Below are 144,179 nucleotides of genomic sequence, written 5' to 3' on the forward strand. Positions count from 1 at the left end.
TTGGAACTAGATGATCCTTGTGGTCCCTTCCAACCCTGACTGATTCTATGATTCTATGATTTCCCTTCCCACCTCTTCTCAGCAAAGCAAAACCTCTGCTCTGCTGGGAGCTGGGCTCCTCCTTAGGAGAGAAATATCCATGGAGAGAAATGTCCTTTGCAGGACAAGGCAGTGCCAGAAATTTAAAAACTTGGGGAGAACACAGGTTTCAAGCTCTTCCCTCCAAGTGAACTGGCAGATTTAACACACTCTCTCAAAAATGGAACACTGCTGATTTGATTAGAAAGGTCATTTGCTGATTAGTGAACAAAAAGAAAGCATGTCAGGGGCACCAAACTTGAGGGGGAAAGACTTAATTTGGCGCTGTAAATATAAACAGCAGTTTGTGAGAGAGGAAGAGGGTGTTTCTACAGACTCAGCTGTGAACTGCAGCTAACAGCTTAAATCTGAGCCTTGACAGTGAATTCCCCCCCTCCTCCAATCCCCCTCCAAATTATCTTGGGTTTATAGATGCCAGTATTTGACTAATAACATAATATTTAAATACCACAGTAATCTTAGCATCATAATCCTGACACTCAGGTTATCTTAAATAAGGGTCAGTTGAAGAACACAACGTCGTCCAGCCCTGCTGGGCTGGCAGACATCCTCGGCCATAAGAAAATCATCTTTACTTTTGGCTTGAGCCTTTAATGGCTCTGAAAGCTGCTGCTTTTGTCTAAATACATACATTGTGCAGCAGTTTAGGAAATAGGTGAAAAGGCTTTAATGGAGAGATTAGTGCTAGGCATTGTGAAGCTGCAACTGGGTCGTAAGAGATTTCAGAGGTCATGAAATTTTGCAGAGCTTAAGTGTTTTGTAATGTAGTTTAGTTTGCCCCTGGACCAGGACATTATGGATGCTTCAAAACTTGATTTGCATTGATTAAAAATAACCAGGCTGCTACTCTGGGCTAGGAGTCACTTGACAAACTCCAGCATGTACCAGCCACTGCTCTGGGTTCTGCAATCATTTTAATGGGCTGGGCTGGGGTCAGGTGGGGCAGAAAAGGCACTGCTTGACAAATAAAGGCCACTGAAGTCAATGAATCAAAAAATCAGACAGTTCACAAAACCAGAAGCTTTCTGACTCTCTTGTGCAGTCACAATCTTCCTAGTCTTTGGTCAGATAGATTAGGGAACATCTCATTAAAAAATTATACACTAGCCATTTAAATAAGGTATTCACAGGGAAAGGAGGGGTTTAAGTGCAGAATGAGTCTTCCGTGTAAAATCAATGCTGTTAAACTCCATTACACCAGGTTTCCTCCATGACTAAGTAACCACCTTTTCAATAGCATCCAGAGCATAAACAGTGACCCCAGCTGGCACCAGCAACAGGCAGGGAGAGAGAGAAGTCCTATTTCCAATGAGTAACTCTGGACTAATATTATGAAATTAATACCTCAAAGACAAAGGGTCTCTGTTGTCTCCACTAGGAATTTCTCTTCATAGTATCACAGTATCACTAAGGTTGGAAGAGACCTCAAAGATCATCAAGTCCAACCTGTCACCACAGACCTCATGACTAAAGCATGGCACCAAGTGCCACGTCCAATCCCCTCTTGAACACCTCCAGGGATGGTGACTCCACCACCTCCCTGGGCAGCACATTCCAATGGTGAATGACTCACTCTGTGAAGAACTTTCTCCTCACTTCCAGCCTAAACTTCCTCTGGCACAGCTTGAGACTGTGTCCCCTTGTTCCGGTGCTGGTTGCTAGAGAGAAGAGACCAACCCCTTCCTGGCCACAACCACCCTTCAGGTAGTTGTAGAGAGCAATGAGGTCTCCCCTGAGCCTCCTCTTCTCCAGGCTAAACAACCCCAGCTCCCTCAGCCTCTCCTCACAGGGCTGTGCTCAAGGCCTCTCCCCAGCCTTGTTGCCCTTCCCTGGACACGTTCAAGTGTCTTGATGTCCTTCTTAAACTGAAGGGCCCAGACTCTTCATCCTCTTCTGCCCAGCTGCCCATTTTCTACTCTCCCACATTTGTGTAATTCAAGCAGAGACTTGAGGGAAGGGAACAAAAATGCTCCCATACAGGTGAACATAGAATCTATGAACCTTAGGTCTGTGAAAAGCCACTAAAGTCCACCACCACTTACTTACTTACTTACTACTTACACATTTGAAATGATAGAACAGACTAGACTAGACTAGACTAGACTAGAACAGAATAGAATAAACCAGGTTGGAAAAGACTGTTTAGATCATTGAGTCCAACCTATCACCCAATAACACCTAATCAACTAAACCATGGCACCAAGCACCCCATCCAGTCTCTTCCTAAACACCTCCAGTGATGATGATTCCACCACCTCCCTGGGCAGCACATTCCAATGGCCAACAGCTCTCTCTGTGAAGAACTTTCTCCTAACCTCCAGCCTAAACCTCCCCTGGCACAGCTTGAGGCTGTGTCCTCTTGTTCTGGTGCTGCTTGCCTGGGAGAAGAGACCAACCCCCACCTGGCTACAACATCCTTTCAGGTAGTTGTAGAGAGCAAGAAGGTCTTCCCTGAGCCTCTTCTCCAGGCTAAGCAGCCCAGCTCCCTCAGCCTCTCCTCACAGGGCTGTGCTCCAGATCTCTCCCCAGCTTTGTTGCCCTTCTCTGATGACTTGGTGCAAAGTTGTTTGGGTGCACAGAGCATGAGGATCATCCATAATCCATCCTCATTGCCTGAGAAAAATGTATTCTGAAATCTGGGGGAGAAACTTCAGCCATGCTCACAGACAATAGCTACAGCATCTCTTTAGGGCTTCATTCATGTCCAAAGTTGGATCTTACTTTGGAATCATAGAATCAATAAGGTTGGAAAAGCCCTCAGAGATCATCAAGTCCAACCTGTCACCCAACACCTCCTGACTACTAAACCGTGGCTTCAAGTGCCACATCCAATCCCTTTTTGAACAGCTCCAGGGATGGTGACTCCACCACCTCCCTGGGCAGTTTCTCAAAAATTTATGTATGAAAAACCATGGATCTGGTTAAAAAAAATAATAAGGTATATTTGAAAAGTCATGGTGGTCTGGCAAAGTTCCTGCTGAATGGAAAAGGGGAAACATAACCCCCATTTTTAAAAAGGGAAAGAAGGAAGACTCAGGAAACTACAGGTCAGTAAGTCTCACCTCAGTGTGTGGCAAGATAGTGGAGAAGATCTTCCTGAAGACTCTACCAGGGCACATGGAAAACAAGGAGGTGGTTGGTGGTAGCCAATATGGCTTCACCAAGGACAAATCCTGCCTGACAAATCTGGTGGCTTTTTATGATGCAGGTCACAGCAGCAGTGGATAAAGGAAGAGCAACTGATGCCATCTTCCTGGACTTATGCAAAGCATCTGGTAGTCCTCCATGACATCCTGGTCTCTAGACTGGAAAGACATGGTTTTGGTGGATGGACCACTAGCAGGATAAAGAACTGGCTAGTTGGCCACTCTCAAAGACTACAGGATCACAGGCTGACAGGATGTCAGGGGTTGGAAGGGACCCAAAGAGCTCATGAAGTCAAATCCCCCTGCCAGAGCAGGACCATACAATCTAGCTCAGGTCACAGAGGAACACATCCAAACCAGCCATGAAAGTCTCCAGAGAAGGAGACTCCACAACCTCTCTGGGCAGCCTGCTCCAGTGCTCTGTGATACTTACAGTAAAGAAGTTATCCTGTTGCAGGGAGCAAGTGAGCAGAGCCTGTCCCCTCCCTCCTGAGCCTCAGCCCTCAGATATTTATAAACATTTATTAAATCCCCTCTCAGTCTTCTCTTTTCCAGACTAGACAGCCCCAGGGCCCTCAGCCTCTCCTCACCAGGCAGTGCTCCAGGCCCCTCTACCATCCTCGCTGCCCTCCACTGGACCTCTCCAGCAGATCTCTGTCCCTCTTGAAATAAGGAGCCCAAAACTGAATGCAGTACTCAAGATGAGATCTCACCAGGGCAGAGTAGAGGGGAAGCAGAACCTCCCTTGATCTGCTGGACACACTCTTTTTAATACACCACAGGATCCCATTGGCCTTCTTGGTCCCCAGGGGCACATTGCTGTCCCATGGATAACTTGTGATCCACCAGGACTTCCAAGTCCCTCTCCACAGGGCTGATCTCCAGCAGATCACATCCCAGCCTGCACTGGTGCAGTTAATTATTCCTCCCCAGATGTAGGACTCTGCACTTGTCCTTGTTGAACCTCATTAGGTTCCTCTCTGCCCAGCTCTCAGTCTGTCCAAGTCTTGTTGGATGGCTGCACAGCCTTCAGCGAGACTTGAGAAGAGTTAAAATCAATGGCTCAATGTCCAAATGGAGACCTGTGATGAGAGGAGTCCCACAGGGATTGGTACTGGGACCCATGCTATTTATTATCTTTGTCAGTGATGTGGAGAGTGGGATTGAGTGCACCCTCAACAGGTTTGCAGATGACACCTAGCTATGCAGCCAGGCTGATAGAATAGAATAGAATAGAATAGAATAGAATAGAATAGAATAGAATAGAATAGAATAGAATAGAATAGAATAGAATAGAATAGAATAGAATAGAATAGAATAGGAGTTAACCAGGTTGGAAAAGACCTTTGAGATCATCAAGTCCAACCTATCATCCAACACCATCTAATCAACTAAACCATAGCACCAAGTGCCTCATCCAGGCTCTTCCTAAACACCTCCAGTGATGGTGACTCCACCTCCTCCCTGGGCAGCACATTCCAATGGCCAATCTCTCTTGCTGGGAAGAACTTCTTCCTAACATCCAGCCTAAACCTCCCCTGGCACAGCTTGACATTGTGTCCTCTTGTTCTGCTGCTGGTTGCCTGGGAGAAGAGACCAACCCCTACCTGGCTACAACCTCCCTTCAGGGAGCTGTAGAGAGCAAGAAGGTCTCCCCTGAGCCTCCTCTTCTCCAGGCTAAGCAACCCCAGCTCCCTCAGCCTCTCCTCACAGGGCTGTGCTCCAGACCCCTCCCCAGCTTTGTTGCCCTTCTCTGGACACCTTCCAGCAACTCAACATCTTTCCTAACGTGAGAGGCCCAGAACTGGACACAGGACTCAAGGTGTGGTGAAAGGAAAGTATGCAATCCAGAGGGACCTTGGCAGGCTTGAGAGGTGGGCTCATGCCAGCTTCATGAATTTCAAGAAGCAAAGTGCCAGTTCCTGCATGTGGGTTGGGGCAATCTCAAGCACAGCTATAGGCTGGGTGACAGGTGGTATGCCAAGAGAGAGTAGCTCTGCAGAAAAGGGCTTGGGGTGCTGGCTTATAAGGTGCTTGGTGAGGGCTTGCAGTGCTCTGTGAAAGCCCCAAAAGCCAACTGTCTCCTGGGTTGCATATAAAAATGCATGGCAGCAGGTCAAGAGATGTGATTCTGCCCTTCTACTTTGCTCTGGTGAGATCCCACCTGGAGTACTGTGTCCAGCTCTGGAATCTCCAAGTAGGATATGGATTTACAGAAGAAGATCCAGAGGTGATCAGACAGATGGAGAACCTCTCCTGCAAGGACAGGCTGAGGAAATTTGGTCTGTTCAGCCTGGAGAAAAAAGGGTTCTAGAGGAAACCTTATAGTGATCTTCCAGTATCAGAAGGGTCCTACAGAAAACCTGGAGAGGGGCTATATATAAAGGAATGGGGTGATAGGACAGGGGGCAATGGTTTTAGCCCAGAGCAGGGTGGATTTAGATTGGACATAAGGAAGTTCTTTGCTATGGGGGTGATGAGACACTGGAACAGGTTGCCCAAACAGGTTGTAAAGGCCTTATGCCTGGGAGTGTTTAAGACCAAGCTGGATGAGGGTTTGAGCAAGATGGTTTAGTGGGAGATGTCCTGCCCATGGTAGGTGGATTGGAAGTGGATGATCTTTAAGGTCCCTTCCAACTCTATTATGCATCCTTTGCAACCAAAACTTGTAATAATCCATGTTCTCTCTGGAGGAAGACTCAGTACTCAGAAAACAGCCTTGAGAGGAATGTATTTCATGCACCAAGGAGATCCTAGAGGGCTGAGCATGTCCCACACCTCTAAAACAGATGAGATGCAAAAATTGACTGAGATACAAAAAAAATGCTATGGACAGTTCGTAATGGGAGAAAAGTTCTGACACAGAGCAAGAGCTCCATGTAGTTAGCATATCAAAAGAAAGAGTTGAATTATTGCCCCTCATCATGAGATCAAGAACCTGCTCTTCCCAGAGAGAAAGGACAAGGTATGAGCAAGATCTGCAAAGCTACCAGCAAAGGTACAACAAAACTCCATGGCTGGAAGTGAAAGCCGGGAAACCATAGCACGGCATCAGCAATCACTGGTAAGTCTAAAAGTAATTAACCATGCATCAAGTAATAGCAGTGTACCAAGGGATATGGTGGATTCCACATTGATTGATGTCTTCCAGCCAAAAAGAGTGGTTGCTCCTCTGGAAGATATACTCCAGGCAGACACAAGTTCTTGGCTCAGTCGAGAGGGTCTCTGGACCTAGATACCGAGCAAGCCAAACTGGTTGATCCATTCTGGCCTCCATAAATCTCTGAAGTCCTTCCACAGGGACTTGTCCTGGGATGCAAAAGATACATAGACTAAGGTCAAAGTGTTGGGTTAGTCATGTGGAGGTTAGGAGGGAGTTTTACACAGAGAGAGTGATTGCCCATTGGAATGGGCTGCCCGGGGAGGTGGTGGAGTCACTATCACTGGAGGTGTTCAGGAGGAGGCTTGATGGGGTGCTTGGTGCCATGGTTTAGTTGATTAGGTGGTGTTGGATGATAGGTTGAACACGATGATCTTGAAGGTCTCTTCCAACCTGGTCTATTCTATTCTATTCTATTCTATTCTATTCTATTCTATTCTATTCTATTCTATTCTATTCTATCCTATCCTATCCTATCCTATCCTATCCTATCCTATTCTATTCTATTCTATTCTATTCTATTCTATTCTATTCTATTCTATTCTTTGCAACTTCCCTCTCTCGTTCCAGCTAAGAGGAAGCAATGGAAACTATAGACACCAAACTGAGCAGCAGCTTGGTTAAACACACTGATAATGCATTTCCAGTCCTTTCTTCAGGAGATCATGCGGTTTCTCACTGTGTGAGGCCAAAAAAAATGTGTGGCCCAGTGCACTCTTGACAAAAGCATAGATTCACTGAAGCTTACAATTAATATTTAATACCAACAAGTCTTCTCTAATGCTGTGCGGATGTAAATAAGTGGAGAGAACGTGATATTTACCCCACTATAAAACATTCATGAGAGCTAAGCTATTTACAAAAGCTAAATATGACACTGTATTTACTGTAGGTCACCTCCTAGGGTTAGAGATGAAAAGTTTTTGGTCTAATGGAAAGTAACATAATACACCATAATAACACAACCACTGTCTCGTCTGCAAAGAAATATCTCCTGGCTCCTTTCTATTGCAATTACAGGTAGGTAAAGCCACTACAGGGGGGAATAATCATCATCATCACAATCACCATCACCATCACCATCATCATCATCATCAATAATAATAATCCTTTAAAAAACCCAAACAACAAAAGGAGAGGGTGCACAGAGGAGACTTGATACCTTGGGCTTGTTTTACCAAGTGCTCTCTATGCTCATTGTCAAACACCACCATGTTCATGCAGGAGCTCAGGTAAGGAGACAGGTATGACTTCACTTTAATTGAAGTTACACTGTCCCAGGATTGCCAATTAAATATCAACGTGCTCTGAAGTGACCTGGGGCTTTCCTTCTACTCTGATGTAACTCAGGTTCTCCCTGGAAACGTTCCTCTGTATACACCCACACCAGCAATCAATACAGATGGTTAAATGGCACTGTCAACACTTTAAGTGTCAACAGGTTGGGAATGCACTCACTGATGCAAGTCTTATGGCATTAGGATTGGGATTTATAGACCGGAACAATTAGGAATTTATTTCCACAAACTAACACCCACAGCAGAACCCCCACCAGCCAGCTGCAATCATAGAATCATAGAACTGTTAGGGTTGGAAGGGACCTCAAGGATCATCTAGTTTCAACCCCCCTGACATGGGCAGGGACACCTCACAACACATCAGGTTGCTCACAGCCACATCCAGCCTGGCCTTCAAAACCTCCAGGGATGAGGCTGCCACCACCTCCCTGAGCAACCTGTGCCAGGCTCTCACCACCCTCATGGGGAACAACTTCTTCCTAACATCCAATCTGAATCTACTCATTTCTAGTTTTGCTCCATTCCCCCCAGTCCTATCACTCCCTAACACCCTAAAAAGTCCCTCCCCAGCTTTCTTGTAGCCCCCTTCAGATACTGGAAGGCCACATTTAGGTCTCCTCAGAGCCTTCTCTTCTCCAGACTGAACAGCCCCAACTCCCTCAGTCTGTCCTTGCAGGAGAGCAGCTCCAGCCCTCTGCTCATCCTCGTGGCCCTTCTCTGGACACCTTCAGATCCCTTTTGTAATAGGGGCTCCAGAACTGGACACAGTACTCCATGTGGGGTCTCACCAGAGCAGAGTAGAGGGGGAGAATCACATCCTTTGACCTGCTGGCCCTGCTTCTCTTGATGCAGCCCAGGATGGGATTGGCTTTCTGGGCTGCAAGTGCACACTGGTGGCTCCTGTTGAGCTTCTCATCCACCAGTACCCCCAGGTCATTTTCCTCAGGGCTGAAGTTTGTCCAGAGAAAGAAAAATTAGGATTATTGTTCTTAGGTTGTTTATTTACCATGAATTTATGTGAAAACATTAAACAGGGTCAAATTTTAAAATAATAGAATATTTAATATGGAAGAACCTACAATGATCATCCAGACAAGCTGCTTACCAAATTAAGTCAGAACTGCAATGACTGTCCTAACCATTAAAGATTTTGATAAAACATTCATTAAAAACAGAAGTAGGAACTAACATCTCCCCCCCTTCTCACCTGCAAGGAAATCTTAGAACAAAATGGGAGCCCAACACATACCCGCCAACCTTCTCTCCCTGTGAATACCTTCCCAAGAGATGCTTCAAGGCACATTGCTCTGATGCAGAGGCAGCATCCTGATGTTGCTCAGTATACCACCAAGAGACACTTGCTCTTACAGGTCCTCTGTGAGGCACTGCATCATTTGCACTTCGGCCACAGCAACCCCATGCAGAGCTACAGGCTGGGGTCAGAGTGGCTGGAGAGTGGCCAGGTAGAGAGGGACCTGGGGGTACTGGTCGATGGTAGGCTGAACATGAGCCTGTAGTGTGCCCAGGTAGCCAAGAGGGCCAATGGCATCCTGGCCTGCATCAGGAACAGTGTGGCCAGCAGGAGCAGGGAGGTCATTCTGCCCCTGTACACTGCACTGGTTAGGCCACACCTTGAGTCCTGTGTCCAGTTCTGGGCCCCTCAGTTTAGGAAGGAGGTTGACTTGCTGGAATGAGTCCAGAGAAGGGCAACAAGGGTGGGGAGGGGTTTGGAACACAGCCCTGTGAGGAGAGGCTGAGGGAGCTGGGGTTGCTTAGCCTGGAGAAGAGGAGGTTCAGGGCAGACCTTCTCGCTGTCTACAACTCCCTGCAGGGAGGTTGTAGACAGGCAGAGGTTGGTCTCTTCTCCCAGGCAGCCAGTACCAGAACAAGAGGACAAGCCTAGAGCTGTGCCAGGGGAGGTTTAGGTTGGATGTTAGGAAGAAGTTCTACACAGAGAGAGTGATTGCCCATTGGAATGTGCTGCGCAGGGAGGTGGTGGAGTCACCATCACTGGAGGTGTTCAGGAGGAGACTTGATGGGGTGCTTGGTGCCATGGGTTAGTTGTTTAGGTGGGTTGGATTGGTTGATGGGTTGGACACGATGATCTTGAAAGTCTCTTCCAACCTGGTCTATTCTATTCTATTCTATTCTATTCTATTCTATTCTATTCATATTTTTGGTGATCTAGGAGCAAGTAGCTTGCCCAAGGTGACTCCACCTTGTCAGTGACAGAACCCCAAAATGCTTTCCTTCTCCAATATTTAATTTCTGCTCCCTACACAATCATATATAGATCAAACCAATACTGGAATCAGTGACAAGATAATGAATCGAGACAGTGGGCTTTAACTAAAGCCTGAGAGCTGTCTCTGGGGACTGCTCTTGGGAGTAAATCTTACTACTGATATGCTCAGTGTGAATACTTCTAGCCTGATGATCTATCACTGTGCCATGCAAACCCTTTGTGATACCTCCTTACTGAATTCCTACAGAGACAGGTGAAGTTTCAGTGTGACTGGTGAAAGAGAAACAGTACAAACAGGGAGGTCTGTGGAGTCACACTATTTAAGAAAAGAAAGCTCACCCCATTCCCTCAAAGTTTTCAACACAAATAACCCTTCACATCTAGCATTCAGAGCTTCTCAAAGGATGGGCAGGAGGAGATGCAGTGCTGAGAAGCCAGCAGGAGGACTCCTGTTGACCTCCACTGCAAATGAAAGATGCTGTGACTTGGCTCTCCAAATTTGGTGACATTTCTGCCCATGAGCAATGCTGTGCAGAAGCTTTATGTAGCCTTGCTGCTTGAACATCTCACCAGCCCCACTGTGATGGAGTACTGCATCCAGCTCTGCAGCCCTCAGTACAGGAAGGACATGGATCTGATGGAGTGGGTCCTGAGGAGGGCCATAAAAATTATCAGAGAGCAGGCTGATAGCTGGGGTTGAGGAGGCTCCAGGGACACCTAATAGTGACCTTCCAGTACCTGAAGGGGGCCTACAAGAAGGCTACAGAGGGAATGTTTACAAAGATCTGTGGTGACAGGACAGGGGACAGTGGTTTGAAATTAGAAAATAGATTTAGACTGGATGTTAGGAACAGGTTCTTTAGCATGAGAGTGGTGGAACACTGGAACAGGATGCCCAGGGAGGGAGTTGAAGCCCCATTCAAGAAGATATTCAACGTGAGGCTTGACAAGGCTCTGATCAACCTGATCTAATAGAAGATGTCCCTGCTCACTGCTGCAGAGGTTGGACTGGATGACATTTGGAGGTCCCTTCCAACCCAAACTGTTCTATCTATTCATAGTATCATAGTATCACATTATCATAGTATCATAGTATCAGTCAGGGCAGGAAGGGACTACAAGCTAGCTCCAACCCCCTGCCATGGGCAGGGACACCCCACACTACATCAGGCTGGCCAGAGCCTCATCCAGCCTGGGCTTAAACACCTCCAGGGACAGGGCCCCAACCACCTCCCTGCACAACCCATTCCAGGGCTTCACCACTCTCATGGGGAAGAACTTCCTCCTCATGTCCAGCCTGAATCTCCCCACCTCCAGCTTCATTCCATTCCCCCTAGTCCTATCACTCCCTGAGATACTGAGAAGTCCCTCCCCGAGATCCTGAGAAGTCCCTCCCCAGCCTTCTTGTAGCCCCCTTCAGATACTGGAAAGCCACAATGAGGTCACCTGGGAGCCTTCTCTTCTCCAGACTGAACAGCCCCAACTCCTTCAGTCTGTCCTCATAGGAGAGGTGATCCAGCCCTCTGCTCCTCCTCCTGGCCCTTCTCTGGACACCTTCCAGCACCTCCAGATCCCTCTTGTAACAGGGGCTCCAGAACTGGAGGCAGTACTCAGGTGGGGTCTCAGCGGAGCTGAGCAGAGGGGGAGAATCACCTCCCTTGCCCTGCTGGCCACACTTCTCTTTTTTTTTCTCTTCTTATTGATCTTGAAGGTCTCTTCCAACCTGGTCTATTCTATTCTATTCTATTCTATTCTATTCTATTCTATTCTATTCTATTCTATTCTATTCTAATGATGGAGTTCAGATTGATGAAGACTTGAAGGGTCTCAAGACATCCTCCAAACCTTAGCAGATGAACAGCCTGTCCTGACCAGACTGTAAAGTGGATGGGGATGAGATCCCCAAACACAAGTATCCACTGCCAGATGCCATAAGAGAGTGCCACAAGATGCCATAAGGACAGCATCTACTGATGACATTTCCAAGTGGAAGGCAGAATGAAGGTAGGACCTCCAGGAGACAGATGTTCCATAGAAGATTGTGATCATGTTGGGTGCATTGACGCATCCCATATGTGAGTGAAATACCTGGGTTTTCAGCTGAATTCAACTCCAGGCCTTGCAGGCTGTGGTCCAGTCCTTGCCCACACAATTGTGGTGGCTGGGTCAAACTCGGGGAGCACAGGGGCCACAGAATCAGTGAGGTTTTCTTTTGAGGAGCACATGCAAGAGGAAATAACTCCACATTGAGATCCATCAAGTACAAAGGGAAAGAAATATTCCCATTGAAACTGTAATACCTGTTGCCTTGAGAGAATTACCTCCCAGACACACTGAGTGGATTTGCATAGATTTGTTCCAAGTGATTACAGGCAGAAAAAACCCAAACCAAACAAAAACCCCAACCCGACACAAACCAACAACCAAACCAACCAACCAACCGAAAAACAAGCCCCAAACCCAAACTCCAACAAGCAATGAAAATGAAATGCAGAGATTAAATGATGCAATGAAGGAACTTTCCTACTGGAGCAAAGTGACATTCATCCTGTTGGCAGCTTCCATCTTTGCTCTTTGAGCAGGTCTAAAAGGGAAGATCTGGATGCTAGAGTCACTTCACCATGGGCTTCATTTTTAGTGTATTCAGCCTTCCTTAAGTACAGTTACAAAAGTGAACTAAAGTAACATAAGGCTTTTGGAAACATAATGAATAAAGGTGGGGCATGAGAACTAGCATTATCTAGGGTGAAGCTGGAAAAAAACTGCAACATCTGAAAGTCAGTGGCCTTTTCCACTCACAAATAACTGCTTCTTCTGTCCCAGCACCAAGGCTTCAGGCTGACAGCTTCATCTCTTTTCTAAGCAAACAGTTCCTAAGATGAAGGTTTTTGTTTCCAGAAAGGAAAGTTTCCAAAAGTGAAAGTTTCCAGAAGTCAAACTTTGGCTGCCTGAATTAGAGGAAGGGAGCTCTATGGTGGCTACCTTAAAAAAAAAGGAGGAGAGTGATCTGTCAACTGAAGGCATTTCCAGGGAGTAATGCACCTCTCAAGTCTGTACTTACTGCAACAAGATTTTCTGTACAGAAATGGGGGGAGGGAGGAGAAATTTAGAATACTGAACTGTCTTATTTCAGTTATCATAGAATCATAGAATCAATAAGGTTGGAAATGACCTCCGAGATCATCAAGTCCAACCTATTACCCAACACCTCATGACTAACTAAACCATGGCTTCAAGTGCCACGTCCAATCCTTTCTTGAGCACCTCCAGAGATGGTGACTCCACCACCTCCTTGGGCAACACATTCCAATGGCAAATCTCTCTTGCTGGGAAGAATTTCTTCCTAACATCTATAGTTTAGGGGAGTTCAATTACAGATCAGTGCAGCTGCTGTCATGAATTGCACACTTTATTTGGAGAACTGTCTGAGTGTGAGTTACTGACAAGAAAGGAGCAAATGACCCCACAGGGAGTGGGGTCACATCAAGGATATGTTTGGCCAAAAGTGTTTTGAAAAGGTCCTTCCAATGTCAACCTAGGGAGCTTATCTAATCACAAATTCCTCTGTCAGCCATAGAAAAAACAATGCTTCTTTACAAAAGGTCAGTTAACAGGAGCCTGCTGAGGTTTTGCTCCAGTTGTGGATGACCTGTACCTGGGAGCAGGCCCTAAGATGGCATTTCTGCAAGCAACCCCCCATCAAGATGCTGAGACACTTGAGAAAGGTGGTGTGGCACCATATGTTTGCAGACAATTAATGAAGAGAGGATAAACACACAAAAATTGGTTGCAGGGTGAGAAGGTGGATGAAGTGCTCCACTGCTCAGAAGAGCAGCCCATGAGCTGGGGCTCTTCTGCCATGTGGAGCCTGCAGAGATGTTGTGCAGGACTTAGCATAGAGTAGAATAAACCAGGTTGGAAGAGACCTTCAAGATCATTGTGTCCAACCCATCATCCAACACCACCTAATCAACTAACCCATGGCACCAAACACCCTATCAAGTCTCCTCCTGAACTCCTCCAGTGATGGTGACTCCACCACCTCCTCAGGCAGCCCATTCCACTTTTTCCACTCCCACCACTTTTCTCTTCTGTCTTAATACTGCTCTACAACACACACTGATGCGCTGCTACATTCTGCATGAAGACCTCTCCATTTCCCTTGCCCATCATCACTGTCATGTTTATGTTTACCAGGTTTCTCACACAACAAAACATCATGAGGGGAAGCAGAAAGGAAAAGAAGATGCCCAAAATTCTAGTTCCACCTCCAAAATATGGAGAGATTTCATTTTATCTTCCTCTTCTCATCTTTCTTGATTCACTATGGCATCCAAAGATGAAAAGGAAAGCCACTACCTTTAAAAGGCTGACAACTAGAACTATGACATTATGAAACTGATAATGCAAAAAATGTTTAAATATCCTCCCTGCAGAGCTGTGTGGAGTAAGTCAGGTAATCACTAAGGGGTGCACAACCATTTTATGGGTCATCAAGTGATAAAGCTAATATGCTGCTTAAACTCCTCGGGAGAGAGGTCTCATTTAGTTGCATCAGGCCATTACACAAGGCTGTAAAAAAATGCAATTGTTTGATTTGCCTAAATACAGGTGAGATGTAATAAAAGCCTTTATTTGTCATCCCTTGCTGTGTTATGGCAGTCTCAAAACATGGACTGACCTTTTTATGTGTCTGTGGACCACTATTTGTACCTATAGAACCATAGAAATAAAACTTAAGTATGTGTATACATACACATAATCTATTGATGGTAATGGGGGGAGGGAGGGGATAAGGGGGGAGAAGGTAGGGGAGCCAGGGGGGGGAGTGGGGGGTGTGTGTGTGACAGAATATAAAGCAAGAAGCCTTTTCAAGAGGAGGCTGTGCAGATTGAGAAATACGATTTCCTTGAGTTCACACCAGTGTATTCAGGCTTTGGGGAAGGGAGGGAAGAGGACAGAGGAGGGCAGGGTGCTCTTGGTTAAAAGGGGAATGGATCTGAGCATCCCGAACACCCGAGCGAAAGGGTCAAAGAGTGAGAAATAAAAGTGTTCATCAGTGCGGTGGGGGAGAAAGAGAAAAAGAAAAGGACCCCAAGAGCATTACATCTTGATCAAGGAATGACTGATAATATTCCAGCACATCATCTTTCAGGCCCCTCGTTTGATGACAAAGCACGGCCAACATCCCACATCCATTATCCGCTTCCCTCCCCGAGGCGAGCGCATCAATAACGCTCCCTCTGCCTCTCGGTGCCGCGTCCCCCCGTCTGCGCTGCGGCCGCTGCCGAGGGCCGGTGGGGGCATTTCCATACAGCCCGCGCGCATCATTACAGCCCACCAATCTTTCACCGCTCGCAAGCGCAGCAGCCGATTCCGCTGCTGCACGGGGGCTGTGCTTTTAACCAGTTCCTCTCCTTCAGGGATGTTCTATCTGCCCCAAGAGGGCTGCAGAAGCGGCGCACGGGCTTCTCTTTCCTCGTGCAAAGTCTGCCTCTCCTCCCTTTACACTCAACTACAGTTGATGAAAAACCTTGCAGAATTATTTTGGCACGGCTACCTTTCCATTGTCCTTTCCTTTTCTTTCTTTTCTCTCTCTTTTTGTTTTGTTTTGTTTGTTTCATTTTGGTTGGGTTTGTCTGGACACCAGCAGGCAGTTTGCTCTTGCAGCCCAGAAAGCCAATCTCATCCAGGGCTGCATTAAAAGTAGTGTGGCCAGCAGATCCAGAGATGTGATTCTGCCACTTTACTCCACTCTGGTAAGATCTCACTTGGAGTACTGCATCCAAGTCTGGAGCCCTCAACACAGGAAGGACATGGATCTGATGGAGCAGGTCCAGAGGAGGGCCATGAAAATGGTTGGGGGATTGGAACACCTCTGCTATGAGGACAGGCTGAGGGAGCTGGGGGCGTTCAGCCTGGAGAAGAAAAGGCTCTGGGGTAGACCTAATAATGACCTTCCAGGACTTACAAGAGGGGTGGAGAAAGACTGTTTACAAAGGTCTGTAATGACACAACAAGGGGCAATGGTTTCAAACTGGAGAAGAGTAGATTTAGATTGGGTGTTCGGAACAAATCCTTTGCCATGAGGGTGGTGGAACATTGGAATAGATTGCCCAGGAAGGTCATTGAGGCCCCATCCTGGGAGGTATTCAAGGTGAGGCTTGAAAAGGCTCTGAGCAAGCTGATCTAGTGAAGGATGTCCTTGCTGACTGTAGAGGGGATTTGACTAGATGACTTTTGGAGGTCACTTCCAATCCAAACATTCTATGATTCTAAGATTCTGTTTTGCCTTCCCTCTACCTTTAAATTAGCAAATACCTTCATCTAACCTACTTCATCCAAAAGGGTGATCAGTTTGAATTTGAATATCTTCAAACACATTGCCATATTTGGTTGGATTATTGGTCTGGCTTGTCCAACCATCTGCTGCACTGCAAGAGCAGAGTTGGTTCCAGGCACACATGGGTGCAACAGCTCCACCAAGGTGGAGGTAGCCTTGTCCATGCTTCAGTTTCCTCAGAAGAACCAGCAACAGGCTCCACAGTCCTCAGAAGTCAGAGGTAAGTCTGAACTCCTCTACCTACCACCTCTGACTGGAAATGTAGTGGTTTGGCTTGGGAAGGAGATGAGTTAGACTCTAGGAGCCCGGTGTGGATATTCTTATAGTGTTTCAGAAGGGTGCTCAAGCCTGCAAGCACCAGCAGTGGGAATGATTTTAAATAATTGGCTTTAGACCTTCCCCAAAGCTGCAGATGGAAAGGACTGCAGCTGACATGTTGTCAGTGTGGTGGGGATGAGGAAGATATGCAGCAATGGGAGCAGGTTTGGAAGAAGTCTTGATCAAAGCTTTGACTAGCATGAGGTTAAGAAAAGTTGCTGAAGCAGACTCAGTTACTCACCTAGTTTGTCAGTAGCCTTAAGTGACTCCTGGCAGCTATTTCTACATCTGTATTTTGCATTTATTCAGGCCAAAAATTGCAGGTTCAGGTGTGGTGAATACCCACACGGCAGGAGCTGCAACAGCTCCTGGCTGCAGCTGCAACAGCGGCAGCTCTTCTACTACTGCCATTTCCAGCCCAATACTAGTTTGCCACTACAAAGTGGAGCCTGCACAAGTCCTTTCCTCCCTTTGCAGAAGTCAACCACCACCTGAGCACTTCGTTTGTTCATCACGGGTGACCCATCAAGACAGCTGGTGGTGGAAAGCAGAGCACACCTAAGAAAAGCAGCTGAGAGCTTTTCTTCAAATTACTGGTTCAAATCCCAGCAGGATCAGTGGTGGATTTGAAACTAGATCAGGTAAGTTCCAGAGAGTTTTGTGAAATGCAGGAAAAGATTGCTTAGTTCAAGCCCTTTAAAAATAAAAACACAGCAAATCACTAAAAATTCTGTCTCTTTTTGTGGCAGAGTCCCCAGTGTACTCCTGGGATAAATGGGAGCAGCTCCAGGCAAATCAGCTGTTAACATCTGTAATGAACCTTTGACAGTGCTAAGAAATAAAGAGATTTTTAGAGGTGAAGCATCCACTGTAATGAGAGAAAGAAAGAGGAAAGAAATCCTACAAACATCCCAGACCCACCAGGGACTTTTGCTTTTGAGGGAACAAAGGGGAGCTCAGCCCATTCCTCCTGCCTGTTATTAATTTCTTGCCTTATTCCCCCTTATTTGTAACACAGGTTTGCATGTCATAATTGGAGTCAGGACTCAGCCACCACACTATCAGCTGTACAGCTACCAAATCCTTCACCTCTGGCAGGAAAAGGTACTCTGTGTGGGACCAAAACCTGTGCTTAACGTGGAAGGGTGAGGACCAGGCAGACTCCAACCTGTCGCCTGCTCCAGGACACGCTGGGAAGGAAAGGTCAGCTCCATCAATGCAGCCAGCAAAGTAAGCCAGTTAATAGAAAACCAGTTTCTAATTGCTTGCTGTATTATAACTACACCTTCAACCACCTGAGACCACCAGGAACCCATTCAAAGCCTTGCCTCATAGCTTACACATAAGCCTTTCATGTTTTATTATAACCCTGCTGATTTTTGCTTTAATTTATGTGCAGGAGGAAATGGCTGCTTTCCTGGCCTCAACACACAAGCAGACTGTTTTAGCCTGATTTCCACATGCATTGCTTCCAGAAACCCCTAGCAGATCCCCTCCAGATTCCTGCAGTCTGATGCTCAGTGTACAAATGGCTGCATGTGACACACTTCAGTCTCTCTTGCTCTGCATTCAGCTGGGTGACGAAACTATGCCAGGGCTGTTCACATCTTGGCTGTGATGATGTTAAGTGTGGTCTATAATTCAAGTCCCCTACCTTCACCACTGCAGCAACTACCATGGCATGGAGGAGGTCCTCCAAGGAGCTCCATGAGAGCTCCCTGCACCAGCAGCTCTTACCACCACCTCATACGATACCATGTGTATGTTCCCTCCATCCCATCCCAGTTTCATGCAGTTTCCCTGTGATGTGACTCATGCAATGGGTTAGTAAAGGGTTGGGATGCAAAGCATGGGGAACAATTTGAGTGTCTCAAAGTTTCCCTCCTCCAGCTTAGCTCCACAATATTTCAAGTCTGGCCCATCAAAGTATAGATGTTTAAATCCTGAAGGAAGCCCTCTCCCTCTCCCTCTCCCTCTCCCTCTCCCTCTCCCTCTCCCTCTCCCTCTCCCTCTCCCTCTCCCTCTCCCTCTTCCTCTCCCTCTCCCTCTCCCTCTCCCTCTCCCTCTCCCTCCCCCTCCCCCTCCCCTCCCTCTCCTCCCTCTCCCTCTCCTCCCTCTACCTCTCCTCCTCCAGGATCCCAACACACTGTCCACACTAAAGCCTCATTTTTTTTTGGTGGGATGGCAGGTCCCAGCCAGGCATGGAAAGGAATTGCATCCTTCCTCCAGACCAGGCCCTGGTACTGATCACCTCTTCCCTGCTTGATTCACCTTTCCCTTGACAGCCTACACCTCTGACAGTTAATTCCTCATCATCAACTATTAATATTTCATAGCAGCAGTCAGCTCTGGGACACCACTGTGACGGCTGCTTCAGGAGCATGGGTGGACTGTCAAGATAACCTGATCACTAAACGGGTTAGGGCTGCTTCTGCATCACAGAGCATTTGTTCTTTATGTTTTGTTTTTTACTGTGTGTGTATCAAGGTTACAGCAAGTGGCACTCCCTGACAGCAGCATCTTGCCCTTAGTTTTCAGTCAGATGTGGTGGGAATACACCAAATTGCAGCCAAACCCAGCCATGCTCAGTGCTTAATCCTGGCTCAGCTGAGCCCCAGCCACCTTGCCTCTCTCTCCTTTTTTTTTTTTCTTTTCCCTGTTATTTAAATGATTTTGAGCAGGAAAGTAGGCCATGAAAAAGGGGGTAGCATTGTTTTAATAATTAGCAATTATGATGGCTGTAATATTAATTGCATATTTCCATAGCAAACACCCCCCTGGAGGGGAAAAGTGAGCGGTGGTTAGAGACCGCCGAAGCCTAAAACTGGAATTCCTGGGAACAGGGAGGGGGAAAAAAGGGAGCGAGAGAATGAACTTCTTACATTCAAGTAAATTACTACAGGGATTCCTTAGAAACCTTTAATTAGCCCTGCTCTGCTGTCGCATTGATTGGTCTGAAACTCATCAATTATTCAATGGTAGCAGCTCTTTCTCTCTCTCTCTTTTTTTTTCCTCCTTCTTTTCACCATTTAGGTGGAGAAAGCCTGTGCTTAACCTGATGGGGCGTTTCTGTTTCCATGCCATCAAGCCACAGGCCAGGAAAGTCAGCTCGATTTCCAACCTCCAGCCCAAACCCTATAGGAGATTCAAGGTCCCATGTCCTTGTCCTGCTGGGGTTGTCTCTCTCTGGTGGGACTAGTGCGGTTAAAATGTGACCCATGATGATTTGTAGGGATCCCTCACCAGCCCTAGATGCTTTCCAGCTTGGACAGTTGCACACAAGCCTCTGAAAGTGAGGTTTTCCAGGGGCACAAAGTGCTCCTCATGCCTGGAATCCCTGCATTGTGGCTGTCACCAGAGGGAATGAAGGTGCCATGGCTGTTCCTGGGCGAGGGGTGAATTTTCACATGGGAAAATGCATTTTGGGGAAAGCAAGAGAAGGACATCCAGCAGACAGCCCTCATCAGCTACAGGGTGAAGATATGGCTGACCTGGATGTGTAATTAATGCCTCACCAGCCACATTTGGTCCAGGAAGCTTTGAGTCCTGCATGCAAAGCACTGTTTGGAAGCCTTTACTTCCACAACAGGTTTGTGACTGGGAATCAGTGATACCCATCCTAAATTGGCTGCTTTCTCCAAAAAGCCACAGCTTCCACCTGTTTGTTTTCCAAACGAGGCACAGACATCATTAGCCATCCCCTCTCACACCAACACTGTCCTACCATTACCTTGCTGGCCTGATTTATCCCACCAACACAGTAGCAAACCCCTCCGCAGCACCTGTTGTTTAGCTATTAAAAGCACCCTGGCCCTGGCCCTTCCAAGCAGCACCAAGCCACACAATGCCAGAGCATCGCAGATGAAAACAAACTGCAACAGCCAAAACTCACCCCTGGCTGCCTCACACTGTTTAACCTGTTAGGAGAACAGTTTTGCTCATCATGTTTATACACACATTAGCCTGTGTATTTTTTGATCCCACTTATCCCCAGGAATTTACTCTAAAAGCTGGCTTTTGGAGACCCCTACATACGATGCAGCTCCACAGACAGCCTGGCCACGCTCTGCGACTCACTGATGCCGGCTGCTGCAGGATGCAGAGGAGCAGTGGCTCGGCAGCAAGGGCTGGATCACACCAGTGCTTGCAGAAGAGACGAATTAGCTGGGAATACAGGGTGCACATCTGGGTGGAATTACATTTTTCAGGCTTTGCTGTAAGCCAAAAGCCTTCCCTTGAATATGTAACTTAGAGAAATTGTGGTTACGTCTATGCAAAACTTGGTGGATTACAAATTGATTATTTTTCCCCCTTCAATAGATGATACTTAAATTTTACTAAGTTTAAACACCCCCATGCTTTTTAATGGATAAAAGGGAGCTGTATGGCTTTTTATTTCTAAGCTACATGTTGTTTTTCCATCCCTTCTTTTCCCCACACAATCATCTTCAGACTCACAGGAAGACAGGATAGAGATGAGATTAAGGACTTCAGGGGAATGACAGTCAACGGGGAAAACAAAAATTCCAAAGCCTTAACTCTGCAAGTGGCTCTGAAAGGTGCTGGGGGTTGGGGGGGTGGTGGTGAAGTGGGGTAGATAGCACTGTGGGCTGGCACACAGGCAGCTCTCTTGGACCAAGGAGAACCTAGTCCTCATACTTGCAACAGCAGTGGAAAAAAAATGTTCCCTTTTTCATGATGAAGTGCACAGAATTACTCTTTAAATCATTACTCACCTAATTGAAAGCAAACTACTATCACAAATGGCAATAACTAGCTTTTTTTGTGGTGAGGAACTTGCCCATGAATGGAGTTTGTGTTTTTCCCTACCTGAAACAAAACTCTGAAGAAGCAACAAATTGGCAGCCAGCTTTTCCAGATGCAATAGTTCAGTTTTCAGTGAAAACCTCTGTTTCAGGGAATCCCAGATGACTTCTGTGCCCTTTTGCAGTGCCATGGTTCCATTTTGTCTCACCTTTTTGAGGAGAACCTGTAAATGTTACACAAGTAGCCATGGAAAAAAGGTTTGTCCAGAAAAGACTTCTCATCTTTTAATTGAAACAGGCTTGGAAGGATGAAGATGACTTTAAGATAATTACAAAAAAACCAAAAAAGATAAAATTGGAGGCATGCAGTGTCAGAGAAAGATCACAGTATCACAGTATCACTAAGGTTGGAGGAGACCCCAAGGATCATTGAGTCCAACCTGTCTCCACAGACCTCATGACTAGACCATGGCACCAAGTGCCACGTCCAATCTCCTCTTGAACACCTCCAGGGACGGTGACTCCACCACCTCCCTGGGCAGCCCCACATGGTGGTCACACCCCAGCAAAAAGTCATATTTGAAACAAAAGGGAGGGAAAATTAGGGTAGCAAACCCCCTTTTCCATGGAGGCTGGTACAAAGCAGAGCCATTCCAGTGCCCATCCAACCCAGAGCACTCCATGTCCTCCCCACTGACCATCCACTGTCCCACAGACCAAGTTAAACATCTCTCCTTTATTTTATATCACCTCCAAAATTTTAGAGAAAACCAACTTGTTTAAACCATAAGCAAATTTTTCTGTGGTTTTTTTTTTCCCCTGATTCTTTTTCTCTCTCTTAAAGTTAAGAGCATTCATTTCAGACTGAAAGCATGTTTAATTTTACCCTGTTTTACTTAATTTTTTATTATTTTTAAGATGATAAGGAAGGTAAAGGCTTCAGATTTTCAAATCAATTTTTGATAGTTTCAAAATACCGTTTAGAAATTAACTCATTTAGACTACCCTATAATAATGCTTTACCTGTATATTTTGGGGGCTGTTTTCCCTAGATAAAAATATGTTTAATTTGATGTTGTTTAACAAATGGTATTTGATGCCTTTTAGTTCACCCTCAAGTCCAACTTCTGACATGAGAATTTTTTGTGTTCTTCCTTTTCTATCTTTCATTCACCTCTTCACAGAAGCACAGAATCAGCAAGGTTGGAAGAGGCCTCAAAGATCATCAAGTCCAACCTGTCACCACAGACCTCATGACTAAACCATGGCTTGTATGCTTCACAGCTTCTTTACAGATGAGCTTTGTAAGAAAAAATTCTATTTAAAACAAAGGGAGGAATGAGTGATTTGCATTGACTAAAACACAAGCAAGCAAACAAAAATAAACACCAACAACAACCAAACAAAAAAAACCCCAACCACAAGCCAAACCAACCCACTGACCAAAGAAACCCCAACCCAACCCAAGCCAAACAAACCAACAAAACCCTCTCCCAAAGCACAAAACCAAACAAACCAAAACAAACCTAAAAACAACAACATAAAAACCCCACCCAAACCAACAAGAATAACCCCTTTAAATTTATTACATTGCCCAGACCCACGACTTTGGGTACCTTAGAGCCCATCACCAAGCAGTGTTGGTGTGCCTGGAGACCCTGGGAAGGTCAGGATGATCCCACCACGTAGATGAAGGTCCCCCTGCTCCTGCACTCACGCTCAGGGACAGCTGCAGAGAAGTCATTGCTGCATATAGGCAAAAAGGATAAATAAATAAAAAAACTAAATGAAGGGAAAGAAGAAGAAAAAAAAAAACCACAACAATATCCAGACCAAACAAAACATGAACCCCTTGCCCCAAGAGGGGGATAAGAAATGATCTATTGACTATGAATTTAATTTATCTTACCACCTTCCTCGGTCTGAGCAGTTGCAACAGCATAGCTCGCGACGCGTGTACACATATTAGCCTGGGTATTTCCCATCCCTACTTATCCCCAGGAATTTATTCTAAAGCTTGCTTTTGGAAACCCATAAGTAGGGCATAATTCGGAGGATTTGATGTTCTGGTTAATGTTTTGTCAAGTAGCTGTTCTGCAAGCCCTGATGGCGCGGAGATAAATATCCTTTAAAACATATATATATATATTATATATATACATAACTTTACCGATATTATAGGCAGACATAAAGTCAGAACCATACAAAGCACAAACATCCAGAAGCACACAGGATATTTGGTTTGCCTTTTTGTGTATGCCAGGCAAGCACTTTGAGCCTAATTTACCCTAAAAAAAGAAAGACAAGAAGATGTTCGCTTGTTTTCGAGGCAGCTGTTTGAGCTCACGACAGGCAGCCAGGCATGACTGCACCACCCAGAACTGGCAGAAATGCTGCCAGTTAGAAACTTTTGTCATGGATAATCATTTCTATCCCTCTGTTGGAGAGCTGGAGGCCACATGCTCATCCCATCACCTGCTGCAGTTGATGGGACATGGGAATTCCTCTGTACCCTGTGTTAAAACCCAGTGTATCACTATTAAATGTTCTCAGGGCTGTTCTTACTACAAGGGTTTTGAAAGCAGCCAGAATACTTTCTCATCTTTTGAGTGCAGGAAATAAAATGTGACAGCTTTTCTCTGCCTTTCTGTGTCTCACCCCTCCCAATTACCCTCCAAAAGCAAAGGGAGGGGGAAAAAAAAAATTAAAATAACACTTTTTATGTCTGATTTTGATTTTTTTTTCCCCTTTCCTTATCCTTATTAATTCCAAATACAGGTGGGAAAGCATTGCTGCTTTCTGTTGATGATGAAGAGGAAGGTGCTCAGTTTCTCTCAAAGCCATGAGATCACTTGAGAAGTGACCAGAGCAAAAGGGGTCAAAAGTGTAATCAAAAGAATAATTAATCAAAAGAAAAACAAAAGTTAAAACAAACAACAAGGACAACAAAACACAACTTCCCTCCCCCCCTTCCCCCCCAAATAAAACCCCCAAACATTTAAACCTCTAAGGTGCCTTAAGGAAAAAACAAAGTTGTATTTTCAGGGAAGGGTTGGGGTTTTTTTAATGGGATTTTTATAGGATATGTTGAAAGGTTTGCTTCAAAGCACTTTTGCCCTTGTGTTTATACTTTAAGTTTCCCACCTTGCAAAACCTAAAATAGTCAGAATTTTGCATTTTTTTTCTCCCCTTGCCTTTTTGCTTTGCACTACACCATGTAATTTTTAGAAACTTCTGTTTGCTTCAGCACAATTATCTTTTTTTTTTTTTTTTTTTTTTTTTTTTTTTTTTTTTTTTTTTGGTGTTCCTCAATCAAATACATTTTGGGGGTCCTCAGGGTGAATCTAGGGGCGGGGGGGAAACAGGGTATCTCGAGCCTGTCTGGCAGCCATCCACCTCTGCCTGCGAGGGCAGCGGGGCATAACCCTTCGCTTTGCTGGATCTTGTTCTCAATACAAACCCCAGAGCTGTGCTCTTGCTGCAGGTCAGCTAACCCCAGGTAAAAAAAAGAGAAAGAAATAACCTTATAAACAGGGATGGCAGCAGGCGAGCTGCCCCTGCAGCCTGCAGGGTAGAAATCAACCACTGGTAAATTAAAATTTCACGCACTGGGGGAAGGTAAATGCAACCTCTTTAAATCCTTACCCACCCACCCACCCCCCCCCCCCCCTCGTCATAGACCAGGGTAAGGATTTAATTATGGTTAATTTTGTTGCTATTTTTTTTTTAATCTGTTGTTAATTTATTTATTTATGTAGTTAGTTGTTTTAATCCCCTGATCACAGCTACCCAAACACTTCCCTTCAACACCACCGAAAAGGTAACCCCTTCCCAGGGAGACAAGTTTACACCCCAGCTGCAAAGAGGAAGGGTTGCATGGGCTGCAGGCCCGTGAAGCCGGCTCAGAGGCACTGAGGAAGGTAGAAAAAGGGCTGAGAGTGTAAATCATCTTTTTGTGCCCCCAAGGAAACTCCTTTTTTCCCCCCAAGGTCAGCCTTGTTGAAGCCTTGTGCTTCAACACAAGAGGACAGAGACCAAAACTCCACCTGCCTGAATTTCCCCCACCTCCTTCACTAGTGGGTTTAAGGCTCTACAATACATGAGAAAAGGTGGGTTCAGTAATTTTTTCCTTTTTTTACCCCTTTTCCCCCATATTTTCCAGTTCCCTCCATAAGGCTAAAGCGAACGTGTGTGCACCCTTGCCTTTAAGAGAGTGCTGGTTACTTCACCCCTCTCCTCCCCCCACCCCAACCAAATTTCAAGGAGAACATACAGCTTATGAAAATTTAATGCCATATGTAACAAAGCAAAATGAATATTTAATTGGGGCTTTAATGTGAAACCAGATAACAAAACCAGTTACACACAGGGAAAAGAAAAAGACGAAAAAAAGAAAAGGGAAAAAAAATATTAAGCCACTCTCTAATGTTTGATAAAAACTGGTAGTGAAGCAGTTAAGCTATTGGCAACAAGCAGCTCCTAATAAACACTCAGCTAATTCTGTAGGAAAAGCACTAATTAGAAAAGCAATAATAATCGGTGTAATTGCTCTAAATTACCCTCCTCACAGAGAAGCCTGTTTGGATACTGAAACGCAGCTGCTCCTGCTCCATCCAGCCAAGGGTGCTCTGCTTTTCTCTGCTGCCCTCTCCAGGTGCAGGAAGGTGAAAAAGCTGTCACCCTTCATCCCAGGGAAAGACAGAGGGAAATCCCGGGCCCCGGGCACCCCTGGGTGCCCCAGCTTGCCTGGATTCCAAGTGGGGTCCCTGATAGCACCACTTAGATGTCATCAGCTTTGGAAAACACAGCACTGGACTCCAGATCTGGGATGAGGGTGGCTGAGGAGATGTGTGGAGTTTTGGTAGGTCCCTCTGGAACATCCAGCTGCTTATTTATCTGGTCAAACAGAAATAATAGAGCATAATATTGGGGCCATATTAGATAGGGTTCAATAGATGTCACCACAGTGTTATAGGGGTGTATGCTGAAACATAGCCAGGCCTTGGAACAAGAGCTGGAAGAGCTGCATCATTCCTTGGGGGCCACCCTCCCTCCACATCTTGACAAGATAGGGACCTGTGTGGGCACAGAGGGAATGAAACCCACATCTCTTAGATTCATAAACACAGTAGAGTGCCCAGACCTCAGCTCCTGATACAAAACCAGGAGCATTAAACCCTCTCCAAGGCATGGGTTGATTGGGCAGGGGTATATGAAGAGCTAATGTCCTTGTGGCGCACTCACCATGCAGATGAGGACCGAATCGATCCTTCCTCTGCGAGAGCTTCCAAGCATTGTCTTTTAAAGCTCATGGTTAGGAAGATGAAGACACTGAGGGCTGTGTTTCTCATGGTTCAGAGGAGTTAGATGCTGGATGTTTGGAGGCCCTAGCTGCTGCTCTGTACATGATCACTGAAATTATTAGTGCAATGATACCCTCTTGTGTGGTATTTTTTGTTATTGACAAATTCATTTATGCCAGCATAAGTAATAATTAACAGAATAACAAACTTTCATTGATTGAATGTCCACACCAGGCAGTGAGGGTGTATTAGGACTGGTGTTTTCACAGCAGTAAATTACAGCCTCATCCAGTAAGGAGAAGTTAAAACACAAGCTCAGAGTAACTTAAGATCACTGCCAAAGCAACAATTGAGCTTCCCTTTGGAGCTTGCATCTACGGATGGCAGACGCACAAGGATGACTCCAAAATGCTCTGCAAAACTGGCCCCAAATGGTGTGATATCTTAATTCACTTCACTCCTGTGGCTGTAAAAGAGATGTTTAGGTTTAGTTGTTTGTTTGTTTGTTTTAATTTATCTTATATATATTTGTTTAGTTTAACTGATCTTGACAGAATCCTTAGAGAAGGATTTATTCCAGGAACAAAGCAAGACAGTTAGAGTCTGTCCCCAACTTTTGCCTTTGAGCAGTAAGGAAATCCAGGAACCTAAAGCAGTGCCTTGGAGAGCCAACCCCTCTCCCGAGCTCAGCTTAATCCCTTTACTTTGTTGATGCTACTCATGCTGCACCAGAGCCTGAGAAAGCGGACAGTCACGCTCCAAGTTTCCCCGTGTAATTACATTTAAATGCTCGTTGCTTCCATGCATGCTTCAGTGTTATTTATATTGGTTTAACGATCCATTAAATAAATACTGTACTTTGGGAAGTGCTACTTTGCTTATGAACAATTACAGTTTCTCCACCATTTAGCAGCGCTAACCACAAAGAAGAGGACCAGGGCGCAAAGTGGGCTTGGAGTTGGGACTTGGGAGTTTTGGGGGGGGTGGTGAAGAACTTTAAGCAATGTTAAAGTAACCCTTTCTGGATTTATGTGGTTTTTAAAATAGATATTATTTTCAGTTTTTCTGAGGACATTAAGAAGGGGGTTTTGTTGTAGTAGCTTATTTCTGAAGACATTAAGAAGGGGGTTTTGTTGTAGTAGCTTATTTTTCTGTAGGAATCCAAATCAATGGGATTCGGGAGGGGGTTGGTCTCTTCTCCCAGGCAACCATAGAATCAGAGCATCAATAAGGTTGGAAAAGACCTCAAAGATCATCAAGTTCAACCTGTCACACCTCATGACTAACTAAACCATGGCTTCAAGTGCCACATCCAATCCCCTCTTGAACACTTCCAGTGATGGTGACTCCACCACCTCCCTGGGCAGCACATTCCAATGGACAATTATTCTTTCTGGCAAGAACTTTCTCCTCACCTTGAGCCTAAACTTCCCCTGGCACAGCTTGAGACTGTGTCCTCTTGTTCTGGTGCTACTTGCCTGGGAGAAGAGACCAACCCCCACCTGGCTACAACCTCCCTTCAGGGAGCTGTAGAGAGCAAGAAGGTCTCCCCTGAGCCTCCTCTTCTCGAGGCTAAGCAATCCCAGCTCTCTCAGCCTCTCCTCACAGGGCTGTGCTCCAGACCCCTCCCCAGCCTCGTTGCCCTTCTTTGGACATGTTCAAGAGTCTCAATGTCCTTCTTAAACTGAGGGGCCCAGAACTAGACACAGTACTCAAGGCGTGGCCCAACCAGTGCTGAGTACAGGGGCACAATGACTTTGCTGCAAACCAGCACCAGAACAAGAGGACACAGTCTCAAGCTGTGCCAGGGGAAGTTTAGGCTGGAGGTGAGGAGAAAGTTCTTCACAGAGGGAGTTGTTGGCCATTGGAATGTGCTGCCCAGGGAGGTGGTGGAGTCACTGACCCTGGAGGTGTTCAAGAGGGGATTGGATGTGGCACTTGGTGCCATGGTTTAGCTAGTCATGAGGTGTTGGGTGACAGGTCGGACTTGATGATCTTTGAGGTCTTTTCCAACCTTACTGATTCTGTGATTCTATGAACTGCAACCTGGCCACACTCAGAGGGATGAGTGGCAATGGCTTCAAACTAGAGAAGAGCAGATTTTGATTGGATGTTAGGAAGAGGTTCTTTACCTTGAGGGTAGTGGAACACTGGAACAGGTTGCACAGGGAAGTGGTTGGGGGCCCATCCCTGTAGGTATTCAAAGTGAGGCTCCACAGGGTTCTGGGCAACCTGATCTAGGTGAGGATGTCCCTGATGACTGCAGGAGGGGGTTACACTGGATGACCATCAGATGCCCCTTCCAGCCCAGACAATTCTGCAATTCTATGATTGATTGCAAATATTGCACATCCAAGCATGTCCTATGATGATTGTGTGCTTGGCAAAGACAGAAAGATATAGCGCTGGCCTCTGGGGTGAGTGTCCTAATCCTCAGATGTTCTCAGCCCTGGGATGGCCACAGGGTCAGCAGGTACTGAAAAATGCCCTCCTGGAAAATCAGAGCTGCCCTGGGAGCCTAGAAATGGGGAGCAATAGGGTCACTGAAAGAGTTCCTCCTTACAGGCAAGAGGCACAAGGAAAGAAATACCAAACCCAGGAAAGAGATGAGGTTTATCATAGTGCCTCATCCAGGCTCTTCCTAAACACCCCCAGAGACAGTGACTCCACCACTTCCCTGGGCAGCACATTCCAATGGCCAATCTCTCTTACTGGGAAGAATTTCTTCCTAACATCCAGCCTAAACCTCCCTTGGTGCAGCTTGAGACTGTGTCCTCTGGTTCTGGTGCTGGGTGCCTGGGAGAAGAGACCAACCCCCACCTGGCTACAACCTCCCTTCAGGGAGTTGTAGAGAGCAAGAAGGTCTCCCCTGAGCCTTCTCTTCTCCAGGCTAAGCAACCCCAACTCTCTCAGCCTCTCATAGGGCTGTGCTCCAAATCCCTTCCCAGCTTTGTTGCCCTTCTCTGGACAGGTTCCAGCAGAGACCATCCCATGGCAAAGTGGTGGACAGGGAGGATATGGAGACACCAGGGTCATAGCAAGATGGTGGACAGGGAGAATTCAGAGACATCAGGGGGACCTCAATTTGGGGACCTCAATTTAGGCACCTCCCCCAACTCTGGCAGCATCAAAGGATCTGAGAGCCCTCAAGCACTGGCAGCAGCTCAGGTCTGCAGGAGCTGGGGAACAGTTTTGTGTTCCAACTAATTAGGGTAGCCAGTTCCACCTGAAACGCGTGCTGGCTCTTCCCTGTGCCCATTCACCCTTTACTCCCTTCCAAAGTGGTCTCTTGTGTGTTAAGAGCTGCCTTATTGTGCTTGGTCTGGTAGAGTGGAAAATTTAATTTTGAACTAATTAGTTTCTAAGTTGCAGAATATCCTCAAATTACTGGGCATCACCTTTCCCAAAGAGGGAGAACAACATAGCTCACCTGTATTCAACATTTGACACTGCTGGAGTCAAGAGCACAGAAACAAAGGATCCCCAATTGCTTATTGTCTTGGCTCAAAGGTCAAGAGTCAATTATGACAAAGCTCTAATTAATATTTGATTACATGTAACTGACCATAGTCTCTTTTGTTAGCATTTAATATTATTAGCTAAAGGTTTGCTTTGAATGCTGAACGAGCTGATCTTTGAAATCAGCTTGTTCATCTCCCCTTGGTCTTCAAGCAAGGCTGCCCTGCAACCCATCATTGCCCTGTGAGTTGCCTCACCATAGGCCTATCAGTGTCAGCAGCTTCTCACCTGACACCAAATCATTGACATGCTGTTGCTCTGATTACTTGGTCACTGAAAGGTCACATGGATATAAACACTGTTGTCTAATTATTCTCATAAATGGGCCAGTGCCCATGCAAAGGGCAGACAGCTCTTTAAAGCTAAGAATAGCTGTAACTGCCTTCTAAACTTAGCAGAGTCTATTGCAAGAGTTCAAGGGGTGATGGTTTTAAACTAAAGGAGGAAAGTTTTAGACTAGATAGAAGGAAGAAACTGTTTACGTTGAGGGTGGTGAAACACTGCCACGGGTTGCCCAGAACGGTAGTAGGACAGAGCTCTGAGCAGCCTGATGTAGTTAAAGATGCCTCCAATTGCAGGGTGTTTGGACTAGGTAACCTCTAAAGGTCTCCTCCAACCATTCCACATATCTGTTCTAGGACTGAGATACAGTTTTTCAAGTTCATTCAATATCTGTGTTTCTCTGCAGGCATGCAGTAGTTTGAAAAAATATATCAGGTTTCTCTCTCTCTTTCTCCCTCTCCCTTTAGAATAGAATAGAATTAACCAGGTTGGAAAAGACCCTTGAGATCATCAAGTCCAACCTATCACCCAACAACATCTAATCAACTAAACTAACTAAACTCACTCACTCACTCACTCACTTTCTCTCCCTCCCTCTCCTTCTCTCCCTCCCTTCTTCCCTCTCTTCCTCTCTCTCCCTCCCTCCCTCTTTTCCTCTCTTTCTCTCCCTCCCTCCTTCCCTCTCTCTCCCTCCCTCTCTCTCTCCCTTTTTCTCTCGCCCTTTCTCTCTTTCTCTCTCTCTCACTTTCTCTCTCTCCCTTTCTCATTCTTTCTCTCTCCCTTTCTCCCTCTCTCTCTCTCTCTTTCTCTCCCTCCCTCCCTCCCTCCCTCCCTTTCTCTGTTGTTTTGCTTGCTTATTCTCCTCCCCTCACCCCGGCCCCCAGGTCCTCTAAAAGGTGCTAAAAATAGTTTTCAGGCACCACAGTGTGGATGCAGCACCTGCCTTTGGAATGACCACAAGGTTCCACCTCTCACTTGGTTCTGGAAACAGCCTTCATTAAAACCATCAAACAGTTTTCATGGCACTAGTCCACAGCATACTCTCTTGTGGTTAGTTGCCTGAGCTCACAGCAGTGGTGGTGACAACTTAAGGGGATGTTTGGGGAGTGGAGGGACAGGAAAGACTTCACACTGAGCAGTGTGGAACCCAATGGGTACTTTTTGACTTCCTTAAGTCTCTGCATAGTCACTTAAGAGTTTAAGGCACTTACAGATGAGTGCTCTGTGTAATAGGTTGGTGGAGATGCTGCCAGTTAGTAGGTGAGACCTTGTGCCATTATCACAGCACATGGTGAAAGAAGTTGAGCAGGAGAGGTCCAGGTAAAGAAAGATTGGAAGGCAGTTCCTGCCCCAGAAACCCTTCCTATGCTAAATAAACAAATAAGAATTGCTGACACCTCCGTTACTGTCTTAATGCCATTCCTGAATGTGAGATCTGCACAAGGGAAGGGAAAAATCATCCCAGCCAAACAAAAGAGAAACAAACACACTCCAAACAAATAACCAATCCTTCTGTGCTCCTCACTGCCCTCTTTTTTTTTCTTGTAACATCATACCCATGCTTGCCACAATATTTATCTGCCTGGTGTTGGATGTGCCACAAGGTCCCAGTGCCAACACTGACCACTGCAGATGTACAGCAGATCTTTCAGTTCACTGGTAATTAAAACAAAAAATGACATAACTGAAGGTGCAAAGCAAAAAGTACTAATAAGATTAAGAATTAAAGTGACAGTCAAACTTTTATTTTTAATTGGACTATTTAGAAGTATTTTATCCCCAACAGAGTTAAAACAAAACAAACCCCCAGCTCAAATAGAATAGAATGGAAAAGAAAAGAAAAGAAAAGAAAAGAAAAGAAAAGAAAAGAAAAGAGAAAAGAGAAGAAAAGAAAAGAAAAGAAAAGAGAAGAAAAGAAAAGAGAAGAAAAGAAAAGAGAAGAAAAGAAAAGAAAAGAAAAGAAAAGAAAAGAAAAGAAAAGAAAAGAAAAGAAAAGAAAAGAAAAGAAAAGAAAAGAAAAGAAAAGAAAAGAAAAGAAAAGAAAAGAAAAGAAAAGAAAAGAAAAGAAAAGAGAAAAGAAAAGAGAAGAAAAGAAAAGAAAAGAAAAGAAAAGAAAAGAAAAGAAAAGAAAAGAAAAGAAAAGAAAAGAAAAGAAAAGAAAAGAAAAGAAAAGAAAAGAAAAGAAAAGAAAAGAAAAGAAAAGAAAAGAAAAGAAAAAGAATTAACCAGGTTGGAAAAGACCTTTGAGATCATCAAGTCCAACCTATCACCCAACACCATCTAATCAACTAAACTATGGTACCAACTGCCATACCCAGTCTCCTCCTAAACATCTCCAGTGACGGTGACTCCAGCACCTCCCTGGGCAGCACATTCCAATGGCCAATCTCTCTTTCCGGGAAGAACTTCTTCCTAACATCCAGCCTAAACCTCCCCTGGCACAGCTTGAGACTGTGTCCTCTTGTTCTGCTGCTGGGTGCCTGGGAGAAGAGGCCAACCCCCACCTGGCTACAACCTCCCTTCAGGTAGTTGTAGACAGCACGCTCACTCCAAGCTCACTGGCTAGTATTGCTCATTTCATCATGGAATCCCCAAAAGCACTACCTGAACACTGAGGTGTTTAAGATGAGACTGGATGAGGCACTTGGTGCCATGATTTTGTTGATTAGATGGCGTTGGGTGATAGGTTGGACTCCATAATCTCAAAGGTCTCTTCCAATCTGGTTAATTCAAATCCATTCCATTCCATTCCATTCTATTTCTATTCTATTCTCACCAGCAGGTCACAGAGGTGCTATTGGAGAGCTCTTCCTGGGGACAGGGAACATCGGCTTTCACCTTGGGAAGGCAACATTACCAAACCACACTACACGTGTCACGGAAGTTCCTGGTGATCGACATCCAGGATGGCTACAGCTCACCCGGCCTGGGCTCTCCTCATTTCCCGTTCTCTGCTGCCATCAGGTGGATGTTTGATTTTGTTCAGAATAAAGCTGAAAAATCCCGGCGTGTTTTGCTTAGGTTTGGCTGTCAGCAGCAGATACCCCGGCCTTTGGTCATGCAGGCAAACCCATGGGAGCCTAAAGACATGGAAGGGTCCTGGTATTTTCTCTCTCTTCACAGAAACAAGCTGATTGTGAACACCACCGAGAGCTGGCAAGGCCAAAGAGCAGTCACTGCTGGATCTTGGTCTTATCTGTAAGCCAGTGGTTTGCATTCAAACCCACCTTGGAGATTGGCACTATTTATGACTCTCCTAGACAAAACAAGTGCTGGGTATCTTGATTCTCTTTCACCTCTGAATGTCCAACACCGATGCTCTATTCCTAGGCTTTATATTCCCAGACTTTCCATTCCATTTCAGAGCCTTCTGTTGCTGAGAGAGCCACCAGAGAGTTTAGCCACTGAAGGCACCTGCCCTTGCCAGGCTGTACTCATGCTCCCTGGATGACCAGTGGCAAACCGAACAGAAGAGAAATATTGAGTTAATTTCTCAGCAGGATATTTCTGTGCAGGTTACTTCTGGGTTGCCCTAGAAGATAGGATAGGATAGGATAGGATAGGATAGGATAGGATAGGATAGGATAGGATAGGATAGGATAGAATAGAATAGAATAGAATAGAATAGAATAGAATAGAATAGAATAGAATAGAATAGAATAGAATAGAATAGGACAGGACAGGACAGGACAGGACAGGATAGAATTAACCAGGTAGGAAGAGACCTTTGAGATCATCAAGTCCAACCTATTACCCAACACCATCTAATCATTAGACATGTATGTCTAATCAACTAAACCATGGCACCAAGTGCCTCATCCAGGCTCTTCTTGAACACCTCCAGGGATGGTGAATCCACCACCTCCCTGGGCAGCACATTCCAATGGGCAGTCTCTCTTTCTATAAAGAACTTCTTCCTAACTTCCAGCCTAAACCTCCCCTGGCACAGCTTGAGACTGTGTCCTCTTGTTCTGGTGCTGCTTGCCTGGGAGAAGAGAACAACCCCCACCTGGCTGCAACCTCCCTTCAGGGAGTTGTAGAGAGCAATGAGGTCTCCCCTGAGCCTCCTCTTCTCCAGGCTAAGCAACCCCAGCTCCCTCAGCCTTTCCTCACAGGGCTGTGCTCCAGACCCCTCCCCAGCTTTGTTGCCCTTCTCTGGACACCTTCCAGCAACTCAACATCTTTCCTAAACTGAGGGGCCCAGAACTGGACACAGGACTCAAGGCATGGCCTAAACAGTGCAGCATACAGGGGGAGGATCACCTCCCTGCCCCTGCTGGCAACACGAGAGAGAAAGACAGAAGCATCTGGATAAACTGGTTGCTACTTTTTAGGCACACAAAACGCTTGTGGCCTGGAAGTCCTCTGTCAGCTCCTGTTTTATCTCTGCGCCTAAAGCAAATAGGATGCTCATGCGTGGACAAAAGACTATCAGTAGAAAGCAAGGTTAAAAAAACAATAATTCAGCCAGTTAACTGCCATCATTGTTCCTTCCTATCTCTGCATTCTTGATAAACAAATTCATAACAAGATTTTACTGCTTTGTTCCCCGAAGCGGTCTATTAGTCTGTCGTTCAACACGCACTACCAGTTGAAGCCAAGCTCCCACAATACAATATCCCTAAAGATGATCTCCTTTGCATTCACTATGTTGTAATTATGCTAATTATCCAGCCAGCTTTAATATCCTCATATTTTCCAGGAGGTTTATGATCAAACCTGTTCCTTTAATTTACTTTCTCTGCCATTGGAGCAGGGGTGTTTTGATGCTCTCTGCTACATGTACGTCTCTCTGCAGGCTGTTAGAGCTCATGAAGGCCATGGGGAGCTTAGGCATAACTTTGTCCCAGCTGACAGGAGTTTTAAAGATTACTTCTCCTAACTAGCATTTATCCAATGTTTGATGGCTGCTCCTATCTGTAACATCATGCTGGCAATGCCCCTATATTTCAAGGCTTTTTTTTTTCCCCCTGTCTTTTTTTCCTTCTCTCCCTCTTCAGTGCAGTAAATTTCCCAGGAAACCTTCACATATTTACCCTTCCACTTGAAATAAAAGCCAAGCTTGTTAGTCTTAACATTTATCTGTGAAAATAAAAAACACTTAACAACAACCACAACCCCCTCCCAAAAACTCCCCCAATCAAAAACCCTCAAACAAAAAAAAAAACAAACATAAAACCCCAAAACAACCAAAAAACCAAACAACCCACCAAAAAAAAACCCAACCAAAACCCCACCACCAATAAACCCCCCGACCAATAAAACCCCCAATCAAAACCACCCCAACCAAAAAACACCCCAACCAATAAAACCCTCACCAAAAAAACACCCCCAACAAAAAACACCCCAAAAAACACCCCCCCCAAAAAACACCCCAACAAAAAACACCCCCACCAAAAAACCACCCCAACCCAAACCAGCCCCACCAACAAAACACCCCACCAAAAGAAACCCAACCAAATAACACAACCTCCCCTAAACCAACCAAACTCCCACACAAACAACAACAAAGAACCCCAAGCCAAACCAAAAACACCAAACACAACCAAAACCTCAAAGCAACAAAGATAAAGCCTAGCAATTTTGGAGGCCAGATTCATATAGCTAGTATAAAGTGGTGCAGCAACCAAGAAGCTGGGCACTGGATGTCTGGAATGTATTGCTTCAAGTAATACACATGAACATTATCATTTGACATTAAAAAATCTTGTTATCCTCCTGACTGCCCAAAATGCAGCATGGCTTGAACTATGAGAGAAACAGATCAGAGAGTGGATTGTGGAGTCTTTATCATTCAATGAGCATTAGCTTACTTAGGAATATTTTCCTCTATGTTTATGGACAGGACAGGACAGGACAGGACAGGACAGGACAGGACAGGACAAGACTAGACTAGACTAGACTAGACTAGACTAGAATAGAATAGAATGAAGCACTTACTGCCATGGTCTAGTTGATTGGATAGGGCCGGGTGATAGGTTGGACTGGATGATTTTGGAGGTCTCTTCCAGCCTGGCTGATTTTATGAGTCTATGAATAGAATAAACCAGGTTGGAAGAGAGTTTTGAGATCATCAAGTCCAACCTATCCCCCAACACCATCTAATCAACTAAACCATGGCACCAAGTGCTTCATCCAGGCTCTTCCTAAACACCTCCAGTGATGGTGACTCCACCACCTGCCTGGGAAGCACATTCCAATGGCCAATCACTTCTTCCTAACATCCAGCCTGAACCTCCCCTGGTGCAGCTTGAGACTGTGTCCTCTTGTTCTGTTGGTGATTGCCTGGAAGAAGAGACCAACCCCCACCTGGCTACAGTGCAAGTGCTCTGCAGGATATGAGTTTCATTACCTTTTTCATTTTGCTGTGTTCTTTCTTAAAAGTAGACTTAAAAATATTTTAAATCTGAGTTTTCATGGCTTGGGGCTACCACAGATTCCCCTTCCCCCTCCTCTCCCCCATTAAATGTGATTTAAATACAAAGAACAATTGGCTATAATCATAATAAAATAACCAAACATGACCTAGATCCTTTTTGTAGAGGTTTGTTTTGTGTATGTATGTCTGTGTGTGTGCATTGACAGGTTGGACTTCATGATCTTTGAGGCCTTATGGATTCTATGATTCTATGATCATTTCCACAAATTCTCAGTGTGTGTGGTGGCCTTTAGTGCTTTGAAATTACCAGTAAAGTATTTTCACAAAATATTTTCTGATCTTTTTTTGGTTCCCCTGACCCCCATTACTGTTTAGCATTGGAATGTGCTGCCCGGGGAGATGGTGGAGTCACCATCATTGGAGGTGTTCAGAAGGAGACTTGATAGGGTGCTGGGTGCCATGGTTTAGTTGATTAGGTGGTGTTGGTTGATAGGTTGAACATCATGATCTTGAAGGTCTCTTCCAACTTGGTCTATTCTATTCTATTCTATTCTATTCTATTCTATTCTATTCTATTCTATTCTATCCTATCCTATCCTATTCTATTCTATTCTATTCCTTTCTACCTGTTAAGTGACAAACTATACCCTTTGTAATATTTCATATACTTATTTGTGGGGTGTGCAGAGCACTCACCCAACAGTCTCAGTCTCAAGCTGTGCCAGGGGGAGGTTTAGGCTGGAAGTTAGGAAGAAGTTCTACACAGGAAGAGAGATTTGCCATTAAAATGTGCTGCCCAGGGAGGTGGTGGAGTCACCATCACTGGAGGTAACACAGTATCACAGTATAACTAAGGTTGGAAGAGACCCCAAGGATCATCGAGTCCAGCCTGTCTCCACAGACCTCATGACTAGACCATGGCACCAAGTGCCACGTCCAGTCTCCTCTTGAACACCTCCACGGGCAGTGACTCCACTACCTCCCTGGGCAGCACATTCCAATGGCAAATCTCTCTTTGTGAAGAACTTTCTCCTCACTTCGAGTCTAAACCTCCCCTGGTGCAGCTTGAGACTGTGTCCCCTCGTTCTGGTGCTGGTTGTCTGGGAGAAGAGACCAACCCCTTCCTGGCTACAACCACCTTTCAGGTAGTTGTAGAGAGCAAGAAGGTCTCCCCTGATCCTTCTCTTCTCCAGGCTAAACAATCCCAGCTCCCTCAGCCTCTCCTCATAGGGCCTGTGCTCCAAATCCCTCCCCAGCCTTGTTGCCCTTCTCTGGACACGTTCAAGTGTCTCGATGTCCTCCTTAAACTGAGGGGCCCAGAACTGGACACAGGATTCAAGGTGTGGCCTAACCAATGCAGAGTACAGGGGCACAATGACCTCCCTGCTCCTGCTGGCCACACTATTCCTAATGCAGGCCAGGATGCCATTGGCCCTCTTGGCCACCTGGGCACACTGCTGGCTCATGTTTAGGTGGCTGTCAATCAGTACCCCCAGGTCCCTCTCTGCCTGGCTGCTCTCCAGCCACTCTGACCCCAGCCTGTAGCTCTGCATGGGGTTGCTGTGGCCAAAGTGCAGCACCTGGCACTTGGACTTGTTAAATACCATGCAGTGTACACTGCCCATCTGTCCAGTCGGTCGAGGTCCCTCTGCAGAGCCTTTCTACCCTCTAACTGACCAACATCTGCTCCTAACTTGGTGTCATCTGCAAACTTGCTGATGACTGACTCAACCCCCTCATCCAGATCATCAATGAAGATGTTAAAGAGGATGGGGCCCAGCACTGATCCCTGGGGCACACCACTGGTGCTTGGCCGCCAGCTGGATGTGGCACCATTCACCACCACTCTCTGGGCTCAGCCTCCAGCCAGTTCCTAACCCAGCTCAGAGTGCTACTGTCCAAACCATGAGCTGACAGCTTAGCCAGCAGTTTACTGTGGGGGACGGTGTCAAAGGCCTTGCTGAAGTCCAGATAGACCACATCCACAGGCCTCCCCACGTCCACCAGGCGGGTCACCTGATCATAGAAGGAGATCAGGTTGGAGAGGCAGGACCTGCCCTTCCTAAATCCATGTTGGCTGGACCTGAGCCCTTGGTGTTCAAGAAGAGACTGGATGCCATTCCATTCCATTCCAATTTATTCTATTCTATTCTCACATGATCTGTGTCTCCCTGCAACAGCCCCGCTGCAGCACTTGAGGTGTGGAAATGGCACAGTGACTTCTGCAAGAGCATGGACCAGCACCAGAGTTTTCCACAACTCAGTGCATGGATGGATGAAAGTCTATCAAACCTTACTTTCCTCTCTGGTACATAAACACAGCTCCAGGGGGTCTCATGCAAACAGGTGGGAATCCACAAACCAGCATGTTCCCTTTGTGCAGTTGCTTTTCACCCATGCAGTACCTTATCTTCAAGTCAGAATTCCCATGTAATCCCAGCAATTTCCTCTACATTACTAATTTGAAGGATAAAAGGTCAATCCACGCTAAAATGCAACCACAAAGCTGATCAGCTCAACACTAAGCCCTGTGTCCAGTTCTGGGCCACTCACTTTAGGAAAGATTTTGAGTTGCTGGAAGGTGTCCAGAGAAGGGCAACAAAGTTGGGGAGGGATCTGGAGCACAGCCCTGTGAGGAGAGGCTGAGGGAGCTGGGGTTGCTTAGCCTGGAGAAGAGAAGGCTCAGGGGAGACCTTCTTGCTCTCTGCAACTCCCTGAAAGGAGGTTGTAGCCAGGTTGGGGTTGGTCTCTTCTCCCAGGCAATGACCAACAGAACAAGAAGACACAGTCTCAAGCTGTGCCAGGGGAGGTTGAGGCTGGAGGTGAGGAAGAAGCTCTTCATAGAAAGAGAGATTGGCCATCAGAATGTGCTGCCCAGGGAGGTGGTGGAGTCACTGTCCCTGGGGCTGTTCAAAAAGAGACTGGATGTGGCTCTTGGCACCATGGTTTAGTTGTCAGGAGGTATTAGGTTGGACTTGATGATCACTAAGGTCTTTTCCAACCTTTTTGATCCTATGATTTAAGATCTCTAGCTAAGGAGATCATGGATTGTCCCAGATGGATTTCAGGAACCTCAACAGTCTTCAACAGATTGTGATGCAAAGACTGCAATATAAAGACTGCTTCCAAACTGTTTCATTGACCAGAATCACTGAAGCATCATCCTGTCTAGTCCAAGCAGAGAAACTCAGATCTACTCCAGGACAGTTCAGCGATGCAGTCTGAAACCTCCCAGCAGGAGCAGGGAGGTCATTGTGCCCCTGTACTCTGCGTTGGTTAGGCCACACCTTGAGTCCTGTGTCCAGTTCTGGGCCCCTCAGTTTAAGAAGGACATCGAGACACTTGAACGTGTCCAGAGAAGGGCAACAAGGCTGGGGAGAGGCCTTGAGCACAGCCCTATGAGGAGAGGCTGAGGGAGCTGGGGTTGCTTAGCCTGGAGAAGAGGAGGCTCAGGGGTGACCTCATTGCCCTCTACAACTACCTGAAAGGTGGTTGTAGCCAGGAAGGTGTTGGTCTCTTCTCCCAGGCAACCAGCACCAGAACAGGGGAGGTTTAGAGAAAGTTCTTCACTGAGAGAGTCATTCGTCATTGGAATGTGCTGCCCAGGGAGGTGGTGGAGTCACCGTCCCTGGAGGTGTTCAAGAGGGGATTGGACGTGGCACTTGGTGCCATGGTCTAGTCGTGAGATCTATTGAGACATGTTGGATTTGATGATCCTTGGGGTCTCTTCCAACCTTAGTTATACTGTGATACCATGATCTCAGAAAGACCCTGGGCAGGAACCTAGAATAGAATAGAATTAACTAGATTGGAAAAGACCTTTGAGATCATCAAGTCCAACCTATCACCCACCACCATCTAATCAACTAAACCATGGCACCAAGTGCCTCATCCAGTCTCTTCCTAAACATCTCCAGTGATAGTGACTCCACCACCTCCCTGGGCAGCACATTCCAATGGCCAATCTCTCTTTCTGGGAAGAACTTCTTCCTAACATCCAGCCTAAAGGTACTGAAAAGCAGAAGCATAAACATTCCCTGGTCACATGGGAAATAAGCAGGCTGAGTTTATTTACATGGAGCTAACCCCACATCACATGCCTTTGAAAGAATTTCAACATAGATCTCCTACCTGGGGGGAAAAAAGCAGAACTCCACTCAATTCATCTCCTAGAGCATTCAAGGACAAACAGGAGGGGAGCTGCTGAGACAAGCAAATCCTGCTGTCTTTACACCAAACCCACAGGGAAATTGGGACTGCTTGACAGGGGAAAAGGTAATATTTGATACAGCAAACTGGGGTTGACAGACCAGAAAGCTTTGCATGACTGCGCTTTAAAGCAGCCCAGAGCTTCAGGGCATGAATATGAAATTTCTGTGTCTACCAAGACTATAACCATGGCCACTGAAGTTGCCTGTATGAGCTACTCCAACCAGAAAATACAGTGTTTGGTAACACTAACCTGAGGAGAGACAGGCTTTTGTTCCCAAGCACTGAATGAGTCTTGCCACAGCATGAACAGTGACCAGGTTGTTGTGGGAAAGTCTGGCAAGAGAGTAAAGAGGGTGCAGCTCCATCTGGGAACACCTGAAGCAAACCTAATATATGGAACCTCAAGTGAAGAACAAAGACCATGTGCCCAAGAGCAATAGACACCATCTGACCATAGTGGTTGTCTAGGATGTCAACTGCAGAATCAAGTTTAGCATAGTGAACACTTTGCCCATAGGAAGTCAAGGCTGCCTTGATGGGGAGTCACAAGATGCTCTAACAAGCTCCATTCTCACAGCAATGCAGGATTCCAAGCAAACTTAGCACCTGCATAAGACCACAAGGTTTTACCTGCAATCACTGTAGGATGTCTTCAGAACATGGTTTTGCAGCCTTTTCCCTCAGATTCTAGCTGTCCTGGGCTTTGTGAGACCTAGGGTTTTGCATCGACCATCATGAGACAGGAAAATAGCACAGGTCAAGAGATTGTTTCCCCCCAGCTGTAAGATGATGAGGCTGGAGAGCTAAATTTTAATAGCAGAGAACAGATAATTTTTGGAAGACAAAACAGTCCTCTTGTAAGAGGGCAGGAGGAGGAATGAAAACCATGAAGAGCTTTTTGAAGCAGCCTGAATTAATACAACAGCTTTAAGACAGAAGCACATCCCTACAGAATCTATTAGGTTGCTAAGGGAGCTGGGGTTGGTTAGCCTGCAGAAGAGGAGGCTCAGGGGAGACCTTCTTGCTCTCTACAACTACCTGAAAGGTGGTTGTAGCCAGGAAGGGGTTGGTCTCTTCTCCCAGACAACCAGCACCAGAACGAGGGGACACAGTCTCAAGCTGCAGCAGGGGAGGTTTAGGCTTGAGTTGAAGAGAAAGTTCTTCCCAGAAGAGTAACTGGCCGTTGGAAGGTGCTGCCCATGGAGGCGTTCACAAGGGGTTTGGACATGGCACTGGGTAGTAGTAGTAGTCATGAGGTGTTGGATGATAGGTTGGAGTTGATCTCTGAGGTCTTTTCCACCATTTGATCCTATGATTCTATCACGTAACTACAGTGTTACTACAGCAGCATCAAGGCCTCCTTTTACTCTCATTTGCCTTCAACTGAGGGACCAAGAAATAAAGTCCTGAGAGAGCACCTTATGCAATGCATGAGAAGTGGGACTACCAAGGGCACCCCTTGTGCCCTTGGGATGGTACTTTGGTGAGAACTTGTTTTGAGAGGGAATAAATTAGTGAGGTGGGAATCACAAAAACACAGTGATCTTTATTTTTCCCTGAAACCCCTGCCCCCAGATTAGGTATGAAGACTGATTAAATCAGTACCAGAACAAGAGAACACAGTCTCAGGCTGTGCCAGGGGAGGTTTAGGTTGGATGTTAGGAAGAAGTTCTACACAGAGAGAGTGGAATGGGCTGCCTGGGGAGGTGGTGGAGTCACCATCACTGAAGGTGTTCAGGAGAAGACTTGATGGGGTGCTTGGTGCCATGGGTTAGTTGTTTAGGTGGTGATGGATTGGTTGATGGGTTGGAGACAATGATCTTGAAGGTCTCTTCCAACCTGGTTTATTCTATGTATTCTATGTGTTCCATTGACAGGTTCTGTTTGGTTGTGAATTCTAGCGGGATGCTTCTGGGCAACTTCAGTACAACTTAGAGAATTCAGGAAATGGAAAAGGCTAAGCCACAAAATAGCTTCACCCCACTTGAAACATGGGAGGCAGACCAGGACCTTGGGAAAGCTGATGGGAACGCCAGGTTGAGCTCATGAGGATGGAGCAGGAATTCGGCATCAGTCCCTAGGTCTCTCATCGGTGACAGGCTCCAGAACTGCAGGTTTATAACCCCATTTGTGATTGATGCAGCATGATCCAATGGAAAAGGACCTGCCAGAATCCAAGTGTCTGCAGACACTGCTGCTACGAGGGGAAACTCGCGAGCAGCAGCACGGCCTGAACAGTGCTAGAAAGCCGCAGCTTCATGGCAGTTAGGATCACTCCAGCAGGCAGGAAGCAGGACCCCAAGACAGGCTGGTCCAGGGAGAAACCAGGTCTGAGTGGAGCAAGCAAGATGAAGGTGAGTGAGAGCAGAAGTGAGAGCCCAGACCACTCTATTTAAGGTGTTTCTAGACAATGTGTTCAAGGTCAATGTATAATGGGCACAAAGCACCCTGCTAATCATAGTTTGTGATGCAAAAATCTGCTTACTTTGGATTTAAGTGTTTGTTAGAAAAAAATCAGGTAGACAAAATAAGTCTTGCAGAGCCTCATGAAGTCAGAGTTTTTGCCCAGTCCGTAAAAAGTGAATCCCCCCCTCTAATAACTCAACAAAACACACCTTCACTTTGCAGGATGAGAGCTATAACTTGCTGAGGAACACCTAAACACTCCCAAGGGTTGTCCAAAGCAACCTCATTAGACTGTTACCTTCAGAATTAAAATCTGTGGAGATATTGCAGGAAACCTCTATCCCACAGGGGTTGTAGACTGTGTATTACTATTTGTAAGTCTGCTTCTTCTTGTGGTCAGGTAACAGTCTCCTCCTTTGACCCTGTACACTGCACTGGTTAGGCCACACCTTGAGTCCTGTGTCCAGTTCTGGCCCCCTCGCTTTAGGAAAGATGTTGAGCTGCTGGAAGGTGTCCAGAGGAGGGCAACAAAGCTGGGGAGGGGTCTGGAGCACAGCCCTGTGAGGAGAGGCTGAGGGAGCTGGGGTTGCTTAGCCTGGAGAACAGGAGGCTCAGGGGAGAGCTTATTGCTCTCTCCAGCTCCTGGCAGAAAGGTTGTAGCCAGGTGGGGGTTGTTCTCTTCTCCCAGGCAAGCAGCACCAGAACAAGAGGACACAGTCTCAAGCTGTGCCAGGGGAGGTTTAGGCACTTGCAGCTCAGAAAGCCAATCAGATCCTGGGCTGCAGCAAGAGAAGTGTGGCCAGCAGGGCAAGGGAGGTGATTCTCCCCCTCTACTCAGCTCTGCTGAGACCCCACCTGGAGTACTGTGTCCAGTTCTGGAGCCCCTACTACAAGAGGGATCTGGAGGTGCTGGAAGGTGTCCAGAGAAGGGCCATGAGGATGAGCAGAGGGCTGGAGCACCTCTCCTATGAGGACAGACTGAGGGAGTTGGGGCTGTTCAGTCTGGAGAAGAGAAAGCTCTGAGGTGACCTCATTGTGGCCTTCCAGTATCTGAAGGGGGCTACAAGAAGGCTGGGGAGGGACTTCTCAGGATCTCAGGGAGTGATAGGACTAGGGGGAATGGAATGAAGCTGGAGGTGAGGAGGAAGTTCTTCCCCATGAGAGTGGTGAAGCCCTGGAATGGGTTGTCCAGGGAGGTGGTTGAGGCCCCATCCCTGGCGGTGTTTAAGGCCAGGCTGGATGAGGGTCTGGCCAGCCTGATGTAGTGTGGGGTGTCCCTGCCCATGGCAGAGGGGTTGGAACTAAATGATGCTTGTGGTCCCTTCCAACCCTGACTGATACTATGATGTTAGGAAGAAATTCTTCATAGAGACAGTGATTGCCCATTGGACTGTGCTGCCAGGGAGGTGGTGGAGTCATCATCACTGGAGGTGTTTGAGACTGGATGAGGCACTTGGTGCCATGGTTCAGTTGATTAGATGGTGTTGGGTGATAGGTTGGACTCGATCTCAAAGGTCTTTTCCAACCTGGTTAATTCTATTCTATTCCCAACACTTACACCACCATAAACCCCTCCTTTTTTTTTTGCAGTTAAGAGTGCACAGGGTGCATTCACCCCAGTGCTGTATATGCACCTGTTAGGATCCTGTTAGGCATGTCCAGTTTGGAGTCTCTCCACACCACCCACAGTCCTTCCCAACCCATGGCCTGCCTGCTGCAGTGCTCAACAGTCCTCCCATACTTCTGCCTGCTTAGCTCCTCTGTTATGACATGACAGCTCCACATCCAAAAGAGCATTTCATGCGTTCCAATCTAGTCTTCTCCCAAATCCTCCTCTACTAAAGTCAATGCTCTTTGCCTCTCAGCAGACAACTCAGGAAAAAAAATACATTGCAACTAATTCTGAAGTCCTTTCTTCAGAAAGTGGTTTGGGTAGAGAACATTCATTCAACCCTCAAGTGGCTCCTGTTGAGCTTTCACCCACCTACAAGGGTAGCAGACAAGTGTGAGCTTCATTGGCCTGTGCCAGCTTTGGAAGCAAGCACACAAGGAACAGCACAGACATATAATCACAACTAACTCTGTTGACAGCTGGGCTCAGATCCACAGGAAATTTCACTAGGACTTGTACCTGAATTAACACCCCCTCTGATAGTGCAGAGTCCTTCCCCATGTGGTGCTGCTGAGATTTCCTTCAGCTCCCAAATCTCAGCAACCCCTAACACAGTTCTGTGGCAAGACAAACTTTGCTTTTCTCAGGGTTTTAGTAGGTTCAAATCTTGCTCCTCTCCTCCTCCTAAGGCTTCTTTTATAAACAGGAGATTCCATCAGTGATTTGACAGGAAAAGCGGGAAAAAAACCCCAAACAAACAACACCAACACCTAGCTGTGAAAGCCCAGGGGAGTCCCTGCTGAATAACCCCCACCCAAATATCAACAGCTTAACCAAATCTTTCTCTCAGCTTCACGCTGTGACTCCTAGAGATGAGCTCTGCAAGGACATACAATACAAAGAAAAGACTGCACTTCTTAAGGCTCTCTACACCAGTTTTGCACTGGTTTTATTCCAGTGTAATTCATGCATGTAGACAACTTAAGCTTACCTTATTTACACAATGGTAGGGGTTGGAAGGCACCTCTAGAGATTATCTAGTCCAAGCCCCTTGCTAAAGCAGGGTCACCTAGAGCAGGTTGGACAGGATCACATCCAGGCAGGTTTTGAATCCCTCTAAAGGAGACTACGTAACTTCTCTGGGCAGCCTTTCCCAGTGCTGTCACTCACACAGTAAATTAAGTTTTTCCTCATGTTCAGATGGAACTTCCTGTGCTTCGTTTGTGCCTAAGTGCCCCTTGTCTTGTTGCTGGGTATCACTGCAGAGTCTGGGCCCCATACCTTGGCCACATCTTTCCCTGTTCAATTGTTTCATATCTCAGAAGACTTCGGAGTGTGTGGCAGAAAACCCTGGGGAGTCTGCAATACCGAGGTATGGCTCTACAGCTTGACCTGCCTCTACTCTAGTTTCTTGGCAAGCTGCCTGCATGCTTGATGATCCAGCTTGCTTGTCTTGATCAAAGGTGACCAAGCATGTGCACAACTCCTCTCAGGCACCTACCCCCCTCACCCAAAGATAAAACCGCAGCTGCTGGCAACCAAAGTTGTGGCATCCAAGCTTGGTGCCACAACTGCTGTTTGTGGAATTTCACTTCAGAACAAAAGGCAAGTAAGGAAGACTTTAAAGCAAAGATAACTTTTAAAATCAAGCAGGATTTGCAGCCTCAGGTATATATCGCTCATAAGCTCAATCAGTGAGGCAAGCAAATTTTTATAATACCTCACTACAGCTTTAGATAAGAAAATATCGAGATGCTGTTAACATTAAAAGAAATAAATCAATCAGGAGTGACAGAATCTTTCTATCAACTTCCCTTGTTGCAAATTCAAAGGAAAAACAGTAGGGCTGGAGCATCTATGTCCTCTGCTGCTATGTAAGCTGTTCCAAAAGGAACCAGACAAGCAACTGGGCTTTACTGAATCCATCCTGACTAGACCTTCTCTACAGGGGAAAGGGATCAAGAGCATCGAGGTGTGATACCTTTACATACCCGTTTTTCTTCTGCCAACTAGCTAGATTTAATCCTGATTACAGTAATGAGACAGCAGCTAATGTAACATCAAAGACTGTTCTAAGCTTTGAAGCCTTGATACTAGTTTTTGTTGCTGCTACAATCTAGTACTAGAAACTTAACTCCACAAGAGACAACCAACATAACTGAAAGTTATTTTTAAATGGCCTCAGTTAACACGATTTATGGTGGCTGTTTACTAGTCAAGTTTAAGTAGTCTGGAAAAGACACATTTCATTAGTATTTCTTGGTAATAGGAAACACTTTCAGATCAGTTGCGATTTAATTACTTGAGAAGGTCCTCCTAGAAGCATTACCTAATGCATCTGGTGTGTTACTTGGTGTATGTGTAATTCTTCCAGCTAGACAGAACACTTCACTGGCTCTCCCGGGACGGTAGTGAAGCTTTAGTGTCCCCAAAGTTAGGTTATAGTCAAACTCGTTTTGGTAAAAGGAACAGTGTTTAATAGTCAAGTAAAACACTGTGTGGGTGGAGCATAATGAAATCCTGTATTTCACAATATTTTAACTCAAAACCCAGCTGCAGTAAAATTTCAGTTTGCAATGCTAAAAAAAGCTGCAACCACAACGAGGCATGACAAGTTTGAAGGTTAAAACAAAACACAGTTCACTGTGCCAACAATTTAGAGCTGCAGATGATTATCAACAGCACCCCCTCCCCCCCCCCCCAAAACTTCACACCCTCCTACTTTCCAACATGAAAAGTCAAGTTGGACATATGAAAATGAAAAGCTTAGTGAAGTATGGTAGCTGTGATTTCTAATTTTCACTATGTAAATCAGCTTAAAGCTATTATTACTAAACATCTGAAGCCGAGTACTTTGAGAGCACCCAAGAACCTTTTAATGTAGATATTCATACTTCATGCATTTTTATCAGGCATCTCAGCCAACAGTTCGGGCTCCCTACCAGAGAGCAATTCATAGTCCCAAATGGAGACTTTGCCTCTCCCTGCTGATTATATGGGGAGTTTGAAGTTAAAGTATTTACTTGCCTGCAACCAGCCTCAAGTAGGTTAAGTTCTGATTAAGCACAATGTTCTGGATAAGAACAAAAAAATACCCCAGTTCTCAAGACACTCTATGTTTGTAAACAGCACCTGGAAGCCAAGGACTGTGCAAGATTCTGAAGTAGGGAATTCCTGTTGCAAAGAGCTTACCATTACAGAGGAAACACGCACAAAAGGAAGGAGGAAAACACAGAATCACAGAACGTTATGGGTTGTAAGGGACCTTAAGAGATCATCTAGTCCAACCCTCCTGCCAAAGCAGCATCACCTATACCAGGTCACACAGGAATGCCTCCAGGCAGGCCTTGAATATCTCCAGAGAGAGACTCCACAATCCCCCTGGGCAGCCTGTGTCAGTGTTCTGTCACCCTCATGGGGAAATAATTCTTCCTTCTGTTTCCATGGAACTTCCTATGCCTCAAAAAACCAAACAAATAAAAACCAACCCAACATGGGCTGATGCTCTGTTATCAAAGTCTCACAGTTCCAATGTGCAGGAGTTGAGGAATTTGACACTGCTCTTGAAGCCCCAGCCCTGGAACGACTTCTAAATGAAACTAGGTTTTGGGTTTTTTTTCAGAGGTTCTGAACTGTCAGCTCAGTGTATCCATGATGCTAAAAGGCCATTAACAAAGACCCCAAAAATATTTTAGGCTGGGATGTTTACATCAACTCCCTGATTTTTGATTATTTGTCTTTATCAACACCATGAAAAAAAACCACAACAATCAAGCTCATATAGGGTCAGTGACAACAGAAAGATCAGAATCCAGGCACACAGAATCCCAGCCCAAACTTAAGGCAACAGTTACAGACAGAGTTTTTCCAGCTTCAGTATTCAGTGGGCTACCCATATTTCAAATATACCCAGTTGATTACTCCCTTCTTGGTAAGTATTTTATTTAACAGAACCACTTAATAAAAACAAAACCAACAACAACAAGAAAAATCCCACAAACAAAACCAAGAACAAACATCCCCTTCAAACAAAAAATCCCCACACTTCTCATTTGTACCCTGAAGATGTGTACTTCGACTGGCAGAGAGAAAAGGGATGAAGTCACATTCCTTATGTACAAGAGGCATTCTGCATTAATATGCTTGAGCAGGCACTGGTCAGATTTTCAGGAAGAGCAGAACAACAGTGGAATAACTCAGAAAGGCATTGGATTGAGAAATAAGAGCAGGTCAAAGTTACTCAAGAACTGCCAAAGCCACTTAAATGAAATACAGGCAAGCAAACATTTCAAATACAGTCAAGTTCCCTTGTTTTACTAAGCTGTGGCTGAAACAGCAATGTCAGGAGAGAATATTTTGTACAAGACAAAAAAAGTGACTTCACAGACCAGGCAGCACCAGGGGTCCATGGAACATCTTGCAGTGTCTTCGTACACAGCTTGGAGCCCAAAACTGGGTACAGTCAAGGCTATTACAATGTTCAAGGCAAAGTAAACACTGTTGTAACTGAAACAACACAGAAAAATTCACAGTAGAAGAGCATATAGAATTAGGTCACCCAACTGATTCAAGTTGCAACCTGCTCATAAATGTAATGGAGTGTTTCACCTGGACAAGATGCTCTTATCTAACCACTTTATAGGTGAAACAACTGCTTTAATACACTCCATCTGGAGTGGAAACCTGTATCATTAAATACACACAGATCCAAATCCCCCACAACAGCTGCATAAAAAGTGATTTTAAACATCTAAACTACACCTCTCCAGCCACAACATACAGGACACTTGCCTCATTTATTTGAAGGTTAGAAGCTATTCTAACCAACACAATGGAAAACAGGTACAGCAATTAATAAAACAATCCCAACCATCATGAGAATTAAAACTTTTATTAGTGTATTCACATATTAGGCAAATGCAACACGCATGAAGCTTATTTCTTAGGTTCACAAGTTCTACCAATACATTAGTCTACTGGTAAAACTAGTACAAACTGGTAACTGCTTTGCCAATTTTCTTAGAAGATGTCTGGCCCACTTCTTCAAGGCTTGATTTTTGGTATTGCTTCTATGCCCTAAGTCATTACGGCATAAAAATACCCCTCACTACCATCAATTCAATCAACTGATTAAAAGCTGTAACACTGGCCACATTTTTGTTCTCAAAGCTAAGTTATCACTAGCTGTACTTACAAAGCACAGTGCTAGTGTAATGGATGAAACAATGGGAAAAAAAAAACAGTCAAAGGCAATCCTGCTACTGCCACAACAACAGAAAGAATGACAGACAGCTAGATCACAAGATTGTTAGTAAGATGTATATTTTTTTCAAGTCAGAATAACCCTTCTATACAGTTTCCCAACCCTTCCCCAACCCAGACTTATCTGTAGAATATACTTCAGAATAATTTTAATATGGTGCAGCTGTAGTGTCCAAGGGTTCACAATAACATGCACTGTCATGAAGAACCTAGAAGTCCTCCTTCGCTGGTCATACCTCAGCAACCACTATCCTAGAGGTTTTGCAGAAGCAACTACTTTTAATAACAAGGCCCATTATGACATAATGAATGCATATGATCTGCTAAGTAAGTAAGTAAGCTATACAAAGCCACTCAGATCAGAAATTTACATTCTGTTACTGAAAAAAAAATGTTAAAGAAGCTGCAACTATTTTAAAACCTATACGAAAGAGTCTAGTTTACCCTGGGAAAGAAATTTTCAAGGTATTTGGCCCCGAAAAAACTAAACCCCCACCATTTTTATACCTGTTCAATGAAAAGGTACAGATGTAAGGGGTAAGCCAATAACCTTGTATACTTAGTCCAGTATCCAATATTACAGTAAATTCTCATTCCATGAGAAAAAAACAACCCCAACAAACCACTGATTTCAACAATTGGAGGTACAAAAAAAGTTTCAAATTAGATCAGTGCCAGCAATACCACTGGCAACAGAAGGATAAACTCAGGTGGGTAGGGAAAAGTAGACTCCTAGTGTGATGGATACTTGAAATTTGTAATATGAACTCATTTTAGGCCCCATTAAGCATATAAAGTGTCTTAAGATTTCACAGATAAATCTTTAGACATTTCTTTCCCTTGCAATGGAGGGATTTTCTTTTTCTTTAAGAAGGCAGCAAAAAGTTAAGCTTTTCTACAAGGAAAGTCTGCTTTTTATGTTTAGGACAACTTGGAAACCTGCTTAGATAAAAAAATAGAAAAGAACAAAGGAGTAGAGTCTTGGAATTTAACGAGAGGTTTGTCCAATCGTGAAAACAACTATTTATGGGAAATAAAATGTAGAACAGCACGCTACTGTGATATTTGAGATCATGATACATTACCTGTACATATATTTAGCTATTCATGTTATTGATAAACCATTAGGACACTCAATTATATACCCAATAAAAACACCATTAAGAGTCTTTAGAACTGTTCCTTCTTCCTTTTGAAGAAGGCATTGCTATACACTAAATTTTCATCTAGTATCAGAGTATTGGAAACAAAATCCACAAGGTGCTTTAACTGATGAGACCTCAAGTGCTGTTTTTCTTTGTTGGTTTTTTTTTTCCTTTTCTTTTTTTTTCTTTTTTTTTTTTTTACTTTTATTTTTTTTAAAAAACTTTTTTTGATAGTAAACAGTTCATGGAGACCACACACAAATACTACGACAGACGAGCTGTTACGTTAAGTCTGTTGACTGGACTTAGTATTTAGCCCACTGGTGATGGAGGAAGGAGTTTTAGGACATGCTGGAGCAGCGTACTGAAGGGGAGCCCATCTGAGTCAATACTTTGTCCAGCCACTGTAGAGGACCATTCAGGTGCAGCTCGATCCAGCAAGGAGTGCTAGTTACTGTTTGCCGCCTAGAAAAATAGAGAATGGGAAAGTCAGGAAGCAGCTCTGGCTGACATAAAGGTGTCCATCATATAACCACGAAGTATGTGCCCATCCACATCTACCCAGAAAGATAAAAATCTGCAGCCATTAGCTGCTGTAAAGCTTTTCTCAGACAGTCTTTCAGACACGCAACAGCAAAAAAAAACCCACCCCACCCCGCATCTCAGACACATCCAAGTGCCAGGTTCTGCACATTGGCCACAGCAACCCCATGCAGAGCTACAGGCTGGGGTCAGAGTGGCTGGAAAGCAGCCAGGTAGAGAGGCACCTGGGGGTACTGGTCAATGGTAGGCTGAACATGAGCCTGCAGTGTGCCCAGGCAGCCAAGAGGGCCAATGGCATCCTGGCCTGCATCAAGAACAGTGTGGCCAGCAGGAGCAGGGAGGTCATTGTGCCCCTGTACACTGCACTGGTTAGGCCGCACCTCGAGTACTGTGTCCAGTTCTGGGCCCCTCAGTGTAGGAAGGATGTTGACTTGCTGGAACGAGTCCAGAGAAGAGCAACGAAGTTGGAGAGGGGTTTGGAATACAAGCCCTATGAAGAGAGGCTGAGGGAGCTGGGGGTGCTTAGCCTGGAGAAGAGGAGACTCAGGGGGTGACCTTATTGCTCTCTACAACTACCTGAAGGGGGGTTGCAGCCAGGTGGGGGTTGGTCTCTTCTCCCAGGCAGCCAGTATCAGATCAAGAGGACACAGTCTCAGGCTGCGCCAGGGGAGATTTAGGTTGGATGTTAGGAAGAAGTTCTATACAGAGGGAGTGATTGCCCATGGGAATGGGCTGCCCAGGGAGGTGGTGGAATTGCCATCACTGAAGGTGTTCAGGAGGAGACTTGGTGGGGTGCTTGGTGCCATGGTTTAGTTGCTTAGGTGGGTTGGATGCGATGATCTTGAAGGTCTCTTCCAACCTGGTTTATTCTATGTAATTCTATAATTACATGCTTGTCCACAAGGCATCAAGAATATTCTGCTCTGGACAACGTGGCAAGAATGACAGCATTTGCTTCAGGTGTCACACCAAGAGCCTTACCTTCTAAAAAGAAATTAAAAACTGAAGACTGCCCAACCAGTGTGGTGTTCACATTACAGATAGCTGCGTGGAGCTGCATCTTAAGCTTCAAAGAACTTGCATGCATAACTGGATTTGAATTTTGTAGACAGCTACTGATAAACACAGCCTAGAAACAGTTGGCTCTGCAGTGCCAGTATGGCCAAACAGCGCAGGACTATGGTGATCGTAAGGCTTGGCTTTTAGGAGCAATTTGCAAGACAGATGTATAAGGAAACTGTGGGATGTTGTCAGAAACGCTACGTCAAAACAGTGTGTGGTTATAACTGTGCTAACTGATGCTATCTCAAAGGAACTTTATCTCTGATTTCCTGTAATCTTACACTTCCATATGTGTTTTGTACTGTAACATCTTCACACAAACAATTTAAGTGAAAATGGTCTTTTCCTTGTCTTTTATATAAACCTGCCTGCAATTTTCCACAATAGAAGCCCTTACTTAAATACTACCTGGAACACCTCAGTAAAGCTGAAGGGCTGTAAATCATAAAAATCTTCATTCACTCTTCCACACACCCTTGTTTCAGAGACCTGCTATTCAAAAACCTTCCTTCTCATCTCCAAAGTAATCAGTATTGGACACACTCTGCCTGAGAAATCTTGTTATGTCACTGCACCCACTCCAGGCATGGGAGTTTTCCCAAACTAGACTGGCAAGACTACTGTTGCTAAGCCAGTTTCTCCTAGTCATTCTGGCTATCCCAAAGTGAAAGCAAGGAGGCATTAAGATTCAAAGGCAGCAGATTACTCAGGAACAAGCCCAGCCCCTTCATTTTTACTGTTGGCATTGCAACACTTTGCTTTAAAGGAAATCTGTTTATGTAAACAGAGGAACTGAAAGGGCAGAAAGATTAAGCCAGTGAGAGGATGAATTTCAAAAGTTGTCTGTCGTTTCACACTTTCTGGAGGAAAGTGCCTGGGGTCTGTGCTCTGTCAGCACTCTAAAACACATTGTTATCTCAAACCTGAATGCCTAAGCCAAAACAACAAGCTCCAATAGAAGAACAATCTAAACTCCAGGAAATGGTTTCAAATCCCCTCCCAAAGAAGGGAGCTCATTATTCCACCGCTGTCATATCCCCTACAACGAGTTCCACAACACACTTCCTCAAAATTCCTGTTCTATCCAAGAACCCTGGCTTTGCACTACCCTGGCAAAAAAATGAGTCACTTAACAGTTGACTCAAAGCTAAAACTCATCCCCTGCTACCCATGGATTTCCAGTTCATATACCACTAAGTGTCTTTGCTGTAATTATCCCTACTTAACTTTCTTCAGAAGATGATTCTAGACCTGGAGAGTTCCTGTACAAACATGAATACTTGACTGCTGGTCTGAACTTCTACCATCATTCAGTTCAAGCCAACATGTATTGAGCAAAAAGCTGTAAGCTACTTTGTCTACCAAGCTTATAAAAATCTACCACCTTGCCATAGCTGAACGTTTATGCACATATGCCATGTGCCTAAATTGTAGTTAATCCTTTGGCTTTGTCAAAGAATATTCCATAATAATATTTTTGGCACTATGAGGCATGGAATTCTTACAGAGATTGGATTCCACAGTGCTTTCTGGTCTACTTTGACAATTCAGCCTACATTCATTTAAGTTCAAGGTTGTGTTTGCAGGAGCAACCTCTTCTTGCTGTAATCACAATTGCAGTGTAGCTTTGAAGTTTTGTGCATCAATAATTTATTAGTATCATCTTAAACAGAGATGCAAAGAAACTAGTTCAGCATTATGTCAGTAATCTGTTTCTGTGCTGTTCTGGCAGTATTTCCACAGCAGCCTTTTCAGCCCTGTGATCTGAGGAGTTTATAGCCTATTAACAACCAACATTCTCACTCCTCAGAAACAAAAAGCCTCCCCATTGATTTAACCCAGCACTTAACACTCTATTCACCTCAAGTTGTCTCCATAGAATCCAACTAAGTCTTTGTCCTGTTGTGATTTGAATGCTATATTTGATTATGCATAAGTGAATATATACCCCTTTTGAGCCATACTCAGCAGTTCTTTAAAGCTGAGCCTGGCTCTTCTGTCTCTCTTGGTAACAAAGGGGTACACATTTATTCCATTACTCAAAATTTCTCATTCCATCTAACAAGGCTTTTACAAAACTGGCTTTGTTTAGCCAAGAAGCCTTCCTGACATACTGATGCTGATATTTGCATGTATTTCAAAAGCAGATAAAGAATCAGAACTCCAGGACTGACAGTGGAACTTGTAACTTCAGAAATCACACACATTTTTAACAATCATGACATATTGCAACATGGATTGATATGGTGGATTTCATTCTTTCAGTGGACCATTTCTAGAGAGCTTTAAGGACTTTGTTTAAAAATCACACCTCCAGCTCTACAAAATGAAATCTTTTATGCTGCTAAGTTAGAAATCAATTCCCTTTCTTCCCAAATTCCCATATTACAATTAAAACCAGCTCTGTTCTCAAGTATAGCTCTTTATTTGTGTTAACAGAGAATACATCTGGAATCTACTCTAAAGCAGACAAGACTATTTTTTCCCACTCAAAATCCTCCTCTTAGCAGTTTTATTATGTAAACACAGTGGTACTACACTTCTAAGCTTTGTCCATTACATGTTCCAAAATATTTGCCATCCTTTAAATGTCTGTTCTCCACCTGTTTTATTCTGCAGAATGCACTCAAAGTGACTCCAATTTTTTCCACTAGGTACCACCAAATGCATCCCATGCCATGACCTAACAAACTCTTTCTACTCCATACAGAACAGACACCAAAATGACTGTACATCTAACAAACAGCAAACAATCTTACAGCACAACCTGTGAAACTTCTGGATGTGGTCAGTGATTTCACCACAGTAAGCAAGTGGGGCCAAGCAAGGAAACAGAACTTTGACGACATTCATTGCTCAACAGTTGACGTCAATGCATTACTAAAATCAGTTTACTGGTCTTCATGACTTGGGAGCTCAAAGGATGAGGGGGAGAAAAAGGAAAATACGGCTTCAGCTTGCAGTCAGTGTATCTAAAATCACAGTAAGAAGCCTGTACTCATGACTTTCAGGCCAGGCAAATGGAGTACTAGTGAAAGAAGAAAAGTTAAATTGAAAAGTAAAGGTGTTTGCATACCTGTATTCAGCTCCCCATCCTTTAACAAAACTCATTCTTATGGTACACATTCTAGTCAGCTGATAAACTGCTTCAAAACCCTGATTCACAGATTGAGCCAGAAGAGCAGCAAATTCTTGGTTATTGAAGATTTTTAGATTGCATCCTATAAAAGAAAAGAGTCAAAATCAATTAATACTTGTGTCCGCTACACAGAAGCCCAAAACAATGAGGAAACCACCAAAAGGAAAGCAAGTGTCATGAACTGCATTCACTGTGTATTTTTTCTCAAGACCTTTGTCAGACTACTCACCTGGTGGAATTTTGCACACAGTTGCAGGATGCCAGCCGTATCTTTGATTACAGTTGGGGCTCTGAACAAAAATCGCGCTATCACTTAGGCACTCAGCAAAAACTTCTCCACCAATGTAATAAAGACGCACACCTCTTCCTGCAGCAAAATTCAAAGGACATCTAGTTATGGTATGACCCACAGAGATTAACAAATAAGGGAGTATTTTGTTCCAGAGAAGGCCAAGGCTATTCTTCACTTGAGAAACTAGTTATCTACAGGAATATACTGCTGAGCCAACAGCATTAGCAGCAGAATAACAGAATTAACTTTAATTTTTCTCCCACAAACACAGCGTACCTGAAGAAAAAGCAGACTATTTTTTTGGTCCAGAAACAGAATTGTCTAGCTGTGTAGTATCTTGACACTAGACACAACTTAGAAAGCAGTGTTAGAACACAATAGAATTAACCAGGTTAGAAGAGACCTTTGAGATCGAGTCCAACCTATCACCCAACACCATCTAATCAACTAAACCATGGCACCAAGTGCCTCATTCAGGCTCTTCCTAGACACCTCCAGTGATGGTGACTCCACCACCTCCCTGGGCAGCACATTCCAATGGCTAATCACTCTTTCTACGAAAAACTTACTAAGTAACTCTTTCACTTAAACACAAAAACTGAAATAATATTAGATTGAACAGAATTAAAGCTTGTGCTAATATTGAAGTGCTGTATGTGAAGTGGCAGAGGCCACTATGGCAAGAGCAGGAAATATAAGTATGCCACTTCAGCAAACTTTGCTTACCTGCACCCACGCTATTTCACAACCCACACCATATCCCTTCTCTGCTCTACTGTGACAAAAAAAACCACAGCACTTCATTTAGCTCTATTACAAAAAATTTCCCTTAAGAAATCCTATCACTAACATTTAATTGCCATCTTGCTCTTTCTCAGTGGAAACAAGTATGTACGGTTACCTCTAGCAGACTACACAACTGATCTCCCAAATAAGAGATATTTATAATTAACAGGTACTTCAAAGCCCACAGTTTCTCTTCCTTTTCTTTAAAAATATTTTTTGAACACAAGGAAAGCTTCTGTATAAAAAAAAAAAAAGGGAAGGCTCCTCACATCTTTGCTTGCCCTCATCACAGACCATTTTGACCAGCCAGCACAAGCACAGCTTATGCATACCTAAAATTTTCTTAGACATTTGGATCTGGCATAGCAGGAGTTGGAACACTCCATTAAAGACACTGTAAGTAAAGAATAAAAATAAATAAGAAAAAATCCCGCTTGTGATTGTTGGTTTAGTTCTAAATAAAAGAATCCAGGGAAGAACACACCCTCCCCCAGAAAAAAAATAAATGTTTGTGGAAAACAATATTCTTTACTAAAGATGAAGAATATTTCAGTCATCTCAGAACAGCATGTTCCAAATGGTGACTTTTGGCATTGCAGAGAAGATGCCCATCCTACCTTTTATAAATCAGAATAAACTAAGCAACGTGGCAACATTTCGTAATTAAAGCTCACACTTCAATTATAAGTCACTCTGATTGTAAATGCTACCCTGGGCAAAGTGGTCCAACCCAGAGCCTGAAAGCCAAAAACCAGCCCCTCAGGATGCTTCTCTTTCCGGAAGGCAGGGAACAGCAAAGTGAGCAAGAGAAACCCCACACAGTTGAGTGGCTTCCTCCTGTGCTGCCCTCAGCTTCACAGCTGTGCGACTGCTGGTGCACTGACTGTGCTCATTGAGGAAAGGCAGCTTCTTTCAGCTCCAGCTATCACTGTAACTCTTCCCAACTGCAACTGGCTGTAGTAGAAGCTGCTGCATTTCTCCCCAGTTTCAGAAGTGGTGACCTCCTGTGTCTTTACAATGCTGCTCAGCGAAAGAGACTAAGCTCTCCCTAGCACACTTCAAGAGGGAGACATTAAATAGCTGTCTGCACAAGGGTAAAAAATTCCCAGCATAGAATACAGAATTAACCAGGTTGGAAAAGACCTTTGAGATCATCAAGTCCAACCAATCACCCAACACCATCTCATCAACTAAACCACAGCACCAAGTGCCTCATCCAGGCTCTTCTTAAACACCCCCAGTGATGGTGCCTCCACCACCTCCCTGGGTGGCACATCCCAATGGCCAATATCTCTCGCTGGGAAGAACTTCTTCCTAACACCCAGCCTAAACCTCCCCTGGCGCAGCCTGAGACTGTGTCCTCTTGCTCTGGTGCTGGTTGCCTGGGAGAAGAGACCAACCCCCACCTGGCTACAACCTCCATTCTGGTAGTTGTAGACAGCAATAAGGTTTCCTATGAGCCTCCTCTTCGCTAGCATGCGTATCTGCCCATCCTTCCTGGATCATTCCAGATAACTTAATGGCTGAAATGAAATTCAGTAGTTAAAAATAAAAATACAAACCCAAAAATCAGAGGTTTTTACCTATGTGTCGCCTTGTCATTTCCACTGTAGCATTTCTGTTTACATTGGAAAGCAGACCTAGACAAAACCGTTCTGAATTTGATGGATCTGTAAAGCCATCTACAGTCAGGGAAGGCTGTGATGCGTGGAAGGTTTCTCCCACTCTTTGATTCAATTCATAATATGCTATGGAACACCAAAATGCAGGCTCCGAGTAAGTGACTGGTTGCAAGTCTAAAAAAAAAAAAATTTAAAAAAAATAAGCTTAGCACAGAATTTGAGGCTGAAGTCTACCTGCCCTGCCACTCATCTCTTCCAGAAACAACAGCAGTAGTCTCCTCAAAATGTGTTATGCTTGCTGTAGTTTTTATCTATGCTGGTGAACAGGATGGAATTTTATATCCCACCCTAGGGAAGGAAGAGGGGAAGAAGAGCTGATCTAACCTCATCACAGCCCTTGTCACTCAGTACTTGCATTTTGCTCAGCAAAACTGACATGACTGTGAGTTCCAGACACTGAGGCATTAGCTTTGCCTTGCTGTAACTTGCAAACATTTTGGCAATGTTAAACAAAAGACTATCAAACAACTGATCCACACGAGGGAAAAAATATTAATCTGATGCTCCCTTGTATTACACTAGGTCTTTGTACTGTTCCTTTAGATAAAAGCAGCTCTATGCTCCTTTGACTCTCTCCTGCTGGAGCTCAGTATCTCCTCTGTGCATCTTCAGCTTTTCCTGTGGTACTTCCCCCTTTTACCTACCTAATTACTTACTCAGCGCTCTGAACAGCATTTTCCTGTCACATCCTGACACTGTTCCTTAAACAAACCCAAGGGAAGCTGATCTTCCTGAGGCATTTACATAGACACACAGCAGTGGCACCTGATCAAAGCAGGTGGACAGCTTATGTGGGAGCAACAATCAAGCTGCCGTCAGAGATGAAACAGTACATGAGAAAAGCACCACAACACACATGCAAGGGAGACAGCAAGTCTGGGCAGCTCTATGGATAGGCTGCTATCTTTTAGACTATTTTATAAATGCTGTTCCTGCCCACAACCACATAATTCTCTCTCTTTGCTAGAAGCTCAGCAGTTAAAGAAATAAGAGTAGTTATTAACAAGTTATTATCCCAGCCCTATTATGTTTATCCATCAGGAAGCCAACCGAATAGCCTCTTCCTAATACAACTCTTACTTTGTTAAAAAGCATTTTCATTTTTCATGTAATTATACATATAAAGAAGAGTCACCACACACAGAGAAACAATTAAAAGTATTTTCAGCTTACCCAAGCTATGATTAACTGGGGAGAGAGTACTAGGAGACAGCTCTGCTGGAGATCCTGTTGAAACAATACAGGTTGTTTCAGAGCAAATGATTCTTATTTCAGATGTGGAGGTAGGATCACTATCTAGATACAGTTTTACATTATAATTCTGTGGAACAAGAAACCTCAGATATACTGCAACCAGTTTTCTAGTATATCAAATGTTTATTATGAATTAAGATTACACTTAATTTTCTGGACACCTTGGGAAACTAACTATTCTCCCAAAGACTCAATTAACATCTTAGTATTGCATTTGGCAGAGTTCTCACTTCATGCACACTCTGAAAGTATCTTCACCAGTGGTAAGGTAGTGACTTCTTCCCAAATTCAGTGAAAAAAAGAAGCAGCTAAGAAAAAGTGGGTGAGATGATCAAGACATTACCTCTCTATTCTGAAAGGAGAGGGTTTATCTCTAGAAAAGAACAAGCTGGATTTAAATGTTGGTGTTTGTTTTGTGTTTTTTTCTTGGAAGAAGGGAGCAATAATCAGAAAATAATCAGAAGAACATGAACTTTCTAGCAAAGTTTGTGCACTGGCAGGCAAAACACAGCAGAGCTTTGCACAGAATTATTCCTACAAGGATCACTGATGTCACACCTTTTACGTTAAGGTAACTTTTGCCACATAGTGTGAAAAAGTTGCAGCTTTTACAGAAACTAGTGCAGTTGACTCTGATTAAGTGAAAAAGGTTGCTAATATTAGCAAAGCAAGCACACAGCCCAGTCTGCCAGCACACAGCAGGAGGTTCTAATCCAGCACATTTAACTGTGCTTTATCCAAATATAAGGACAACCAGATTATCCAAAACCTTTTCACACTTGATGTTTCTGCTACCATTGCAGCAGAGCATTCTGTACAACAATTTATTTTAAACATGACAGAAGTAGTAAGGTCAGTGCTGTCAGAGATGTTTTCAAACTCCAGCATTTCTGTAACTTCTTCAGGCCAACAGAGATTCTGCTTCAACGAATATGTTTCTATCAAGACAGTTAGTGGTAGGCTGAAACTAGTCACCTATTAAAATCCATTTTAAGCCTTCTACTGAAGGCTTAGGTCTGTATGCTTTTCTTACAAAACAAATGGCATGTACTTAGTATGACACGGAATGTTTTAAAAAGCATCCTCCTAGCAAATAATTTTGTTCAAAAAAGATTCAAATGATACTTTAAGCAGAAAGAACCTGGTTGTAGAGAGTGCTACAGCCATCAACATTTGGCCTGAATTAATGCCACTGCTCAAGAGGGATCACAACTAGTAATCCCAAGTCCTCAAAACACTGAAAACCAAATTCTTACCTGTATCCATGCTTTGGTTCAACTGTTGGTCACTTGTTTCTCCATCTTCACTGATATACCCTGGAGGTGGTGTTTCTGTAAAAAAAAAAAAAAAAAAAAAACCACAAACAACACCAAAACAAAACCAGGAAACAACAAAACACCAACCAACAAACAAAAGCCCCCAACCCCAAAGCCAAAGCCAATCCCATCTACTATTTCAATAGTTAGTGTAATTTGTAAGATTTAGCATTGGGGGGGTCTTGTCCTCAAACTTTCATGAGCTTGATTCAATACCAGAATATTAAATTAAAATTTCATTTTGCTGCCCCCATTTCCTACCAGTAGGACTTCAAACCCATTACCTGCCTTATTGTTTATGTAAAACATAATCTCCTGTATGCCAGGTAATTGCTCAAAGATGTTAGATGATTAACCGATAATCCTTGTTTGTTCCATTTAAGACAAGATGCTTTCACTATGAGTAACAATTCTGCAATTATGATCAACAGCTTTCACATTTTAGTAGAATTATAAATGAAAAAACCATCTGGTGACTCCTTAAAAAAAAAAAAAGAGGCTGTCTTTATGTAGTATAAACCATCAGATCAGATACCTTCCCACGCCTTGTAAAAGTTGCTAAAATTAAAAGTTGTTTTCCTGTTCAGTCTGCAAATTCATCCAACCAACAGTTGATTTCACTCCATGATAACTGAATTATCTAACTAATTGCACTGCACAAGCTCTACTTTCATTATTACTTATTAGTTCTATTAAAATGATCATTTATTCTTTTAACTAGCTTTAAGGATGGAGTTTCACAGACTAAAGTAAACTCAATAACAAGTCTGATGCATTCTGAGACCAGAAACTGTCTAATTCCACAGATATATCTTCAAAACGCAGAAGAGTACAGTTGTTCCTTTTCTCCATTCAAAGTGGGCTTTGTAATCCAGATAATGAGTTAACCAACTGTGTTTCAGGAAATAATTTTCCATCAACTAGGCAAATGTCTTTTCCTATTCATTAAAGGCAAAACCTAGATTTTTTTTTTTTAGTGAAAGTGTTTGAAGCTATCTCTACAATTACCTTAGAGCTGTCTCTGAGACATCTGAGGGATTAAGTATGTTTAATTATATTATTACCAAACAGAAGAAATTTGAAGATAAAGCCTTTTGCTGAAGAATGAAAATCAAATCATAGCAAGTATTACGTCTGAGATTTTCAGCAATATAGTGAGAACAGAAGGAAGTCCATGAGAGGAAACTAGATTAAGTGATTAAATAGCAACCTGGTGAAATAAAAAAGAATCAAGAAAGAATTGTATCTTTGGTGCACTCTGTAAAACTAGTGTGCTAAATAAAGATGTGACAAAATTTGAATGAGAACAGAAAAGGAAGGGAAATATTTAACAGCACTTTATAGAATCCATTGTGATAAAGTGGACTCCACCCATCTCAAATCATTCATTATAGTTAAACCCACAGCCATGGTAAAAGGTTAATGACCATTCCCAATCCAACTCACATCTCCTGTTTCCAGTTGCTAAACTAGGCTCTTTGGCACAGATTATTTTCCATATCTAGTCTCTGTCTGAACAGAGACAACTTCCTCCACCTAGTACTATTAATACTGGTTTAGGGTCAGAGGTTGAGCACCACCTTCTCTGGAAATAAATACCCAAAAGCAGCACTAAACAAATCCTAGGAGACCCTGAATGCTGCCAGAAGTTTGGGGAATGCATCTCAGCACATCCATAACCTGAAAGGGAACATATAGCACCCCAAAGGCCATCTAGTACCTTCACAATTGTCATATTCCCAGCTGCAGGGGAACTCAACCTCTCTATGGACTCAGCACTAAGACAGTATTGCTGTACAACCACAGGTGGTAGTCTGGCCTACTGCTAAAGAAAATGGTTGTCTGTAGCAGGCAGTCAAGACACACAAGATTTATCAGAACCTATCCAAGTATTCAAGATTAAGTTGGCACAGTCAAATAAAGATGCTAAAATATAAATGTAACACAAAGGTGTGAGTGACAAAGGGAAGGAGTCAAGGTGTGGTTAGCTGCATAAACATTTGAAGATCACGTGAACACCCACAAATAACCTTGAACAGACTTCCTGCAAATAACTACCTAGCTGCTTTAGCTCATTTCCATAGCACTGGATTTTCAAATGGTGTCTTTCCAGTAAGTTGCTTGCAAGTGTGATCAAATCCTTCAGACTGAGTCAAAAAGCATGTACAAATTAAGGAAACAACTCCAACTTTTAGCACCTGAAGTTGCTCTCTAACAATCTGCTGTCCCTTGGCAGCAACAATGTGACAAATTAAACACGAGATCAACTTGATCTGATTTTTGGTGTGCCATTTCAGTTCTTGTATGCATTTAAAGCAAACACAAGGGACATCCATTTTAAAGACATGCAGATACAATTTGTACATTGCATATATCTGAGTTTCAAGACATCCATCTTATTCCTCGAGAGTCCAGATCTGAACTTCCACCCTGTCTGTAATATAGCTGCATTAAACACTTAAGAGAAAACATCAGCTTTACTTGGTTCTACATCCTAGGCAACTCCCTGAAGAGACAGGAAGTTGAGGCAGGAAACAAAGGTCACTAATTTTGTTTCAATAAAGGGTACAGTCTTTTGGCTGTACTGTAGCAAATTAAGCTTGGTATTTGTTTTGGGGCGAGGAAGAAACCAGTGAAAGGGAGGAAGAATTCTCCAAGAGTTCAATATTGTTAGGTTGTCCTTTCATACACAAAAAGCAAAACTGTATGCACACAATAGTTAACAAATACACAAAGCAGACCTTGAACAATCATGAACTACAGATTAAAACACTTAAAATCACTGCTTTCCAACTTGGAAGTTTTCTCCACCTATTACATGTGGCAAGAACGGGCAGCAGGTTACTAAATCTCCAACACACAGCATTTTGGAGACCCTATGTGTTTGTAAAACAGACTTAAAGCACAGGATGAAGGTCTACTTTAGACTCAACATGTTGAATTTTTAAAAAAAACAACCCTATTGAAATCAGGAAGGCTGTCATGAAACTACAGCAATGTGGTTTTCCAAATTATTAAGTTCTGCAAACAACAGGTATTTCCACTGGAATGAAAACATGAAATCAAATGGATTTAGTTTATTGGGTGCATCTTCCAATTAAGTTGATCACTAAGGAGGATGAAATTACCATCTTTGTTCCAGTGGCACAAAGTTAGGTGTACTGTTTGCAATGGGAGTTAAGAAAATACCTGGTATGTAATTGCTCTGTGGTTCAATTCCAGCTGGGAAGTTAGTGTTTTCAGGAATGGAATGGGTATAGTCATCAAGAGGAGGAAGCTCTGTTAGAATCTCAGTGTGCCGTGGCACTAGTACAGGAGGCAGGACTGGGAAAGCAAAATTCAAAGCATTAGTAAGACCCTCAAAATACAAACTTCTGTGAGCTGAAAATAAGAATTAAAAAAAAAAATAAAAATCAAGAAATCAAAACCATCTCACAATGAATATATTTTGAAATTTTCTGATTCTCAGTATTGCCAATACTGCAGTTGGACTGCTACTTACTAGGAGAATTGCATTGTTGAAGTGCTGACTACTCCACATTAGCAAAGATAAGTCATCTTTATTCTCCTGGTCAGTCTGGACCAGACTTAGCTGGAAACTGCTAGCAGTAATGAAATGTATAAGCAGGCAAATTCAACACATCTGTAAAGATTTCTCAGTATCTTTACTGTTAAAAACTTGCAGGGGATGGTATCTTAGAAAACTGTCTAAGAATCCTGTACTTTTGGCACAGAAAAGCATCACCTTTCTCTCTTTTCCATTTAAAATATTATGCTAAGAGCAAGTACATACAGATGCTGCTACAGAAAGGCAGAAGCAGGTATTCCTACCTGGTGTCTCCACTCTCTGGTAGTGGTAAGGGTTTACACACACCTCATCCTTTTTAAGATTAAAAGCATATTCACAGTTTTCAATTGCTTTAAGCTCATGGTGACTGTGGAGATCTGGCCAGCGCCACAAACGGCAGTAAATAACGTGTGGTAATCCTTTACGATGAGATACCTGCAGACGGCCATCGAGTGATCTACAGGGGAAAGATGTTGACAAATATTTACAGACTGCATGCTGTCTCAATAGCTCAAACAACAGCGTACACACATTGGATGAGTAGTTTAGTTCTCAGAATTCAGTGGTCTGACACTGTTAGTGACATTTATACTCTTGTTAAAAGGCTTCAAATGCGATAAAAATGACGGTATCAAGCAGTGTCTTAACTTCCTTTTGAGCTGCTCAAATTATTGCCAGTGAATTTAGAGTTCATTAAAAGCCACTTTACCTCCAACCAAGTATTTAGGATGCTTGCTTCATATACATTTTTTTAAATGCAGATGACAGTGGTTAAAAAACCCAAACAAGTAAATCACACAGTTGGTCCCACTGCTAAACCTCAAGACTTTGCTGTGGCATGGATGCCTTATGGCTTTAAGAATTCCCACAAGACTGCAAATAAGCCTATAAGCAGTCAGCTGCCCAAGTGATCCACATGGCAGTATAACTGATTAAAAAAAACAACATGAATACACATCTTGTGAGGGCTGTACAGTTTATCTTATGGACTTCATCTGCCTTGCTACCAGCTGAAAATGTTTTGCTAGTTTTAAGACAGACTGCATATGCCTACACAAATGCAGATGTTTATGACTGTCATGGGATGGGAGACAAACCTCAGTACACAAATCAAGTAATGTGACATGAAAAAATAAATACCCTGTTTAAATTGCCCACCATTAACTACCAGAGAATTTACAAAACAATTCTTTAGTAGCTCGTATCTAAACCAATTAGCAAGGTTTAGCTGAAAGCTTGTGGCGTACAAAGCAGTTTTCACACTTTGTAAGATTAGGTCTGAAGTATTAAGTTTCTCAACACTGTTGATATAAATACCAGATCACATCAGAGATTGCATTTAACAGCTCTTCGCATTCTTTCAATAGCACTGGCGTGAAAAAGGAGTATTCCAGAATTAGAGTTTCATTGGTCAAAACGTCAGCTGAGAACACTTGGGTTTCTACACTGGCAAGCAAATATTTTAAAGTGCTGTACCATGAGAGGCCTAGGAAGCATTTTAGTCTATTTTACAGCTAAAGCATCCCCTTACAGACCCTCCAAAGCCAATCCCTCCCACAGGACTTCTATGATGCGAGAGAGGGCAGAATATTCACCTGGTTTGTTCAGAGAAGCTGTAAAGGCCTGTTGTATCCCACTGATCTATCGTGTTTGGTGTACTCAGTCCCCAAATTTCAGAGCAAGTGCTGTGCATAAATTGAAAACAAAAACAAAAAATTGATATGAATATGGAACATGGTTATTCAAAACACCATGATGTCAAACATGGAGAAATGTACAGAATACTTCCTTTCACATAGAAGATAGAGCATTGTTAGGCTTGCATTTAAACTGACATCTCATGCTATATTTTCTATATGAAGGAGGCTATCAAAATGGAACATGTGATTAAAGGTAAATGATAATGTTTCTAAAACATGAACAAGTTCTCTGGTTTTAAGTATTCAATACAGTTGTAATGTTCCTTAAAACAGGCAAAACTTCCTCAGGCTAGCTCTTGAAACTCAACTTTAAAGGCTAGTTTCTGGGTTGGGTTTTTTTGTTTTTGTTTGTTTTTACACATAAGCTTCCATGAAACTTCAAACAAAGGCCATGTGTGTCTGAAACTCAACATCACAACCTACATTTCAGGTACCACCACTTAAGCATTCATCTCATTCTCCATGTACATTTGCTGCTTTTCCCAAAACAGCAAAATGCAGACTCTGGAGAAAAGCACACTGCAGCTGATACTACTGTTTTCTGTATTCTGATTAAAGAACTAAATATTCCTTCACTTGCATATACAACACAATATTTAACACAGTTTTACAGTATGGTATTTTAAGACTTAGCTATAGAATAACACCACCTTAATTGCTAAACTCAGTGGGAGGAAAGGAGAGGTAACTAATTCTTTACCAAACTGATTCAATGACAGGATCACAACAGTAAACAGAAGGAGCCTTCAGCCATAGGCACAAAATAAAGTCAGCGGCAGATTTAAGCAAAGCAAGAAAACAGCATGGGCTTGTAAACTGGCAGCAGAGTTTCAGAAGCATAAATCAAGCTCAGCTCTGTCATGGACTCACTCTGTGACCACTGAAAACAAAATTTATTTTATGAAAGTAACACACAACTAAGCTTCACACCTCATAAAAGATGTTTGGCTCACAAGCAACTTACATCTCCATGTCTTAATTACAAAGCCGGAAGTTTGGCTGGCTGCTACATTACCTTGAAAATTAAAAACCTCTGCAAAGTTGCAACAGAAAAAGAATCCAAGTTCTCCAAACGTCTCGTTTGAAATATAGGTTTTGCAATTTAAACTACTAAACTTAGCTGATATACTCAAAAGTTCAGACTGAGTGCTTAAGGCAAGAGAAATGAGGTAGGTATTTTTATTTCTCCTCCCTACCTAGGGAAAATCCATCAGTGTTATGAAACAAAAGCACAGTACAACACTGTACTTAAAGCCAATCCTAGGGCTGAAAATCATCTCAATTCCATGGGGACTTCAAAAAAACCGTAACTGTGTGGTACAGAAAGAATGAATGGATCATTCCCTTCTTGCATGTCCCACAGGCCTCATTTCTAATGGCATCTCAGAGGGGCTGAAACATCCATGTAATCGTGCAAGAATCTACAACGATAAATTGGCTGACCAGAGAACATAGGTGGCTGAAAATTTGTTTTTTTCAGGGTCACTTTTCAGAGAGATCAGTCCTATTCACTGTGGAACTACAGAAGCCCAGAGTGAGAGTGTGATTTTGGGCAGCAGCATGCATTTACTAATAAAAAAAAATTAAATAAAATAAGGTCTTTGACATTTTACTGATTATGGATGCAAGTAAAGTCTTGCACTAGATGACTTTTTGCCTAATAGAGAGCAGCAGAGGCACATGCAAAGGCAGGTCCCTTCTGTGACATACACTCAGCTCTTGAAAAGAGTCAATTGTCATTAACAAGCTACATCCATCTCAGACAGGGGTGGTTCTCTACAAAGAGTGAGCTAAAGAGGGACACTGCATCAGTAAAGCCTACAGCTTCTCTTTTCTATACTCCTAAAGACACCTTCAGGGTGGGGAGCTACTGGAAGCTGTATAAGGATTGAAAGAGTTACCCTGAAGGTAGCCTGTGACACCAGGGAGCATCCCTGCACTGCACTGTGTCCTTAAATATGCACTACTGCTGGTAAGACAGCTCATCACACACATTAAATCAGAAGAACGATCAGAAGACACAAAGCCTGCTACATATTAATTGACATAATCAGCTCTGACAGCTTACTACCTTTGAGCAATAGATCCTTTCTACTAAGCAGTTCTCCAAAGCTGATGCTGTCACACAGATTACATGTTTCCAAAATTGTGGGGTACATCACTGATAGAAACATGACATGCCACATGTTTGTTTCACAAGACTTCCAAGACAGCACATGCAAAAGTGAAATTTCACAACCTCTGAACAAAGCAGAGTGAATAGGAACAGTATTTTTATTGCTAACCTCTTCCCTCTATAAACATTGAAACGACCATAAAGCTGACAGCATATTCCACAACCTACAGAAAGACAAACTATATCTTGAAGTGAATGTGATGGAGACAGATTGCAACCAAACTCAGGACACCATGGAGGGAGATCAGGCCATGAGGTACCAAAAAAGTTATGAGAATGCAGCTGCCCCAATATTCAGGAGCTTACATGATATGCTGTCTACAGAATGAATAGAATAAATAGCACAGAACAGAATAAACCAGGTTGGAAGAGACCTTCAAGATCATTATGTCCAACCTGTACACATGCTTACAGAGCTGGGATAAGTATCCATGTTTTACTGGCTTATCTACACTAGCTGTATATACTCCAACTACTCAAATAATCCAACAATCAAAAGCTGAAGAGCCTCCAGGAATTCACCCTTGATGACTGATAAATTCCACTCTATATAACTTTTACTGTTCAGTGGTCTCCCTACACTTCTGCTCACAAAACAAAATAAACCCCACATTGCCTAGGAAAAAAATGGAAGATCAGCTCCCCACCACTTCACTCACAGAGTCTAAGGGCTTTCTTAATGTTCACAGGCATGGACACCAAACCAGAATGAAATGCCAGAAAACCACAAAAGACATAGCTGATACACAGCACTTCCATGAAAGGCCATGGTATGTTCTTTCATATGCAATAGCCTCATGGAGGGTAGAGTTGCCCACTCACCACAAAAAATGGTGACCTGAAAGGTAAAGGTAGCTGCATCCTGAGTGGTCTTTAAACAGCCACTAAAACTATCACAAAAAAATAAAGGGGGTGGTGGGGGTGATGTAGATGGGAACTACAGGTTTGGTTGGTTGGTATATTTTTTTGTATTTTTTTTTTCCCCCCAGAAGTACAGAATTACTGACCCAAAATAAATAGGAGGCATTCTCTCCTAAACCCACCTTTCTGAAGCATTCTAAACCCCGTATGATCTGAAGGGTCCTTCTATGCTTTAGTGCATAAAGAATTCAGAAAAATCATGGACTAATATCTATACTCTTATGTCTTTTCTGGAAATGTTGCCAGGTTCTGGAACTTAATCATGAAAGCCAGAAAGCAACTAGGATGCATCCCAGCAGTGGGTCACACCAGTTACTGTTCTCCCACACAATTCCCAGATGTCTCAGAGTGCTTATACTGGCCAGCTCCGATGCAGTCATCCTGCCCTGGAAGCTATGAACTTAAAAGTACAGATGAAGTAGTCCTGAACCAGCTGACCATAGTTGCCTGGGGTCATTCTCAGGCGTGTTCAATTTATTAGGAGACAGACAGCCAAGAAGTATCACCATTTCATCTTCAGTACATAGACTGCCTGCAACTGAAGTCTAGTAGTGCACTTCAGGCTTTCTCTTTTACCAAACAAGTATGTTTTTGTTTTGAACTCACTGTTTACTCCAGCACTGTTAAGCTATCATTTCCGAAACAATCTAGTTCCTGCACCCAAGCCGTACTTAAATCTTTCCTGTGTACGCATCACTTAAATACACTCCAAAAGATAAGCTTAAAGCTAACAAGCTTCTTCCCACTACAGCAGGCACTTTTATTCCAAGGATCATTTTCACTGCTGTTCTCAGAACAATTTCTCTGTTGATAGAAATGAAGTCAAGTATACAAAAGCTAGCATTTTTATCTTTTCAACACTACTTTAGATCAGCAAATCACCATGTTCTGTGGCCTCAAGCACTCCCAAAGCAAGCTTACTTGAATACTGGATAGCTACATTTGCAGACCTCACAAAACAAGGGAATTTATTATAAGGGACTTTGGGGATATAAAGCATCAAATTGGCTCATATGCCCAGTGTTTTGAAGTCCTAGTAAAAGAAAACTATTTGCTGAAGAAAAGAGAAATGCACAAGATGCTTGCAGGGAGTAACAACTACTTTTTGAGACCCTGAGATTCTTAAGTGAAAGCCAAATCTATCAGGTTACCAGCCAACACCAGAACAAGAGGAGCAGTCTCAAGCTGTGCCAGGGGAAGGTGAGGAGAAAGTTCTTCACAGAGATAGTTGTTAGCCATTGGAATGTGCTGCCCAGGGAGGTGGTGGAGTCAGCATCCCTGGAGGTGTTCAAGAGGGGATTGGATGTGGCATTTGGTGCCATGGTTAAGTAGTCATGAGGTGACAGGTTGGACTTGATGATCTTTGAGGTCTTTTCCAACCTTACTGACTCTATGATTCTAAGTTTCTATACACTAGAAGTGGGACAACTCAGTGCCCCAGTTCCTATCTTAGGAATGACCAGAGGACTGATATGGTGAAGAAAACGTCAAACAAGTTATTACTAGGTGGAATTTAAGCTGTTTTGGTTGGACCCTTTCCCTAAGTTGAAGAGTTGTGAAAGTTGATGTTTCAAGTTGACTTTACATCTGCTTATAAGAAAGGGCATGTCAGATGATACTGTACAATTCTGGCAAGAAAAATCTCTCATGTGGCTATCAGCATGCAACAGCATACAGTACGCCTTCACTTCTCCCATTTCATCATTTCCTTCAACAGGAAAATCTGAGTTCCAAAAAACCCCACTCTCAGCAAGAGCCTACCTAAACAGCAAAATGCTGCAGCAATGCTTCAGTTTTGAGATGAAATGCCAAAACTGCCTTTCTTTAGTAAGACAGAAAACACTGACACACAGAGGGAAAAGTGGATACAGGACTAAATATCAAAAGACAACCAAAAAGTATTTGTACTGACTGATCTATATACCACAGGTGGTAGTTCACAATCAGCATCAACAGCGCAACCCACCTTAGCAGAAAAATAGTATCTGTAAGCCTGCTACAGAACTGGATTATCAACTCCCTGTTCAAATACAGAAGAATTATAGATCTGTCCACTAAGAATGAGCATGGACAAATGCAGTTTTTGCCACACTCTTAATATAAGCACTTGCTTTAATGTATTACATCCCTATCAGAGGGATCAATGTCCATATCACATTCTGTAATAATCAGATATAAATTACATGGAATGAAACAGTCTAAACTCAAAAATGCAAATATACAGATGGACATCATCTCAGCCAGACCACACTGCCCAGACTTACACCTTTGCAATATGATTAGGTGTTAAAGGATGCTGACCCATCTAGGTGAACAGGGTAAGATGACCACTGCCAACCAGTCTACTAATGTTGGCCTTCTGACAGCATGACCTTGTCTTAGTGAATATAAAAAGGCAATTGCATCCTGCCTTACAGTGACAGTAACCCTGAATTAGAAACTTCAGCAGCTGAAGATGCAGATACACAATCCCCTCAAAGCTGTCTAGATGTCAATAGAGACACCTCAGGTTGATACTCAACCTAGGATGCCTAACCAGAATCTTAAAATCACTAGGGTTGGAAGGGACCTTCAAAGGCCATCTAGTCCAACATGCCTGCAATGATAGGAACACCTTCAACTATGTTATAGATGACTCCAGGTAAAAGTTTTTGGTAACAGTTTTATTGGCACTGAAAGGTAATAAAAGGCAATAAAAGTAATAAAAGCAAGCAAAGCAGCACGCTGGGCCTGAGAGGGGACAAAACTCCACCTCCACAGGACAACCTTACAATAGCTTTTTCATCTTATATAGTTACATCATCTACATAAGCAGACTTATGCTAAATAGAAGGCAGGCATATGATACTGAGTCTTAGAATAGGTGGTCAAATCCCTTCTGCCTACTTTTGGTGTGGTAAGGGTCAAAGTATCCGCTTTCACGCATGCTCAATTATCCAGGCTTCTTATCTGAAGAAAACAAATTCCTAGTTCTGAATGTTTATCTTTAAGACAGCTCCTGCTCAGCCCTGCTGTCTCCAATTAAGCCAGACAGTATCCTTGCAAGTCTGCAAGATATGTTTCTTTCCCTTTACCCCCAAAACAGGCCTCACAAGAGCCTGACCCTTAATCTCAGTACACTCTAAGTCTTATAATTTTAACATAAATCACCAGTATATTCATCACAACTCTATCAAGTTGCTTGTCCATCCAACTTCACCTGGAACATTTCCAGAGATGGGGCTTCTGCCGCTCTGGGCAACCTGTGCCAGTGTTTTACCACCCTCAACAAAAAAATTTCTCTCTAGTCAGTATCTCCCCTTATTTAGTTTAAAATCATCACCCTGTGTCCTGTTCCAATAAATCCCGCTAAAATATCCCAATCTTTCCTGTAGGCCTGCTTTAACTAGTGAAAAGCCAGTGTGAGGTCACCCACAAGCCTTGTCTTCTCCAGGCTGAACAACCTCAACTCTCTCAGTCTGTCCTCACAGCACACGTGCTCCAGCCACAAATCATTTTTGTGGCCTCCTCTAGACCTGCTCCAACAGTCCATGTCTTTCTTGTGCTGAGGAATCCAGAGATGGACAAAGAGCTGCAGGTGGGGTCTGACCAGAGAAGCAGGGCAGAATCATCTCCCTTGACTGCTTTTAGAATAGAATTAACCAGGTTGGAAAAGACCTTCAAGCTCATCGAGTCAACCTATCACCCAACACCAGCTAATCAGCTAAACCATGGCACCAAGTGCCTTATCCAGCCTCTTCTTAAAACACCTCCAGTGATGGTGACTCCACCACCTCCCTGGGCAGCACATTCCAATGGCCAATCTTGCTTTCTGGGAAGAATTTCTTCCTAACATCCAGCCTAACCCTCCCCTGGCACAGCTTGAGACTGTGTCCTCTTGTTCAGATGCTGGTTACCTGGGAGAAGAGACCAACCCCCACCTGTCTACAACCTCAAGATGGCCAACAGCATCCTATGAGGATCAATGGCATCCTGGCCTGCATCAGGAACAGTGTGGCCAGCAGGAAGAGGGGGGTCATTCTTCTCCTGTACACAGTACTGGTTAGGCCACATCTTGAGTCCTGTGTCCAGTTTTGGGCCCCTCACTTTAGGAAGGATGTTGATTTGCTGGAACGTGTCCAGAGAAGGGCAACAAAGCTGGGGAGGGGTTTGGAGCACAGCCCTGTGAGGAGAGGCAGAGAGAGCTGGTGTTGCTTAGCCTGCAGAAGAGGAGGCTCAGAGGAGACCTCATTGCTCTCTACAACTACCTGAAGGGAAGTTGTAGCCAGGCAGGGGTTGGTCTCTTCTCCCAGGCAGCCAGTACCAGAACAAGAGGACACAGTCTCAAGCTGCACCAGGGGAGGTTTAAGCTGGATGTTAGGAAGAAATTCTACAGAGAGAGAGTGATTGCCCATTGGAATGGGCTGCCCGGGAAGGTGGTGGAGTCACCATCATTGGAGATGTTCAGGAGGAGACTTGATAGGGTGCTTGGTACCATGTTTTAGTTGATTAGATGGTGTTGGATGATAGGTTGGATGCGATGATCTTGAAGGTCTCTTCCAACCTGGTTTATTCTATTCTATTCTCCCTTCAGGTAGTTGTAGACAGCAAGAAGGTCTCCCCTGAGCCTCCTCTTCTTTTGATGCAGCCCAGGATGTGATTGGCCTTCTGGGTTGTGAATACATGTTGTCAGCTCATGTCCAGCTTTTCATCCACCAATGAGGTTCAGTTTCTCAGCACAACCAAAAGCCACATGTACCAATTTGCAGATTCAAAGAAATATGTGCAAGTACTGTCCAAATAGTCATGCCCACAGCATCAACCAAGCTGGTGCCTACACGTGGCACTACACTGCACACTTTCACCAAGTGCACTTGTAAAACAGAAGGTACAAACATGGGTAAAAGGTTGCAAGTCTTATCAACACTCAGTTTCAGAGAGATAGTGTTTTATCTGAGGCTATTGCTTAAAGAACATGAAGCCAGCAGAGTTTTAAACAGGACCCTGTACACAGCAATAATGTCACAGGCATGCTTAGATTGGTACCTCTGTTACAGGTTGTTGCTACTACCAATTTATTATCAGTTTTCCACCAGAGACAGAACAAACAAAGTAACTATCATACCACTATTTACAGTGTCAGCAATGCTCAGGTGTTTGTACTAAGTGAAATGCCTGCACTGAGTACATCACATCAAAGTAGGCCCAACCACTTCAAAGATACTTACATGTGAAGTGCCACAAACCAGTGCAGTTTACCTCACAAATAATACCAACAGTAGGATCAAGAGCATCCTCAGCAAGTGTGCAGACGACACCAAGCTGAGTGGTGCACGTGGTATGCCAGAGGGATAGGATGCCATCCAGAGTAACTTGGACAAGCTGGAGAAGTGAGCCCAGAGGAACCTCATGAGGTTCAACAAGGGCAAGTGCAAGGTCCCACAACTGGGCTGGAACACTCCTCATTACGAACAGAATAGAATAGACCAGACCAGGTTGGAAGAGACCTTCAAGATCATCAAGTCCAACCCATCAACCAATCCAACCCATCCAAACAACTAATCCATGGCACCAAGCACCCCATCAAGTCTCCTCCTGAACACCTCCAGGGATGGTGACTCCACCACCTCCCCAGGCAGCCCATTCCAATGGGCAATCACTCTCTCTGTATAGAACTTCTTCCTGACATCCAGCCTAAACCTCCCCTGGCGCAGCCTGAGACTGTGTCCTCTTGTTCTGGTGCTGGCTGCCTGGGAGAAGAGACCAACATCCACCTGTCTACAACCTCCCTTCAGGGAGTTGTAGACAGCAATAAGGTCACCCCCTGAGTCTCCTCCTCTCCAGGCTAAGCAACCCCAGCTCCCTCAGCCTCTCCTCATAGGGCTTGTGTTCCAAACCCCTCACCAACTATGTTGCCCTTCTCTGGACTCATTCCAGCAAGTCAACCTCCTTCCTAAACTGAGGGGCCCAGAAATGGACACAGTACACAATACAGGCTGAAGGATGATGAGATAGAGAGAAGTCCTGCAGAATAGGCCTGGGGGGTACTGGTGGGCAGAAAAAGCTGGACTGTAAGATGGACAATGCACACCTGCAGCCCAGAACACCACCCAAGAGATTGAGAGATGCAATTCTACCCCTCTATTCTGCTCCACTGAGACCTCACCTGGAGTACAGTGTCCAGCTCTGGGGTCCTCAATACAAAAGGACACAGACCTCATGGAGAGGGTTGAGAGGTCACACAAAAGTTATTAGTGCATTAAAGCACCTCTTCCACAAAGACAAGATGAGAGAGTTGGGGGTTCTTCTGTCTGGAGAAGAGAAAGCTCTGGAGAGACGTTACATTAGCTCAAAGGGTCCTATAAGAAACCTGGGGATGGACTGTTAAAAAGGGTATGTAGCACAAGGACAAGGGACAGTGGTTTTAAACTAGAGAAGGGTAAATTTAGATTGGATGTCAGGAAGTTCTTCACTGTGAGGATGGTAAAGCAATGAAATAAGTTGTCCAGGGGGGTGGTGGAGGCCTCATCCCTAACTGGACCCTAAGCAACCTGATCCAGATGGGGACGTCCCTGCTTACTGCTTGTAGGTTGGAGTAGATGACCTCTAGGGATTCCTTCCAACTCAGTGCATGATGATTCTAAACTCTACACAGACATTTTAAAAATATTGTCACAATTCATAAGTAACTGCAATTCCCCTTTCTTCTTCAAAGTCCTGCAAAGAGAAACAGGTCTGGAGTTGCAAAAGGGCACAGGTTTCAGATGACAACTTCCTCTAACTGCTTGTAGTAGAAGGATGGAAAACCTGAAATGCAAGTATTGTCATGCTAGCCAAAGCCCATATACAGGAATCATTACAGAATGATACTGGACATTTGACATGCTTATGTCTTACACTGAACCCCTAACACTTTTTCCTCAGAATTTTCGTACTCTACAGCTACTAGCAAGTTTGCAAGTCCATGTTCACGGCAAGTTGACTCCATTTGTCTTTCTTCTGCATCTTACAATCATGAGCCTTACTTCCACAGAATCTAATTTGTTTGCCCCTATGTTATCTGAAGCATGCTGTCTGGGAGCTGTGACAGCAATGAAAAATGTTTCAGTAAACTGTGGTAGTACCCCTTTTGTCTGTTCTGTATAAAGTAGGAGGTGAGAACAGTGGGCAGTTTTCATGTTCTAGAATTCTCATGCAGTCTTCCCAGCAGATGTGAGCCTGGCATTTGCCTTCACTCAGGTTTCACTGGAAGATTAAACAAGAGAAATGCAACAAAACCAGGAAAGATGGCCAGGTTTCCACTTGGACAAGGAAGTTACTTAGCACAGGCACATAAACACCGTCATACCAGCCTAAAAATCTACAGTACTTACTACCTTGGCTGATGTTTTGTCAAGGGGACAGACAAGTGGTACAGAATTTGCTTCAAGAACTACACCAAGCTATCCAAAATAGAGTTGAGAGCAGTAAGAAATGGCCACAAGCTTTAGGAAATCTCATTTTCTCATAAGAAATGGGCAAATGTAATTGCTTTAACATTGCTCATGGCTGCTTCTGTAAAAAATTGTCTGAGAAGACAGGTCAAACTTCTCATATTGAATTATGTGTACCTTGCAAACTGACAGGTGTTTAAAAAAAACAACCATCTATGTAAGATCTTAAATCTAAGACTTCACACAGCAAGGTACTGAGCAGGAAATCAGGGCAGGAACACCACTACGTTGACTTGGGTTTTGGGTACTCACTGGCACAGATAGACTGAAGTTGCACTCCTCTGAAGGCACTGTACACCACACTCCAGTAATACTAACATTTAGAAAAAGATCAAAGGACCATAGAATCACAGAATGTTAGGGGTTGGAAGAGACCTCCAAAGTCCAGCCCCCTTGCCAGAGAGCAGGATCACCTAGAGCAAGTCACACAGGAACACATCCAGGTGGGTTCTGAACATCTCTAGAGAAGGAGCCTCCACAACCTCTCTGGGCAGCCTTTTCCAGTGCTCTGTCACCCCCACAGTGAAAAAGTTTTTTCTTATGTCAATGTGGAACCTCTTATGCTTCAGTGTGCACCCATCGCCCTTTGTCCTATCATTGGGTATCACTGAGAGGAGCCTGGGTCCATCCTCCTGACATGTGCCCTTTATGTACGTATAAACATTAATGAGGTCAATTAATTGATGGATGAAAGAACAAAATCCTTCCTCTTGTATCAGTTTTCTTCTAATGCAGCTGGCACTCAGGAACAGCTAGGAAGGCGATACAGCAAACCTAGCTTAGAGAGGGTGTTGTGAAGACAACAGTAACAGGAAAGATTTGGCTGCAATATTGATCAAACAAAGTCAGCAATAAAAAAAGTTCATTGGCTTACATAGTGTTGTACTCAGCACAGACAACAGCTCCTACCAAATCTGCCTGATCATGGTTTCCTTAATTCCCAGTTTCAAATGAAAACGTGTGGCTGCTTTTATATTCCAGTCTGGCTTTCCTTTCTGTGTACTGCCAATTAGCATTTGTCCCTATTACAGTCCAATATGTTTGTGTACCAGCCAGTAGCTATGCCAATTATATTACCTGTCTTTGCAAACAGCACCTCAGCTAGTTGTATAGCCAGCTGTCTCAACAACAGCATGCTGTAAAATGTAGTTTGGCTGGCCTAAGTGTTTCCTCTACTGAAATTTGTTGATGATAGTTTCTTTTCCTCATGTTGTGCTCACACTGAAAATGTTAAAGAGATATGTAATAACACAAATGTCAAGTCACTTTCATGAGATATCTACTATATACCTCTTTGAATCTTCTTGGGCATCCCTGCAGTACTGACCAATCTTTTCACTTGCCTCTCCATCATCCCTTATTAGTCACAAAATGTCATCTCTACTCAGTTAAATGTACCTAACTAGGCATACACATTCATCAAAAGGCATGACTCAAAGCTACAGCAGTTCATTCCTGCTTGTGAATGACACGAACTCAGAGGTCCCGATCTCATTTTCCTGCAGCAGAAAATTTAAAGCTTCAGTAATTCAGTAGGAAATAATGTTTTTTCTCCCAAGCACCTCCCAGAGGTGTAATATCTTAACCTACATCAAATAAAAAGCACAAGTGTGGACTTTTCTTAAACATGATTTGCACATATCTGCAGTGAGTCATTCTTAAGAGAAGCTGGACAAGATTCTTCTACAGAGGACATGCTGTGATACACACTGTGGTAGAAAAGCAGATGCCTAGGAAGGGTTGTTACAAGTACTACCCTGTTAAAGGATAGTATTAGCAACTGGAGCAAACATGTCACAAGTACAAGCAGGCAGTGAGTTTGCTGACAGATTCTCTCATACTTCAAATGAGAAACAGGGCTTAGTTAAGTCTAGGGAAAAGATGCTAAGCATGTCTAACAGAGCCCTGGATTTCACAAAAGCATTCTTTACAAATCTGAAAACAGACTTCTTTCTCAGCAAAACAAACACACACACCCCAAAATAACAGCAAAGCTGGCACCTGGGGCACTCAGCTTCCAAAATTATGAGTGAACCTTCTAATGTCTCTAGTCCCTTAGATTTAATTTCAGCAACTGGTCTTACATACCTGAAGACAGCCTGACTTTCCCTTTCCCTGAGTCCAAAACCAGACCTCCTCTTTGCAATATTGCATATGCAATAATAAAAGATCTTTTGCTCATAACAGTAACTCTGCCTTCCCTCTCTGCCTCCATCCTCCCCACACACACATTCAGGACACACTCAATCCAAGAAAGAAATCTTTGTCTATATGTATGTTTTAGTGGAATATCAACCAGCAACATTACACAACTTCTCATAATCAGAATCCTTTCAGGAATAAAGTTTACATAGAATCTTATACAGTACATTCAAAATCACTACATCAAACACAAAATGCAGCATACAAACGGAGGAAAATTACTTAAGTAACCTTCCATATAAGGGGATGTATGCTAAAAAAAATTAACACATCAAAAGAGCCAGAAAAGCAGGAGACACAGGATACAATTAACCTGTCTAACACTGTGGGAAAAGAATAAACTCATTGAACAACTTCCATTTACTTCAGATTAAACTTTAAGGATATCCACAGGGGACACAGAAATGAAAGGTGAGGTACAAAAGATACTCTGTTATAGCCTAACATCTGAGCCACCCATTGCTCATTTCAGGGCCACGAGCTAGTTTATTCCAGTTTTGCAGACTGTCAGGCAAACAAGTCATGTTGATGAACAGTATACTTCTGTTGCCTTTTCTAAAGCACACTTCTTCCTTGTCACATGTGCAACAAACTGCCTACAACGGCAAAAATACTGATACAAGAAGACCTCTTCAAAGCACTTTATTTTCCTCTCTTCTCCCAACCCCTGACATGCTAGCCCAATGCTGTCAGACAAAATAAAGCAGCCAACAACAATCAGCATTACCTTCATTTTTCTCTCAATTCTAGGAGATTCTGGAAGGATAGCACCTCAAAGTTTAAGAGCAATTTTTCCAGGATGCCATGGAAACCAAGCAGAAGTAAAATATTTCTTTTCTTGTTGTCCATATGGTCTCTTCAGATGCAGATTCTATCAAGGAGTTTTCACTCTGTTCAGAGTCAGGTGAAGAGCAGTCTGCAAACATGTAAGCTTCTAAATGGCAAGGTCAAACAGCACAGAGATGGTGCTCAGGACTGAGAAATAAAAGGCATGCAATACAGCTCAGTCTCAGCAGGGATCTGGCCACAAGTCTTATGCTCATAGACTGAAGACAGACAGCATGCAAGAGCAGCCTATGGAAATCATGAGCTGACTGCTTCACTGGGAAACTTGCCCTACAGCTCCCTACAATCAACATAACACCACAGCTTTCAGCAGCTGAAGTTTGTATCTCAAACTCTGAAGCAGTCTTACTGGGGTGACGATTAACCACAACACAGATCTACTCCCCCAGTCACATGTTGAAAAAAAGCCATCCAGACCAGAGACTTCTAAATGCCCTGCATCTATCATGACAAGCATATTACAGCATTCACAATGGCAGTGCCCTGGAGATTAAGTAGGCAAGGGAACCAAAAACCAGAACAAAAACAATAGAAGAAAAAAAGATGATCATGTGGGCCCACAAGCTCCAAGGATATGGATGTTTGTACCATATGACAGCATTCCTGAGATGACAACTTTGCATTCCTACACTGCTTTCATTTGTTAAATTGTTACAATTATTAAGTTTTCCAAGTGCTGTATTTTGCAGCTTCTCACAGTACCCTTAGATATATACACAGTGCTTCAACTGGGAAAGAACTTTGCAAGTTTGAAACTCCCACAGCCTAAAGTAGTACTGTCTTTGTTGCATGTCTGAGTGACCTTATGGTGAAGGTAGCTGTATTTCATCTGAGAACATCACATCTGATAATGTCTTAGGATTGTCTCACAAAAGCTCTACAAAAAAATACAAGACCATGACCTCTTGAAAGGAACAGAGGATCAAAATTCTATTACCTGAGTAAAGAAAACATACGCAGGAACACACACTCCAAACACTTTAATTTAGGAAAAGAATCAGGGCGTCTATGTAGCTAGTGACATACTGCACATCAGGGAGCAGGCAGCTATGAGGCAAGGATTTTCAGCCACTTGGTCTAGCTGAAAACCACCACCTGTCCTTCACTCATTACACTATGCTTAAGAAAACAGCTGATATTACTTACTGATGTTTAAAGTACTACTGAAATTCTCCAACTAAAAAGGCAGATAACTAGCACTGTCTTCCAAAACAGAAGCAATGCCAATTAAAGACCTTTCTTTTACTTGCAGTTACTTGAGGAATGAGGAAACTAACAGCCAGCTCAATTTCATTCCACACAATCTGTGGTTACTTTTTCTTCTTTGTTTCAGTAAACAATATCCTGCAGTGGGTTGAGATGATATTCCCTGCAGTTTCACAGTGCCATCCTCAACAGACCTGAACAGAACTCAGAAGCATCATGGGACAAAATATCTTTATAGGAAGCCACATGCATCACAATATAAAATAAAGGACTCCATGATTCTATGTTAACAGTGGCTGATCTATTCACAACAAATTGGCTTGTTAATCACAGATTTGTGATCTCTCAGAAGTCCATAGTTTCAAAAGACATAAAAAGAGCTTGGCATATAGATTTCAGAACAAGGAACAGACAAGACATTAAAAAAGACCTTTGTTTCAAGTCCTCTAACCACTGTTAGTCATAATAGGTATGGTGAAATCTTTTCCTACCAGCTAACATGTGTAGCTACTACAGGGTTAAGTCAATTAATTTTTCTCAGGTGGTTCATGACCCTACAAGTGGGCAAGTAGCTGATGCTACTGCAGGAGTGGGCTGTTTTGCAGCTGATGTGCAGCTGAAAAAAACAGGTGGCATTTTGCTTAACCTTCTCAGAGTAGTGGGGTATTTGGGCTAGTGAGGGGGAGGGATTAGCTCTGAAAGACATTAATCTTGACCATGCTTCTTGAAAAATATGGTAGCTTTGCAAAAAGATGACTCTTAGAATGACAGTTACAGGATCTTTTAATACCTCATTTCAAAATGAAGCTGCCTCTGGACAACTTCCCCTACAAATTACACACTCATCTCAAGAAATCCAGCAAGACAAAGGTGTACAGGATATAAAACATGAAGTGCCCAATGCAGGGAGGTCACTATGCCCAGAATGACCCCTTGCTGCAACTTAAGCCACATATACCTAGCAGAAAATTGTCAAAACAGAAAATATGTTGAGCTTGATCCACATCCCTGAAGATGAGGGATATGAAAATTCAAAGAAGCATCAAGTATTGCGTAGCTAAGGCATGCAGCATTTCCTGTAAGATATTTCAAATGAAGGTTTGAGCCACAGAGGAAGCAAAGCAGTCAAGAAAAGCCTTTAAGAATTTTATTGTTCTGATGCAAGAAAAAGTTGTGGGGTTTTTGTTTTTGTTTGTTTTTTAATGAACTTACATGATTAGCAAAGGTTTTAAAAAACCACCAAAATATGACAGCAACAATAGTTAAGGTGCCTAACTATAGGCCTCTGCTCTCCTAATGCCCAGAACAGCATATGGGACCACAGATTAGGTACTATTGACAGAAAATCTGAGCATGCAGGGGAGGCACTTAGAACAAGATTCAGAATCTGTTTCCTGAGGTGTGCTGCCTAGAGCTAGACAGAAAGAACATGTTAATATCACAGACAAGTCCTGAAGTCTTTGTCATCTTGCCCATGGTCCCCACCCAGAACATGCATCTGAAGGCTATGCCCACAAGCACTCTTAGCTCACATGTAATTAACTGGTTAACTGTTAAAGCACTTTCCCAGGATATCCCACAGTTCCTTCTGCTCACGTCCCCTAGCAGGAGTCAGCTCTGGACTGAAAGAGCAGACAGAGAGAAATTGCCCTCCTCTATCCTATTGCTGACAAAATAAAGATCAGAGTTTCAAAGGTGTGAGAAACATGACCATTCAAGTAAACACTTTTATGTGGCTCTTTGCTGCAAGAAGAGCTGTTTCTGGGACTGTCTGTGGTTAGTGGACAAAACTCTGAACAGTTCTCACACAAGCAAACAACCTGATGCCGGGCTCCAGTAAAAATGTCTTCCTATCACTGAAAAAAAAACTTAGTGTTGTTAAAAAGTCTGCCATTAAGGCAGCTTGAAACAGGCACAATCACTTTAGTCGGCCTTTATTCTACTGAGACATACAGGGGATAGACAGCAAACCACTGATTTTTGATAACTAACTGTGCTTAGACAACACATTAGATCTACAAAAAAGGAACACAGGATATATGCAGAACATTAGACACTTAAAATTCAGATACAAACATAACAAAGATATTTTCATCCTAACTTTGTAGCACTCATCAGAATGGACACACTTAAATTCTTTTCCTGAACTGTTATGTCCAAGTTCCCCTCAATATAACAGAAAGAGAGATTTATTACAGAAATACTGTAAAGGCCTATCAATAAACTGTGGTGATTGGAGGGTGTGTAGCCTGTGAACACCAAGGTTCAGAAAGCTTGTAGTTGGACATCATGAAATTAACATTTGAGTTATCTACTCAAGAGAAAATACTTTCCAAACCAACACTTTACAATCAAGCATTGTTTCAAACACTATTTTCCATGTCACAAAGCTGAAAGATTCCACATTAGCTGCTATCAGCCTTTCTTTATGATCAATTTCAGAACTACACTATGGCTGCTAATGTCAAGTATCAACAGGGAAGCTTGACCTGAAGAGTCCCACAAAACAAAGAGAAGGTGCTAAGACCAATTCTGGGATGCAGCTCAACAGTAACTCTGACATTCTTCATTTAAGCAATACTGTTTGCTTCTCCTCCACCAGGCTTCTATCCAGTATCTAAGAAAAGATAACCCAAGCATCTGGAACAGTGGTTGGATGACCTACAATTACAGGAAAAGGCTTCAAATGAAAGCCTCCAATTCTTGGCCTATAGAGAGCAGCCTGTACATTTTGGAATTTAAAAAAAAAAAAGGTGCCACAAATTGGGGGATCTTTTCTGAACAAATGCTGAAGTCAGATTACTCTGCAGCACTTGTCCAAGGGGATTTCCCCAATCTCATTGTTCTTCTGCCAGTTTTCAAGCATATGCAGCGAGATGTGAACTTACTCCAGCTCCCGATTGTTCTCTTGTATCCTGCCGGTCTGCTTTAAACAATGGAGCATGACAGAAGCCAATGAAAGCTGCTCATGATGAGGCTACAGCATTGCATACAGTAAAGTTTAGAAGCTTTCCACCAAATTGTCAATACTGACAATAAAGCACAACCAACATTGTTCTTGAGTGAACCACATGCCTTGTTAATTGCAGTATGAAGTCTCAGATACAGATGTTATTCTTCCTAGTGTGACCTTTGCACTAGGATCCATCAAGTAGGTAAATTGATGAAGTAATCACAAGTAGCAGTTTTCAATTTCCTTAAAATTCAGAAGCCCCAGCAGCAGTTGTTACTCTGACAAACAATTAATACCACATAAAAGTCACAGAATCACCAAAGTTGGAAGAGACCTCAAAGATCATCAAGTCCAACCTGTCACCACAGACCTGATGACTACTAGACCATGGCACCAAGCGCCACATCCAATCACCTCTTGAACACCTCCAGGGATGGTGACTCCACCACCTCCCTGGGCAGCACATTCCAATGGCTAACAACTCTCTCTGTGAAGAACTTCCTCCTCACCTTGAGCCTAAACTTCCCCTGGTGCAGCTTGATACTGTGTCCTCTTGTTCTGGTGCTGGTTGCCTGGGAGAAGAGACCAACCCCCACCTGGCTACAACCCCCCTTCAGTCAGGCAAGTTTTTGTACTTATTTTTGTTTCTGACTCTTCCTGATTCTTAGCATTAAGGTAATCCTAACGAGGAGCAACAGCAACTTGAAAATTGAGAAGTTACACAAATTCCAACAACTCACCTAGAAATTCGCTTTCCACATCACTGATACTCCACTGGGCACAATGCCCAAAAAACATATGCCCTAACCAAATGATACAGGCTATACCAGTGAGATGAAGAAGTGGCATTATGACACTTCACAAAAATCTATCCCCATTTGTAGACTGAAAAGCAACAGTAAATTAAAAACTTGTAAGGTTACCTGTGAAAAAGCAGCAGAGACAAGACTAGGATCCACACCCCCTGAGCCTTTATCCAATGCTCAAGTTAGTATATAAGATAGTCCTCAAAATGCAAGTTTTTCCTCCTGACTGGAGAGGCAAACCCCTGTGAACTCTGTACCATTTTGCTACCGGCTAATTATCCTGCACATTTATATTTTCACGTGTTGGCCTACCTCAAATGACTTGCCAACGCTTTCTACTTGGCATACCGACTCCACAACAAATTATGTGGGTAAATCACATGGCTTCCTGAACTGCACAAGCTTAAAACTGGCAGCCCCAAGTATCTTTGTTCAATATTCTAAGACTTCCTTTTTCAGGATGACATCAACATTATAAGATGGTGTAACATGAACTATGTCTACACTGAAGCTTAGCCTTAGTTACAGCAATTGTCCCCAATAGCAGCCACAGCTGTGTGACAAGACAACAGTTAGGTTTTAGTACTTTTATTAAAACCTCACTTCAATGGAATAGGCATTATCCTTAATTTTAACCAACACTGTGGTAGAAGGTTAGAAGTCTTAAGCCTTCAAATTCATCTTCTAAAGAATGGCTCACACTAGAGCAAGGTCTGAGTTGTAATACAGTGTCTGGGCAATGCATATTCAGATACTAGAAATAAGGGCTTGCTAAGTGGCTGTTTAAGTAGGAAGTGTTGGTAAAGGGAGAATATGCTATAAGATAAAAACAAGCATTATCTTGTGTTTGTATTAATCCTCCATCCTGCATTTTATATCATATACACTGATGCTATGAATCAAATAGGAGAAAGAAATAAAATTAACTTTAGGCTATAATATGAAGTGACATAGGAAGGGGTAAGGAAAGAGGGAACGACAGTATTTATTGGCTTACTCTGCTTTGACCATTCACTGCTCTGTCACAGCCCCATCCACAATGGCTCCTCTCAAGAAACAAGACCTCAAGTCAGCATTGACCAGCTCACCAAACATTTTTAACAGAACATGCTCCAAGATGGCTTTTCAGAGCCAACCTTCAAAAAGGCATTTATTGAAGTCAGTTTCTGAAGACAAGCACAACAGAAGATGTACAGTTATCCACCTCCTTGCATGTGGAAGCATTTTGAAATATACATGTATACTTCGGGAATCTTAATGCCAGACAAGCTCATTCTGCAATCTTGAGCCTGAACATGCTGCTTTAAACATTTAGTTAGGGCCAGCACACTTTTGTCTATCACCACCCCATCTTCAGCATTAAAATAAGAAGAACTGGACCCTCTTATCTTTGGGCAGGAATAAGTTTTTGAAACCTAGGTGCCACCTTCTGCCACTGAGAAAGGCTCCACAGAAATTAGTGCTAAGAGAACGCTTGTTGTCTCTCTACACAGCTGCACAATATCAGTCAGTTGAAAGCTGTTATTGTAAAAAATTAAAGAAACTCTCAAGATATTAAAAGACACTGCAAAACATCAAAAAAAAATGCCCTGAAGTCAACTGCTTTGCACTAGCCTCTTTCAACAGCAGACTGTTTCTCTTGCCAGACACCACCTTTTCACGTATGTTCAGGCAGTGCAGGTGGACACTATACCTGGCAAGCAGATGCATGGCTGTTTTCCAGACTTGAAATTCAGGCATACAACATCATTTCCTAAGAGGAAGTGAGACAGCTACATCACAGGCTGCTGGAGAAGCACACATGAATGGAGCAAGATGAAAAGATGTGAGAGACACTGCAAAACATCACCAAAAAAAGCGCTGAAGTCAACTGCTTTGTACTCAACTTTCAGCAACAACAGAGAGTTTCTCTTGCTGGACACCACCTTTTCACATTTTATGTCCAGGAAGTGCAGGGCACTCTAAACACAGGAAGCCACTTGCAAAGCACACCATCATGTTGTCCTTACTGCCCTGAAAAGGCCAGAGCGTGGTGCAACAATACTTAGAAAGTATCAAGAACTTTTTATTCTTTTACAAATAATGTAGAGACAACATTCAAGTCCTACCATAATTACAGGGCTGAGAAGAGTAAGGACAATTTGGTCCTCCTGCTACACCTTTCCAGTAAATACATCCAAAGTCTTCACAGCACAAGCTATAATAAGGAGGATCAAAGAATTCTGAAGCTAATCTTGGCCTATAATCCCCATGATCTCAGCCATTTCTTGACATACTTCTAGGAAAGACCTCCTTGGCTTTGTTCTCAAGCATTATTTTTATTGAAAGTCCAACAAGACAAAAGCAGAGGAGGCTCTGCTTCATCCTCAATCCTGTCATGAGAAAAAGGAGTCATTTTACCAGCAAATAATTTACAAGCATGCTCTTCCTGTAATCTCAGCAATAAAAGCTGTGCTTTAGTGTATTCTGATGTATTGTCTTAACCGTCTATGCTTACTTTAGAAAGCTTAAGGTGTTCAGCTATAGTCTTCAAACATTTATAGAACAAAGTGAATGAATCCAGACTGAAATATGGTATGTGGTTTGAGGATGTTCTGTACACAATAGCAGACCTCATGACTTGTGAGCCATAATTAAGAGTCAGTGTTCATTCACCTGAGCAGTGAATTATTCCCACTCTGCTACAAACCAACTGCCCATGTCATGCTCTGTTTCCCAGAAAACAGACTTCACCTCTGTTTGAACAGCAATGTTAGTTTAGGATCTACTGTGTCTGTGTAACTGCCTCCTGGTGTCCTCTTAACTAACTTGCTCATATCTTAGAAGCAGATGCTGGGCACTTTAACAGTTTTCAGAGGATTTTCCTCCCCTCAATACAATTGTTGAAATCTCCTATCTCTTACAGCTTTAACTCAAGTAAGAACAAAGAAATCTCTGTACTGCTGTACTCTGAAGCAACCTATTTCAGCAAAAGTTCTTAAAGCTTGAAAACAACCCACTCTAGCTTGAAAAGTCTGCTCTACCAGTGATCAAAAGCATCCTTAAAGCTAAGCTACTGCATGCAGCTATGTGGCAATTTTCTTGACAAGTATTACCGAGGAATTAAAAGCTAAACAAAAACATGGCAACTGGTAGCACAGGTTATATTCAAGTAAACATCTGCCCTTTACATCTAAATCAGAAATCACACTCCATTATATGAGGAAAAAAGCTATCAAAATGCCCTAGTTTTATAAGATTTATGTTCTGAAACAGCCATACCAAGCCAGTTGACCCATCTTTAAAAAGGGTTTTTCTTGACACCATTTACTTCCACTGTTAACTCTTTTGTAGACATTTTAATCAGCACCAGTAAGTTCCATGTATGGAAGACTGCATTGCCTAATAAAGAGAGCTCAGGAAATAATTTTAACATGTGCTGTAAGCTATGTCTAGGCTGCTTATCTTATCCACAGTGCTAACTCATTGGAGGGAATGAAGTGCTGCATGACAAGCAAGAAAAGGGAAAACACTAGCTTCGTGAAATTGTTTCTTTAGAGAATAATGACTATGACAAATGGTCTTGCCTTCACATGTTTGATCAGCTTTCACCAGATTCTGAAGTTTTAACTATGTGAATCCTTGTAAAATTCATTGGAAATACAAAAAAGGGCAAGATTTCATTGGACATAGCAAGCAAGTATGAGAAAAGCTGTCACATGTCCACAGTATTACTCACTAACATCAAGAGCAGCCTTTTAGGCTTGTAAGTCACATGAAGAAGAAACTCCTGGATGTGTAGATTTTTTTAGTTCACAAAACACCAAGACAAAACATTACAGCCTCCAGAAGCAGTCCATGTATGCTAATAGATCTTTATTTTAAAGAAAATTAGTATTAAGGAGGCATTCTGAACAAATGCTTAAATACCATCACCACACCATTTCCACAAGAAGAATCTGGTATTGATTCCATGATAGCAGTTTTAAAAGCTACCTTCACAACTGGTTGAAGTGAAAGATATGCAAAAGACACAGCTTTCAGATACTTGCATTTCATTCTGACAAGGTCAAAGAAGCAGTAGTATCAGTGAAGCTGGTCAATAAGTAGCTCTGAATGTCAGTGCTAACTATCTGATTGACTTGTAGCTGCCTGCTTCTCTACTCTCAACTCTCTATTCAATCTTCTGTATTCACAAAACCGTGGCATCCATTGTAGGGTTTTTCCTTTACCTCTGGATGTCTAACTGCTGACTGTAAATTCCACAAATCATTCTCCAAAATAATGTCTGAAAGAAAAAGAAGGTGCACCTATAAGCTGAGATAGCTCATATGCCTTAGATCAGTATTGCATCATGCAGACGATGTCAGCAGCTGTGCAGTGAAGCTGCCAGCAAGGTGAGATACAGCAGCGCTCTGTGGGCTCAATGAGTAAGTAAAAGCAAAGCACAAGATGGAGTCTTCTGAGGAAGAGTGAATGGCTTGTACCTGGGTAGCACTCTATATACATAGGTCATCTCCATTACTGCTCATCCTTCATATAAGATAAAGCCCTAATACAGTTGTCATGTCACCCAAATGCTGGCACAGAAGCTGAATTCAACCTGTGATACAGATGTACCCAGTTACAGCTCAGGAAGGACACAGTCAGCTCTGCATTAGGTTTTAGACTGCAGACATTTTTAGATTTTAAAAATACAGGGGCTACAACAGTCCAGTTCAACACTATGCCAAACATGACCCAACTAAATTCTGTTATCTGTACATCTCCAGACATTTTACAAAAGCAACTGCATCTTGCTGTTTTCCTTAACAAAATGGAAGAAGCAAGCATGAAGCGTATCTGTAAGACAGAAAAGCCCCACACAATCACATCAGAATACTGGAACACTGAAACCAGTGATTTGTTTCCCTGCTTTGTATTCCAATACTCTGTACTGCCAATCCTGAAAAGACTTTTTAAATAGTCAAGACATGGATGTGTCAGTTGACTGTTCAACCCATGGCACGTTTTGGTTTGTTAAAAGCTTGTACTTCACACACCACCAGTTATGAAGTGTTTATTTCAACATATAATAAGGAAGAATCTGTTCCATTAGAAGACTCATAAAATGATGGCCATGCTGTGTTAGTTCACTGACTGCTTCCTGTGCCCCATATGTCAAAACTGCAATAAAGAGCATAAAAACAGCACCTTAAATTCTTCCAAATTCATTGTGCATGTTAGAAAAGTGAACTCACATGCTAACATTTAGTTTTAGGATACACAGGGATTATATGATTAGAATCCCACTGGCTTGCTGGGAGGATTCAGCAAGGTAACTACAAATTACTTAGAAGGCTAGTGTCAAAAGGACCCCTGTACTGATTTAGCCTCTGCTCTAGATTACTGACCCACTTATGAAGAGCTAAGCACCCCTGCTGTGCAATGCCAACACCCACTCCATCTGTTTGCTTCTGCTTTCTCAGAACGTCTATTAGTCTGCATAAGAAGTTGTGTTAATTACCACATGAGCAGCTTTCATGTTGTACACACAGTATCAAGCTCACTTAGTATTTAGTTACCTTGATGAACAGTGCAGAAACAGAACAATCCTAATCTCTGAGGGAATACCAATGACAAAACTTCACACAGATTTCTGAATTTAATTGAGAATCTGACCATGCTAGAATTAAATACTGTATCAAACTCTGCAAATTTCCACAGGAAACAAACTTGTGAAACCAGAACTGAAACTTCTGTTAAGGGAATAATACAACAATCATGGGAAATAGAAGCATCCCACAACATTTGTCCATATCTACAGTGAGCTAGAACATTAGTAAGTAAATCTAAAGCTAGTTAAAATCCAACCCCCACAGAAACCCAAACATAAACCCACCTTCCCAGGCAGAGTTACATTTAGAAACTTAGCCCAGCTGTCACATCAGAACTGCATCTCAGCAGTTTACCATCTCAAAACTTCCTGCTGACTAGGGAGAAAAAAAAAAAAGTTTCAAATTCTTAGCTTTATTACTTATCCCTGCAGATCTTTAAAGGCATTCATTAAAGTGGGACTCAAGCAGCAGTTTCATTAACTTAGTAAGAACAAGAACCACCAGAAGTCATTACAGTCCTGAGTTGACATTTGTTTTTCTGCTGTCCAAGTGAAAAGTATGAACAGTCCAAAAGCCAACTGGCTGCACTGCTGGCAACCCTGGTGTCTTCTTACCCATTAATGTCAAGAAATATATATCCCTACAGGTTTCAGTCTTACTCTCCTGATACACACTATGCCAAGAAAGCTCTATTATATTTTTTTTTAAAATGATCATTAAGCTTGCAAAAGGAAGAAAGCAGAAGGACTGCTCTGGGGAAGAAAATACAAGCAGAGGGCAACATTAGAAACAAAGGGTGAACAGAAAAGAGGGGGAACAGAATTAAAGTGGTCATTCATTCAGAGCACACATGATTTTCCCAGAAAGCTGTGTCAAATATAAAAGAGAATGCTAAAACCATTATCAGATAACAGCTGTAACACATTTGGTACATGGAAATCATTACTGACACCGTCAAATCTAGTTTGCACTATGATTAATACAAAGTTTAAAAGCAGCTGGGATGAATGTGCTAATACAGAAATTAATGTCAAGCTAGACGCAGTTTCTCTCCTCTAGAAATTTTTCTGAGTTGAGGGGCTAAGCACCCAGAACACTCCTGTGCCGTAGTTTGATACTTTGAGCACACAGTGAGCTTGCACAGGCAGCTTTGTGGGATTTCTGTACCACATGAGCTGAAAGCAGACTGCATTATACTTACAGCCCTTGCCTCTCACACTGCAGTTGCTATGAATTAATTTGAGAAAGTCAAAGGGGTAGAATGCAAGTCATTCACCTAAACATATATACATATCAGGAGCAGAACAACAGTTCCAGAAATACTCCACTTTATTTTTGAAAAGGAACTTTCATTAAGCAGTAGCAAGTAATAATTTCAGTAAGTAAACTGATTTTTCAGACAGCCTGTCTGCAAATCCAAAATTTCACTTCGAATGGGAGAATGTATGCAGCTTGGACAATTTAAATGAAGCTACCAGATAAAAGTGAAAATTAGATGACTGAAGTGTTGACCAAGGAAAAACTAGGTTGTGGTTCTTTTTTGGTTGGTTGTTTTCTCTCTAAGTGGAAGTTTAGGTTCAAGTATGCCCCTCTGATTACAGTTATTAAATAAAAGCATACAGCAGTGCTACAAACTACAAGCTGTGCTAGGCACCACCAGAACACATACAAATTGGAGTTTTATGTGGTAATGTAAAGACATTATTAGAAACTGTGACTTCACAAAGCATGTGATTCAGCTGTAAGACAGCACTATATAAAAATCAAAATATGTTTTAAGGAAGTTTTGAAGAATCAAAGGCATGCAACTGAATTTTTAGTAATTTATTCACAGGATAGCCTAAACATCCATTTAGTCATTGTGTAAGTGGTTGTGAATTTCAAACACAATGGCACTTACCTTGGTATAGTCACACATTTAGTATTGCAGTTTTGAGTGGTAATTGCCTTCTCAAGCTCATCCAGCTGTCCCGTTTTCTTTAGCTTCTTGACCAAGCTTTTCACTGCTTTTTCACACCACTTTTCCTCCTGACCATTCTGCTCACCACCACCAGCTCCTCCAGAGCCACCAGCAGACTTTTTCCACCCCAGAAGTCTCTTCACAACTGGTGGAGTGAACGGCAATATGGATGACATGACTTTCACCAGACAGAACGCTCAGCAAACAATCAATAAGCAAGTCCTGTCTGATCCCTAAAAACACAAACCAAAACAGATATTTTAGCAATGAGGTTTCACATGAAACAAATATCTTGCTTAGGACTTTTCATTATGAAATGCTACAGGATGTTGCATCCTAAACCAAGCAAGACAGTAGTCGGAATCACAAGTAGGCACTTCATCATTAACATTAAAATGCAACTTTGCTACAGACTAGTTAGTGAAGAGACTACTCTTGAATTAGGCAATTTTTTCTCCCAGGTGTTATTTGGCTAAAGCCAGCCCCAGGAAACACAGACATTAATTTGACTCTAACCTTGCACCTAGGCTGGCTGGCTTCAGTCATTCATTAAAATATTCCACAGAGTAATTGATGAATTGCATACACACATATATGCATGCTCTGCCCATCTCCAAATTAATTTAACAAGCAAAATTGTGCTTTGAATATCACTTAGTTGTTATAGCTTGACAGAAGTCTTCCAACAACCAGACACTTCACAAGTTTTTTTCTCATTGTATGTCGTGTTTTAAATTACTGTGTCCAGTTCTGGGCCCCTCAGTTTATAAAGGACATCACAACACTTGAACATGTCCAGAAAAGGGCAACAAGGCTGGGGAGAGGCCTTGAGCACAGCCCTGTGAGGAGAGGCTGAGGGAGCTGGGGTTGCTTAGCCTGGAGAAGAGGAGGCTCAGGGGAGACCTTCTTGCTCTCTACAACTACCTGAAGGGAGGTTGTAGCCAGGTGGGGGTTGGTCTCTTCTCCCAGGCACCCAGCACCAGAACAAGAGGACACAGTCTCAAGCTGTGCCAGGGGAAGTTTAGGCTGGAGGTGAGGAGAAAGTTCTTCACTGAGAGAGTCGTTTGCCACTGGAATGTGCTGCCCAGGGAGGTGGTGGAGTCACCATCCCTGGAGGTGTTCAAGAGGGGATTGGATGTGGCACTTGGTGCCATGGTCTAGTCATGAGGTCTGTGGTGACAGGTTGCACTTGATGATCTCTGAGGTCTCTTCCAACCTTGGGGACTGTGACACTGTAACTACCTATTTTTGTTCCACTGGGGACGCTGATTTGAAATTCACTCATACATTTGCTAATCAGTTTTTTTCCCCCATCTTTCAGTCTAGAGTTCAACAGCCTACAGATACTGAATTTTCTCAACTGGCACTACTTATATTGTGAAACACTTGATGGTTTTCATTAAAAGATATTTAAAATCTTGGTTTGCAGGCAGCTGAGTATTAGAGCTGTCTGTTTCCAATTTTGATAGCCTTTCTTTATGTAACAACTACCTGATCAGGATGTTTGTATTAAGTGAAAGAATAGGAGGGACGCTGAAATGTGGACTATATTTAGCATTCACTGCAATTAGCACTTCCAATAGTTTAAAAGAGACCTGTTAGCCACTTAGAGAAAACATCTTGCATCTGCACCTTTTGTTAGGCTACTTTCAGGTATTAAAACCTAAGTCCCAAATAACCATATTACTCCAGATTGTCAGAAATTGAGGACATAATGGTCTTATGGATAGAGGTATACCAATAAAGGATGGAATCACAGAATCAACAAGGTTGGAAAAGACCTCAGAGATTATCAAGTCCAACCTGTCATCACAGACCTCATGATTAGACCATGGCACCAAGTGCCACATCCAATCCCCTCTTTAACACCTCCAGGGATGGTGACTCCACCACCTCCCTGGGCAGCACATTCCAATGGCTAACAACTCTCTCAGTGAACAACTTTCTCCTCACCTCCAGCCTAAACCTCCCCTGGTGCAGCTTGAGACTGTGTCCTCTTGTTCTGGTGCTGGTTGCCTGGGAGAAGAGACCAACCTCCACCTGGCTACAACCTCCCTTCAGGTAGTTGTAGAGAGCAGTAACATCTCCCCGGAGCCTCCTTTTCTCCAGGCTAAACAATCACAGTTCCTTCAGCCTCTCCTCATAGGGCTTGTGCTTGAGGCCTCCCCCCAGTCTCGTTGCCCTTCTCTGGACACATTCAAGAGTCTCAATGTCCTTTTCCAGGCACCAAATGGGTATTTGAATTTCAGAAAGTTACCAAATTTCCAAGCTATGCAAGTAAGCCAAATCAGCTGAAAATGCCTTGTTTTAGCTAAGAGCCAACACTACCATCAGGCTACTTGATTTGAGCTTTTGAGGCAGCCTACATGCCCCTCCATCCTCTACAGGCACTCCTCACTACTATTCTAAATATTCCAAGCTCACCTTAATAAAACTTTCCATCTGCAAAATAACATGGTTGACTTGGGACACTCAGAATAGAATAAACCAGGTTGTTGTTCTGGTGCTGGCTGCCTGGGAGAAGAGACCAACCCCCACCTGGCTACAACTTCCCTTCAGGTAGTTGTAGAGAGCAAGAAGGTCTCCCCTGAGCCTCCTCTTCTCCAGGCTAAGCAACCTCAGCTCCCTCAGCCTCTCCTCATAAGGCTGTGTTCCAAACCCCTCACCAACTTTGTTGCTCTTCTCTGGACACCTTCCAGCAAGTCAATATCCTTCCCAAACTGAGGGGCCCAGAACTGGACACAGGACTCAAGGTGTGGCCTAACCAGTGCAGTGTACAGGGGCAGAATGACCTCCCTGCTCCTGCTGGCCACACTGCTCCTGATGCAGGCCAGGATGCCACTGGCCCTCTTGGCTGCCTGGGCACTCTGCCTACCATCAACCAGTACCCCCAGGTCCCTCTCAGCCTGGCTGCTCTCCAGCCACTCTGACCCCAGCCAGTAGCACTGCATGGGGTTGTTGTGGCCAATGTGCAGAACCCGGCACTTGGATGTGTTCAATCTCCTGCCCATCTGTCCAGCCTGTTGAGGTCCCTCTGCAAAGCCTCTCTACCCTCCAGCAGATCAACTCCTGCCCCCAGCTTGGTGTCGTCTGCAAATTTACTGATGATGGACTCAATGCCCTCATCCAGATCATCAATAAAGATGTTAAAGAGCACTTCAGGCTAGAGTACTCATGGCTAATTTATGCCTTGCCATATCTTTGCGGTTTCAGTGAGGATCAACAAGTCAAACACTAAATTATGTTCTACAGGTAACTTTGAAGCAAAACTTTTCAACTTTCAAAACCCAGAGCGTTCAGTAGAAATGCTATTTCACTTTCAACTAAATTATACCTTCACAAACCAGATTCTGAGAACACCAAAAAGACTAAAGAGGGATTTGTGGTCTTCTGGGATCAAGAACAATGTGGTTGCAGTTGACAAGAACTCAAGTATAATGCTGGTAGCTTTACGCAAGCAATGCAAAATAATCTTAAATCACAGCACAGTTTGGGCCATAAGAGACCTTTAAAAATCATTTCATGCAAATGCTTCCACCATAGGCAGGGACACCTTCCACTACATCAGGTTGCTCAATGCCCCTTCCAACATAACTTTCAATGCTTCCAGCAATGGGAGCATCCACAACTTCTCTGGGCAATCTGTTCCTGTGTCTCATTGCACCCACCACAAAAAAACATAAAAGTTTTAACTCATATCTAATCTACTCTCTTCCACTTCAGAATTGCTGCTCCTTGTACTCCTTGTCGTGTCAGTAGAAGCCTTGATTAAAAAAAACCCCAACACACAGAAAAAACGCTCAATCATTTTCACACAAGAGTCTAACATTAAAAGAACTCACATTCTTTCAATATCAATGTTAAATTACTACAGAATTGTCCCAAATATTTCAGACTGTAGGCTTTACAGATTGCAAAGCATTGTGCTGGAGCCATGGCTGCACCAAACAAGAAAAAGAAACTAAATACCCAACATTTTCAAATTAAACACTGACTGTGACACTCAGAATACAGTTTCACAGAGAACCAAGTCAATCCAACAGCTTCCTCCCAGAGGAAGCCCAGGTCTCCTTCCTTTCTTTCCTGTGGCACCACCACACCTCACCACCAGTGCCAGTATCTTTCCACAGACTCAGAGGGTAATCAAACAACAACTGATCAATGAGGGGTTTTGCTGATCAAGGGGCTTTTTAGAAGTTCTTTCAGGTTAATGAGCTTCCCCAGCTCTCTCACAGGACTGTAAGAACTCGAGCTGATGTCAGGTGAAGTGTGGATGGAGGACTCCAGCCTCAGTCTTACAACAGCAGTGCTAGCATTGACTGCAATGCTGGATATGCAACCTGGGCATGTCATTTAACTTAAAATTCATGTTGGTGTCAAAGCCAAGTTAAGAAGCCATACTCCTTTTTCACATTTGGAAGGGTTTGCAGGCCTGCAAGTGAAATACATTATATCCCTAATCCAGCTCCAGAGATGGAACAGGAGGTTTGCATGGCCTCTGCTGTTATAAAAGCAAACTCACATGAGGCTTCTGAAAGACAAAACAGGAGTCACTGAGCTTGATAAAAAGACTTCAACATCTGAGCAATGCCAAGAAGATGCTTATGAGGCATATGCAAGAACTTGAAAAAGACCAAATCAGAGAGGATAGCCTCTTCTGCTTCAAAGATCATGTTTTAAATGCTAGGATTCATGATAGAATAGAATAGGTTGGAAAAGACCTTCGAGATCATCAGGTCCAAGCTGAACATTCCATTCAATGTTGAACAACACAGGCAACCAAATTCCACTATCATTGCTTATTTACACACCAATTTTTCTCCACTTATGGAGCTCACTAAAATACATGTATTTGCTGCTCTTTAGCTTCAATTTTGGCATCTTTCAACACCCCAGAATAGTCCTTTGACTGTCAGCCTTATAAAATACACTCCAGTATAGCATCATTTGCCACCAGGGTAAACTGTCTATTCTTCCAAGACCTCTAAAGATTCTCAGTACTTTCATCCAATTTTTCAGCTTTACAACACTCCTTGTGATGGTCTCCAGTTTTGCAGTATTCTCTCCCCTAAGATGTAACACTGATCTATAAATCATTTTCTGTATTCCCTGGTGCTCTTTCTTTGCATTTATGCTTCAACTGCACATTGAATGATGCAAGTCTTGCAGCACAAACTTAGAAACCCCAAACATTTTTTTTTTCCTTTATATTTCAACTGTCACACTATTTTTACATACTCAGATAAAAAAAAAAACACACACCCACAAACACCAAACACCACAAACTCACTCCATTTTTTTTTCCCCCATTCCCAAAAGACCTCTAAGGTCAGACCTAACTAATCAGAAATTTCCAGGTTTTCCCTTACATATGTGTGCTCATTCAGCTTCAGCAGAAGAACAGAATAAACCAGGTTGGAAGAGACCTTCAAGATCATCATGCCCAACCTATCATCCAACACCACCTAATCAACTAAACCATGCAACCAAGCACCCTGTCAAGTCTCCTTCTAAACACCTCCAATGATGGTGACTCCACCACCTCCCTGGGCAGCACATTCCAATGACCAATCTCTCTTTCTGGAAAGAATTCCTTCCTAACATCCAGCCTAAACTTCCCCTGGCACAGCTTGAGGCTGTGTCCTCTGGTTCTGGTGCTGGGTGCCTGGCAGAAGAGACCGACCTCTGCCTGTCAACAACCTCACTTCAGGGAGTTGTAGAGAGCAAGAAGGTCTCCCCTGAGCCTCCTCTTCTCCAGGCTAAACAACCCCAGCTCCCTCAGTCTCTCCTCACAGGGCTGTGCTCCAGACCCCTCACCAACCTTGTTGCCCTTCTCTGGACACCTTCCAGCAAGTCAACCTCCTTCCTAAACTGAGGGGCCCAGAACTGGATACAGGACTCAGGGTGTGGCCTAACCAGCGCAGTGTACAGATCATACAGGTTGATCTGCTAACGTGTGTGTGGTGGGTTTCAACCCACCACACTGTGAAACTTATCCTTTTTTAAAACAAAACCCAAACTAACTACAAAGGGACATACTCTAATAGCCCTTCATTACAATTAGTAGGTATTTAAAGGAACCCACATGACATGCAGCTGTATGAATTTCTTCCTTCGAGCTGTTGTTTTGCCAGGTCAGGGATTTGCCGGGAGTACCAATAAGAGTTTCACTGAATTATTCCAGTAGTGGCCCCATATCTTTCAAAGGCTGAGCACAAAGAATGTGACACAAGTAGGACAGGACTTCACTCAGCTTAATAATTCAGCCAAATGTGATGAGAACTCACCGAAGAATATTTCAGCCAGCTTTATTTATGCAAAAGTGGGACTCTGCTTTACGTTTAGAGGAGGCACTGCAAGGTGCAAGGCGTGGTTAGGTTGAATTAGGGGCAACTTGGATACAGGCAAATTATTTGAGGAGAATGCAGCAATAATTAGTAAGAAATATTCTACCAGGTCAGAGAAGAGATGCATATAGCCTGGTGCTCCATCTACAAAGGTGGCAAAAGGACATGCCATGCAAGGAAGGTGCACCAACCTGGCTGTTTTAGTTCTTTTCATAAACCTTTAGCATCTGAAACTGTTACCATAGGAAATTAAAGGCTACATTCCTACTTATTCAGCAACCACTTCACCAAGTTCTTTTCTGAATCCACTTCCATAACATATTACAATGGACAGCCCCAGAATTTAATTACCCACTGTTTAAAAGAAGCACTCTTTTAATGCATTGTTTTCCTAGTTCCAAAAGTGCCTCCCGTTCTACTACTACTAGCTTTGCTGAGGAATTGTTTGTATTCATCTCGTCAGCAAGCTTCTCAGTTCTGTACATTTGAATCACATCACTTCCTCTGGTAGAGGGCTATCAGCCCCCTGTCACAAAGGAAGTATCTGGACATCATAGCTCATACAGTTCAGGAATCTCCCCTTGACAGATACCCAGCCGTAGTGGTTTGCTACCTCAATTACATCACAAGTACTTGAAGAAATTGCATAACGACTGATCTAAAGACCACAGGAAAAATTCTACAGACTATGGTTACCTTTTCATTTACCTTTCTGGTCATATTATCCTAAAGCTCTCAACATTTCAACTAGAAGTACAAAGCTGGAAACCTGCACTTTGAGGAATTTGGAGATAGGAGTACAGCATGTCTGTGCATGAATATCTGGCATGGGCTCAAATGAAAAATGAGAAGTCCTACATATCCATTGGGTTCCAACTACCTACCTAGTCAGTTTGACCCCATGTTTATAATAACAGGCTTGGAAACCACTGTTACATATTATTTTTGACCAAAAAAATCCCATTTCAATTAACCAGATGCAAATTTGAGTTCAGTTTGATACAGTAATATAAGGAATTTTGATCTTTGCTCCTAACGAATCCCCCTCTCATATGCTGTTGCTGGTGACACTAGCCTCTTGCTAAAAAACACTTCTCCAAGCTTTTTCTTTGTACACTTCTTTTAACCACAAGAATTTCTTTTTCTTCCAAACACACATGGAAAACAACCTTTGCCAACACTCCAAGAAAGATGTCCACACTGCTAAAATAGCCACAGATTACGTAGATGCTAAAGTAATACCCCTTCTTCCTTGCTTGTGACTTCCTTATGGTCTACAGCCAACCATCTTCAAAAACCGTGTGCTCTCATGCAGTCTTTGTACTTTGCCATCACTTACTCTTTGCACTGTCCCTTCCTTTGCTCACTCTGCTCTACAGAGGCTCAAGACCACAGCCCAAATCCAATCTTTTACCTTCCTGTATACTATTTCCAACTTCCACTGCAACACACTGGGACTCTTGAGTAATTACAGGGAGATTTTCAAGACTCTTTTCTGAGTTCAACTATAGTTGAGCTATCAATATCAAAGCAGCAGTGCAGTGCATAGCAGAAAACTTCCACTACTTTATCCCTTTCCACATTCTCTGGATTGTGCCCTAAAACTGCAGCTTTGACTATTCAGTGAGAACTCACTCTGCTATCCAAAGGTGCAAGTGTTTCTTCAGATTGCTGGAACATAGGAAGCATGTGCTGGTATTCCCAAAAGAGTAAAACTGGAAAACATACAAACTGCCTAATCTAGGTGGTATTTGTTTCATCTCTGCCCCCGAGTCTATCTTTGTTTCCTGATGCACACATGTTTCTATAGTTGGTCAAACAGTGTCATAGTTGGCAACTTTTAAAGTCACAGTTTGAGTCATGTCTGCTATTACTCCATTCTACTATGAATCTCTGAAACAAGTATTAAAATACTAAGCCCATGACCCAGCAATAGCTAAGTATAAATTTATAAAGTAAATTTTAAGGACAGCATGCTAGCAGACTAAAAACCTTCAAAGGAGTATTTCCCTTCCTGAGTGTCTGGAACATACTACAAACACACTGGTGCTACCAAAAATATTGATTGATTTCTGGCTAATTTATTCTAAAGCCTTGTGCAACATATTTCATATCAGTCTGCTTATTCATCTTAAACTTGAAATAAAGAAACTTGATGTTTCCTGGGTTTACTAGAAGTATTCTGGCTTAGAGGAATTTGATTTGCAAGAGGTCTTCTGGAACAAAAAGGACAGAAGCTAAGCTGCTGGGGTAAGAAGATAGAGGAAAACAATCTGCAGTATTTGAAAGAGCCTACAACCTTGTTTCTTGCCAGTTTCAGTCCCATTTCTGTGATTTATTTTTTTTTCTAAGACTTTTTTTTTTCATTAATCCTGAAATTCAGAGAAGATATTTTATCATTTCACCAAGTATGCAATGTCTCAGACCTTTTAGACAATGAGACTTTTCCATTCACATGCATCTCCATGATATTAGTGGCTTCACAGTAAGGTAACATTAACTGAAGCACACTCTTTCAGGCATCATCAAGATCTTGAATTAGGCTGAACAGTACCAAGAGCTGAAGTTTCAAAGGGCACAGCTTATGCAGCACTGCATATGTCTCCTATATTAAGCCAAAGCCATTAAGACTTAGAGAAATTACAAAACAAGCATTTCATCTTGCATTGAACACAAGCAAAGCAAAACCCATTTATGATCTGCTTCTCGATCTTTTAGGCTGTGATATTCCAAACAACAATCAGACAGCTTATTCTCAGTGGAATCTCAGAAATCTCTCCCCAGTGTTAATGATCTCAGCTCACAAGAAACCTGAATTCTGTATGAAGTTCAAACTAAAAATCAAGAGTCAGTCGTTTCCTTTTCAGACAGAATACACTCTAGTTGAATCACTCAGTAAAACGGAAAAGACATTTCACTTCTATTGCACTCACAACCAATCCCCCCCAAATAAACTTGCCTTTGGAGACTCCAGATGTGATAATTCTTTCTTGTTCCCCTGAAAATTTGTAATAATGACACCTGGTTTTGTCAAAATGGAGAAGCTCAAACCTGCTGCCATGTAAATACAGGAAGAATGCAAGAAATTAAGTCGGTGTCCATCTTTCTCTCCTCTTACGGAGACCAGGATAGGATGGCTTCAAGTATTCCCTTAGTGGGCTTTGGGTGTTTGAAGCTTTTTATCTTCGAGGAAGGTGGAAGCAATGCGATCGGGGCCACTTCCCAGTTCATCTTTTCAGCCAATCAGGCCAGCAGAGGGGAGTGGCTCTAACAAGCTCCCTCTCAAGGGGCTCTGTCTGGCCAGCAGCCCCATCTGGCCAGCTCACAAGATATAAAGCCAAGGTCGTGGTTCAGCCTTGACAGAAGCTGACAAAGTCTTAGGCAGGACGTTTGTGATCTGGGGAGACAGCTGTGAAGAATACTCCTCCTCCAGATCAGCTTCAGAATAGAGGATTTTGTAACATGTCTCCTATAGAGAATCATTCAACACAATTTTTAGGGTTATCTTGCTCTAATATTGCAATGCACCTTGAAACTCTGCACAATTCAATTATCTTTACACAACTCATTGAAAGCAGGATTAGCCACCCAGTTAGAAAATAGGCTTTTCCCCCTCTAATTTCATGAAACTTAATAACGAATCAAATGACAAAACTACAATTTCTCAAACACAGAATTAAAATAAGCATGATCATGATGCTATGGAACCCTTAAAACCTGGATTTTTCTCTCACTATTAAGGACAACTTCAAATTGCTGACAAATATAGTAATGAAAAGCTGTGCTGCTACTAGAAAATTAGCACACTGTAACATAGGCATTTGTGGTATACTAAAATTGCAGGCAAGCAGAGACACAAAGAAGAGATGTTGAGTTTACTGACCTTTGATTAAACTGCTAACAGGAATGATGTAGTTTAGCAACTCTCCTAAAATCGCAAAAGAGGAAAATTACCACAACTGCAGTCATACAACCCACCTGTTTCTGCACAGCATCAAACTTCTTCCACTCTGCATTATGAAAAACCTCACAGTATCATTCTTTACAGCTCAAAGACCTTAACAACTCCACGAAAGCACCGAGTAAGAACTCCAAACCACAGCAGTTTAAAGCTATTCTCAGCTTATTTGTTTTAACTAAACTTTTCCATTGGTGTCAGTTTCATTACTTTACTCCTGAGCTATATTTGACAAGCATATTGACAGAGTTGCTATCCACTACCTGTTTCAGGTTTTATCCGTAAAGCTTAGGAGTTTCTCCACTTTGTTAAAACACTAATAACTGCATTTAACAATTCGTTAAGGCAAGTTAGCTTTAGAAACAGGCCTAAATGTTTGTCAAACAAGCGAGCACTGCCCGCCCTCCCTCCCTCCACCTCCCCCATGATAAGCAGAGTTAACTGCACCAAACAGCGTCTTATGTTAAACTTGTATGCTCCAGGGTAATTATATCAAGCTTGAGCCACAGACTAAACTGATTTAAGATCCAGGGACTGCTCTATTGCTGTGTCTTCCTCTTCCTGGTCTTACTTCACACGCTGTATGGCTGTCAAACACATGCAACCGCAATAAAACGCCATCTACAACAAAGTCTTACTGTTTGTAACACTGTTTCTCTACTGGAAGGAAAGAGCAGCGTTTAGGGAGGTTTTCCGCAGCAGCCAATTTCTTCTAGCCCAGAGAGTATTGAGCACAGGACTGCCTGTACTCTCCATTCTATTACAAAAAACTAATCCCATCGCATGACCTGCAGCAATTCAGTTTAACAAATCAACAATTACAAATATTTTGGCAAAGTAAGCTTAGGTATTGTTTGCCTCCAGGCACAGTTCACAACCAGTTTGTGGCTTTATGATAAAAGTCATTAAATCCAATCTGAAAAGCAGAATTTACAGCTCACTTAGCAAGTCATGCCCATAAATGGATGCTTTCAATTACAGGGCATTTACATGCACAATCATTAAGGCAGCATCGAATACATTTGAAAACTCCAGAATACCTTTTACAACAATTAAAACTTTTATACTGCTCTCTATATAAACAAAACTTAGGAATTCTCTTCAGTCCCAAGCAGAGCTCAGTCATTGTTACCCAAAACCTATTACAAAGCCTGTTCTCCCAGTACTTTTGTGGGCAAGAGATTAGAGAACAAGTTTTGATTTTTTAAAGTTGCTCACAGGAGCACGGATTTCTTTCTTTCTTTTTTTTTTTTTCTCTCAGCTCCAATAAACTCAATTATATCAACTGGTGCTCAACACTTCTGAAAGACCTACTGGTACAGGAAAGAGGAGTATGACCCAAGAGTGCCTTTCCTTTGGAGAGTCACTATGTAATTTATGCTTATTTGATTTTGTTCATGAATCTAGCTTCTGGGTGGAGGAAAAGATCAGTTAAGAGACTAATTTTTTTAAGCTACAAATAGACGCTCAGGGAAGGTTACTGCACACACCCAGCTTCTTCCATAAAGAAAACTGGATCTTCAAACACTTTCATTTAGTTGACTGTCTGTGAAGCCAGATTTCAGTCCACACAACTGCAGAAAAATGAACAACTACTGAGCATCCCAATATATTGTTACATACGTGCTTAAATTCATCTGTGACTTAACTTTAAATCACCTTAAACAACATCATCTTCTGCCTCTTTTTAAAGACATTTGTAACTAACACTATCTTTCATCACAACAGTGCTAAACAAATTGGGGGAAGGGACTTCAAAACCTCCCCTTTATATTGCCATTACACTCTAACAGATTGTAAATGCTGAAGTTTTAAAGCTACACCTCAGAACAAACACAACACATCAAAAAAAAAAAAAAAAAAGATCTATTCATGCAACATGCAAGCTCCAACGCTGTTATAAAGCACAAGAAAGTTTAAATAGCAATCTCTTTCTGCTAAGAGAAGACTTTCACCTTAACAACAAGCAAAATGTTTTTTGTCAGACTGGAGAACAGAGTAAAGACTATTCAATCCCTCACTATGGAGTCCAGCCCCCACAGAAATAGTGCCATGAATCAGTCTGAAAGTACAGCTCTCCAGGCTAAGAGGCACACTGAAGAACAGACAAACCTGCTGTTATGTGTGGTCTCCTAATAAGCTGTCATTACAAACTTCTTGCAACAGATGGAATCTGACTTGTTTATAACCGTGAATTGTGATAACATGAGCTCTCCGGGCAATTAACAGCTCTTTCAGAAATACTTGTTTGGTAAACCCAGTAAGCAAAACTTTTCCTTAACGCTATCCACTTGTTTCTAAGGTACATGAAGTGAGTACAACACACACGGGTTGTTTTTTCCAATCAGAAACTGTGATGGACCAGAAGACATGAGACTAGGCTGCAGCCTGAATTCCAGCTGTTCAGCTCAAAAGTCCTTCACTCACCCACTTTTTCCCTCCCTTCTTTCATTTCCTCTGAGCAAAGACTAAAGCACCACACCGTGTCACACTTTTTCTCTTCCCCTCCAATCCCACCCCCCTCCCCCAAAATAATACAAATAGAACTCCACAACTCTACAGCAACACTGACTTCTCCCACATATCACAACATCATTTCTCCATGCGTTATCTAGGTAGATGAAACACTCAGCAGATTATGTTTGTTTACATCCTCCAATGCATAGATAGCTACAGCATTAAAACTCGTGCCATGTAGAAAACCACTAATCCAAATTTGCCAGCACATGTCTCATGTAAGCAGCGTGTATTTCACATCCATGGCTCTGGACTAGGAGAAGAACAAATAAAAGGACCCTGCCTGAAGCAAACCTTTATAATCTTTAGATACTTCCTTGCAACTTAGTGCTAACTTTCTCCACCACCCCAGGAAGAAGTTTTCCACACCTGACCTCTGCATGAACAGAATACCAGGCAGAGAGGGAGGGAGAGGAAGAAGCAGAACTTGAGTGTTTTAGAGATTATTTTTCTCTCCCCTCACTCCCCATACACAGACAGGCATACACCGGCCCTTCCCACCCTTCATCGCCCTGCGGATGGGGGTATTTCAGCCTGTGGGTGGCGAGGGGGTGACAGCAACCTCCCTTCCTCCCCACTTCCCCTCACACAGACCCAGAAGCAGTCTCTGGTCACCTTACAAGGAGAGACACCCCCCAAGACGCAGGCCGCCGCCGGGGCCCACCGCCCTCAGCCCTGCCCGCGTCCCACCGTAACAAAGAGGGAGGAGGGCGCAGGGAGGCGTCCCCCGACCGGGACCAGGCCCGGCCTGTCCCACCCCAGCCCGTTCGCCGCAGCAGTGGACCCCTTCCCAAGGAGAGGCCACCCGGTGTCCACCCCCATCTTCTGCGCGGCCGAACCGTCCGCCGAAACGGCCCCAGGACCAACCTCTTCCTTGGCGAGCGGCGCGGCCGCCCTGCTCCCTCAGCGCTGCCTTCTTCTGCGTGCCCGCCCTCCCCGACACCATTGGCTCCCACCGCGCCCCGCCCCCTGCCGTAGGCGGTGAGGCTTTGCATTGGCTCAGCCGCCCATCGCTTGATTGAGACTTGGTGAGGATTGGATGACAGGAGCAGAGGCCCGGCCCACAGCACCGATTGGCGGATTGGGCCGCCAATCGAGTGCCCGCGGATGGGAAAAAAAAGAAGAAGTAAAAATAAATAAATAAATTCATTAAAAAAAGCAAGGCGAAGGGAGACAGTGCCGGGTGGGCGTGGCTGCGTGCCCGGCGCGGCGGGGGCGGGCCCGCGGGGTTCGTTGGCTACTCTGGCTGTCACTCCTTCTTCTAAGCGCCCGCCAAGGGTGGTTGATCGAGAAATTGGAGGCGGAGTGGAGGTTTGAGTGACCCGCACACACACGCAGCCTCACTGGCGGCTACCGTAGCCGTCCGCGGCGGGCGCGGGAAGGAGCTGAGAGAAAGTAGTGCGTGCGTTCGCGCCCGAGATTACGTCGGGCGATCCTCGCTCGGGAGCCTCTTCCTTCCTACAATGGCCAATAAACCAAAATCTAGGTTTAAATGCTCTTTGGATAAGGGGGAGTTAAACCTTTTACCTCAGCGGGCCCGTGCGGGGTGGGATGCACGGCGGGATGCGGAGGGGATGCAGGGTGGGATGCACGGCGGAATACATGGTGGGGCACGGTGGGATGCAGGGCGGGATGCAGGGTGGTGCACGGTAGGATGCACGGTGGGATGCACGGTGGCCCTTCAGAGGCACATCCACTCTTTCCCACAGCCATACAGAGGACAGCACGGTCCTGCTCCCCTGCTGTTCACCAGGACTCATTTCCCCCATGGCCTTATTCACAGTATCACAGTATAACCAAGGTTGGAAGAGACCCCAAGGATCATCAAGTCCAACCTGTCCCAACAGACCTCACAACTAGACCATGGCACCAAGTGCCACGTCCAATCTCCCCCTGAACACCTCCAGGGACGGCGACTCCACCACCTCCCTGGGCAGCACATTCCAGTGATGAATGACTCGCTCAGTGAAGAACTTTTTCCTCACCTTGAGTCTAAGCCTCCCCTGGCACAGCTTGAGACTGTGTCCCCTTGTTCTGGTGCTGGTTGCCTGGGAGAAGAGACCAACCCCCTCCTGTCTACAACCACCTTTCAGGTAGTTGTAGAGGGCAATGAGGTCACCCCTGATCCTTCTCTTCTCCAGGCTAACAGAAACAGATTTAAACTGCCCAAGGTTTCATGGGGTACAATCATGCAATAGGAGAATCATAGAATGGTTTGGGTTAGAAAGGAGCTCTAAAGGTCGTGTAGTCCAAAAGCCTCCTTCCACTCACCCCTGTTTCCACAGTCCTTGCAGTGAGTCAGGACATCTTGAACTAGATAAGGCTGCTCAGAGTCTTGGACATCCTGCCCTTGAATTTTGCCACTGTGCCACTGCTATTGTTGTAAAAATAAAATAAAATCAAAATAAATCTGTCTAGTCTGAATCTCCCTCTTTTAGTTTAAAAGCCTTAGAATGGAATGGAATAGAATAGAATAGAATGGCATAGAATGGAATAGAATAGAATGGAATGGAATGGAATGGAATAGAATAGAGTAGAATAGAATAGAACAGAATAGAATAGCATTGAATTGAGTCGACCAGGTTGGAAGAGAACTTTGAGATCATCAAGTCCAACCTATCACCCAGCAGCATCCGATCAGCTAAACCGTGGCACCAAGTGTCTCCTCCAATCCCTTCTTAAACACCTCCTTTCGTCCTGTCAGGCCTTGATAAGAACTCTGTTCCCATCTAGCTTATGGACTGCTTTTAAGTATTGAAAGGCCACAATAAGGTCTCCTTGGAGCCTTCTCCAGGCTGAACAACTCCACCTCTCTCAGCCTGTTCTCATAGCAGAGGGGGTCCAGACCCCTGATCATTTTTGTGGCCTGCTCCTGACATGCTCCAACATGTCCCTTTCTTCCATGTGCTGAGAACTCCAGAGCTAGGTAACAGCAGTACAGGTGGGGGTTTCCCTGAACTGGAGTAGAGGGGCAGAATCACCTCTCCAGCAGGCTGGCCATATCTCCTGTGATAGAATAGAATAGAATAGAATAGAATAGAATAGAATAGAATAGAATAGAATAGAATAGAATAGAATAGAATAGAATAGAATAGAATAGAATAGAATAGAATAGAATAGAATAGAAATTAATCAGGTTGGAAAAGACCTTTGAGATCATCGAGTCCAGCCCATCACCCAACACCATCTCATCAAATAAACCATGGCACCAAGTGCCTCATCCAGGCTCTTCTTAAACACCTCCAGAAATGGTGACTCCACCACCTCCCTGGGCAGCACATTCTAATGGCCAATCTCTCTTTCTGGGAAGAACTTCTTCCTAACATCCAGTCTATACCTCCCCTGGTGAGCTTGAGACTGTGTCCTCTTGTTCTGGTGCTGGTTGCCTGGGAGAAGAGACCAATCCCCTCCTGACTACAACCACGCTTCAGGTAGTTGTAGGCAGCAAGAAGGTCTCCCCTGAGCCTCCTCTTCTCTAGACTAAGCAACCCCAGCTCATATATAGTACACTAAGTATGTGAAAAGAGCCAAGTACTCAGATTTTAAGAAACATTGTGACTTAAGGCTGGGAGCAACAGCAAAATACATAACAAAGTCATTTCATATTTCTGCTATTCATCTTTCCAGTTATTTCTCTGGAATGATGAAACTCAAATCTTTTCACTACCTCTTTTTAAATGCATAAGTGTGTATCCAATATTACATAAATCACTGTCATTTCAGACTGGGTTGTTAGGACATTTTAAAGGAAATAAGAAGAAAAAAAAAACAACAAATAAAAAACCCCCAACATTAAAAATTGTCAGTTCTTGATGTCAGCCTGCTCTGTGTGTCTTATACCCTTATCAAAGTGGGCTTAAGAAATAACTAGTGTTAAAACTAATGCACAAAAATATCCTTTTCTGGCCCATCACAGGGGAAACTTGTTGATGTGTGTGTTATAAAGCACATTCAGTTTATCAGGTGGGATGGAGTTAGACAATAATCCTTAGAAGTGGGAAGTGTTGTAAGAAATTCATAGCACTATGAGAAGATCTGTATATCTGCTCACATTCCTCATTTACACTGCATAATTCTGGTGAGTAAATGATTTGACTATCTTATCTTAATTCTTACTGCCTATTTGCACACAAACCCAGTTGCCCTGAGTCACCAAAAGGCAGAGTGATTTCAGAGAGACAACTTCAGCATAGTCACTTGAATTTGGAATTCTCTTGCTGTGTTAACTTGCTGTACTTTGCACTAAAATGAGTCTTGAGCTTTCATACAGCTGGGCAGGAAGATCTTGCTGCAGGAAGATTCCCAAGATCCAGATCCCTGTAAGGAACCTGGAAGTTCAGATGCAGTCATAGATGTTACATGTATGTTTGGTGAAGTCCATTTCATGCTAGTCTCCTGGCATAGAACAGAACAGAACAGAACAGAATAGAATAGAATAGAATAGAATAGAATAGAATAGAATAGAATAGAATAGAATAGAATAGACCAGGTTGGAAGAGACCTTCGAGATCATCGTGTCCAACCTATCATCCAACACTATCTAATCAACTAAACCATGGCACCAAGTACTCCATCAAGTCTCTTACTAAACACCTCCAGTGATGGTGACTCCACCACCTCCCTGGGCAGCACATTCCAATGGCCAATCTCTCTTGCTGGGAACATCCAGCCTAAATCTCCCCTGGTGCAGCTTGAGACTGTGTCCTCTTGTTCTGGTGCTGGTTGCCTGGGAGAAGAGACCAACCCCCACCTGGCTACAGCCTCCCTTCAGGGAGTTGTAGAGAGTAAGAAAGTCTCCCCTGAGCTTTCTCTTCTCCAGGCTAAGCTTCAAAGCCTTGGATTTTATGTCTGAGTACAGGGGTAGTCAGCTGCCACCAAAGACCTGTAGTGTCTTAGGATTGTAGAATTGTTTAGGTTGGCTAAGGCCCTTAAGACCATCTTGTCCAGCTGTTGATGCTATCAAGTGCACCACTAAACTGTGTCCCATAGCACCACATCTACAGGTCTTTTTAATGCCCCCAGTGATGGTGACTCCACCACTTCCTTGGGCAGCCTGTTCCAGGGTTTGGCAACTCTTTTGGATAAGAAATCTTTCTTAATATCCAACCTAAACCTCTCCTGGCATGTTTCCTCTTGTCCTACTGCTTGTTACTTGGGACAAGAGACCAAGTCCCACCTCATTACAACTTCCTTTCAGGAAGATCTTCCCCCAGCCTCCTCTTCTCCCTGTGGTGTCCCCCAGGGATCAGTGCTGGGCCCCATCCTGTTCAACAACTTTATTGACGATATGGGTGAGGGGATTGAGTCCATCATCAGTAAGTTTGCAGATGACACCATGCTGGGAGAAGGAGTTGATCTGTAGCTCTCCAGAGGGACCTTGACCAGCTGGACAGATGAGCAGAGTCCACTATGATGGCATTCAATAAGTCCAAGTGCCAGATGCTGCACATTGGCCACAGCAACCCCATGCAGTGCTACAGGCTGGGGTCAGTGTGGCTGGAGAGCAGACAGGCAGAAAGGGAGCTGGGGGTACTGGTTGAGAGTAGGCGGAACGTGAGCCAGCAGTGTGCCCAGGCAGCCAAGAGGGCCAATGGCATCCAGGCCTGCATCAGGAATAGTGTGGCCAGCAGGAGCAGGGAGGTCATTCTGTCCCTGTACACTGCACTGGTTAGGCCACACTTTGAGTCCTGTGTCCAGTTCTGGGCCCCTCAATTTAACAAGGACATTGAGATACTTGAACATGTCAAGAGAAGGGCAACAAAGCTGGGGAGGGGTCTGGAGCACAGCCCTGTGAGGAGAGGCTGAGGGAGCTGGGGTTGCTTAGCCTGGAGAAGAGGAGGCTCAGGGGAGACCTTACTGCTCTCTACAACTCCCTGAAGAGAGGTTGTAGCCAGGTGGGGGTTGGTCTCTTCTGCCAGGCATCCAGCACCAGAGAAAGAGGACACAGTCTCAAGCTGCAGCAGGGGAAGTTTAGGCTTGAGGTGAGAAGAAACTTCTTCACAGAAAGAGTTGTTGGCTGTTGGAATGTGCTGCCCAGGGAGGTTGTGGAGTCACCATCCCTGGAAGTGTTCAAGAGGGGACTGGACGTGGCATTTGGTGCCATGGTTTAGTTAGTCGTGAGGTGTTGGGTGTCAGGTTGGACTTGATCTCTGAGGTCTTTCCGAACCTTGTTGATTCTATGATTCTAAACAACCCTATTTGCAAGTTCTCTCAACCACTCTTCATAAGACTTGTGCTCTAGACTCCTCATCGGTGTTGTAGCCCTTCCTTGGACAGACTCCACCCTTACACTGCTTAAACCCAAAACACTTTGATTCTCTTGGCTGTCGGTGAAGGTCACAGTTAAGCAGAGCCTCTCAGATGGCTTTAAAGGACCTCTCTCAGGTCCAGCAGTAGTTCACTGCTCCCTCCCGAGATAAAGAGCAGGGGATCCTTCTGTGAGCTTCCTGAGGGTCCGTTTGGACATACCTCCTCTACTCACTGCTAGCTAGCCAACCTGCACTCTCAGTTGTCAACAGGCAATGCAACTGCATTTTCTTTCCTGTTTTCCTAATATTTATAGATTAGAAACATTTTGTGTGGTTAGCATTTCTGTTTTTTTTTCTTGAGTTATACCTCTGTCATTTCATATTACTCCAAATACTGCACTATTCATCTGCTACATACTTTATTTTGGATTAGAATAGAATAGAATAGAATAGAATAGAATAGAATAGAATAGAATAGACCAGGTTGGAAGAGACCTTCAAGATCATTGTGTCCAACCCATCATCCAACTCCATCTAACCAACTAAACCATGGCAGCAAGTGCCTCATCCAGTCTCTTTTTAAACACCACCAGGGATGGTGACTCCACCACCTCCCTGGGCAGCACATTCCAATGGCCAATCTCTTTTCCTGACATCCAGCCTAAACCTCCCCTGGCACAGCTTGAGACTGTGTCCTCTTGTTCTGGTGCTGCTTGCCTGGGAGAAGAGACCAACCCCCACCTGGCTACAACCTCCCTTCAGGGAGTTGTAGACAGCAAGAAGGTCTCCCCTGAGCCTCCTCTTCTCCAGGCTAAGCAACCCCAGCTCCCTCAGCCTCTCCTCACAGGGCTGTGCTCTAGACCCCTCCCCAGCTTTGTTGCCCTTCTCTGGACACCTTCCAGCAACTCAACATCTTTCCTAAACTGAAGAGCCCAAAACTGGACACATATTAGTTGAAGTCAAAGTTGAAGGTGTTTGGAAGCACATTTATTCTAACTCCCAAGTAAAGCATCACTAAAGGGAAATAGCCTTGTTTGCAAAGATATTTACACAGGTTTGTCTTTACTAACTTAAGCAAACAAGTGTAATTTGTGAGTAGGCCTACAGAACAACAGCTTTATTTCTGCATTAATGGTAGGCCCAGGTCCAGCAAGGATTTGTCAAAATGTTTAATTCTATGCAGTTGAATAAACCAGCTGAAGGCAGTGGGATCAGTCATAGGAACAAAATACAGCATAAATGCAAACCTTAGTGTGATTAATTTTGCTATCAACCTTATTTCCTTTTTCTGTTGGCTTTTTTTTGTTTTTTTCCAGCAAGCTGAAATTAATTCATTGCAAAGGAAATCTTCAAAATTAAAAAGAAAAAAAAAAAAGTTTGTGCCTCCTTAGGAAGGATCAAAATAAACCAATTTATGCTGTGATCAGTTATTAATACAGTCTGTTTCTGTTTTATATACTGTGTAAGATGCACTATGCTAATTAAGCATATGTTTGTATAGATTAGTCTCAATGAGATTTACCCCGGTTTTCTACACCATCTGTGCAAGACTGGTAGCTGAGTTGGAAGTGATCTCTGTATACATTGTCTGTGTTAGCTGAAGAGTTGTTTAGAATCCTTTGAGGTAAAAAGTTGTTCTTCGCGTTATTATTGGTCCTGCAAAGCCTTAGGGGTAGATTTTGACCATTCCCTTTCTGCTTTCAAGGACCTAGGAATTTGTGACCATATAATTTTGAAAGTTATTGTTATTCTGATGGGTGGAACAGGTCAACCAAGAACTCAAAGAGCCTGGATCATCCTTTCTTGCTTAGTTTTATTTACAGATATAAAACATATAATACTGTTGTGCGAGTGAAGCTATCACCAAATAAAAATGTTTCTGTAATAACAACAACAACAAAAAGGCCTTAAAAATATGTCAAGACTTTATCATTACAAAACTGTCATATTGTTTACTTCAGTTCTTGGCATTTATCATGATGAATAACTGATGCAAAAAGATCTCAATCCTTCTGACAGCACTTGAAGCCAAATGTGTAATCCACAGGGAAGTCTGTGTTAGAGCCCCCCACCCCTGGCACTCTGCACTGCTTGGTAGGCAGGCTGAGTTCTGTAGCTAGGGCGATAGAAGAAAGAGCTCTTTACTCTGGACAGCCCTGGTGTGACTCAGTGATGGGCATCATATTTACAGAGGATGTTGGAAAGAATCATAGAATCAATAAGGTTGGAAAAGACCTCAGAGATCATCAAGTCCAACCTGTCACCCAACACCTCATGACTAAACCATGGCACCAAGTGCCATGTCCAATCCCTTTTTGAACACCTCCAGGGATGGTGACTCCACCACCTTCCTGGGCAGCACATTCCAATGGCCAATCTCTCTTGCTGGGAAGAACTTTCTCCTCACCTCCAGCCTAAACCTCCCCTGGCTCAGCTTGAGACTGTGTCCTCTTGTCCTGGTGCTGCTTGCCTGGGAGAAGAGACCAACCCCCACCTGGCTACAACCTCCCTTCAGGTAGTTGTACAGAGCAATAAGGTCTCATCTGAGCCTTCTCTTCTCCAGGCTATGCTACCCCAGCTCCCTCAGCCTCTTCTCATAGGGCTGTGTTTGAGGCCTCTCCCCAGCCTCGTTGCCCTTCTCTGGATACGTTCAAGTGTCTCAATGTCCTTCTTGAATTGAGAGGCCCAGAACTGGAGTTCAAGTCTCCCCTTTCCTCTGCTGCCTGGTGTAAGAGTCAGCTTGTTTTGTGGATTTTTCCTCTTCATATTTAGGATCAAACTGGTACAAGAAGCTGGTGCTGGACACATGCCCCCTCTTTGCAAAAAGTTTGCCCTGCTGTACTTAGGAAGTACCTTTCTGACAATGCAGACCCACTTCTCACCAATACGTGGGAGGATATTGTCCTGATGACATGTTGTGGCTGCAGGATTTAAGATACTGAGCCGTTAGAAATTAACATTTTACCAGTGTCTTCGAATTTGTAAGACCATCTACTCTACAACCATCTACTCCATGTTATTTCAAAAGCCAAAATTTTCCTCTCAGAATCCTTTTTCAAGCCCACAAACTTCGCAGGCTCTGAGCTATTTTGTACCAGCCATGGAAAATGTGTTACAAATCTGTGGTGGGAAGGACCCACCAACTGGCTGTTAAAGTTGGTGTGATGAAAACCAGAGCCTTTCTCTTTTATTTGCAAGGAATCTGTTTAGCTTGGACTTCATGCCATTAGATCTCATTATACCTTGTTGTTGGTTTTGTTTTGCTAGACTGATGTCTGCACATAGACATCTTCATTAGATACAAGTATTTGGTGACTGGGAGTGAGTTACACCTCAGTGTTTTTCTTAAATACACAAATTTGACTGAGTTTCTTCATTCTTTCACCAGAAGAAAGGTTTTCAGACTTCATCTCAAATCCTCTTTACCTCTTAAAGTATGGAAAATGAACTCATGGATAGTACTTTAATACATTTACAGTGTAACAATGCTTTATTTGGTTGTTTTCTGTTTATCACTTCAGAGGCCCTATTTCCTCTACAATGTGAAACTGGGAATATACACTTGCAGTGCTTTCTACAGTGACCTGTAAACCCTTTTAAAAGGGTTTTATTTCCCTTTATTTCCTTTATTACCTTCATTTCCCCCCCCCCACCCCCCCCAAATGCAGTCCCCACTCTTAAAGTTGAGATGAGCAGCCTTGATTCCTTGAGACAGCTGTCTTAAACCCACCAATCTAAATTACTACATTTACTGCACTGTGCTTATCATTCTACAAAGTAATTTGTCAATATTTATGAAACATGGCAGTAGGGAAAGACTCCCACCTTACAGCAACAGGCAAGGACAGCTTCTGATTTTTTCAGTCCTTAGCATTTACAGGTGAGGAAAGGTCAGACAATAATGAGATCTTAAATGCTTTGGACTAGTATTGCTAGTGAAAAATGAAAATAGAAAAGTATGTCTTATGAAAGATGCAAACAACCCACACCTAAAACTGCAGCCTAGCAAATTTGGCACAGCTGCAGACCAACACACTGCAGATCATATAGTTTTAAATGCATAAGGAAAGCAGAGCACCTGGGCTGCAAAAGTCAGATTCAGTGCTTAATAAGCCTGTCAATGCATGTCACAGCATAGAACAGGACAAGAAAGAGCTGCAAAGATGAAAGCCTTAGAAAATGGGGAAGACACACAGCATGTACAAATGAAAAGAAGCAGCAACTGAAACAGAAGCAGTAGTTTGCAAAGAGAAAGAAACAAAGAGGCCAATGTCCAGTAACAGTGTAGTATGTGTTCATTCCAAGATAAGTTGTTTTCCAAGTCTACACAAACAGTACTCTGAAGCAATTTGTAATCTACAGTAATTGCAGACAAAGAGCAACATCCTTCAGTAGCAGTGGCTTGTTCCCCATCCAGGCAATGTCATCCATTGTCTTGAAGATTAAAGAAGAATAAAACCTCCCAAACCAATCAAAACAAAACAAACAATAACAAACAATTAGCTGGCACCTCAAGTACTGACAAGGCATGACATTAGAGATGTGCCAAGGATGTTGTGTCTCCCTTTGCATGATGAAAATGCAAGTGCCTTGCACAAATGTAAAAGTTAAATCTGATGGTAAGGATTCAAGGTGAGTTTTGGTAGTCATTTTTCAGTCAGAGGACCAGCTGTCCTGTGTGTAGCATTGATGTTAACTATAATAATGAGTTACTGATTATAACAGTAAGTATCTCTGTAGCTAATATACATGATAATGTTTTTGCAGGACAGACAATTTCAGTCCTGCAGTCCTGAGTAGTGACTTTATCATAATACAGATCCTTGAATTTGGTAACAGTAACGTATTGCTTTTATATTTTGTGCATGCAGGTCAGCTTGTCTTGGGCCCACTGGTAAGAAAAAAATTTGCTGACATTAAAGGAAACAGAAAAGTCAGTTGGAAAGCCCTTTCCAGGATGTGTCTATATTTTAATCAGAGTTGAAAACCTCTTGGCTGAATTCAGCAGCTCAGGGTTTGTGAGTACTGTAACCAGAGCAAGATGGAATTCTGGGTGGCTGCTTACCTACATCCTGGGTGGATTTTACCATGCATCAGACTTGGCGCTAGAGGTGGCTGCACTGTCTGGGAAGGAAGAGAGTCAGGGAATGTCAGTCTGAACTCTGTTCACTCTTAAGAAACACAGTAGAGGCATGCCTTGAGCAACCTTTGAGTTCAGGGGTTTGCTCTGGAAAAGTGTCCAGCACAGACTCTAATGATTCCACTGATGGGCACTGGCAGCTATGGTGCTCCATGTATGCATTGCCCTGCCTTGGTAATGCTCAGAGAAATGACAGCCAGTGTGCTTGGGCTTCTTTCTGATTATCTGTTGCTGGCTTCTGTCTTCTCACCCTTCAGCTGATACTCTTGTTATTTCTCCTCTAGTTGATCCAGAGGAAAAGTCTATGTATCGTCTCACCTACCACGTGTCAGTGCCAGACAGCTGATTGTCAGCCTACTCATGAAGCTGTCTAGACACCATGATGTGCTGTCAAATGCTCAAAGTTAACAAAATGATAGGGGAGAATATTTTCCCTGTGAATCCTCTTTCAATCACCATCTCAGAGGTTATTTGTGTGAGTGGCAGGTACAGCATTTTCATATGAAAACATGATTTGATTAATCAACTCTGCCTCTTTAAGATGTTCTAGGTTGGTTTTTTGTTAGCAAAGTCCATCCCCAGCATGAGCTGAAGCTTACATAAATTCCTCAGGCACATGCAATGCTGCAGTTACAGCTAGTTTACACTTATTTAACAGGTAATGTCTGTAGATAATCTTCTTCAGCTGCTAGATAAAGCCAGAAGAAAAGTCACAAAGTTTTACACTTGGCACAAGTTTAAAAATGAAGGATAGTGGTTTGGAAAGAAAACATCTACTTTGAAACAGATCAGTCAAGTTTCAATTCTTAGGTTCCTTCTCAGCAAAAGGGTGAGGAGTAGAGCATTATTTACAGTTCTAGACACATTAGACTGTCATCATGAAGGGATCCAGCCCTTCCCCTCTCCTGACTTGTTGCCATTTTTTTGAGCAGGATGACTTAGCAGCTGCTGCCATGAATCAAACCTGTGACATGGACTTCAGGTCACTCAAAAAAAAAAAGGCATTACCTGAAAAACCTCTGTGCTCTGAGCCAGGAGCTGCATTACATGGCTGCTGTTTGTGGCCCAAAAAGAGCCTGGAGAAGGGAGATCAGAGAATTGGGGCTAGCCTCTCTGACTGTGCCATTGTACTTACAGTCCCAGAAAAGAATATTTGGGATATGGTTTTGCTCTATAATACATACAAGAAAAATTATTTATGTATTTATTTACAGACTTTATCTGTAGTGTCTTTTGAGGGGTACCTTTGAGGCTACCTCTAGCACCAGCCTCTTATCCTCACAAACAGATGGCTGGATGCACTTCAAATGTTAGAAGTTGATGTCAAAGTCTAAGTCACCCTAAACTTTCTACAATCATAGAATCATAGAATGTCAGGGGTTGGGAGAGACCTCTGGAGATCATGAAGTCCAACCCCCTTGGCAAAACAGGATCACCTAGGGCAGGTCACATAGTAATGCCTCCAGATGGGTCTTGGAAGTCTCTAGAGAAAGAGACTCCACCACCTCTCTCAGCAGCCTGTTGCACTGCTCCATCACACCTCCAGCAAAGAAGTTTTTCGTCATGTTGAGGTAGAACTCACTGTGTTCCAGTTTGTGTCTGTTGCCCCTTGTTCTATTACAGAGCACCACTGAAAAGAGACCAGCCTTTTCTTGACACCCACCCTTCAAATATTTGTAAACATTAATATGGTCTTCTCTCAGTCTTGTCATCTCCAAACTAAACAGCCTCAGGTCTTTCAGCCTTTCCTCATAAGACAGATGTTCTAGTCCCTTAAAGATCATCAGCTCTCTGTTCACACCCTCTAGTATACCCCTGTCTTTCTTGAAATGGGGAGCCCAGAACTGGATATAATACTACAGATGTGGCCTCACTAGGGCAGAGTAGAAGGGTAGGAGAACCCCCCTTGACCTGCTGGAAACGCTCTTCTTAATGCACCCAAGGATACCATTTGCCTTCTTGGCCACAAGATCACCTTGCTGTCTCAGGGGTTATTTACTGTCCACCAGGACTCCAAGGTCCTTCTCCATGAACCTGCTCTCCAGCAGTCAGCCCCTAATCTGTGCAGTCATCAGGGAGAGGATGCTTCAGATCTGCAAGCCCAGTCCCCAGACATGTAGTAGAGCATGTGGGGTCTAAATCTGGAACCTGATGTAAACCTGGCTGTAGCACTATCCTTTTCTCTTCCATGCAGCATTGTGAGCAGTATCACAGTATCACAGTATCACCAAGGTTGGTAGCGACCTCAAAGATCATCGAGTCCAACCTGTCACCACAGACCTCATGACTAGACCATGGCACCAAGTGCCACATCCAATCCCCTCTTGAACACCTCCAGGGACGGTGACTCCGGGCAGCACATTCCAATGGCTAACAACTTTCTCAGTGAAGAACTTTCTCCTCACCTCCAGCCTAAACTTCCCCTGGCACAGCTTGAGACTGTGTCCCCTTGTTCTGGTGCTGGTTGCTAGAGAGAAGAGACCAACCCCTTCCTGGCTACAACCACCTTTCAGGTAGTTGTAGAGGGCAATGAGGTCACCCCTGAGCCTTCTCTTCTCCAGGCTAAACAACCCCAGCTCCCTCAGCCTCTCCTCACAGGGCTGTGCTCAAGGCCTCTCCCCAGCATCATTGCCCTTCTCTGGACACATTCAAATGTCTCAATGTCCTTCTTTATCTGAGGGGCCCAGAACTGGACACAGCAGAGCTGATAGAGCAGTGTGGAGCATAGTGTATGCACTGTGCCAGCATGCTGCAGCCAGAGATGCCAACTGCTGTGGAATGAGCAACGCCCAACGTGCTAGACTTACTGCTTTCAAAACAGGGCGGGCACATGAAAAATGGTGTTGCAAATGGTCTCTGGCCTGACCTAAATCCCAGACCATGCCCAAGACTTGTCTGGAAGAGTGCATCTGGCCCAGAGCCAAGCCTTTGCCAGTGGCTGTGACAGCCAAAGAGCATGGACAAGGAAGCTGTGTGTGTTGTCCTTTTCCTGGGACTTCCTATCTACATCTGTATGGTCCTGAACTGCCTTCAGGCTTTGTCATCTTGTCCTTACAGAGCTGACCTGACATCCTTCTTGGAGCAACTTGGAACTGTAGTAGTTTAATGAATACCAGGCAAAAGGCTGAACCACAGAACTTTCTTTTTTGCTTACTGTTTTTTATCAGTTGGAGAAAAAACCTTGCTGCTCCAAATGTGCTCAGCACAATCACAAGACCAAGCCTCAGTTCTCCAAAGGCAGGCAGGTACATTGGCACGGTAAACTGAAGAATTAAAATACAAGTCTGCTGACTACCAGGGTGTCTATCTGGCTTGTAAGTCTCCAGTGTAACACTGTAGTACTTAGCTGGGCTGGAAAAGCTATGGCAAGCTCAGGACAGAGTTTAATCTGGGAGCTCTAGAATCGTGTTGTGGCACTCTTGCACATTGCTGCTTGCCAGTTGTTTCTTTTGCCTCCTGCTTTTCATCCTAGAAGTTCCAGCTTCTCAAAACTAATCTGTTTTTATTGGAAGAGAAAACTGAGAAACCCTGGGTAAATTTTTTTTTTTTTCAGCCTGTGACATTGTAGTTGTTTATATTTGTGCAGCTTTTTATCTGAATGTCAGGTATGCTTCAGCAGGAGTTCATAGGGGTCCTGCAAAGAGGTTTTAGGTTTGCTTCTGCCTATATCGAAGGTAACCTCTCTTTTGCTGCCTTTTGTGCCAGCAGACAGCAAGACGTATCTGCTAGCTTTGTTACTGACAGCAGCTTCCTCCTGTGTGAGACAGAGGAGCTGCTGTGCAGTTGCAGCTTGTGTGTCCCCCCTCCATGAAGAGCCAGTAATTGTTAAATAAATTATATGCTTTAGTGTCCGCATGTTAATGACTCTAATCCTGCCTCCAACTACCAGGTTTAGAAATGTGATTAGGGAGGATTATACCTCACCTAATGCCTAATCACTTGTCTGTTCTTAGCTGGCCATTTATTTCCACACACAGAGAATAAGGGATCTAATCAAACGTCTTGCATGCGTGGAAAACACCGAGCGAGTTAAAAATCAGTCCGGTGAGAGCAGATAACAGCTAGAAACCAGACATGACTGAGCACTGAGACATTAACCGGTGTGATTTCAACTCTGGGCAGCACCCAATCTTTCCCTTTGCACCCTGACCATTTAAGATGAAAAATCTGGAAGTAAATCTCACTGCTCTGGGTTTATTTGGCTTTGTTGTTTTGTGGGGTTTTGTTGTTTGTTTGTTTGTTTGTTTGTTTTTTTCCAGACAAAATGTGTGGATTTCTTTTCCCCAATAAAATGTTTGGTTTTAGTTTACTTTACCAGGAAAACACGGATGCCTTTTCCAGCAGCACTAATGGGCAGCTGAGTGAGCCTAAACACCCTTTTCCAGGGCTGATCTTTGAGCTCAAGACTTGGTTAACTCCTTACTCCCTGTCTTCACAAAAGATTCTGTTGCCAGGTTATGGGAGTGAATACGAAGTGAGATTTTGCTGCCCTGAGGTAATCCCCAGCTTGAGTGAGTGGGATCAGGGGACATCACGCTTTTATCCTAGACTGTGTGAAATCACTAGCTACACCATCTTATCTAGTGTTAACTTCACATAAGCACTGAGATAATTTACCTCTTCCCCTAACAATGATGAGGAGAGACAGGCACCCCCTGGAGCTCCCCAGGTACCTATACCACCAAGGGAAATGAGAACCAGTAGGAACACTGTCCAGAAATCCTGTTCCAAAGAAATGAAGGACCAAGCAAGTCTTTCCCTGCCATAGGCTGACATAACTCTGTTGACACTTCAGGGCCATCCTGGTAGATCAGCTGAGGCTTAGCTCCTATTTCTTGGAGCACCAGGTCCATCTGCTCCCTTTTTTTTTTTGCCACATCCACACACCAAGCAACAGCTCTTGTCCAGGCAGCACCAAAGGGACAGTGCAATAGGTCACAGAGGTTACATTTCATTTCTGGTAGCAGCAACATTCCAAACAAGGAAGTTTGTCAAGTCTGTGTCCAAGTTTGTTAAAATCTGGGGAAGGGGAACACATTAAAAATTACCATTTTTCCAAGTGGTTTCATGTTCTTGGCTTCTCCCCCTACTCCTCAGTAAAACTAATTATCATTTGGTTGAAATTTGTGATTACAGCACACTGTTGAGTTATAAAGCACCACTAGATGGATAAAGAACTGGCTTAATGGCTGCACCCAAAGAGTGGCTGTCCATGGGTCCATGTCCCAGTGGAGGCCAGGGACAAGCGCAGTCCCTCAGGGATCAGTCCTGGGACCAGGCTTGTTCCACATCATTGTAGGTGCCATGGACAGTGGCATTGAGTGCACCCTCAGCAGGTTTGCTGATGACACCAAGCTGTGTGGTGCAGCAGACAGACTGGAGGGAAGGGATGCCATCCAGAGGGACCTGGACAGGCTGGAGAGGAGGGCACAAGCCAACCTCATGAGGTTCAACAAGAACAAGTGCAGGCTCCTGCCTCTGAGTCGAGGCAACCCCAGGCACAAATCCAGGCTGGGCAGTGACTGGCTGGAAAGCAGCCCTGAGGAGAGAGACTTGGGGGTGCAGAAGCTCAACAGGAGCTCTCAGTGTGCACTTGTAGCCCCAAAAGTCAATCAGATCCTGGGCTGCATCAAGAGAAGTGTGGCCAGCAGGTCGAGGGAGGTGATTCTCCCCCTCTGCTCAGCTCTGCTGAGACCCCACCTGGAGCACTGCCTCCAGTTCTGGAGCCCCTATTACAAGAGGGATCTGGAAGTGCTGCAAGGTGTCCAGAGAAGGGCCATGAGGATGAGCAGAGGGCTGGATCACCTCTCCTATGAGGACAGACTGAAGGAGTTGGGGCTGTTCAGTCTGTAGGAGAGAAGGCTCCCAGGTGACCTCATTGAATACATAGAATACATAGAATAAACCAGGTTGGAAGAGACCTTCAAGATCATCACGTCCAACCCATCAACCAATCCAACACCACCTAAACAACTAACCCATGGCACCAAGCACCCCATCAAGCCTTCTCCTGAAAACCTCCAATGATGGTGACTCCACCACCTCCTCAGGCAGCCCATTCCAATGGGCAATCACTCTCTGTACAAAACTTCTTCCTAACTCCAACCTAAACCTCCCCTGGTGCAGCCTGAGACTGTGTCCTCTTGTTCTGGTACTGGCTGCCTGGGAGAAGAGACTAACATCCGTCTGTCTACAACCTCCCTTCAGGTAGTTGTAGAGAGTAATAAGGTTACCCCTGAGTCTCCTCTTCTCCAGGCTAAGCAACCCCAGCTCCCTCAGCCTCTCCTCGTAGGGCTTATGTTCCAAGCCCCTCACCAACTTTGTTGCTCTTCTCTGGACACGCTCCAGCAAGTCAACATCCGTCCTAAACTGAGGCGCCCAGAACTGGACACAGTACTCGATGTGCAGCCTAAACAGTGCAAGATGTTTAAGACCAGGCTGGATGAGGCTCTGGTCAGCCTGATCTAGTGTGGGGTGTTCCTGCCCATGGCAGGGGGCTTGGAACTAGATGATCCTTGTTGTCCCTTCTGACCCTGACTGATTCTATGAAGGCCACTGGCAGCCTTGAGGAGGCTCGGAGGAGTTGGTGCTGTTTGTTTCTCTGCGCTGCTTGTTATCAGGAAACCAGGGAGCTGTGTTTAGGGGGAGGAGAAAGGAACAAAGGCATGGCAGAGAACTGAAATTATGTCCTTTACATGAGCTTAGATGCAAATCAAAGCATGATAATGGAGAAATACTCAAGGATTTAGCAATTCTGGATTAGAAAGAGGATTTCAGCCATGTACTTCAAATCTCTAATCTTGAACGAGCAAGTAATCTAAATCCACCTAATAACAGTGAATGAAATTATAGTTCAGCTAAGTAATTACTGCCTTTTTTCCTTTGTATCACTAACAATAGTTTTATCTTTCATTAACTTTAACTGGAGCATTGCTTTAAATTGCAATGAATTCAACTATTGAACTTTCCATATCTGTGCTCTTGGTTGATCAAAACCAGACTTGTTCTCTATTTTTAGTCTCCAGGGTTGAAAAAAATCCTCACTGCAGCCTGGTGCTAGTGTAACCTGAAATGCTTCTTTACTAGACCTCCATCTGTGACTCTAACACCCTGGCTACTTCAGAGTTTCAGTGGGCACTGAGTACTGAAACAGGTTGTAGTAGTAACTGTAGCCAGTGTCCTTTCCAATGGACAACCCAAAGTCTGCTCTAACACAGCCCAGAGATACTTGTAAAGCAGTTCTAGTAAGACAGCACAGGGGAAATGCAGTTGAGAATCACTATGAGTTTAGGAAGGATGTTGACTTGCTGGAACGAGTCCAGAGAAGAGCAACAAAGTTGGTGAGGGGTTTGGAACACAGCCCTGTGAGGAGAGTCTGAGGGAGCTGGGGTTGCTTAGCCTGGAGAAGAGGAGACTCAGGGGTGACCTTATTGCTCTCTACAACTACCTGAAGGGAGGTTGTAGACAGACGGATGTTGGTCTCTTCTCCCAGGCAGCCAGCACCAGAACAAGAGGACACAGTCTCAGGCTGCACCAGGGGAGGTTCAGGCTGGATGTTAGGAAGAAGTTCTATACAGAGAGAGTGATTGCCCATTGGAATGGGCTGCCTGGGGAGGTGGTGGAGTCACCATCATTGGAGGTGTTCAGGAGGAGACTTGATGGGGTGCTTGGTGCCATGGGTTAGTTGTTTAGGTAGTGTTGGATTGGTTGATGGGTTGGACGCGATGATCTTGAAGGTCTCTTCCAACCTGGTTTATTCTATGTATTCTATGTATGTAAAAGCTAGGAGATGCTCTGCTAGCAACTAAGTATGAGACCAAGCTTGCTCTTTGCTGGGTGCAAACTTTAAGTTCTGGAGTAATCACGGCATATTCTAGGATGGACCCAAAGTTTATTTGACCTAGCTGGACTTGAACCATGTTTTTGGCCCTAAGCACAAACAGCACAAAGTGGTGGCACTGGTGGTACTAAAATTATCCACTTGACTGTGAGTGAATGTGAAGTCCCTGCTGCCATACAACATAATTGGAACTACCAATTTTCACTCAGTATGTGCAATAATGTTAGCATTTTTTTCAGCACAACAGATAAAGATGTCATGCAGCATGAGGTGGCCACCCTTTTGGGCACTGGTGGCAGGGGCTGCAGCTCTGCTTCTTCCTCAGTATAGTCCTACAGCACTGAAGGGCTCAGCCCTCTCCCTCTCCCTTACATGACCTTGAAGAGCCTTGGGTGGATTCAAACAAGTGGAAGCCTTTGTGGATTATGGCTGAGCAAGCAGAAAAGGGGAGAAACAGACCAAGGTTTGCTAAGAGGCATATGATCCTGAGTCAGTGTATATCAAAATGGAGTAAATGTAATGTAATGTAATGTAATGGAATGGAATGGAATGGAATGGAATGGAATGGAATGGAATGGAATGGAATAGAATAGAATAGAATAGAATAGAATAGAATAGAATAGAATAGAATAGAATAGAATAGAATAGAATAGAATAGAATAGAATAGAATAGAATAGAATTTACAAGGCTGGAAAAGACCTCTGAGATCATCAAGTCCAACCTATCACCCAACACCATCTAATCAATTAAACCATGGCACCAAGCACCACATCCAATCTCTTCCTAAACACTTCCAGGAATGGTGACTCCACCACCTCCGTGGGCAGCACATTCCAACGGCCAATCTCTCTTGCTGGGAAGAACTTCTTCCTAACATCCAGCCTAAACCTCCCCTGGCACAGCTTGAGACTGTGTCCACTTGTTCTGGAGAAGAGACCAACCCCCACCTGGCTACAACCTCCCTTCAGGCAGCTGTAGAGAGCAAGAAGGTCTCCCTTGAGCCTCCTCTAATGCAGGCTAAGCAACCCCAGCTCCCTCAGCCTCTCCTCACAGGGCTGTGCTCCAAACCCCTCCCCAACTTTGCTGCCCTTCTCTGGACACCTTCCAGCAACTCAACATCTTTCCTAAACTGAGGGGCCCAGAACTGGACACAGGACTCATGGTGTGGTCTAACCAGTGCTGAGCACAGGGGCAGAATGACCTCCCTGCTCCTGCTGGCCACACTATTCCTGATGCAGACTAGCATGCCATTGGCCTTCTTGGCCATCTGGGCACACTGGTGGCTAATGGTTTGCCTTGGACATTCTTACAGACTTGGGGAAGGAAAAAGAAACCATAAACCCATGGAGTGGTGACTTAAAGGGTGTACCTGTAATGTGTTGGAGGCACAAGCCCTGCTGAGGAGCATTCCCTTTACATCAAAATCTAACCCTGCAGTAAAAGGATGCACTCATCCTCCTGCTAGCATGAAGCCTCGATGGAAAAGGCAGCCTGTTGAGACAATGTTCACAGACATGTTCACTCTCCTTATCTCTGTGAAGATCTGTGCCTCCCCATGCCCTCTCCAGAATCAGAGCAGTAGGGGTTGGAAGACCTCTGGAGATATCTATTCCAACCACCCTGCTGTATCACCTAGAGCAGATTGCACAGGAATGGGTTCAGGTGGGTTTTGAGTATCTCCAGAGAAAGAGACTTCACAACTTTTCTGGGCAGGTTGACTGCTCTGTCACCCTTTAAAGTAAAGAAGTTTTCCCTCACATTCAGACTGAAATTTCTGTGTTCCAGTTTGTGCCCATTGACCCTTGTCCTGTTGCTGGGCAGCACTGAAAAGACACTGGCCCCAGCCTCTTCACACTCACTGTTTAGATATTGATAAGCATTGATAAGATCTCCACTCAGTCTTTTCTTCAGGCTAAACAGACACAGGTCTCTCAGTTTTACCTCATAAAAGAGATACTCCAGACCCCTCATCATCTTTTATAGCCCTCTCCTCACATAGCACCCACCACCTCCCTGGGGTGTTTGTGCCAGTGTTTCACCATCCTCAACATAAAAAAATAAATCTTCCTTTTATCTAGTCTAAATCTCCTCTCTTTTAGTTCAAAACCATCACCCCTTGTACAACAGTTCCAAGCCCCTGCTAAATGTCTGCTTCCATCTCTCTTATAGGTCCCTTTAAAGGCTGCTGTAAGGTCTCCCTACAGCCTTCCCTTCTCCAGGCTGAACAACCCCAACTGTCTCAGCCTGTTCTCATAGTAGAGGTGCTGCAGCCCTGTGATCATTTTTGTAGTGTCCTCTGGACTATGGCTTCATGGCCATGTTTCCTCATTTAAAAGCCACAAACCTCTCCAACAGGTCTGTGTCTGTCTTATGCTGAAGGCTCCCAAACTGGACACAAGTGGAGTCTCACCAGAGTGGAGCAGAGGGGCAGAATGCCCTCTCTCATCCTGCTGAGAAGGCTTCTTTTGTTGTGGCCCAGCGCCCTTCCTCATAAGAGAGAGATGCCCCAGTCTCTTAATCTTCTGTGTAAATCCCTAATCATCTCCAAACTAATCCTTCCCCACTGTAGGCAGGGTCCAGTATATTTTGCTGCCCTGCTCCAGCACTAGCCTTGGAGCCCACTGGATCACAGTTAGGTCAAATACTGTCCAGACCTTCCTGCAGTTTCCACAGCTCCCAGCTGACTCAAATATTTGTGGCCTGCCATTTTCTAATCAGCACAACCCAGTCTTGGTTGTTCTTGCAGCCAAGCAGGAGTAATCATTGAGTTTGAAGACTAGAGTAAATGGAAAGTAAAAATGCTGAGGGAAAGTCTGAGGCAGGGAAGGAGAAGGGAAAGCAAAAGGCATGGATGAGGTTAACAGGCTTGCAAGGTGCACAGATAAAAGGTTTGGTGGTCAGGCTCTGGCATGTGCTAAACTTCTGCTTCAGAGCTACTTCATCTAGGACAGCAGCACTGATTAGGCCACACCTTGAGTCCTGTGTCCAGTTCTGGGCCCCTCAGTTTAGGAAAGATGCTGAGGTGCTGGAAGGTGTCCAGAGAAGGGCAACAAAGCTGGGGAGGGGTCTGGAGCACAGCCCTGTGAGGAGAGGCTGAGGGAGCTGGGGTTGCTTAGCCTGCAGAAGAGGCGGCTCAGGGGAGACCTTCTTGCTGTCTACAACTCCCTGAAGGGAAGTTGTAGCCAGGTGGGGGGTGGCCTCTTCTCCCAGGCACCCAGCAGCAGAACAAGAGGACACAGTCTCAAGATGCACCAGAAAGAGAGACTGGCCACTGGAATGTGCTGCCCAGGGAGGTGGTGGAGTCCCCATCACTGAAGGTGTTTAGGAAGAGCCTGGATGAGGCACTTGGTACCATGGTTTATTTGATCAGATGTTGTTGGGTGATAGGTTGGACTTGATGATCTCGAAGGTCTTTTCCAACCTGGTTAATTCTATTCTATTCTACTCTATTCTAGTCTAGTCTAGTCTAGTCTAGTCTATATCCACCTGGAGGAGCCAGTATCCAGGTATTTAAGTCCTCCTGTACAGAGGAGATGAAGTTCCAAGGTCACGTTCAGGTAGGCAAGAGAAGGTGAGGGCTAACACACTTCAGGAGCTGATGAATTACCAGTCCTGTCCCTGAAGTTTCCAGGACAAGCTAGAGACCACTCTGACAACTCTCAACCTTAAGCAAGGGAAACTGCTGCCTACTGCTCAGTCACTTCTGACAGTGAAAATTACTTACCCTGTAGCCTTCATCTCTGGCTGCCAAGTTGTGAATGATCCACAGGTGGCTTTTTAGTTGTCAGATTATTTTTCCTTCTGTAACAGCTGAAAATCTAACTGCTGGATGAATGGTGATCTGTAAATCAGGGGCAGGCAAGTAGCAGGAAGAGGTTCTGCATTCCTTGCTACTCCAAGGAAAGAAAACAGTCATAGTATCACAGTATCAGTCAGAGTTGGAAGGGACCACAAGGGTCCAACCCCCCTGCCATGGGCAGGGACACCCCACACTAGATCAGGCTGGCCAGAGCCTCATCCAGCCTCGCTTTAAACACCTCCAGGGGTCTCAACCACCTCCCTGGACAACCCATTCCAGGGCTTCACCACTCTCATGGGGAAGAACTTCCTCCTCACCTCCAGCCTGAATCTCCCCACCTCCAGCTTCATTCCATTCCAAAGCAAGATTTTGCTTTAAAAAATAATAAAGATTAGGAATTTGTGAAATCCTTTATCTTGCCTCCTTGCTTTTATTTTGTCTCGGATTTTTATCTCAGCTATGATAAGATGAGGGTTACAAGCAAGGATGTTTGAGAACTTCAGGACATAGCTCAGGGCCGATCAGCTCAAGGACAACTTGCACCAACAGGCGCAGGGGCCACACTTAGGGCAGCTGCAGAAGCTCCTGGTGAATCATTGATAGATCAGGCAGCCAAATAACCATTGTAGATGTCCCAAATCCAAGCTCTGAATATCCTTTTTGATTCACTGTTTGATGTTTGTTATCATCTGTAAGACTCTTGGCTGAACCACCCCACTCATCACTACCGTGGCGTAATTTCACCCTGCCATGTTTAGCACTTGCTGCTTATCAGGCCTAAGTTCCCCCTGCCATCCTGTGGCTTGCTCACTTTACCCCAGGAGCCCTCTGCTACCTTTTGCATTCAGCTGCCCTGCAAATTAGATATCTCCTGCAAATGCCTGTCCAGCCATTTTTTGATTGTCTGAAGGGAATTCTGCCTATATTGAATCTGAACCTGATCTCCTTCTATGCCCAGGTGACTGCCTGGTGGATGTGGGGAGGCCTGTGGACGTAGTCTACCTGGATTTCAGCAAGGCCTTTGACACCGTCCCCCACAGCAAACTCCTGGCCAAGCTGTCAGCCCCTGGCTTGGACAGCAGCACTCTGAGCTGGGTTAGGAACTGGCTGGAGGCTGAGCCCAGAGAGTGGTGGTGAATGGTGCCACAGCCAGCTGGCAGCCAGGCACTAGTGGTGTCCCCCAGGGATCAGTGCTGGGCCCCATGCTGTTCAATATCTTTATTATAGTATCATAGTATCATAGTCAGGGTTGGAAGGGACCACAAGGATCATCTAGTTCCAACCCCCCTTGCCATGGGCAGGGACACCCCACACTACATCAGCCTGGCCAGAGCCTCATCCAGCCTGGCCTTAAACACCTCCAGGGACGGTGCCTCGACCACCTCCCTGGACAACCCATTCCAGGGCTTCACCACTCTCATGGGGAAGAACTTCCTCCTCACATCCAGCCTGAATCTCCCCACCTCCAGCTTCATTCCATTCCCCCTAGTCCTATCACTACCTGAGATCCTGAGCAGTCCCTCCCCAGCCTTCTTGTAGCCCCCTTCAGATACTGGAAGGCCACAATGAGGTCGCCTCAGAGCCTTCTCTTCTCCAGACTGAACAGCCCCAACTCCTTCAGTCTGTCCTCACAGGAGAGGTGCTCCAGCCCTCTGCTCATCCTCGTGGCCCTTCTCTGGACACCTTCCAGCACCTCCAGATCCCTCTTGTAATAGAGGCTCCAGACCTGGAGGCAGTACTCCAGGTGGGGTCTCAGCAGAGCTGAGTAGAGGGGGAGAATCACCTCCCTTGCCCTGCTGGCCACACTTCTCTTGATGCAGCCCAGGATCTGATTGGCTTTCCGGGCTGCAAGTGCACACTGAGAGCTCCTGTTGAGCTTCTTGTCCCCCAGCACCCCCAAGTCTCTCTCCTCAGGGCTGCTTTCCAGCCAGTCACTGCCCAGCCTGAATTTGTGCCTGTGGTTGCCTTGACCCAGCTGCAGGAGCCTGCACTTGGTCTTGTTGAATCTCATGAGGTTGGCTTGTGCCCTCCTCTCCAGCCTGTCCAGGTCCCTCTGGATGGATCCCTTCCCTCCAGCTGTCTGCTGCACCACACAGCTTGGTGTCATCAGCAGACTTGCTGAGGGTGCACTCAATGCCACTGTCCATGGCACCCACAAAGATGTGGAACAAGCCTGGTCCCAGGACTGATCCCTGAGGGACTGCACTCGTCCCTGGCCTCCACTGGGACATGGACCCATGGACAGCCACTCTTTGGATACAGCCATCAAGCCAGTTCTTTATCCATCTGGTGGTCCATCTTTATTAATGATCTGGATGAGGGCATTGAGTCCATCATCAGTAACTTTGCAAATGACACCAAGATGGGGGCAGGAGTTGATATGTTAGAGGGTAGGAGAGCTCTGTAGAGGGTCCTTGACAGGCTGGACAGATGGGCAGAGTCCAGGGGCATGAGACTGAACACATCTAAATGTCAGGTTCTAGACATTGGCCACAACAACCCCATGCAGTGCTACAGGCTGGGGTCAGAGTGGCTGGAGAGCAGCCAGACAGAAAGGGACCTGGGGGTATGGTTGAGAGTAGGCGGAGCATCAGGAACAGTGTGGTCAGCAGGAGCAGGGAGGTCATTGTGCCCCTGTACTCAGCACTGGTTAGGCCATACCTTGAGTCCTGTGCCCAGTTCTGGCCCCCTCAGTTTAGGAAAGATGTTGAATTGCTGGAAGGTGTCCAGGGAATAGCAACAAAGCTGGGGGGGGGGGAGGTTTGGAGCACAGTCCTTTGAGGAGAGGCTGAGGGAGCTGGGGTTGCTTAGCCTGGAGAAGAGGAGGCTCAGAGGAGACCTTATTGCTCTCTACAACTCCCTGAAGGGAGGTTGTAGCCAGGTGGGGGTTGGTCTCTTCTCCCAGGCAAGCAGCACCAGAACAATAGGACACAGTCTCAAGCTGTGCCAGGGGAGGTTTAGGCTGGCTGTTAGGAAGAAGTTCTTCCCAGCAAGAGAGATTGGCCATTGGAATGTGCTGCCCAGGGAGGTGGTGGAGTCCCCATCACTGGAGGTGTTTAGGAAGAGCCTGGATGACGCTCTGGGTGCCATGGTTTAGTTGATTAGATGGTGTTGGGTGATAGGTTGGAATGGATGATCTCGAAGGTCTTTTCCAACTTGGTTTATTCTTGTCTAGTCTAGTCTAGTCATGTCATCATTGGAGGTGTTCAGAAGGAGACTTGATAGGGTGCTTGGTGCCATGGTTTAGTTGATTAGGTGATGTTGGATGATAGGTTGGACATGATGATCTTGAAGGTCTCTTCCAACCTGGTTTATTCTATTCTATTTTATTCTAGTCTAGTCTAGTCTAGTCTGGTCTAGTCTAGTCTAGTCTAATTGTATAGTGTCTCAGCTGAGATCTGCTGGTTATCTGTCTTTGGACTGGAAAATATGGATAGCCACCCTACAACTGGTATTTTTTAGAATATTAGCTTCTCTGGAGGCACGATTAGGCCACAGAGATATGTGTTTCCCCAGCCCCACATCCTGTTTATTAACCACATTTTGACACCAAATTCCTCTTTGCTGCAGAGGTGGCGATGCTGGTGTCAAACACAAAGTACCACCAAATGGCAGGAGCTGGAAGGAGCCCCTTGAAATCATCTATTCCAAGTCCCCTGCTGAATAGAATAGAATAGAATAGAATAGAATAGAATAGAATAGAATAGAATAGAATAGAATAGAATTAACCAGGTTGGAAAAGACCTTTGAGAGCATCAAGTCCAACCTCTCACCCAGCACCATCTAATGAACTAAACCATGGCACCAAGTGCCTCATCAAGTCTCTTACTAAACACCTGCAGTGATGGTGACTCCACCACCTCCCTGGGCAGCACATTCCAATGGCCAATCTCTCTTTCTATGAAGAACGTCTTCCTAACCTCCAGCCTAAACCTTCCCTGGTGCAGCTTGAGACTGTGTCCTCTTGTTCTGGTGTTGGTTGCCTGGTTGAAGAGACCAACCCCCACTTGGCTACAACCTCCCTGCTGGGAGTTGTAGACAGCAATGAGGTCTCCCCTGAGTCTCCTCTTCTCCAGGGTAAGCAACCCCAACTCCCTCAGCCTCTCCTCACAAGGCTGTGCTCCAAATCCCTCCCCAGCTTTGTTGCCCTTCTCTGGACACATTCCAGCAGCTCAATGTGTTCAGAGTTTGCATTCAGAATGCCAGTGTCCCCTACAATTGTCCTTTCTTTGATTTGAAGAGAGATATGAAATGAGATTGCTGTTCAGTGTGTCTTACCTTCTCACTAATCAAAACCATCCCTGTTTTTCTCTCTCATGCTGGCGTGGGCTCCCACCCCAGCTTTTCTTTGAAGTTACAGTTTCTGACTTCCACTGTCTTTCCCTCCCACCCCCTTTGTTTTGAAGCAAGAGATCATCCAAGGGACACCAATATATGCATGCTCAAGAGTCCTCCAGCTGTGGTCCAGAGCACAAGCAGGCAAGACTGACGAACCAAACTTCATTCTCTATCTTCAAGGCAAAGTCATACAAAAACATGGGATTCCTAGCCTGGAAAGCAGGGTACATGCCACGTGCACAGGCTCTGAGGCAGCAGTGACCACCACAGTAGCAGAACAGGTCAAAACAATAGTTTAGGAAAGATGCTGAGTTGCTGGAAGTTGTCCAGAGAAGGGTGAAAAAGCTGGGGAGTGGTCTGGAGCACAGCCCTGTGAGGAGAGGCTGAGGGAGGTGGGACCTTATTGCTGTCTCAATCTACTTGAAGGGAGGTTGTAGCCAGGTGGGGGTTGGTCTCTCAGCACCAGAACAAGAGGACACAGTCTCAGGCTGCACCAGGGGAGGTTTAGCCTGGAAGTCAGGAAGAAGTTCTTCCCAGAAAGAGAGATTGGCCATTGGAATGTGCTGCCCAGGGAGGTGGTGGAGTCACCATCCTGGAGATGTTTAGGAAGAGACTGGATGAGGCACTTGGTGCCATGGTTTAGTTGATTAGATGGTGTTGGGTGATAGGTTGGACTTGATGATCTTGAAGGTCTTTTCCAACCTGGTGAATTCTATTCTATTCTATTCCATTCCATTCTATTCCATTCCATTCCATTCCATTCCATTCCATTCCATTCCATTCCACTCCATTCCATCCTCTTTGAAAAAGCAGATATTGGAGCTATCAGGGACTTCCTGGGATGCAAAACCTAATACTCATCATCTGACTACAGCCTTCAATAAAGTCACTTTGGGAAAGAAACTGTCACTTCCTAGAAATGTTGGGGAGATTTTTCAGCCCATGCTGCTCAGGGTGTTTTTCCAAAACCATCTCCTCCAGCTCAACTAGAAGTTATGGATTTGGCATCTAGCCCTCATCTTGGCAGACAGGAAATCTGCCACCAAGGCTGTTCCTCCAAACTCCACCTTTAGGCAGTTGTTCGTATGTTTGATTGTGCCTCAGAGTGTAGAATTTTGTCACAGGCCAGGGTGGCTAATTCCCTGGATACACTTTTCACCACTGCACTCAGAAGGAGCTTAGATGCCAACCTTATAGGTAGCTCAAGTGCCCCTATGTAGGGAAATTCTACATTTTGTATTGCTGTAAGTGGAGGAGATGATCACAGTAACAAGGAGGTCATAAAACATCCATCACACACAAGGGCTAAGGCTCAGGTTTTTTTTCCCCTGGACACAGGAGGAAGCAAAATCAGTCCCTCAAATTTCAAGGTTCTGGTGAATTTACAACATAAATTATTCATTGTTCCTAGCAAAGGCATTCCCTTATCAACCCCATCTCTACTTTCCTGAGCCATAAGTATGGTTGCAATTAATTCTGGTGCAGAAGAACAAATAAAATTAATCATCTCCCATAAACCTTTCCTTCTGCATCCTATTTTAAGAGCAGTAACAAAATCACTTTGCTGGAAGTTTGTTTCAGACATATTGTGATGAATTACAAAGACACTTGAGGAAAACATGCACATGCAAATCCCCTTAGACTTGGGTCCTTCACCAGCAGAGACAACTGCAGCTCTGTCCTGATCCCTTGACTGAGCTCAAGGTTTTCATGGCTGGATTTTGCCTCTCACACTGGCAGGAGTGGTGCTAATGAATTCATAGAATCATAGAATTGTCAGGGTTGGAAGGCACCTCAAGGATCAGCCAGTTCCAACCCCCCTGCCATGGGCAGGGACACCTTACACTACAGCAGGTTGATCACAGCCACATCCAGCCTGGCCTTCAAAACCTCCAGGGATGAGGCTGCCACCACCTCCCTGGGCAACCTGTGCCAGTGTCTCACCACCCTCATGGGGACCAACTTCTTCCTCACATCCAATCTGAATCTACCCACTTCCATTTTTTTTCCATTCCCTCCATTCCTATCACTCCCTGACACCCTCAAAAGTCCCTCCCCAGCTTTCTTGTAAGCCCCCTTCAGATCCTGGAAGGCCACAATTAGGTCTCCTCAGAGCCTTCTTCTCTCCAGACTGAACAATCCCAACTCCCTCAGTCTGTCCTCATAGCAGAGCAGCTCCAGGCCTCTAGTCAACCTTGTGGCCCTTCTCTGGACACCTTCCAGCACCTCCAGATCCTTCCTGTAATAGAGGCTCTAGAACTGGACACAGAGCTCCAGCTGTGGTCTCACCAGCATGGAGTAGAGGGGGAGAATCACCTCCCTCGACCTGCTGGCTATGCTTCTCTTGCTGCAGCCCAGGATGGTATTTGCTTTCTGGGCTGCAAGTGCTTACTGCTGGCTCCTGTTGAGCTTCTCATCCACCAGCACCCCCAGGTCCTCTTCTTCAGGGCTGCTCTGCAGCCAGTCCCTACCTTGCCTATATCAGTGCCTGAGATTGCCCTGACCCAGCTGCAGGACAGTATCACAGTATCACTAAGGTTGGAAGAGACCTCAAAGATCATCAAGTCCAACCTGTGACCACAGACTTCAAGACTAGACCATGGCACCAAGTGCCACGTCCAATCCCCTCTTGAACACCTCAACACTGGTTAGGCCACACCTTGAGTCCTGTGCCCAGTTCTGGGCTCCTCAGTTTAGGAAAGATGTTGAGTTGCTGGAAGGTGTCCAGAGAAGGGCAACAAAGCTGGGGAGGGGTCTGGAGCACAGCCCTGTGAGGGAGCTGGGGTTGCTTAGCCTGGAGAAGAGGAGGCACAGGGGAGACCTTCTTGCTCTCTACAACTACCTGAAGGGAGGTTGTAGCCAGGTGGAGGTTGGTCTCTTCTCCCAGGCAAGCAGCACCAGGACAAGAGGACACAGTCTCAAGCTGTGTCAGGGGAGGTTTAGGCTGGAGGTAAGGAGAAAGTTCTTCCCAGAGAGAGTTGTTAGCTCTTGGAATGTGCTGCCCAGGGAGGTGGTGGAGTCCCCATCACTGGAGGTGTTTAGGAAGAGACTGGATGAGGCACTTGGTGCCATGGTTTAGTTGATTAGATGGTGTTGGATGATAGGTTGGACTTGATGATCTCTGAGGTCTTTTCCAACCTGGTTAATTCTGTGTTCTGTATAAGGGAACAGCAAGACTCATATCCCACTACATTTGTATTTCTCACCTCTGCCTGAGCAAGCAGTTTGCAGCAAGGCTGATCGTGTACTTGTTCACTCTGGCACTGAAATTAGCTCCCAAATCCCTCCCTCCCCTTCTGCATTCACAAATCCCACTGTGTCCTTGGAGCGATTATGGCCGTTACAGGGAAGCAGCATCCTGATCAATACGGCTAATACACGCTCTCGTGCTGGGCTCCCGCATCGGGGCACAGCAGAGTCTTAGATTAAGCAGTAATCCTCCCCACAGCCCACAAAGATGGATAAAGTCATCATTTCCATTTTACAAATAGAGGAGCTAAGGCAGAAAGATTAGCTGCCTTCCCTGGAGGAGCCCAAATCTCAGTCCTGAACTCAAATGAAATTAGTTTCTCTCTAAGCAGCGAGATGCAGCAGGTTGCAGCCGTGGGCTGGGAATCACAGCACGCCTGGGGTAGGCTGGTTGGAGAGGACACAAGATAATTTGTTAGATGCAATAGGAGGCCTCTAAATCTGTCTTAGGTCCCCTACATTGTTTGAAGCCAAGATTCTAACTTATCTAGATGTGGTAGTTATTTTGTATATATTCATTGCATTCCATTGTAGATCGTGGTTTTACTTGCAAATGCAGCTTCCAGTTAGAATAGAATAGAATGGAATGGAATAGAATGGAATAGAATAGAATAAACCAGGTTGGAAGAGACCTTCAAGATCATTGCATCCAACCCATCAACCAATCCAACACCACCTAAACAACTAACCCATGGCGCCAAGCACCCCATCAAGTCTCCTCCTGAACACCCCCAATGACGGTGACTCCACCACCTCCCCAGGCAGCCCATTCCAATGGGCAATCACTCTCTCTGTAGAATAGAATAGAATAGAATAGAACAGAATAGAATAGAATAGAATAGAATAGAATAGAATAGAATGGAATGGAATGGAATGGAATGGAATGGAATGGAATGGAATGGAATGGAATGGAATGGAATAAAACAGGTTGGAAGAGAACTTTGAGGTCATTGAGTCCAACCTATCACCCAACACCATCAAATCAACTAAACCAAGGCCCCAAGCACCTGATCAAGTCTCCTCATAAACACCTCCGGTGATGGTGCCTCTTCCACCTCAGCTGGTCTGTCAAATTTAATGTTGGGGGGGGAATTTTCAACCCACCACATTAGACCTTACTGCTGTCTACAACTACCTGAAGAAAGGTTGTAGCCAGGTAGGGGTTGGTCTCTTCTCCCAGACAAGCAGCACCAGAACAAAAGGACACAGTCTCAAGCTGTGCCAGGGGAGGTTTAGGCTGGAGGTGATGAAGAAATTCTTCCCAGAAAGAGAGACTGGCCATTGGAATGTGCTGCCCAGGGAGGTGGTGGAGTCACCATCACTGGAGGTGTTTAGGAGGAGACTTGATGGGGTGCTTGGTGCCATGGTTTAGTTGATTAGATGGTGTTGGGTGATAGGTTGGATCTGATGATCTCTGAGGTCTTTTTCAACCTGGTTAATTCTATTCTATTCTATTCTATTCTATTCTATTCTATTCTATTCTATTCTATTCTATTCTATTCTATTCTGTTCTGTTCTGTCCTGTCCTGTCCTGTCCTGTCCTATCCTATTCTACAAATTAACAAATTTTCCAAGCCAAAAAGTGAGCTTTCAAACATTTTGACTCTTTTGTACAATGCAGGTATCCTCTGTCACCTGTATCTGTTTGAGCCACCAAGGATGCATGACATATCCCATTAACCCCATGGTGAGGGCTGAAGGAGGTGAAGATCCCACCATCCCCTTCCCAAAGGATCTAGGATTAATGCAACTCAGCCTAATGTCCCTTTTCAGTGCTTTAGGCTGAACCTGTGGAGCTTCAGCTGGTCATGGCCCTCCTGTCACCTAATCTGATAGCCTTCTATGAAACGATGACCCAATTGGTAGATGAGGGAAGAGCAGTGGACTTCAGTAAGGCTTTTGATAGTGTCTCCCAGAACATCCTCATAGAAAAGCTCAGGAGATGTGGCACAGATGGCTGGTCAGTGAGGTGGATTGCAAACTGGCTCAACAGCAGAGTTCAGAGGGTTGTCATCAATGGCAGAGTCAACTTGGAGGCCTGTGGCCAGTAGTGTTCCCCAGGGATCAGTACTGGGTCCAGTTTGTTCAATGTCTTTATCAATGACCTGGATGAGGGGATTGAAAGTACCCTCAGCAAGTTCCCCGATGATACAAAACTGGGTGTGTGTGCAGCCCCCCCTCAGATGATACAAACCTGTCAGGCTGTGCAGCCATCCAGTGGGGTCTGGACAGGCTGAGAGCTGTGTGCAGGCAAACCTCATGGAGTTCAATAAGGACAAGTGCAAGATCCTGCATCTGGGGAGGAATAACAGCAGGCACCAGGACAGGTTAGAGGCTGCCCTGCTGGAAAGCAGCTCCACAGACAAAGACCTTGGAGTGCTGGTGGACAGCAAGTTCTGCATGGGACAGCAATGTGCCCTTGTGGCCAAGAGAGCCAATAGCATCCTGGGGTGCATCAAGAAAAGTCTCCAGCAGGTCTAAGGAAGTTCTTCTCCCCCTTCACTCTGCCCTGGTGAGACCACACCTGGAATCCTGTGTCCAGTTTTGGGCTCCCCAGTTCAAGAGAGACAGAGAGCTGCTGGAGAGAGTCCAGTGGAGAGCCATGAGGATGATTAAAGGACTTGAACATCTACTCTATGAAGAGATACTGAGACCCCTGGGGCTGTTAAGTCTGGAGAAGAGAAGACTCCCCTGGCACAGCTTGAGACTCTGTCCTCTTGTTCTGGTGCTGGTTGCTGTGCTCCAAACCCCTCCACAGCTTTGTTGCCCTTCTCTGGACACATTCCAGCAACTCAACATCTTTCCTCAACTGAGGGGCCCAGAAATGGACACAGTTTGTTGTTGTAGTCTTGAAAACTCTTTGTCATAATACATTTTGCACATGCAACTTCCTGACAAACACATTGCAAATGGTTGGTAGTGCCCTCTGAAACCCTCTCCCCAACTTCTGGTCCTAGTTTTAGCTGCTTCACATCAAGAGCCCATTGTTGCTGCTGTTGGCCGTGGAGCTGCTCACCCTGTGCCTTAAGGCACAAGCTCTTGCACCTACCAGCTATCCTTGTCCAACACCCACATCTCCAGTCCCAAAGACCACTCTAAATCATAGCTACTCCAACATGCTCAGATGTCCCCTTTCCATCCCTTAAGGCCCATGTGAGCATCCCCCTGTGTGGATCAAGCATATGGCCTGGCATATGGGGCATTAATGCAGCAGCTGGTGTGGAGCAATGTGGGCTTCAATGCAGTGGGCACACACATTTGCTGCAAACAGGAAACCCATGTGTGTGATGTGACCACCTCCTGTGCTTTGGACATCCCTGCCTCAGTGGTAGGGTAGCTTGGTTCTGGCTGCATCACCTCCCTACTGCTGGGGCTTCACTCTGATGCAGCCTGTAGGGGCATTAGGAAGGGAATTTCCATCCTCATCCACATTCAGAGTCATTCCTACGTTTCACTCTCCCTCATTCTTGCCCCATTGTTTCAGAGCATCACCACTTGGGGCATGGACATATCTCTTTTATTTTGAGGGGTGTTTGGCAAGTTTCCACCCTTTACCACAGATTTCCACTAATAGAGCATGGTGCTCTGAACCAGCCATGGCCACACAGCTCCCTGATAGCTCCTGCTGCTCTCACTGTCTCGTCTTCAGAGTCTCCTTCAAAGAAGCTGTCTCTTGATTCATTTCTTTGTCCATCTTGCTCCAGATTTGTGTAGTGGCCCACTCTGCCCAACAGGGAAGCTGAAGACAAGAGGATGAGAATCCATGGGGATGCTCCCTACAAGCATTAACAGACTGATGAAGCCATTGCCAAGGCTGACGGCTCCCGAGTGATGATTCACAGTATCACAGTATCACAATATCACCAAGGTTGGAAGAGACCTCAAAGATCATCGAGTCCAATCTGACCTCATGACTAGACCATGGCACCAAGTGCCACATCCAATCCCCTCTTGAACACCTCCAGGGATGGTGACCCCACCACCTCCCCAGGCAGCCCATTCCAATGATGAATGACTCTCTCAGTGAAGAACTTTCTCCTCACCTCCAGCCTAAACTTCCCCTGGCACAGCTTGAGACTGTGTCCCCTTGTTATGGTGCTGGTTGCTAGAGAGAAGAGACCAACCCCTTCCTGGCTACAACCACCTTTCAGGTAGTTATAGAGAGCAATGAGGTCACCCCTGAGCCTCCTGTTCTCCAGGCTAAACAACCCCAGCTCCCTCAGCCTCTCCTCACAGGGCTGTGCTCAAGGCCTCTCCCCAGGCTTGTTGCCCTTCTCTGGACATGTTCAACTGTCTTGATGGAGTCTGTTATAGACCACCCAACCAGGAGGAAGATGTTGATGAGTCATTCTGTAGGCAGCTTAAGGCTGTCTCAAGATCGCCTGACCTTGTTCTCATGGGCAACTTCAACCTGCCTGACATCTGCTGGGATCTCAACACAGCAGAGAGGAGACAGTCTAGGAGGTTCTTAGAGTGCAGTTCTGGGCCCCTCAGTTTAGGAAGGAGGTTGACTTGCTGGAAGGTGTCCAGAGAAGGGCAACAAAGTTGGTGAGGGGTTTGGAACACAAACCCTGTGAGGAGAGACTGAGGGAGCTGGGGTTGCTTAGCCTGGAGAACTCAGGGGTGACCTTATTGCTCTCTACAACTACCTTAAACGAGGTTGTAGCCAGGAAGGGGTTGGTCTCTTCTCTCAGCACCATAACAAGGGGACACAGTCTCAAGCTGTGCCAGGGGAAGTTTAGGCTGGAGGTGAAGAGAAAGTTCTTCACGGAGAGAGTCATTCATCATTGGAATGGGCTGCCTGGGGAGGTGGTGGAGTCACCATCACTGGAGGTGTTCAGGAGGAGACTTGATGGGGTGCTTGGTGCCATGGGTTAGCTGATGGTGCTGGATGATAGGTTGGATGTGATGATCTTGAAGGTCTCTTCCAACCTGGTCTATTCTATTCTATTCTATTCTATTCTATTCTATTCTATTCTATTCTATTCATGGGGGTCTGCATCTGTATCTACACATATGTTTTGGTTATTGAACCTGTCTCAAAGCACATATATATCCAGCTTGGCTCTTTCTGTTCAGGGAAAAATCATTCCTGGAGCTTGGAGCTACCATAACCTTTGTCATGGGCTGAACTGACCAAAAAGAAGAATGCAGGCAGCTGGAGCATGTGGAGGATGTCTACACATGGGCTGCTGCTCCAGCAGTGGTAAGTGCCTTCAGTTCCAGCATTTCCCCATGGGAGATCACCCACCTCCCATAGAGCCTCTGCTTTGCTCTTCACTTTCCTCATCCGGCTCTTGTCTTCATATTTCAGTGTGACACAGCCCAACTTCTTCATCCCTGCAGCAACATTCAGAGCAAATCACTGCTCACCTTTGCTACAGATCTAGGGACTGCATCTCAGGAAGGCTGTGAAAAGCTGGTGGGCTGCTAGAGACAACTTCATATTTCCAACTGAGTTTTCAGCAAGGGCCAGAAACTTCTCATAAAAGCTGCATACATAAGAACCCAGGTTCCAAGAACTCAAAGACTAAACCTGATATATTTCCTAAACAATGCAAAACTCTACCTGTGTTGCAGAAGTTGCTCCCACTGAGAAAACACTGCCCCGCTTACTACAGAAGCAGAGCTTACAGCTACACCTCGCAGGCAGGCAGGTTTGCAGTCATTAGTATAAGCATTTGCCAGAGGTTACCTGAGAGCAGAGGAGGGATTTAGCTGACAGCCAGAGTTTGTCCTTAAAACCTCAGGCCCTGCCTGGTCAGAGCAAGCTAGTGCCTTGTGTGCTTTGCATCTCCTGCCTGCAAATTGGCTGACTGAATTTAAGATGACCCCTGAGGCTCAAGGCACTGCAGGAGCTATTAAGAAGCCCAATCACATTTGTGACATCTCAGTTGGTGTCACCTCTACAGGAAGAAAGAAAGAGAGTAAAATTTCCAGTTATAAAAGGTGGCTGTAGCTCATCACTAATGTTTGGCTTCTTCCTTTGTATTTGCATTTTATGTTTTTGTTTTGTTTTGGTTTTGTTGTTTTGGGGGTTGTTCTGGTGTGGTTTTGGTTGGTTTGTTGATTGTTGTTTTGTTGTTGGTTGGTTGGTTGGGGTTTTTTTTCCTCAATTCCTAAGAAAATAAGCTGTATACAATTGCATCATTTGGCTCATCTGCTTACCTGAACTGGTTAATATGTGATACCATGAGGGGAAGAGGCAAATTTTGGCCATTGGAATGTGCTGCCCAGGGAGGTGGTGGAGTCACCATCATTGGGGGTGTTTGGATGAGACTTGATGGGGTGCTTGGTGCCATGGGTTAGTTGATTAGATGGTGCTAGATGATGGGTTGGACCCGATGAGCTGAAAGGTCTCTTTCAACCTGGTTAATTCTATTCTATTCTATTCTATTCTATTCTATTCTATTCTATTCTATTCCTAAATAACCAGCTGTGGCCTTGTGTTGGGTATGAGAAGGTTCAGTCCCAGTTCATACTTGGGCTGCAGAGAACAGCCTTCTCAAAATTAGGGTCCTCAGGATGTCACTGAGGGTGTGGGTGGGATGTCCCTGGCCTCACTGACCTAATTATTTGGTTGAAAACTCTTAAGAGTCATAAAATCTTTTAGATTGGGAAAGGCCCTTAAAATTGTGACGTTCAGCTGTTAAATTCACCTTGATAGGATAGGATAGGATAGGATAGGATAGGATAGGATAGGATAGAGAAATAACCAGGTTGGAAAAGATCTCAGAGATCATCAAGTCCAACCTATGACCCAACACCATCTAAACAACTAAACCATGGCACCAAGTGCCTCTTCCTAAACACCTCCAGTGATGGGGACTCCAACACCTCCCTGGGCAGCACATTCCAATGGCCAATCTCTCTTGCTGGGAAGAACTTTTTCCTCACCTCCAGCCTAAACCTGCCCTGGCACAGCTTGAGACTGTGTCCTCTTGTTCTGCTGCTGGGTGCCTGGGAGAAGTGACCAACCTCCACCTGGCTAAAACCTCCCTTCAGGGAGCTGTAGAGAGCAAGAAGGTCCTCCCCTGAGGCCTCCTCTTCTCCAGGCTAAGCAACCCCAGCTCCCTCAGCCTCTCCTCACAGGGCTGTGCTCCAGATCCCTCCCCAACTTTATTGCCCTTCTCTGGACATCTTCCAGCAACTCAACATCTTTCCCAAACTGAGAAGCCCAGGACTGGACACAGGGCTCAAGGTGTGGCCTAACCAGTGCTGAGCACAGGGCAGAATGATGTGATCAAGCTTTGCATTTCCTCTGCCTGGCTGGTAGTGAGGCTGGGTATGACAGAAGTTAACGGAGGACCTTGACTGTGTCAGTACAACCCAGATCCCCAAAACACCTCCAGACGTGGGTGCGGGACTGCCCATGTCCTCAGCATGACTCTGCTGCCGGCGCTGTCACCAGGATACCACACGAGGGCACTGTACGTTCGGGCATGCCAGGGAGCTGCAGAAAACGGAGGAGCAGAAACCAGGAGAGAAAAATGTTACGGTTTTATCTCCTGCGGACAGATTTAGTGCTGGAGTATCACACATCACACAGGGGTTGCTCCTCATCCCAAGCAAGGAATGGTGACAGCCCAGATGAAGGGTCACCCTGGAGGGCTACCATGAGGCAACACCTACCTCACCATCATTTATTGCTAGCTTCTCCATCACGCAACCCCACAGCAGCATTAAGGATACACGAGCCACTCACTGCTTCAGGTAATAGTTTATTTCCTCCAGGGGTGTAAAATGTGCAGCAGGTACACATATAGGACTGCCATTTTCTTAGCCAA

General features: G+C 44.3%; 1 protein-coding gene across 2 annotated transcripts; it reads right to left on the bottom strand.

Annotated features, from left to right (window-relative positions):
* Positions 1 to 51,710: 51,710 nt before the first annotated feature.
* Positions 51,711 to 103,232, bottom strand: SMAD2 (SMAD family member 2). Of its 2 annotated transcripts, XM_009901693.2 has the most exons (11): positions 103,186 to 103,232; positions 92,896 to 93,188; positions 66,733 to 66,822; positions 65,401 to 65,594; positions 64,759 to 64,893; positions 61,510 to 61,584; positions 60,173 to 60,226; positions 58,901 to 59,113; positions 56,469 to 56,606; positions 56,177 to 56,321; positions 51,711 to 51,960 (listed from the first exon to the last, which is right to left on the bottom strand). In XM_009901693.2, the coding sequence occupies exons 2-11, from the start codon at positions 93,129 to 93,131 to the stop codon at positions 51,837 to 51,839; spliced, it is 1,404 nt and encodes a 467-aa protein (XP_009899995.2). In that variant the 5' UTR covers positions 93,132 to 93,188; positions 103,186 to 103,232; the 3' UTR covers positions 51,711 to 51,836. The 2 variants fall into 2 exon arrangements, with proteins under 2 accessions (XP_009899995.2, XP_009899996.2); XM_009901694.2 differs by lacking the exon at positions 66,733 to 66,822.
* Between the last annotated feature and the right edge of the window lie 40,947 nt (positions 103,233 to 144,179).

The sequence above is a fragment of the Dryobates pubescens genome, chromosome Z (assembly GCF_014839835.1).
Source record: "Dryobates pubescens isolate bDryPub1 chromosome Z, bDryPub1.pri, whole genome shotgun sequence".
Lineage (NCBI taxonomy): Eukaryota > Metazoa > Chordata > Aves > Piciformes > Picidae > Dryobates > Dryobates pubescens.

What these genes read in the sequence shown, in the direction of transcription:
- SMAD2 (XM_009901693.2), bottom strand. Translation starts at nt 93,131, where the DNA reads ATGTCATCCATATTGCCGTTCACTCCACCAGTTGTGAAGAGACTTCTG. An exon ending in AATGACAAGGCGACACATAG is followed by an intron (nt 56,607 to 58,900) that starts GTAAAAACCTCT and finishes ATTTTGCTGCAG; the next exon opens with GAAGAGGTGTGCGTCTTTAT. An exon ending in GGATGGGGAGCTGAATACAG is followed by an intron (nt 51,961 to 56,176) that starts GTATGCAAACAC and finishes CTATTTTTCTAG; the next exon opens with GCGGCAAACAGTAACTAGCA.